Raw genomic sequence first — 128,056 nt, forward strand, 5'->3', positions numbered from 1 at the left:
CATACTTGTTGCAGAATTTGCTTCATTGTGTCAAAACTCTACACACAAACAAAATAAGACACAAGAAACATCCCACTACAAAGAAACTCTGCAATCAAAACCTAACAATCATTTTTCAAAATGGCATTTTTGCAACAAAATGATTCACACACCCACACACCATCTGAATTACAAAACAAAGCAGCAACAACACACTGATGTTCTTTATACAAAACACAGCTGTCTTTAGCACTTTGTGCACATTTTCAGTTTTCCTACACAAGCTTCTGTGAACACAACACGAAACACAAAAATAGAAAGGCTTCAGTAATAATTGTCATGCTTGTGCATATTGTTTCTATTGTTTTTATATTTTTTGTTTTATCGTTTATGCACTAAAAGAAAAACAGCTTTTCACTAAAAACAGTCCAATGCAGCTGATATACATGACGCTACTTTGGGTATCAGCATTTCATGTTTGAAATAATGTTCTGTACACTGCCTGTGACATTTTGCATGTATTTTGATCCACATGTGAATGAAGTCTGATGGCCAGATGAAGAGGTGATGCTAATGATTTTAGTAATTTATTCTTCCTTTTTTGTCTCCACAAATGTTTTCCCTCTGTTTGTGTAGCCCAATAAATTCTTTTAAGAATGTGTTCTGTACTGATTTTCAGTGCAAAATACAACCTTCGGAAATGCCTGGATTTATTGACTGATGTGCAGAGACACAATTATTTTCATCAGTGCGCAGCACTCGTCTTGTGTGTTGTGTTTGGTCAATATATTCATGTAATTTACTCTAACAATACATCTAAAAACATCAAATCCAGACTATATCATTAGAAAAATAGATCTATTGAAAATGTTTTAGATTGAGCACAGCAGTGCGTCAGACAGGATTAGATTGTATGAACCATGTGTGTGCCATATGGTGACAAAGTTTTTCTTTTTTTTTCTTTCTTTCTGTTTTTTTTCACAAATCATTGTATTGTTTTGAATGAAGTGTTTCATTTTGAAAAAGACCTGTTTTAAAAACCTGTATTGTCTATTGTCTAGTCTCTATTTTTCTGTTTATGTTGTCTTAAGCGACAGTACTTGCCTTAATCTTTATTTGTATTTTTAGAACTGTTTGTTGTTATGCACCAACCTGCCACAGCAAAGTCCTTGTAAGTGAAAACCTTCTTGGCAATAAAACCATTTGATTCTGATTCTGAAAAAAATATATACAGTTTATTTTCTTTTTTGCCATTGCAGGTTTTTACAACATCAAAAAAATAAACCCCACAAGGAAAAGTAGAATTTCAGTGCCATAATCAATATAATATGTTACTGTAAACTTGTGGAAAGTTGTTTGCAAACATTATATTGACAATAGCTGGCTCCTGTTCATGGCTGAAGAGACGCTGCCTTGAAACCTCTTGAGGTCATCTGGCAGTTCTGTAGAAAATTGTGCAAAACTGTATAACGTACTTCACAGCGCTGAGGAGTAAAGACCTACTGTTGGAGTGCATTGTATTGTACTGTGATGCAGGTTAATGGTACAGTCTAGAGGAGGAAGTTGAACACATACCTGTTATCCAGTCTAAGTGCAGCTATTATGGATGCTGCTGACTCAGGTTGGTCTGGACTGATTTACTGTAAGACATGGTCCACAACTGGCCCCAGTGTCATCTGAAATTACTCTCCATCCATTGCCTGGTCCCCTTCTTTGTTCTTGTCTTCATCCTCTCCTCAGTCCTCCTCTTCCTCTCTCTCTAACTGCCTCCATGTTTGCAAATTTTTCACAAAAGCGGTGAGCTTACCTGAGGTCTGTTTGGCTATTTTTATTACACTGATTGGTGCATTAGTGAACAAGTGTTTTCATGTGTGTGTGTGTTTCCAATTTTAGGTGTGTTTTGCATTTTGAATAGAAGTGTTTTTCCAATGACTGCAAGACATTTCATTCTTTAATGATGTCAGAAAGAGTGTGTCATGTTCTGCAAGAATTATGTTGTAGAATTGCAAAGAAAGTGCAAAGCAAAAAATGTGTTTGTACCTTTGGTGCCCTTAATTAAGGCATGGTGACAAAAGTTTAAGGTTTTGATGTTTTTGTCTAAGCGTTCACTTTTAGTGTTATTAATCTGGGCTCATCAACATTTGCCAAACACCCTGCTGTGTGCTGTGTGTGTGTGTCCGTGCTAATGTGTGAGTGCGTATGTGCATGGCAGGTTATAGGGAGTTCAGGCAATGCCATCAGAGATTTAACAGAAGACGGTTTTGAATCAGCAAACCTGAGGGGTTCTGACTCAACTTGCGGCTGGTGGGTGGTGTGTGTGTGTGTGTGTGTGCGCGCGTGCGTGCATGTGTGTGATGTTTATGCATGTGTGTAGAAGTCAGTGTGATGTCGGGTGTGAAAGATCCACATGTTTGTGTCCAACATGTGAGCACAGGGAAAGGGCAGAGGCTGATGCTGATGATGTGCAACTGAATGTGATAAGTGACCATCAGAATCTCTCATCTCCCTCATTCCAGACACAACAGACACTGTAGGCTCTAACCTTAGTTATATAAATAAGACTTCAATTCAGATTATTTTATACAAATCTGATATGAACCATATGTACTCTGAAAGGTTCAGCTCATGAATACGATTTGCTGCCAAACTGTAATCATGAGCTAAACTGTTCCATGAATTCAAACTAAATAACTGCCCTAACCTACACTACAGGAAATGTGAATTATGTTGCAAATAAGATTGTCATGGTGATGATGCTTTTTCAGGTCATCGCACAAATAGCTGTGCCTCTCGTTTAGAAGCTAGACTGGAGCATCACACGCATATAGACGAGAGAGATCAAGGACAGATGAGACGGGTAGAGGACAGAGAGAAGAATATGGAACAAAGGAAGAATCAATGTAAGAGAAGGTTACTGCACAAACTTAAGCTGGGTGTAGAAATGTTGGTTTATTACAACTCTACTGTATGAGTGAATCATTTGCGACGTAAAGCCAAAGTTCCCCAATTCACGCGCTGTACGGTTCAGTTGTCAAGTCGTGTATAGAAAATAAAACGGCTGGTTGGCTGATGCAGACTTTTCTGGTTATTGACGATTGTCAATAAAGATTTGTTCGAAAGCTCTGAGAAATGTGCTGCTTGATGATCTGTGCCATCCTATGTGCCAAAACTTCTAAACAAAGAAAGAGGCAGTTTTTATTCTAAAGACATTATTCATGTTGGAACATAGTTGCTGAAAACGAGTGAAAACACTGAGAACTAAGTAGTACTGAATTCTAGAGTTAGAACGTCAATCTGACTTCTGTGTTCAGGAATTTTTGGGCGGACCTGAAACATGGCTCGGTGATACGCTGGAGCCATCATTCCAATGAGTCGACACACGAAAGACGCCGCCTCCCCCTCCTCTCCCCCTCCCTACGGTCAGTTACGAACGTACCTTCAGTGACGTTCTTGGTTCAAATCAGTCCACCAGTTCACCTCAGCTCACTTCAGTTCCAATAACCTGACACAGAAGAAAAAAAGGACCATCCTGTCACCGTCCTCTGGCTCTGGTGGCTCAAACAAGTCTGGACATGTTCGCTAAAGCTGCTGGATGGGGTTGTAGTGGTGTTTGACACTGAGACAGCAGAGCAGACACACTCACAGCATTTCAGAGCAAAGAAAACTGCTTTTCATAATTTTGCGATCTAATTTTTAGAAAATATTTGGTGATTATTTAATCATTCAAATTTGGCTGGGTGATTAACAGCACTCTGTTGTGTGACAAACTCAGAACACACATTTATTGTTGCTGTACAATATCTTTAATTAGTCCCTCCAGGAAGTTGTGCATTCAACACAAATTCAACCAGTCCTTATGAATTCTGCACAACTGTGCAATTTTGTCCAATTACCACAACTTTTTCGGCAAATCTGACCAATCACTTCTCTTCGTGCAGGTTCCATTATTCATAGCAGTGTTCTGTGCAAACATGATGTATGTATGTTTCAGTGACCAGACTCAATGTTTCCTTACTATTCTTGTGTATTTTTATTTTTATTTTTGGCACTAAAAAGAACACTTTTGTCATTGTTATTGATATTTTTCACTGTTCTGTGCAGTTTTATATTATATCATTTTTATTTTATACTTTTTTTAATATAATAATTTTCTTGCTGTTTTGAGTTTGAGCTGCAAAAAGATTTTGCTTCTTTGTGAAAACCCCCAAGTGCACTTCTGCATTTACAAATAAAGCATTTAGTTTTTTGTAATCCTGAGGCGTTTTGGTCAGATTACTTAGAACCCTCTGGACAGAGTGTACTTTTATTCCCCTGGAACAAGTTGTCTGAGTTTTAATGAGTTGTGCTGAGCAAAACTTTTCTTCGCTTGCTTCTGCAATTTCATTGCAAAAAAAGACTTAAAAACATCACAATGTGCATCACACATTTTTAGAAAAGATGCTGTGAAATCAGGCACTTTAGGCTGCCAGAATCCTCAAAACAGCCCGCAAAATCCTGGAGAGACTGGTTCATGAGCTTGCAGGTGGCTAGGAAGAAGCGGACAGTACGGCTGATTTAGTCCACATGACATGTCGTGTCGCTGAGGCACTTTCAGGCAGGCCCAGTGAGAAAACAGGCACTAATGTTGGGGAATCGACTCAAGGCTCTGCTTCATCTGTGTGAGAGCCTGACAACAGCCGACCAAAATTTCTGACATCATCATCTGTCTAAAATGAGCCGTGTGGCTCAAAAATCGGGTCACAAACAAGCCCAAATCCCCAGCTTAACAAATGAATGAACAGAAGAAAGAAAGTAAGAAAGACAAGAAAGTTAAAGAGAGGAAGAGGGATGAGAGAGTGGATAAAAACCGTGAGAGCCAAAAAGACGAAGGAGGAGGAGGAGGAGGAGGAGGAAGAAGAAGAGAGAGGAGAGGAAATATCCCCCGAAGCACTCGGCTCATATTTAGACAGACAGACAAACAGAGGAGTCAGCCTGCCAACTCTACTTACCAAAGTGATTCAGATTCACTGGCTGCTGCCGACTTCAATATGCTGCACAGATCAAGCGTTCCTAAACATTCAAGTTGGGAAAATTCAAAACGTATACTCTTGCCTTAGGATCTACTGTGACACAGCAGTCTTGTCATCTGGCTGATGACCAGAATCCACCCTTTAACCTCTGACCACGACTCCCAACACCAACACTCACTTCATCTGTTTCACAGTAGAAATCTTCGTTGCATGAAACCAGAAGTAGCTGAGCAGCCTGGCTTTATTTGGGACAAGTTATTGTGATGCATCCATTGTAATAATGAAATACTAGAGAAAGAGCATGATGGATTTTTTCTGAGTTATGTCACACTTCTTAGTTGCAACACAAATGAAAAGAGCTCTGTTGTTCAAAATATTCCCCAGGCCATCTCTACAATCTGTTGTTATGACAACAGAACAATGGCAAAAAAAAAATCTTCAGTCTTGTGGGCTGTTGCAAAATCTGTCAGTTCCTTTCAGGTGAAAAATGAAATGTGAAATAAAAAGAAATCAATTTATGCATTTTCCTTAAACATATAATTTTGTGTGAGACAGTAAAGGGAGTGGGACTGTGTGCTCGGGTTATACAGATAAACTTACAACTTTGGATTACTCTATAACTTTATTGAGTCATTCTGGACCTTCACAAGAGGTGAAAAACGACAATAAATGAGGTGGAGGGTCACCTCACACAATCACTGCCAGGTCTCTCCCACAACCAGTCAAATTAAACGTAATATCACGATTATTTCACACCAGAAAAATAATTCAACTAACACATATTCTTAATGGAAATATATCTTATATACGCCCCATCGCTGGACTAAGAAAAGATTTGTTTGACTTGTTTCTCAGATTTCAGGATCTAAGAAGATCACATTTTATGTGCCAAAGCAAGATGAGCTGGAAATATGAAGGGTGCAATATGTCAAATGTGTAGACTTTATTTCTCTTTTGATCAAGTTTGATCGATTTATATGATGCAGAAAACCATTCATTTTTATATTTTTCAAATAAAATAAACTCACCTAAAAAGGTATTTATCCAATGATTTAGATAAACTCTAAGTAACTGTAATAAATAGAGGAGTTTTTGACTTTTAACACAAGAGAGAAACTGGTTTCCAGACATACAGTTATCTCACATCATGTCAATTAGACCACACTCTGAAATACCACAGGGCATAATTTGCATGTTTACACTTTTCAGATTACCATATATTAAAATGATTTAGCATTACATAACTAGTTTCAAGTCCTCTTCAATACAGCGTGATGTTAATTTAATAAATTACAGTCCAATTTAGAGTAAAATAGACCTTGAAGCAGGGAATGCCTTAGGGTGTGGCTACATTGTTAAGTCCTTTACTCAGGTTCTCAGTCAGATCCAATCACGATAGAGGTGCAGCACTGTGTGTCCTCCTCAGCTCGTCCAAATACAGTCACTTCTTGTCATGAAAGTCTACAGTAATATGGCGTAATACCAAACTCAAGGCTTCAACATGGTGGTCCACAAATCAATGGGTAACCTCGTGCTAAGTTCACATTTGACTTGCAGCTGATAATGTTTCATGCTAACTTAAATGAACTCGACATTGCACTGGCTGCTGCAGTGAGAGAGGATATTTTGCAATGATCACATTGGCATTTTTTAATTCCTCGTGTTTTTTTTTTTTTTTACAGAGGTCTTTCAGATGTCCAAGACTAAATGACATTTCAAGTGTTTTATGGCGTGTTTAGGGTTGATTGTTATTTTCTCCTAGCCAGAAACTTTTTCCACAGAATTCCAGTGTGATGCATCAGTTTTCCTGTTGTCACTAACTGCTAAATGAGTGAGCACCATTGCCACACTCCACCCTGATGAAATTTAGCTGGTTTAAATGAGGATGACAGATCGCTGCGACGCCACCCTTTTGTGCCCAACTACAGGGTTCGAGTTTCTCCATGCTGCCGTCATTTTGACAGATTAGGGGTACACTATCACTATGAGTGCAAGACTGTAACTATGACATGGATGAAGTCATTTACGCCCATTGCTCTGATAATGCTATCTTCATTTAACAAAGAGCCTATTTGAGAGGAGAAGTCTGTCATACATTGGCAAGAGGAGGATTCATATGTCCAAGAAGGAGACACACTGAAGTAAAACTGACACCTGGAACACAAGCCCAAGAAAAGTCATGGATATCAGGGAATTGTTTCTTTGCCCAATACATCTCAGCATTGAAAAACATGAGAGTGATTCAGTGAAGAATACAGCTGCTAGTTTGCAGTCAACTCTACACAAGACCATAGTGGATTCTTCTCTCCTTATTCAGCTACACACCCTCTGTATTTCATTCTTTCAAACACACGCATGCTTTCTTCTGCTGTCTTTTATTATGTCTCTCACACCCACATGCACTTACTGACTCTCCCGCTCATACCTGCAGCACACAGACTGTCATTTCTATCAGTTAACTCTGGATTAGAGCCCCTGCCACTGGTCAAAAACACAGTTCAGGGACAAACGCACGGTGTGATGATCAGGTGAAAAGGTAAAAGATAGAGAGGCGTGAGTCAGGGTAAAACAGAAAACAGAAAACTGTACATAACCACAATCTTTCTCTAAGAAAAGTCAAAAAAGCAGCACTGAATTGATCCCATTTATAGTTACTGTCTGTGTTGTCAGAGGCTTATATAGCTTATTCCTCTGTGCCATAGAACTGAACTGTTTAAAAACTCCAAACTGTAAGATATAAAGGTAAAGCTCAACTTTATTATGACATATACACATACACTGAATTGCACTGTCAAATTCAGTCTCTCCATTTAAACTCATCCTAGTAGCAGGAGCTGCAGGCAGCTACAGTGTCCAGTTCTAAGCCTGATCTGGCCTGCACCTTGATCAGGGGTACGGACGAGGTGCTGCCTGGAGAATTGACCTAGCATACATGGTTTTTGATGGTGGGGGAAACCGGAGCACCAGGAGAACTAGAAAACTACACACAGAAAGGCTCTGTCTGAACCCATGACTACACCACTGCACCAGGGGGATTTAGTGGAAGAATATGTCAGAAATGGAAGATGATATTGATAAGTGTGTTTTCATTAGTCTGTAATGACCTGAACATAGCAAGCACTGTATGTTAATTACCCTAGAATGAGCCATTTACATCTACAGAGTGTGCAGGACCTTTTCCACGAAGGCTGCCATGTTGCACCGCCATGTTTCTGCAGTAGCCCAGAACGGACAAACCAAACACTGGCACTAGATAAGGGCTTCTCTACATGGAACAATCTGTTGTATGTCGGATGTATTTCTTTTGAAGCGGTGGGTGAGGGAAGGTGTTTCCTATCTGTGTGCACACCACTACATGCCACTAAAATCTACACACTGCTCCTTTAATGCACATTAATAAGCCACTCCATTCCACCGGGTGACATCTTCCCTCATTATAATGAACATGAACACTGAAGTTTTGTTCTGTCGATCAAAGATGCAGCGTCCTGCTGCTGTGTATTGATCTACATCTGAAAGTAGCTCCCATCAAATGCACCACATACTTCTGTATGACGAGTGGCTCTCAAACTGTGGGGTGGGTCCCCCTGGTGGGACTTGGAGCCACTGCAAGGGGGGCACGTATGACTAGGGGAAAAATATGGAGTGAAATCAAGTTGAATGAATATGATTTAGGTCAGGAAAAAAGTTTGCTGGTGATATCATGCTGACCTTTATTTCACCATCACCATTTCATCCTTTTATTAGTTGCTTCCCCAGTTATTGTTAATGATTGATTAAAAAATTGTCTCCTATTGCTTCAGCGTTGGGCAATTGGACAGCTATATTGGTTGTTTTCTTTGGCCGATTTTTGTCATTTTTTTTTTCGCAACAAGCTTGTGTTAGTTCGGTAAAAGAGAGATAGGTGTGAAAATATTTCCTTCCTTGACATTTTGTGTGTTCATTTTATTTATCTTGTCACGGCTCGCTCACATCACGTCTGTTTGATCAACATTTGTTAAAAACTACAGCGCTCAGCTGTTCTGGAAAACTACTGAGCCTTTTTTTCAAACTGAAAGTATGCATTTATGTCCACTTTTTAAAGATTTACGTCTTCAGTAGGAATCAACAAGCCTGGGGCTAAGGGACCTATTTTGTTGTTTACTTTGGAGGACTTGTTAGACCCCCACAAAACACGCACACACACACACTGACACACACTGGAGGCGCATTCCAACATGCTGTCATTATCAGTCAGAAACAGGTGTGCTTAAATCTGGAGAGAAAAGGAGGGATGACCTACATAGCCTATGTTTAATGATAGTTAAGTATGACCTCAGTCCCACCACTCCCTTATATTCTCTTTCTCTTTTCCCCCTCCATTCCCATTTTTCTTTCTCTTGCTCCATTGTTTCCTCCGCTCCGCCCTTCGTCCCCTTTATCTATTCTCACCCACTCCTGGCTGCCTCACACTCGCTCATTACCACCATTTTCCTCCCAACGGAGTGACTCAGCATTTTCTCCACCGGCGTCTCCCTCACTCATGTGTTTCTCACTCAGCCCATCACTCTCTCTCCGCAGGCAAGAAGTCACCCCTGTGACACATCCTCGCCTCCCTCTCTAATTTTCTCTTTCCTAATTCTAATCTGCCCTTTTTTGCATGACCATAATTAAAGGAGAAATCTGTAATATATTTACTGTAATTCATCATGAAATGGCCATAAGAGATCAAGGAAACATGCTGAAACCCTCGCTTCATGTCCTACTTTGAAGTTTCTATTCTGGGCTGGAATAACTGTTTTAGTTTGCTCATTTCACTTTAGGGTTCAAAGCAACGCCGACTGTTTGCTGAATGATTAAGTGTCTGTTTATGAGTCATAAGAAATCATCAATAAGCTTTTAGAAAGCATAGATGTTTATAACGGTTAAATTGAGCAATATATTAATGGAGTCTGGCAGCAAGGAAGACAGTCACTGAACTCAAACTCCAGAGTGTGTAATGTCAGAGCAGTGGGATTTTGTTTTCAGGATAATAGGCTTATCTTTACATCGACAGATGATCGACAGATATAAATATCTACAGTTAAGAGCGTAGGACTCGTCCTCGCTTGTTTTTGCCAAATTACAATTTGCGCTTGCCTTGCACTCCTGCAGTGTACCTGCAATCTGCCTGAGCTTCCACAAGTCTGGGGAGGACGAGTGCAGGGGAAGTGATTTGCTTCAACCAGACATCATATTTAATAGGGATTCAACTTATTTAATATATCGTCTAAGGCTCCAACTCACTATCTGGACTGCAGTACTCATTTTTTTGCAATTGCCATATATTGCGCCTTTAAGTACAACATTGCTAAAACATGTTGTGCAACATTTACAGTGTAAGAAACAAACAAAAAAATAGATTAAATAATATTTGTAAGAGATCTGGTTTAAGAATTTATTGCGATGGTAACAGCAAAAACTCAGATATATACAGATTAGATAAAAATCACAAATGTTTCCCCTCCGGCTGTGAGCTGCTCTGACTTATTTTGTGAATTCTATTGCAATGAAAGTTTTGACCCCAGTTAGAATTTCATTTCATTTCGTCCAGACTCTGGTATTCAAGGTTTATTTTGGTCAAGAACTCGGTTCCTCCGTCTCCACACAAGCTGCACCGTAGCAGGAAGTGTTTCTCTGTCTGTACGTCTTGTTGTTGGCAGAACCGACACAGTCTGTGCAAACTGTCTGTTTTCTCTAAGACACCAGGTTTGTGTGTCTCGACCAATCTCAGTGGCCAGACTGTAATGTGTTTCTCAGCCTCTCTAGCTCATAGTGTTCCGATAATCTACCACCCGGTGTTTTCTCTTCAGTGCTCTTCCACTCTCTACCACACACTCCCGTAAACATCGTCTGAAAGCTGAAGATTAATTTGAGATGCAGCCCAGCACTGTGTGTCTAGTTTTCTGATCATAAATCCATGATAATTATTGTGTTTTGGTTAGACACCTGTTTACATTTTGAAAGTTTAGACCGTATTAAGGCTTATGAAGGAAGTAAATGATGGCCATTTCCATGCTCAATCATGCTTCGTAAGTTGTTGAAGCAGTTTTTTGGTTGATACCATTTATTACACGGATTTGATGCACAATTGTTTGATAAAAATGGTACCAGATTAAGACCAGAACACCTTGAAAAACACAAAAGCAATCAAAAACAGACGTCTGCAAGAATTGCATCTTTGGTGAATGGATTGTCTGAATGACCAGATGCACGTTGCTTGGTTTCACTTGGCATCATTGCATCTGCTGTCAACATTTTCAAAGCCCCATGGAAACAACAATAACCTGTGAGCTGGCGACCTCCACGCTGAAAATGGCAAATTAGCACCTGGGTTGCTAATGGTACAAATGTAAACAAACTAGCAGCTGTTCACTTTTCTTTTGCAGGGATTTGGACATTTTAATGCCAGAGCTGGCCTCCCCACGTGCAAATGTTCCACCAAAACAAGTACCCCCCTTGCAATATTTTGCAGGGAAATCTGTCACTGCATCCTCAGCTTAGCTCTGGCAAAGACGATTATGATTTGTTTGAAGAAATACAAACAAGGCAGGGCTTCTTCCTCCTATTGCAGAATGATAATGTTGAGTGCTGTGGAGGAAAGTCTGGCTATGCAAGACTAGTGATTGCATGGATAGCACTTGTGTTTAGATGCCCCCTTATTGTCAATATAAGTAGGAAAGCCACTATGTTCTCACTCCCTAGTTTGTGGATGTGAGGGCTGTGATTATCCCCAAGGTCACAATAGGTCATTTTATTCAGTGAGATCAAGCTCCAAAAAGTGGTCACTCTACAATAAAATGGCCACTATGGACACTAACATCATCACACATGAATACAATTTGCCTTTCCAGTCATACTCAATTTATGCAATTCAAATAATCTTTAGGGACTCGAGTGTGCAGTGAAGTGAAAATAACACATTTACACTGCATGCAAACAGCTGCATACTTTTTGGTATGGTGGAAAGGTGAACACATTTTCACTCAGATATCTTGAGATGAGAGGTCCAGGGACCCCTTTGAATATCGCCATACCAGATTTTCTCTCTTTTCCCGACAATGATATCAGTGTCCTCACTTTACCTTTAAAACTGAGCCCGCTTCAGCCTCTGGAACTGAGTAATTTCAGCCGGGGGACGTGGGTGTCCCTGTGGAGTTTAATAATGTTTAAGTTTACCCTCAGTTTTTATTACGGTTGCTGTACTTTTCTTTTTCTTCTGCTATAATTGGGTTGTGTGACAACTTTGCAAACACTGTGTACTGTTAGAAAAGCAGATCCTCATGACCAGCTGGCAGAGCTGACTTCTCTCCAGCCTCCTAAGACCAAGAAGAATAATTTAAGTATTTAAGAATTTGTTTCCCAAAATTGTTATTTATTTGGTTTATATAATATGTCCCTTGTGGTGGACACTGGGCCACTATTTTTCACAAAAAGCACATTACAAGGCATCAATTAGGTTATGATAAATTTTCATTTGCTCCGCATTTCTATTTCATTCTTTCTCATTTGATGAATATTGGAAATAAATACAGAACAAATTGTAACATTTGCCATTTTAACAAACGATAGTAATGCTATAATTCATTCAAAACTCTGCTTAGTGGGTAAATCTTGACTGTGGAGATGAATCAAAGCACACGATATGATCATGCATTAGGTGGCAGTTCCACTGCAGCCTTCATTCCTCCACCATTTTTGAATGAAGCACACAGTGACCTATCCTCTGCAGGTCTCCCTGCCGACTGCTGTTCATGGCAGCCAGATCAAAGAAATGCAGGATGGTGCAGAAAGTTTTGAGAATTTCTTGGTTGAAAATGAGAGCGAGCGAGACCTGCTGTCCCCCCACAAAGGACAATGGTTAAAAAGTGTGTTTTGAAAAGTTTAAAACTAACACACAGACTTCTAAAATCTTAACGCTGTAACGCCACACATATCATATTTGATACCTGAGTGTCTGAGACATCAGCGTGATCAATACTTCCCTGAGAAATCTGTTGTATGTAACTTGAGACATGTCTTCTGCCCTCTGGTGGATTATCACTGCACTGCAGGCAGCACCTGCCCTGTGAATGCAAATTCCAACATGGCTGCCTTCATGGAGTGACTTTGGAAAATCTTTGCTAATTTTGAAAAGTTTACAGTAAGAATAACAGTTATATTGTTACTAATATTTCAGTCTAAATATTTACTGCATTGAAACAACCAGAATTATTTCATATTCTCTACTTTATTTTATAAAAGTGTGTATCAAATATGATACAGCCAGTACGTGAGATAATTTATCTGTGAGTTCCTCCCTTTGATTAAATTTCATGATGTAATATTCATTATTCCTACCACAAACACAAATACACTGTTGAACAAATTAATGCTTCAAATGTCATCTAAATATACATTTAGACTGGAAATTGACATATTTATTATGATATTTTTCACATACTGTATGTAACCTGCTCTCATAATAATCACTTGGATGCTGCAAACATCACTTGCTAATAACTGTCTTTTTAATTGATTTTCAGTAAAACACTTCCTGTGCTATCATAATTGTATGTTATATTGACCAATTCAAATTTATATTGATTATATTGTATTAATTATATTGTTTTTGTGGACCACAAGGTGAAATAAAAAGGTTCCTGTTTGAAAAAACAAAACAAAAAACAATCAAACCAAGTGAAATGTACCAAATTTTCCAGACGCAATAAATTATATTTTTTTGGTTTCTAAAATTAAAACTATTGTGATCAGTGACTCTTTTCATTTGTTTCATAAATGCCTGAAATATCAAATATGATGCAAAAATTATATGTCAAATATATAAATGATATAGATTTTTTTTTAATTTTGTCAACAGGTCCAATAATCGCTTCAATTTCAAAAAATTTCAATTTTCTGGCAATCATTTGATGTGTTCTTTATGGGGTTAATATAGAATATAACACATTATATATTCTATTGTCATAGTACATATTATAGTATGTAGTATAGACTCTCATCAATAAAAAACAACATCCTTATGAAACTGATCATACTGCCAAAAAACATCTTTGCTGAAATTCCTATGATTTTGAAATGATAGAAAATGTGTTCTGCTGGCCGCAACCTCATGTGTGTTACATCACTTGTTCTCCCAGAATGAATAAACTACATGCACAGAGTCTGAAATAAAGGCCTCAGTATCAGACCTTCCACAGAGGACAAGTACAAATTGCTGGGCCTGAGGAGCCGCTAGCTGGAAGAACTGGATCACTGGGGATTGTCTGTAATTTGACCTAAATATGTACAATTATGTGTTTGTCTAAAATTTGTTAGATCCCTTTGGATTCTCCTAAGGCTTTTTCTGAAGGTCTCTCTGTTCTCGGTCTTCTCCCAATTCACAGTCGAGGGCCAGATATTTTGCAGACGATGCTTTCATCTTTCTTTCTAAACTCTGGACAGAGGCGTCTCTAACTTTGCAACCAACTCTCTCCTTCGGTCTTTACTTCTCCCCTCTACCACAGAGATAAATCGCTCCTGCTTCTCCTCCTCTTTCAATCCCTGCAGACTCCCTCATCTGGATGAAAAAAAAAAGTACATGTGCTGCAGACTGGACCCCTCATGTCTACTGCATTTTTCCAGAACATCAAAGCACAGCCTCTGTGCAGTAGAGTCTATATTCTCATTGGATTTCCTCTCTCTCTGTTTTCCCCCCTCAACTACTCTTCTTTTTCCTCCCTTCATTTCTTCCCTCTGTGGCTGTTTTCCCCCCTCTCGGGCTCTCATCATTCCTGTCCCCCCTTCGCTTCGTCATCCCTTTCTCCCTTTTCAGTGCCAGGGGCCGTCTCTCCATCCCGAGCTGTCTGTCCTCATCTCTCTCCTCCCTCCTCACATCAATATCCCTCAATCTCTGCTTCTCCCCGTAAACAGAGTGACCCTTCAGTCTGCTGTCGCCTCTCCGCCTCCCGAGTCTCCGCCATCTTTCTCACTCTGCCTCTCCTGTGGGTAAACATGACCCATGCTTCGATCATCCTCTTGTCATTTTGTCATTATTATGCCCTCTGAACCCCTCTCCATCTCTCTTCACGTCCCCTCGCCTCTCTCCTCCGCTCTGTCTCCCTCTGTCTCATCCCTCGGTTCGTCTTACTCTCCTCTTCTCATCTCTGCGCTGATGACAAATACTTCTATCAGTCTTCTGCCATCTCTCAAGAACGCCGCCTCTCCTTCTTATTCCTTCAATCTCTCGTGTCATCTCTCTTTCTCCTTCAAGATGAGATGTCCCTCTCCAAATATCTATCTATCCCTTCTCTCAGTGTTTTTATTTCCCCCAGACAGAATGACCCACACGTCTACACTACGTGGACACCCAAACATTACACCAGAGAGCAGAGGTGAGGTCGAGCCAGACGAGGTTCTCCACACCAAAATTAAAAAAAACACTTCTTTATAAATCTCCCTGTGGGCACAGGGCCACTGTAATATTGAAACACTCATTGTCTTCCTCAAACTATTGCCACAAAGTTGCTCCAATGGACAACTTTTGTCTGAAATATTTTATTGAATCATTAAGATTTCCCTTTGTTGAAAATAAAAGGCTCAAACCAAACCAGTGGTGGGAGACAAACCCAGATCTTTTAATGTAGCAACACTACAGCAATACTAAAAGCAACTATTCATTATGCAGAAGGCCATTTTAGAATGATGTATTGTATTATGTTGCTGCTGTGGTTCCCAAACTGAGGGGCGGGCCCCCCTGGCGGGGCACAGAGTCACTGTAGGGTAGGCGTGGATAACCAGAGGAGAAAAATAGAGTGAAACAAAGTGACGTGAATATGATTTATGTCAGTGAAATAAACAAACAAGAGTTTTAACCTTTATTTCACTGAAGTTCAACTTGAATCCTTCTTGAGTGGAGCGTGCCAGAAAAACTGTGGGAACCACTGTGTTATTGGATTATAATTTCTAACCCTGCCAGCAGATCATGCAATCACTTCCGTGTGTGCGTGGGTGTGTGAGCGTGTGCGTGCGTGATCAACTGACCTGCATCTTATTTGAAGTTAATCTCAAACACTCCTGGACAGATCGGTCTCATGTTCTTGTGCCTGTTCATGATTGCATGTGGAAGGACCTCTGTGATTCACAATTTTTGAAAAGCCTTTTTTCAACGACTCAACACAGTTGGAAATCTTGTTTTGGTTAGGGACGACGTACGGGAGGTCATGTAAATGTTGGTGGCACTTTGCAAATCTCTGCTGGTTGCATCTGGCAGTTGTGGTGGCATTGCAGTAGGTGCTTCACCATCTTATCACCATTTTTTTTTGTTACTGTCTGCATTTGCCTGCTTATTTATTAGATCTTATACTACTAAGAATCATTTTTTTCATTTATTTATTCTTATTTTTTTTCCTCTTTCTTTGTGATTCTCTATTACATCTTTTTAATGCTGTACTGCTGTTCTTAATTTTTTACTCTGATTTTATGTTATTATGGTGATGTTATGTATTTCTGTCTTGTGTGTTTTTACCTATGCTGTCATTTTTAACACCACATTGTAAAGCACTTTGAGTTGCATGTTATGTATGTAAGGTGCGATATAAATAAAGTTATTATTATAATTATTTGTTGCCCGGCAGGAATCTGCAATCAACTGTACTGTTGCCAAGCAACACGAACACTTTACCACACACTAGCATTAGATTGCTAGCTATTCTGTGTAGGCCGACACGATACCGCAGTAGAGCTCTCCTTTATTTGTCCAGATGGATCCATAAAACTGCATCAAGACTGTATTCGGCTCAGTACTCATAGCAGACTGAATGTCCACGTTTATAATTTTGAGACTCACCCTGGTGTGGACCAAACAACTGCGCAGAGACTGCTTAAAAAGGATGGTTTCTCTTTTCCAAGAAAACCCTGGTTCAGTTTGTTCATCATCTAAAAGCAAACAAACCAACCCGAGGATTTTATGACAGCAGGTGTGTGATATAAGGCTGATTTCACGAGCCAAACTATTAATAAATCCATCTGCTGATCATGAAATCTGCTCAGGAAGCAAACTCAATAATTTGTCTTCATAAGCCATGTTTATATTCATGCAAATCGTTTCTAAGCCATGGTAACAGGTATGTGCATTTTCCCAGATTACAAGGTCAAAAGCTGTTAAAACTGCTGTTCTTGTATCTTACTTTGTGTACTTTGTCAGATTAAAGAGTGCGTGACAGTGATCCCACAGTAATAAGCCCTGAATCATCACTGTGCAAGATGTCTCCTTCTGGTCCTGTCTCTCCCTGTTAGTCATTGTAAAGTTATTACAACACCTGTAAAGCAGTGCTACATGTAGTTAAAAGTCTCTGTGCTGCTGTACTCTTCTATGTTATTAATCTGAATCTGCAAAGTTACTAGTAACTTAAGTTATCGATTAAGGGATAATGTACAAATCTCTCCTGAAACCTTGCTATGAGGTTATCTTGCTTATTACAGGGTTACCAACCAAAAAACAATAATTTGACACAGAATATTAATTTTAAAATGATTTTATGGGTTCAAAAATCATTGTATTGCTCCTCCAGAGTCTATGCATCCACAGAAACAACCTGCTCTTCATAACAGTCTGTAAACTTAGCAACGCTCAGCTATAAAGACAAAACACAGAATCAGAATCAAGCACTTAACAAGTCATGTCCCTCTGAAATAGAATTAGAAAGTAACATAAAATACTGAAGTAAACACATACAGTAGTTGAGTTTGTAAACCAGAGGTGTCCATATACTTTTTTCTGTGTATTTCTGTTGTTTTTTATTTCAGCTGTGAGATCTCCTTCTGCCTTCCCTCCCTTTAGTGGGACAGGATCACAAAAAAAATTCTCCCTGCATTTGGATCCAAAACATCCTCCTCTCCCTGCTGCAATGGTACTTTTTCATTTTGACTTTTTATCCTCTACCCCCAGAGCGAGACCCTTAAGATTCGGATCGGCCTCTTGCAATTATTTCCTTTCTCTCCTCCGTACTTCAGCTCGTCTCCTCCTATTTACCTCCCCAGTCATTACCGTACGAGTGTTTTCCTCGCTTCCTCCACCTGTTCATCTTCCCGTCAATCTCTCACTTATACATGAAAGGCCATGGCAGAAAGCTGCTCTCCTTCTTCACGAATAATTCTGCTCTCTTTCTCTCCTGAAATCCTCCTATAAGAAAAAAAAAGACAGTTTTGGTTCAATTTGTCATCAGCCAGTCTGTATCATGTTGGTCACACCTCACACACTTCTCCTATTGCTATGCCTCCATTCTCTGTCCTCTGTTCCCACTATCATTCGTTCCATCACACATCACCCTTCCCTCCTTCACTGACCATCGTACCATTTCTCCATTATTCATTCCTGCCCTGTCTTATCCCTCTGCTCTTCACCAGCCTAGACCCTGTCATGATGAGTTATTGAGGGAAATCTGCTATTGCTTCCAATTGGTTTGTATGTATTAACATATTGCTGGCACAAAAGGCTTATATTTCAAACATTTTGTAAGGAATTTGGTGCTTTTCCTGTTAGCAATATGTTTTCTGTTTTTTAATTTCCTATTGTGTTGAATTGTAGGGCAATGTTCCCTTTGTTGTACTAATATTAAAGGAGAAATCTGCAACATTTTTACTGTACTAAATCATAATGTGACCACGATATGTCGAAAGAGTTAAAGGAAACACGCAAAGTTGAAAAAGCAGCTTCTCTGACAACACTACAGCCAGCATGTTCTCCTTTGAAATTTCCAAAATAACTGTTCATGTTTGCATGTTTCACATTAATTAGGGTTAAAATTAATGCCAAATGTTTGCAGAATGTAAGAAATCATTAAAAAATCTTGTAGAAGGAGTAGATGTTTCTAACAGTTAAAATGTTAACGGAGTGTGGCAGGCATTTACTGAACTCCAACTGCAGAGTGTGTGTTTTCAGGGCAGTGGGTTTTTGTTTTCAGGATAACAGTTAAGCCAAATGTCTGGCCACCAGGACGCCACCAAAACATACATCTTCTGGTAATACATAGGAGCAAAAAAGTAAACAAAACAAACCACTTAATTACAAAGCACCACTCAGGCAAAGAAGGAGAAAAAGAAAAACTTTTTCAAATTAAACTGTACACTCAAAAGAGTTATTACGAACTCACAATTAATCATGATGAGGAGCTTTTTTCCTCGTCTGCCAGACTTTCTCCAGGCAACCAGCTAATCTAGAAATTTTACATGTGAACGGCCAACTGCGTCTTTGTGCATCATCCATATTCATGAGATCAATACATGATGTTATATTTCTGAACGGAGCATCGTGCAACATCAGCCAAACCACACACTAAACAAATCTGCTTTTCTTCTTCTAGACTGACATATCATCCAGTTTCAACAGTAAGTGTTAAAATACCAGAGCTCTGAGGATCTTTCCTTTTTGGATGAATTATATACAACATAATTCTCAACACCATGTTGATATTTTATCATCCTGAATGTGCACATATATCATTAGCGCACCGCTCTTTATACTGAGTAAGCTCAGATTCTCTGAACATACCAATGTTGATCCTTTCATTGTTAAAATATGCATTTAATTATATATTATACTATTAATATGTATGCATGATATTTAAGTACTGTGAACTGCTGTAAGATTAACACATCAAGAGACATGGACGCACCAACATTGCAACTTAATATTTTTCCCTTCAACTCTTTTATATCTTTACTTTAAAAAAGATTCTTATTTCCAATGCAAAACAGAATCTTTTGATGTATAAAACATATTTTTTCACTTTCTTTTTGCTCAATATCCCCGAGTTAAAGGGGTGGTGGTAGTGGGGTTCAGTTTAAAAAACTTAGTTTTATTAAGAATAAAGAGAGAGAGATGAAAAGTATAGTATTACCAATATTAAATCTTTGTGATAGTTTTACGGTAGTTGCACTGCCAATGAATATTAGGCTAGAAAATATAAAATTTCCTGGATTAACGTGACTTCTGGTATGAACCACAGTCTCTTCGGTCCTCTATCTGAATACAGAGACAGATGATTTTGTCGGCTGAAGAGATACAGACACACATACAGGTAGTGACGTCTCTGTGCACGTCTAGGTGGGAAGCATTTGTGATGGCTGACATGGGGTTGCTTACAGGGCGACGGGTAAAAGAAGCGAAACACCTGAGGTCATCAGACCTGCTCTAGCTGCTCTTTAGCACAGAGTATCCTGCGTCCATCTTTAGAGATGGTTTTGTGTGTCCTCAGAAATTAATCCCATGCATATGTCACTGCAGACATGCTGTTAAACTGCACATGAATCTCAGGTCTTACCCTGACAGTGTTTCCCACGACCACAAACGTCACACGCACAGTCGTTCCCTTCTTCTTCTTCGGATTAGGCAGTCTAATGTTTGCAATAAATTAATTGTATTTTTGTACAGTCTAATCCTGTACAGATATTAGATCAGTTTCTTTTTCTCATTTTAGTCCAGTTATCAGGATGAGCTAAGTGAGCAGAGTAAAAACAGTTTCTCCAGATGCTTCAGGCATTTGAACCGCTTCCTCCTTTGAAGTGAGTAACTGTACTATAATGTGTAATGTAATTTTCTTTTTTGTTGAAATGGATTTTATAAAATTGGTATAGAAAAAAGCATTGCTCAGGAACCAACTAATAGATTCTTAGATTAAATTACTTTGAAATGATAATCGGTTTGCATTTTTGCTCCTGCAGCTACATCCAGTTCCTCCTCTTTGTTTAATTTCTATAATTAGATCTACTGTCTTCCTTAAGTGAGGTTGTGTGCCTTAAGTGTTAACAGAGTTCCCTTAATAATAATAATTAGTGTCACACATTTCCAAGTATTACTTTATGTTTTTCCTGAGGTGAAATTGCCAAGGTGACGCAGTTGGTCAGGAATTTTGTTCTTCTCCCTTCCTTGCTGTGCCACATTTTCCGAGTTTAAACATGGAAAATCACGTGGATTTATCTCAGATCCAACAAACAATAGTGATTATTGCTACTTAGTGTAAAAAAAAAACCAGGGGGTTTGGTTTTCATGTTAAAACTTGTGCCTAAAAACCAGAGGATGATCGCACTCAGTGATCCTGAGAGTTCCACCAGCCATGTGGTATTTTTTGACCTAATTTATGACAGACTAAACTGAAGGGCTTGCCTCCTCAAAGAAAGTCTAGAACAATAAAATGCAAACCCTGAGAACTGCTGCGTCCTACTTAGTGGTTTTGCAACCACTAAGTAAGATAAGTGAACATATGCAGGCCATGCATGTGCTGTTCAGGAAGCCTCTCAGATACTACATGTTGACTGACATCACTGTGACATCTGCACAGTTCAAATAGACTCTTGCAGTGCGTGTGTGTGTGTGTTTGTGTATGTAGGTCGAGGTGTCAGATGCTGGAGTGGGTCTCTCTTTGAAAACCTGTAATTCTGCAAAATTACACTCACCGCTCTGACACGTCCCACTAACCGGGAGTAATTTAGCATTTTGCTGCAGTTGTTCTTTTTTTCGCCCCTGAATCAAAGCGTGCCTCGGCAACAAAAAAAGCCCGAGAGCTGCTGCTCTCGAGTGCTGAACTGAAAAACAGATGAGAGTCTTGGAGCCAAATTCTGTCAGTTACAGTGGCATAAGGACAGGAGGAGAATTAAGCACAGTCCCTCTGTGTGTGTGTGTGTGTGTGTGTGTGCGCGTGTGTGTGTTTGTACGTGTGATAGGCTACAATTGTCCCATTAGCCTGGTTATTTGGCTATCTGTTCTTCATCAAACCCCACCTCGCTAAACACTTCCTGCCACCAAAGAGAGGCTGAATGTTGAAGCTTGCAGGGGGTAGTGTCTCAGTTTGTGATTGTGAATTTACACAAGTGTATCTGTGTGCATGTGTGTACTCGATTCTAGCAATGGCTGAAAGTGTTTATTTGCCAGTATTAGGTACATCTGCATAAGTGTGTGTGTGTGTGTGTGTGTGTGTGTGTGTGGGGGGGGGGGTTGCACTGTAAAAACAACAGGAATTTAGTGGAATCAACTAATATTTTCTCACTGAAGAGGAAGCTAAAGCTCCACACCTGCATTCAGTTACCCACCTTTAATAACTCATTACAAAGGAGAGTCTCTGATCACTGCACCTGCGTCTGAATTTGCTTTTCGGGAACACTATTGTTGTATCTACTGTAATGTTTTAATAACGTATGAGTTTGCTGTCTTGTACGTATCTATGTTTTATTGTGACACAGCAGTCTTTAGCTTTAATCCCTCAAGTGGCTTTCTTACCAGAATCCAGGGGTTTCCGCTGAACTGGAGAAGAAAGCCTTCTCCTATTTTGGTCCCCTGAAGTGGAATAATTTGCAGAGTACACTACATCTTACTAATTTAGTCCCCTTGGAAAATTTTAAAGCCACGTTAAAACTCCATGTAACTGAGCAGTGCAACTGTTTTGGTTTTTTTTATGTGGATTTAGTCTCTTCCTTGTACTGTATGTTTGATGTTTGTATTTTCTGTCTGTATGTTTTATTTCTATTTAAACTGTAACTGGTGTGCTATCTTGGCCACATCTCCCTCGAAAAAGAGATTTCAATCTCAAAGGACTTCCCAGTTAAATAAATAAAACACACTGTCTTGTGGTGATTTTCCTCCTGCTGCCTCTGGTTAAATAAATGTAAAAGAAAATGAATAAAGACAATAAAAAACAACTCAATGTAAATGTATGAGTTTAATTTATTTAAGTTAATTAAACTTAAAATTTCTAGAATCAGTATTTATTTTCAGAACCCTTCAGAACTTCTGAAAATAACTTTTACTCGAATTTTAAGTTTTTTCACTTGAAACAATGAGTTGAATGGATGTACTGAAGAGTTAAATCAACTCATCAAATCAAGTTTCTAAAGAAACAGGATCAGCATATAAGCAGACTTCCCAGCATGCATTGTGTAAGAGTTAAAACTCCTCTAGGAAGCTTCTTTTTTATAGTTTGAAGAAAACATACAAGATGAAAACTTGCTGTGTATCTCTCTAAAACAAGTCATGGTTATTTGTTTTCACAGTAATGAAAATATTGCGATGCATAATGAAGATTTCACAGTCAGTTTCACATTTTGATCTTGTGCTCCAACAGGAGCAGCTGAAGCTTTGTCTTGCTTTGTGTGAAATGAAGAACTGCCTTTTCAAACTGAGAAAATGTAAAAGCAAATCAAATTGTTTGTAATGTTCGTCAGTCTGACTGGAAAGTTGTTGGTTCAACTTAATATTTTAAGCTTATTGAACAAGTTGTCTCAAGTGCAACTGAATCAATATCAAAAAATTTCAAGGCAACTGCCTTCACAAGATTTAGTTACAACTGAAAATATTAAAGTATTAACACATATTCACTTTCACTTAAAGTTTACTCAACAATTTAAAAAATAAAAAACTCAGCTTGTCTTTTCAAATTCAGTCAACCTCAAATGTTTAGCCCACCCACACACTAACTTTTTCAAGTTGAAATAAATAGTTTATTTTTACAGTGTGGTTGTACAAACTGTGCATGTTGTTTAAGTTGTGTGGTTTGATTAAGTGCGCACAGTATACCTATCTATGTGCAGACATGCCGGTCCAAATTCCCTGTTCCCTGCCTCAAGCTCTGTCCCCTGTGTGGGGTAATTTTGACCATATGGTACACTACATGACACATACTTAAACCACAGACACTGTACCACACTATACACACAAATACACAAAAAACACAACATGGTCTGGTGCATTACAACTCCCCTGCAGGTCTCGGGGATCAGGACAAGATCTACATTTAGATACAAGGGCACAGTACAGACATGCAGAGATTGAGGAAGGCTTAGAGTCAGTTAGAGTTACTGCATGTACATGTTTGTGTGTGTGCTTGTGTGTGTGTGCGTAGTGAAAGTTCCCCAGCAGAGACAACATTTCATCCCCTGGAGCCTATCTCACACGGTAACGATTTGGCCCAGTGCTGCTGGAAACACGCACACACATAATCTCACAAACTAATACGTACACACACAAAAATCTGCCTCGGCTGCGCTGATATTCATGATATAAATAAGCATGCAGCTACACATGCAAATACATTATCCTCTCTGCACTGTTTCCTTACACATAAAGACTGCATGCACACATACACACACACAAATCCAATTGGCACTAACAGCAGCATAAACACCTCCGTCCCGCTTTCTAAAAGCCTCATTCATTGACAAGCCTGACACAGACTCGCGCTCTCTCTCCATCACACACATTTTCCGTGCTTCCTAATGTAATAGAGTTGTAATGTGTGTGTAATTGCTGCTCTGCTATGGCAATCTGTTGTGGTAAGTGAGAGCACCTTTGATAAGAAGATAGATTAAAGAGAAAGAGAAACACACAGGTAGGAAACTACAACCCCGATTCCAAAAAAGTTGAGACATTGCGTAAAATGCTAATAAAAACAGAATGCAATGATTTGCATTTGACTTGTTGACCCATATACAGTTAAAGACAAGTCAAGATAGTTCACGTTAGTCAGGGTCAGTCTAGTACCTGTAACACGTGCAGAATGTGTTTTGCTCAAATAAACAGAGACGTCTCTGAAAATTATGTCATCTGGATGGCATGTTTCTAAAAATCCTGTACTTACCTCTCAGCAAATAATGGGGCCTTCACAGGTGTGACAGTTACCCATGATGCCATGGGCATTAACACCCCTATACCATCACAGATGCTTTTGAAGTCAGTGCTGGTAACAATCTGGATGATCCTTTTCTTCTTTAGCCCGGAGGACATGACATCCATGATTTGTGAAATCAATTTGAACTGTGGACTCTTCAGACCACAGCACACTTTTCCACACCCCATCAGTCCATCTCAGACAAGAAGTTGGCGGCGATTCTGGATGTTGCTGATATATGGCTAGAATCCTTGAGTTTTTAATGCAGTGCCAGCTGAGGTGTCAAAGGTCACGGGCAGTCAGTGCTGGTCTTTGGAGTTTCCCCTCACGTGCAGAAATTTCTCTGAATCTTTTTATGATATTATGGATTGTAGATGGCAGGGTTGGGTTGATGGATGACACCGCTGTCCATTGTGATGCCTGTGAAATGTTTCAAACACGTGAAAAAGAAAAGCGAAAAAAAAAAAGTTTGAACATTTAATATTTTGTCTTTGTACTGTATTCAACTGAATACAAGTTGCATTGTTTTTATTTACATTTTACACAGTGTCCCAAATGTTTTGGAATTGGGTTTGTCTACAGCTGATGAAGCAATATTGCTCCTCTTCTAGGACTGGTCGGTCAGGAAAGTGAGAGAAGTAAGTAGTGGACTTCTGCAGAAATCCTGCATCCGTGAAGCCCTTTGCCCTGTTTCCTCCTTAATGCATCAACTTTTCAACATTGTGTTGTGTGTTTTTTTTTATTTATTTCCCTGGTCATGTAGCCCCGAGCATTTCAACCACACTGCAGACAACGTTAGCTTTAATTTTGAGGAAATAATAAAAGGCATAAGAGGGCAAAGAGTGCACGCTACGTTGGACCGTAGATTATAATGTCATGTGATGGGTTTACCACAGAGGTCAGTTGCGGTTTTAACAAAACCTCAGCCGAACAGAGCAGTAATATGGCCACCGAGTGGCCACAGAGACTCTGCCCTCATTTTCATGTTTATAAATAGATTTTCTTTTTCTATTCTTCCCACACTTCCACAGCTGACAAACAGCTACTGTGTTTGTAGGTCTCCAATTATCTTGTGCATCTTCTCACAGTGACAGTCCTGGGGATAAAATAGGCACAGGATGTGCACTCGAGGAGGAGATGTTGCTAGGTAAGTTTAGCTGGATATTTCACATTTTTAGTATTTTCAGTCATTAAAACAAAAACACACAATTATTATTCCTCAAGTTTGTGTGTACATTTGATTTCTATCAAAATCAGGTGTATGGTAACTACAGATAATTAGTGAGCATTAAAGCTACAGGATATATAATTGCTGTAGTTCAGCATTTTGGGAAATACACTTACTCGTCCTTTTTTGGAAAGATAAATGAGATCTGTGTGTTATGTTTGGAGCTGAATCCAACAATTATCCTACTCCTACTGCTGGAAAAGTGAAGGATCTGAAGTAAATTGAGCAGGAAGGGCTAATGTTAAGCTAATGCTAATGTTGCACCTGAATCCCTTTCAGAAGCTTTGTAGTCCAGCCTTGAACTGCAGTGTCCATAATGGTAAATTCGAACATCCTTCTGTGGTTATTTATCAATTTTTTTCTGTGTTGAAAACAGTTGCTGTTGTTGTTGTCAGCCATCTGCAATCCCATGATGTCTTGGGTTGAGTGTTGACCAATCACAGACTGTGTTCATTGATGTGTGACTTGATGCGCGAGCAGCTCTGATCTCAAATGCAACATTCTGAGGGATTATGGGAGTTGTCTTCATTGGTAAAGAACCACTATTGCTGAAAAAAAAAAAACTATCTCAGGCAGAAATCATGCTCCTGGGTGAGTATTAAATTTTTATTCATGTTACTTTTAGTCATGTTGGCTGGCTTCCTTCCTCACTTTTTTCCCCAGAAAGTTATAGTGACCAACTAGCAACTAGATTAAATTACAGTCAACAAATTATTTAAAATATATCTAGTGTTTTTAGTCATTATAATGCATAAATGTGTGACATAGTAATTCAAACAAAGTAATCAGAGTAGGGAAACATTTAATTTCTGTCAGTCAGAAAGAGTACAATTGATAGAACTATTGTAGTGTGTGTGTGTGTGTGTGTGTGTGTCTTTGACATTTAAATGGTATCAGAATGTTTTTAATAATTCAAACTTCAAGTAAAGTGAGCACAACAAACATATTCCAGGCTCGACATTGTCAATGAATTTAAATGGCAGTGAAAAGTAATTACCGTGACAAACTTTCCACAACAAAGATATTCTGCCACAGCTGACTGACAATGCTAATTTTAAAAATGTTCTCGGGTCTATAATGACCTCTATTCTTGGCGTCATTCAAACTATAGGCACAAACCCGCAACTAAATCAAAAAACACAATGCAACAGCAGCCCCTCAATCATTACCGTTGGTATACAAGAGAGCTATTTCCAGCTTGTTTAAGCTGCCACGCAGTTTTCCTATCTTCTCAGGCTGTATGTGTGTTTATGTGTGTCAAACTGAGGGTTGTAAAAATGCTTTATGGCAGCTCCTGAAACACTGACCTTTACAGAAAACCACCGATCTGTTCACAACAACATGATCTACTGCGTGCATGTGTGTGCGCGAGCACCACGTGTGTGCACATGCTTACGTGTGACATGACGTACAGCCAGTAACATTCTATCCCACCAGCCATCATTAACTTTGATGTACAGCCAAATGTCGTTATGTATGGTCGACTGCATGATTTACTGTTAGAGATATAATGGAGTGCCCACTGTAATGAACTTGCTGAGTGTTTGATGTACGGGTCTCTGCTGGAGGGAGAGAAGTAAATACTACGGCCGTGATGGCGACGATTACACTGTTGATGATGATGATGATGATGAAATTCCCCTCCTCACTTGAAGATTGCGAGTGACATTTCTGGAGGGAGAGGAGGAGGAGGAGGAGGAGGAGGAAGGGAGCACAACAAGGAGGAGGAGATGTAGAAAGCAGTTTGAGGAGATGGAGGAAGAGGAAACAGCGAGAGGAGGGAGGAAGGAAGGAGAGCAATTACAGGCAGCTGAAGCAAACTTTGATGTTTTGACAGCCAGCCACTGCTGCGGGGAGACAGCGTGACTGTTGATGATGATGATAATCAATGATGATGACACCGATGATGGAGAAGCTCGCACGGTCTTTAAGGTCTTTTATTGCTGAAGATCTGTGGAGCCAGAGGGCATCCTCGTGGTCAAACCGGGACGGCTTGATGGACAACGTCCAGCCTGCCTCAGTGTCCTTGACCAGTGCTGTGCTGCAGCTGACCTTGTGCTCTGACATTCCTGAAGGGGACTGAGTGAAAAGAAAATCCCCTTTTTGAGATCGAAAAGTCTTAAATTGTTCCTAAACCAATTTGGATGAATTCACACGGTGGCCATTTTCCTCTTACATCATGCTCAGCATGTGTGTTGGACTCAGGTTGTAAATGATAAAAGCAGGGAATCTGACAAATTGTATCCTGATTGATCAGCAAACTGAAAAGACGATGGATGGTGAAAATCTGGAGGGACACTGAGCCATATTTCAAACTAAAACAACATATTTAATAACCCATGACACAACAGCTAACATCCTAAATGACCCAATATGATAGAAAAGGCATAAATTAATTCTGAAATATCAACACACATCTTGGGAACATTTATTTCAGCCTAAAAGTAAAATGCACAGGATATAATCAAGCTAACAATGTAGGCTAATATTAACTGTCTTGAGGTCTCTTAATGCGACTTTATAAATGTTCTGGTTAAATAAGTACAATTATGTGACATTGTGCTCAATAAGTACAAATTTCTGCGTTTATATATTACATCAAACACAAAAGTGTTACAACAATAAGCACAAATGTGAGATCAGAGTATTATTTTGTTCTAAGCTAATATACGATAAAACCTGTTTTAACTGCTGAGCTTACAGACTTGGACAAGAGACAGTAAGACAGTTAAACATTAGATGGCAAGTGGGTTTTACTTTCAGGCTAAAATAAATGTGTCCAAGATGTGCGTTGATATTTCAGAATAAACTTACACCTTACACTTTCAAACAGCACTGTTAGCTAGTAGGTGGTTGAATGCTAACGTTAGCTGTTTTCTCATGATATCTAATGTTGTTTTAGCTTGAAATACAGCGTGATGTCCTTCCAGATTTTTACTATCCATTGTCTTTTCTGTTGCTGGTCAATCGGGAAGCCGTGAAATGCTAACAACTCGTCAGATTCTTGGAAACCTGGAACACAGCAGTAAGATGTTTGAGCTTCCCACCATGAATGTGATGTCAGGGAAAAAAATGGCAGCTATTCATGAATATGAAAGAAAGAACGAAAGAAAGAAAACAAAAACATGTTTACAGACATTTTTCTTTTCTGATCACTAGAGTTAAAAACAAATAAACAAAAATTGAGAAGGGAAAAGAATCTCTAACCTCCAGCTAATCACTACTGATGCAATATTACATTATGTTACAGCAATACCAAAATGTTATGTGCTTTACATAGTTAATTTTGTGGTTCTGATTGTCTGTGAAAATATGTACAGTTCTGATATTTAAGCACACATTAGTGCCACACAGCTCAAGAGCTCCCAGTGACAGAAATGAGCTGAAATCTCCCCTTCCTCCCCCTTTCCCTCTCCCTCCCTCTCTCTCTCCCTCTCTCTCTCTCTCTCATCCAAACACAGTCTGACTCTGCCCTCTAATGGCACACAGTATAAACTAACCTTTGCAGGAATTTATCCTGTTTTCAGTCACACGTCAGAGACATGTTGGACTGGCTAACCTACAGACAGGTGACAAATTAAAGGAGTCATCTTGGAAGAGGCCGCTCTCATGAGGATAGAAAGGTTTCATCATTATAGCTGCAAACAGTTAGCTAATTCATTGATTAGTTACCAACTGTCAGCTCCTCAAAAGTGAATATTTTCTGGTTTCTTTAGTCCCTTATGACGGCGCCTCTCAACCTAGGGGTTGGGGCCCCTAAGCGTTCGCAAGATAATTTCTGGGGGGCTTATCAAGAACAAAGTGAAATAACATACTGTAGCAAGCAACATAAAATGCCAATGATTAATCAAGAAAATGATTAACAGATGATGAAAATAATCGTTAGTCGTGGCCTCATTCATCAAAGGATAAAGGTGATCACTCAGAACAACTTTGTGTTGCTTCTGCAGTGACCTTTCCCCCTAAGGGGACAAGTGGACCTGAACCATGCCAGCAAAAGTCCCCCTGCAGCATAACAGAGCCACCAGATCTGCTCGCTGTCAGGGTCAAGCATTTACGCCTGCACTGTGTTCTCCACACACGCACTCACTCGAGAATATAGTAAAGGGTGATTCATCTGACCACATGACTTTTCTTTTTTCCACATCTCTGTAGAGCAGTGCCTGTGCTTTTTGCACCACTGAACTCTCAAGATTTAATGTGCTTTCATCTTTGTAATCACGCGTTTATGCACTGCAGCCCCACTATAACATCCCTCTCTATGTAACTGTCAGCAGACTGAGCACATCCTGCAGAGGCAATTTCAGTCACCTGAGGAAGGGTTGCTCTTTTGTTTTGTCTCACATATCACACTAATGCATGAGCATCATCATCAAATGTGCACTGCTGGCCACAGTTTCCAACCCCATTCACTCATGTCCCATAGATCTAAATGCAGATGTCACTGTTCTTATTGAAACACTTGACAGTCTTTGTTAGGAAGCTCCTGCCATTCATGCCCCAACTATGAACCCTGTTTCAAAGTCTCTCAGATCTTTTCGTCTTGCATTCTTGACACAAAATCAGAATCAGCTGGGCTTTTCTCAGTATTTTTATACGTGCCACCAGGGGTTAAATGAGATTTATTATGTAGGGGCCTTGTGGTTTCAGGGTTGTGTGCACACACTACAAAAAAAATCCTATATCTTATATATTATTTGAAAAAGTGTAGCTAAATAAAATATAACAAGGTGAGACAACCCTCTGCTCTAAACCTAATGTAACAATTATCCACCAAAGATGAGCGAAGTTAAGCTTCCCCTGATGACACAGAGTGTAGACCTTTGTGCTGGAGCTGAGCCAAGCAGTGCACCTGTGTGAGAGCATCTGCTATCCTTATGTCTCTCTACTCATTTATTTAAAATTTCCTTTAATGTGTCACCAATCTTAATTTAAATAATTGGTAATTAATTACTCATCATGTGGATGAAATATCACCTGTACATCTGTATTTGCACAATTCATTCTATTTGCACTATAATTATCCAGTGCATTTCATATTATCATTACAGGTCTTGTTTATCTGTGCCTTGTTATCTCTACAGCTTCTGTACCGTTTCTTATTTGGCATTGCTTAACACTTTCCTTTTTACTTTTCTAGTATTTTGTTTCTGTCCCAGTGTGTTTTAACTGTTGTTTACACCGGGGGTCTGGGAGAAATGTCATTTTCATCATCTACATCTCCTGTACATATGGCAGAATTCACAATAAAGTTGACTTTGAATTGACATTTGACTTGATAACCTCATTATCACCTTGGATGTCAGCAGTGTGACTACTAGAATTTAGGGGGGAATTACATGGATGAGACAAAAATGCAGTTAATGAATTTTTTAATAACATTTTTATTGCATCATGTACTTAAAATATCAATGTCATGTGCTTACTGTAAAAAATAAGCACACCAACTGAACAGATCCTTCACTTATGTCTGCAGATCAAAAATCTATTTTTGTCATTTAAAGGAGCAATATGTAAGAATTTTAGTTCAAACATACAAAAAATGACTAAAATTATCAACGGATTGTGAAGAAATAAGAGTTTTGAAGTTATCTCAAAGACATCTATTAGGTTGCAGAGATATCAACTTAAGTTAGCATGCTAACCAGCTAGCCCCAGCCCATCCTGTTGCATAATACCACTTAATACCTCAAGAGGTGATAGTGAGTCAAATCTGCCCTCAGTCCAACATAAGTGAGACAGAAGAAAGGAGTAATAGAAATGCTAATGTTGGCTATTTAGTGATAGTATATACAGATAGCTAATTTATCACTGAGAGTGTTTGCTAAGTTAGGTATTTGTTGAACGAAAGAAAGACCTATGGGAGGGACTGTGTGTTTCCTAGTTACTTATGAACAGGCTGGTATGCTGCTTTTTGTTTGAAGAATGAATTCGACAAGAGGCCAACTCTGACATAGAGTTCCTTTAAATTCTCAGGTATTTTCAATCAATCATTCAACATTCAAATGACGTATGTCTTTTATCATCAATATTATACAAATCAGTTTTTCCAGACATTCACACCAAAAATGGAAGAGTAAACAAAACCAAAAAGTCAATTACAGCACCCAAACCATTTTACAATGCACTCACACTAACATCAACATCCATCAGTTTCAGTCATGATAATATTCAGCCTTTGATTTTCTCACATTTTAATGCAGTAAGCACTTCATGCACAGGAAGAAATGATCTTTGACTTGCTTAAATTTTACTTTGGCATTGTGCATTCAGTCATAACACATTCAGTGAGCGTTGTGTTCTTCCAAGTTTGCAAAACAAGCCTTGTTGATATAATGAAACCTGTCAGTATTAATCCAAACTGTGCTTTGGTGACACCCTGTGGTAAAATGTTTCATCACCAAGAAGATAAAACTGAGGGAACTCTGGTGAGAACTGCTCTATTTTTTTCCTTAATGTTTCACCTGCGCTTCTGTGCAAAAGGAGTGTAAGGCTACGTTCACACTGCAAGCCTTAGAGCTCAGTTCTAATCTGTTGCTCAGATCTTATTTTTGGTTTGGCTGTTCACACTATCTTTTAAATGTGGCCCATATCGGATTCCAGTGTGAACTGGTCACAGTGCTGAATTGACCCACATGTGCGGAAAGCACCAATCTGGTTCTGAAATCTGAATTTGGATATATACCATTACCATACCAACACTTGTTTTCCTTGATGATGATGATTCTTATTCTTATTCTTCTTATTATTATTATCATCATCATTATTATTATTATCATTATTATTATTAGTAGTAGTAGTAGTAGTAAGATTACATGAGACTGAAACTAAATTTCAGTCTGGAAAGCTTGTGTAGCTTGTGTAATGGCGTCGTTAAACCTTTGTGGGGCGCTGTAAGATTTCAGTTTGTGACATTCATGTGTGTTGCAGATGGCCTGAGAGGTGACCCTCATTTGCATAACTACCCCAGAATGCATTGCAAATATATATATATTCCAAAACGCAAAGTTTATTTTTTTGTGTTTGTCAGGCATTTGAAATGTGTTCGTTCAGAACATGCGGGTTTATTGGTTGTGGTTTATGGCATCATACATCTCTTCACCCCTGCTGGATCGTAGCATTTAAATTTTAAATTCAGAAGTTACTCTTGTATTGCATGCAAATGCTGAGCAGAAGTGAAAAGGTCTCTTGAGCCTTCAAATCACACTGTTGCAAGTAAACACCTGACGCTGTAGACTTTAATTAGGAATGTGGATTGGTGTCGCGAGTACGATGCGTGATGAATGCCTGACATCAGCCCCCTGACACCAATATTAGATTGGCTTAGTCCCATCTCTAGTTTAAGTATAAGTTGATGTGCAATGGAAGTCATGAGCAGAATGAGGATGAGGAAAAGAGAGGCAATTTTTTGTAATTACAGCTGTTTGTGAAGCAACGGCTGCTACCTCTGTACGGAGGCGTGTGTAGATGCAAAGTGAGAGACAGGTGTGGTGGGACTGATGTGAAGGGCTTCACAGAAAGAGATTTCATCCAAAATATCATGGTGTCGAGGGGCTACTTTTAACTGCATCTGTCAGTGCCTCTCCACAAGAGCCTTTGAAGACACTTCAGATGTGGGAGTGACGTAAAAGTTCCATGAGTTCCGATATGACTGTTCGCACTGGGGTTGCAAAATATCAGACCTGTATCTTATTTGGGCCACATATGAAAGATGCCTGAATCTGATTTGAAAAGATCAGATTTCGTGTGACTTGAGCTGTTCACACTGTTACGAAAAAGGAGAAAGATTTGGGCCACTTTTGCCTGCAGTGTGAACGTAGCTCCATAGCATCTATGTAAACCTTTACATGTCACATCTTTGGAAATGTTGTGAACATTTAAAAATCTCATGAATGCACCCTGAAACACAAAAAGTACAGTATTATGTTATTTATCAAATATGAAAAACCTGTAGATTCCAGATGAGCTTCAGGAAACTTCATAAGACTATCCAGTGGATTTTGTTTCCTTTAAATACGCGTTGTGTCCTCTTTGCAGCCGCAGAATGGAAAAGTCCCACAGCAGGGCTGCAGCCAGGGTCGCCACAGAATCTTGTCCCATGTCATCTGGCTTTGAACGGCGTGTGCGTCTGAGTTGGGCTGTGAACGAGCGTCATCAGGCGCCCGATTGTGCGTGAGGGTATTTCGGTGTCTCTCCACAGCTTTGGCCGTCTGCTCAAGGATTTCAGCGTATCGCGGCTCAGTATCAGAGGTCAGCGGGCGGGACTCTGAGGGATCGTGGAAAATGTCATACACCAGCGGTGGGTCGTGGTGCGTCACATGCTCTCCGTGACAGAGACAGACTTTAGTGTCATAACATCCACCAGCTCCCGGGGGGGAAAAGTTGGGAGTGAAGAAGTGCACCTTGAAGACGGAGTCACCTGGATGGAGACACACATCAGGTAACAAACAGGTGAACAACCAAGAACCAAGAATAAGATTCAGGACTGAATAAGAGTTGGAATTGAAAAGCAAAACTGGAATTGGAACACATAAACAATAGACATCCTTTATCAGATTTCTTGGTTACATTAACATGATTGGCAAGCATGTCAAAGGATCTGTCATTGCATTTCACTTTAAAGGTTTGACAAAAGCAAGAAAAAGAGAGACATGAGCTGGGACGCTCTGTTTTCAGGTGTCTTTCGAGCACGTCTTTAATCCACAAGGCATTCGTCTTAATTGGGAACGACACAGCAGTCTTACTTTCGCAATATATGAACATGAGAGAGGAATGTCACAGACAGGTTGTCTCTTTTCTTTTCATTTCTTTTCTTTCCACCTGACAGCCCGCTGGTGAAGACAAGGCACACACTTTGTTAGATTTATTAGTGCTTTGCGATGCTGATTACTGTGATCTAATTAGGTTGTCCACCCGAGCAGAGCAAACTGTTTTGTCTCATCTTTATTCGTCGGGGCAGAATGAACAGAGATTTTGTCTGAATTTCTCTTGTCAATATTTTTAAATTTTACACTGTTGTAAGTCTTGAAATGAACATCAGTGTTTTTATTGACAAAATTAACACTGGCCTATATCCACCCTGTCTGAAACACTTCGTTTAAACTCTGATCAGGATAAGGGCCCAGTCACACATGCATGAATTAAGGGGCATCACTGTGAATTCCCATCATTTCTTTGCATCAGGTTCAACTTTGGTGAAGTTTGAGGCGGCAGGGTCACACCTTCAATGAAGAGCCTCATAGATGCATATATATGTGGGCACCATACAGGCATTTGGATCATATATAAACATCTGCGCCATTTTTGATAAGTGAAGATAAATGATAAAAGTACTATAATGTTTATTTTTCAACCGATCTCAGTGAGTGGTGTTATATTTAAGGGTTTATGGTCTAAAGGCCTCAGCAGTTGATCAGCAGTAAAAACACTTTGCGCTGGCTGTCTCATTGTTTTTCTATGCCGCTAACCGCTGCGTTCATATTATTTGTTTTCTGTAGGAATGAGTAACTCCCTTTGACATGAACTTTGGTCTTTGTGACTTTGCAGACATGTTGTGTGCACAGAAACGTATCTAACACACTAAAGGTAAAAACCCAAAAGGCACAACATGGCCACTTTAAGCTCTATTCTATGGTATTCTATTTGAGAATGTCTAAAAGTTCAGTGCATTTGGATTTGAAACAGCAGGTTTTATGGCAACCAGAAACACTGTGCTAGATGATTAAATGCATCTCTGTGTCTATAGGTGTGAACTTACTTCCCGGTGGGTGCCAGCGTACTGCATTCAGGTAGATGCCACAGTAGTGGAACATGAATTCATGCTCTGATCGCTCTGCCTTCCCTTCCAGCAGTGGCATGAGGTTATAGCCATCTAATTGTCTGGAAATAAAAGAGAGGGAAGAGGGTGGAGGTGAAACACAAATGTGCTTTAAAGTCAAGGGATCCAGTATTGCCACAGACAGACAGAGATTCTCGACCGTTGACCTTTTGCTCTGTGATAAACTATCTCACATTGTAATTATCATGTTATAAATACTGTATTAAGAAATTTAATTATATTGGGAGTACAAGCTTGTTATGCCAGGATCAATAATAAGTAATAAGTTGTCACCTACAATTCTTGCTAAATTAGCTAAATCAATGCTCACCCTGCAGCCTCCTCCAAAACAAAGGCTGTGGTTGTTTACAGATAATGAGATACTTATGGATCCACACTGTAATCATCTGGCAACAGAACATTAAATTATTATGCTCAGGTTTACAGTAATTGTATGGTCTGTCCTCTCCTCTTTCTCAACTCTAAACAAAGGGTTGGTCCTCTATTGTATTCAACAAATAACAGAAGCTTTTCAACCCTTCCAGGAATAAAACTCCGGGGAGACAAACGAGACTCAGCGAGCGAGAGGACACACAATAAAAAGAAAGCCGCCCACATTCAGCCAGTTTTTACCTGTCTGGTTGCGTGTCCTCGGCCAAATGCTTCAGTGTTGGATAAAGGTCCATGAGGCTAGTGGGTTCATCCACCACTCTTCCAGCTGCCAGTCTGCCAGGCCAGCGAAAAATACCAGGGACCCTGATCCCGCCCTCCCAGCCCCCCATAGCCTTCCCCCCTGTAGGTGAGAAATTACACAACACAAATGTGTGTCATTATACGTTGAATAATGGCAATTTAATCATGCTATAGACTATTTTTCTGAATTTTTACACTGAATGACGGTGGGGACACACTTTAACCAGTCGCTGGCCTCACTCCAGTTAATGGGTCATTGCGTTGGACACTTTGCGAGCGACTAGTTTGCAGGTTTGTATATTGTTTTTTTTTTTAAATCTTACTTGAAATTAGAATGGTTTAACAGTCTAATGTATGTACTTTTGCCATCTCTGACTAACTGTTCGTAGATTTTTTTTGAGACTTCAAATACCAGAGGAACATGTGGACGTCTGTTATAATCACATCAAAGACTGCAGTTAAAGTAACTGTCATAAAAATCAGTGTGAGGTGAGATGTCTGCCTTTATAGATGCTGTTCCAGCCTCCTTTCTGGCCGATTAGCGGATCAGAATCCTCTAGGTGTCCGCCGTGGTCCGAGGTAAAGTACATCAGAGTATTGTTGGCCAGGCCGAGAGAGTCCACCGTCTCCGTCATTTTACCTAGAAAACATTAGGGTAACATAAGGGTAAATCTGTGATATATTTACTGTAATAAATCATAAAATGACCATGACATGTATTCATGTATGTCTGTTTACAGTAATTAGAACTGAATTAATTAATAATCTTGTAGAAGGAGTAGATGTTTATAACTGTTACACTGTACAAAATGTTATCGGAGTTTTGCAGGCAGAGAGACAGGAAACCACTTTACTCGTCGTCCTGAGTGTTTTATTTCAGAGCAGCGGGATTTTGATTCAGGATAACAGGCTCAGCTTGACATTGACAGACAACTGACAGTTAGGCATCTGGCTTCAACCACAGACCGTTTATTAAATAGGATTTCAACCATTAAATATACAGTCTATGACTCTCACTCGATATTTGGACTGCAGTACTCATTTTCTCTCATTTTTTCTTTTGAACGTGCTTTTTCGGCAGTAAACTAAATTCTATTAATGTGCTGTGATGAAACACATCATTGCTGGTGATAATATCGACATTTCTTGATAAATATATTAAAAAAATCGGCATTTAATGGGTTGAAAATGGCTCAAAATGCCAACCACTGTTTTAAGTCAGCAGATAAATCATATCTTTTTACAGCTGAGGGTCAAGTCATTTTTATCTTGTAGCGATATGACCAGACTTGACTACTGTAATGCACTTTATGTTAGTGACAGCCAAACCTCCCTTTTATGGTCCAGAACGCAGCAGCTTGTCTTTTCACAGGAAAACGCAGGCGTGAACTCATTTCCACACACAGACCTCCCTGCACGGGCTCACGGTACGTTTTAGGATTGATCTTATTGTTTACTTACAATTTGATTACGCTGACTAGCCGCAGTATTTCTCTGACCTTTAACAACCTTTTATTGTGTTATTTTATGGTGGTGTTTTAATGTGTACTGACTTATCACTCTGATGTATTTTCATTTCAACTGTGCAATATCAATATTTCCATGTGCAATGCTGTAAATTAGACATTGTTCTTATTTTATCTATTTCATCTTGTATACTATTCCAATCTTTCATGTTTGATCTTGTTTATATTGCTCTTATTTTTACTTTTCCTCTAAATTATATTGTGCCTATTTTTTATCGCCTGTTTATATTGCTCTTTACTTATTTATTTATTTTATTGGTGCTTCTTTCTACTTTTGCTATCCACTTTGTTGCTGCCACACTGCAATTTTGCCATGTGGGACCAATAAAAGCTGATTTTTATTGTATTTTACTGTACCGCACTTTGGTCAACTGTTGTTTTTAAATGTTCTCTAATTTGGATTGGAACCAATGCTGAGATTAAGTCAAGTGTTTAGGACTGTCCTACGTGTTTCAATTCTGGCACTTTCCAGGACTGTAGACTCCATCGGCTGAAGTAACAAAGGTACTCAAAATTTATTTTACTGTAATTAGTACTGTCACAGTCAAGTTACTGTAGTTGGGGTAGGTTTTATTATTTGAATTTGTTTTGTTAATTTAAGTGTTTTGTATTTATTTCTATATATTGATTATACTTTCTAAAGTCAACAGTTAATATATTGTTCAATTTCAAGTCAAAATTTGCATTAGCGGTGAAAAAAAAAGTTGTTGACCATCTCCTTTTTTTTTTTTTTACATTTTGGGCAAACCACTTTTTATCCCATGTCCCACATATTATGATGTTCCACACTTTGATTGGCTCTAATTTACAAAAGTTAGCATACTGTAGTATATATGTTATGGTATATGTATTTTATTGTGTTTTGCATATCTATAGTGAATTGGGGTATGAACGTATGGAACTATGTTGAATTGCATTGTACTTATCAAGGTGGAAAGGGAGAAATTCCCCAAACCTGCCAGGTTTTACCACTGGTATCAGAAAAAAAACAAAATATACCCTAGATACCCTAATTATACACAGGGCCCACAGTGATGACTGGATGTTTGCACCTTCGAAAATTGTTTCACTGGGCCGGTCAAGCTAATCACTCTCAAACTAGGCCAGTAAATAATGTTTAACGCGGCACGCCAATATCAGCACACTGACTTTACAGCCCTCACTCACCGATCATCCAGTCCACTTCTTCTAGGTTATCACCGTAGCGACCGTGTTGACTTTTGCCCGCAAAGGCCGGGTTTTTGAAGAGCGGTGTGTGGATATGGGCCAACGAGAAGAGGAGGAGGAACGGGCGATCAACATTCCTGAAGAGGAGAAAACCGTCAGCCATGAGTGTTAGTTTAAATATTATTCATTAATGTTGGTTTAATGTCAGGTGTGATTAAGGGTCAGGCGGCGCTAAATAAAAAAAAAAAAACAGCGTTGCCTGTAGCCAACACCTGATAAAGCTTATTCCTCTGTGCCATAGACTTCCACTGATGTCAAAAACAAAGAATCACATTTTCCTTTATGAGGATAAACATGAGCAGTTTACGTAAAGTCAATCTAACATACTCTGTTCTGGTGCATTAATACTCACTAGCACACCACATGAGTATTAATGTATAGCTGAAAATAGTACAACGCCCAGCTCTTTCATTAAAAACAGTATTTTTAAATATGTATGTCATCAGTAGAAACAAATGGGCTTTGGGCTGAGTGCCTGACTGTTGACAGTGAGATTAATGTGTAAAACCGGGTTACACCAACAAGGATGCATTTTTAAATCTGATTAAATCATGGTTTAATTTTATAAATATTGTAAATTAATATGTTGAAACAAACTTTAAAACCCAACTTAATAGTAAGACAGATACAATTTAAACTTCGGTTTAGTTTTTACTCCAAACCAAGATTAATTTTGTTAATTGATTAATTATTAATAATTCCGTTTCACCAAAACTTTAAAATCCAATTTAAACTGTAATTCAGTATGAACATTAAACTTACACTTGAGGAGGATTAGCTTTTAAAATGGCTGCCTTTTTGAGATGGATTTATATTATATATTATGATTATCATGATTATATTATTGATTATAATATTATTATATTATGATGTAAGTGAATCTTCTGCTGAGCTGACATTAGTAGGCTAAGTAGGTTAACCAACTTTTTAGCTAGCTAGCAAACAACATAACATTTTTTTTCCAGCTAGCCATAAACCAATTTTACACTTTTTCCTTTTTAGTTAGTTGGCAAACAATATAACACTTTTCTTTTTTTTAAGCTAGCTAGCAATGAACATAACAGCCCCCCCCCCCTTTTTTTAGCTAGCTAGCAAACAATATAACACTTTTTCTTTTTTTGCTAACTAGCAAACAATATTACATTTTATTCTTCTTTGTAGCTAGCCAGCAAACAATATTATTCAAAAAACAAAAAAAAACTTTTAGCTAGCTAACAACAAATATAACTTTTTCCATTTTTTTTAGCAAGCTAGCATACAATGCAATGTTTTGTTAAGAAATACAGAGCAGCTGAATGTCACCAGTTTCCTGCCCTCTTTTATACTTAGTAGGTCCTAACAGCAGTCAAATTTATTTGTATTTATCTGTTTATTTTAATCTCAGTAAGCCAGCATCTTCATATTGATTGACTAAATTGATTCAGTTTACATCAATAAACTGACACCCCATTTACACCTGGTATTAAAATGTGATCTGTACCCACCTATGTTAAGCTGATAAGGATGGATAAGCATTTTAATACCAAGTGTAAATGGGTGTTGGATTTACTAAAGAGAGACTGGTTTTGAATCATGCAACAGAGCTCTACTTTATTTAAATCTGGGCCTAGTTTTGCTAATCTCTGATTAGAACTAATCTTAAATTAAACTGATCTTTGCTGATGAAACTTATTGCAACTTTATCCTTTTTTGAAATTGCTTTTTAACATCTGAAGTCCATTTTCTCACTATAGAATCTGAAAATGATAATCAGCTGTATGCATACAATGACAGAGGAGAACCAGTAAAAGTACAATTTCACACGTGTTGTCTCTGTGGTAAGAACAAGTCTCATCAACCTGTGATCAGACCACAGACGTACATAAAATATGAAGCTATTCTGAACAGATTGCAAAAGCTACCCAGAGGGCTTTAAGGTGAATAAAATAAAAAGACATAAACATGTTATTTTCCGCCTGCATTCCTACCTCTTTAAAAAATTCTGTGCTTCTCCCAGCAACCTCTGGGGCAGCGTCTCCACTGTCATTGGCTGTTCGATCACTTCTTGGTTCCTCATGAGGATGCAGTTCCAGGTGGGCATGAGTTTAAAGGGCACATACCACACAGCGGTTGCTAGGATGGTGAGAAAAAAAAGTGCTACCAGGAGCCACAGGCCGACATCAAGGAGGCCACACACACGGACACACACCTGAAAATTAATGCACACACCAATTAAAAAGCCTGGGATCAGAAACTCAGGTTTCAGTGAAGTTTCTTAGAGGACCAGTGATGAAGATTATGTGGCATCTCTCCTTCCAAGCACCTAGGAAGAACTACAGTGGCCATGAAACTCGTGCAAAACGTGACGGGCTGAATCTAGAGTCAGTGTTTGGTTTGTCCGCTCCGGTCTGCTGTAGAGACATGGCGGAGCAACATGGCAGCCATCATGGAAGAGGACCCAGGCCCTCTGTAGATATAAACGCCACAAAGGTAACAAAACACAACAATTATACTGATTATACACGAATGAATATCATATACCATGTTGGCCATATTCTCCTAATAAATCCACAGAAACCTTACACACTGGACCTTTAACACCCAAAATAAGAAAAAGAAATTGGGGAAAAAACTGGGTCAGCAACTAATAAAAACTCTATTTAATTTGAGTGAAATAAAGGTTAGCATGATAGCAACAGCAGACTTTTTTGTTGTCTCTTGTTTGTTTATTTTCCCTACATAAATCATATTTACTTTGTTTCATTTCATATGTCTCCCCCCTACAGCAGCGCTTCGCCCCCACCAGGGGGGCTGGACCCAAGTTTGGAAACCACTGTGCTGTGCAATACAAAACTTTAATGTCTGACGAGGAAAGAGCCAAAATATAAAACACACAGTCAGCAAAGGGCTAACATATGCACACTTTATATTATAATGCAACCAAACATAACACTATTACAATTGTTGAATCAACATGTCTCTAATAACGTACCAATACTTAACATTATCATTTTAACTGCAGGACTCATTGGGAGGCTGTTGAACTGTATTGCATGTAATATTGTGGTATCGTGACACTTTATGCAAATTGTGTGCATTTTTCTTAGCCGATAGTTCAAAATGTTAACAACAGTTTAATTGATTAAAAATGACAAATTAAAGGAGAAATCTCTAATATATTTTGTTATGTGAAACAATTCATGAAGCACAACCTTTAAGCTAACAGAATAATAAAAACAATAATGCTCTTGCTCGCATCTTTTATCCACCTGTCCTTTAACAAATGGTGCTGCCAAACAAAACAATATCAAATGCAGCACAGTTACTATGAGAAAACCTGCGAGCTCCAGAGGAATGGTGAACAAAACAGACATGGTCAGCTCATACATTTTTAATAGTTAAGTGCTTCATGGCGATGAATCCATTAATGATTAATCATTAACATCCCTACACTTCATATTACTGTCTGGAAGTTGGATTCTCATGCAATTCCATGATTTTGCCACTAGATGATACCCCATCCCATTACCAAAGTTAGTTACTTCCACCAAGAGAACAAACTGTACATTGTGTCCTTTGTTAAATGTACTGTAAATAATTATTCCTGCTGGGCACTTCTCTATTTTGCGCTCATTAATCTGTCTTCTTTAGAACAAACATTTTTTTTCTTTGTTCTACCTCAGTTTCGACATTACTCTGCCTTCCCCTAAAACAGGTTTCTGGCTGGCGTGACTGTAAATTTCACAATTGCAGCTTCTGTTCCCAATCTTTTTTTTTCTACCCTGTAGCTTGTATGTAAGTGGTTACGCATCTGTTATTCTGCTGTAGGGTGAATGGCACAGCAACTCTTTGTTTTTTTTCCATCTTCTATTTTTCTGGCAACTCAAATGAATCTCTCTTGTCTCTTTGTTTTGGTATTGTTTTTATTTTCGTTTCCCAGCTCAGCCATCTTTTCCTTATTATTATTACGTGCCTCTTTTTGGCTTTTTCAGCTGCACCTTTGTGTTTTTGTCATGACATTTCCAAGGAGAGGAAAATAAAGGCTAAAGTGACACAAAAACCACCCTTACCAGCGTGAAAAGTCCAATTCCAAGCAGCATGGTGAGATTTTGGAGTGTGTGCTGGAGGTCTACCAGGACATCGCTCCCCTCTCCGGGTGCACAGTCATTGAACAGAGTGAACGGCAGGCCGTAGAAGTAGCTGAAGCCATGCTGGTTGGGATGGTGGCAGTGGTCCCCTCTGTGTTCACAGTTCACGCCCAAGTGCCACTTACCTGCAGGGACACACAGATGGAGCACCAGACACTCAAAAACAGAGCAGATATCATTCCTCACTCACTACAGGATGTCAGGAGACGACAGATGAGACAGTGGGAGACTGCACTGACTTAGTCCACACCTTTTCTCTACAACTCAAAATTGGACTGGAGAAAAATTTCCATGATGTAGACCCTTCATTCTCTCACTGCAAAGGTCAACCAGCAGATTACATACACATGCCGTGGTCCGATCCCAAATTTGACAAATTTTGGGCCAATATTTTCAACACCTACACTAAGATGTTTCAAAAAGACATCACTCCCACTCCCATATGAGCCTTTTTGTTTTGGATTTACGCCTGGAGCTCCCTCCCTTAAAGGCAAAACCGATATAGTAATAGCATGTACGTCCCAGACATCTCATTCTTCTCTCCTTGAGGAACAAGCACCTGCTAACTTCACCAGATGGATTAGAGATGCCATGCATTTTTTGCTGAAACTTGAGAAAATCTAATGTAGCCCTAAAGCCTGCTTGCAAAAGTTTAGGTAGAACACTGGTGTTAGTTAACTGCTAAAAACAACAAACAAACAAAATAAATAAATAAATAAAACAGAAGAGACAGGAATGTGGCAAAACTGTTTCATTTCAACATCCTACACACACCTGGGCATCTCTCTTTTATTTGCAAAAAACAGTGTGTGCCAAATGCAAAACCATATGGTTTTGTGTGCTGCCAACATGCAAAAGATTCAAGTTTTATTATCCAAGTAGAAAACCAATAAGCACAGAAATACCCAGCAAAATGTTTGGGTAGGAGTGGGAGTTTATTTGAAGGGCTCTTTGGACAGGGACATGTGTACACAAAACCCAAAAAACCCAAGGGATTCTCTTTTAAAACAACTAAAATGCCTTTATTTTAATTAGGGGTGTGGCTGTCACTGACGGAGATGATTTGATATGAATATTGATACATGTTCAATGATGCAATGCATCTTAGAAATTTTTAAACAGCTAATGATTCGAAACGATATGATTCAGCCCTGTCACGGTCCAATGTGATACACTGCAGAGTGTGAATCTTTATATTTTGATTCTGCTAATGCTGAATTTGTACTATTAGCTGCAAGAAGAAATCCTGAGTTTTACTAAATCCAATAGCAGGAGAGACAGAGAGAGAGAGACACTGCAGTGGTGTGAATATCTTATAAGGAATCTCATTCATCATCTCAGTAAGATGACATGCAATTCTGTTCCATATTTCAAGAGTAATGTGGTTTTGATTGAATTGACCGTGTGGAGGAAGTTGGGTGTGGAGGAGCAGTGATGCTACGTGTTACCTCTTCTCCCAGTGACATGATGTCTCTGTGGGTCGGGAGACGGGAGGCTCTGTACGCTGCTCTCCGGCACGTTTTGCATAAATGATTTGCAGCAGTGTTCCTCATGTTTCGTATAAAACCCAAACTTATTCCCCACTCGCGGGTTATGAAAGTTTGTTTGTGTGACATGGTGCAGCGTCAGTTCTTTCACTGTCTGTTTTGAGGAAATGAAGAGGAGAGACAGGAGAGGGAGGGGGAAGCGCTTGTTTTGTGTGAGCGAGGCAGCAGGCGCCCAGTGAAGAGTGGTGCAGGCAGAGGCAGGTGAAGAGAAAAAAACTGAGGAAAGTTCAGCAGCAGTTTCTTGATGCCAAAAAGAAACATAGCGATATGCCAGTGCTGCATCATTTTTTTCTGATTCATGCCTTCTGAATTGTTGCACTTGCATCTTACCTGATGCATCGAATGCCTGAGTGAATCATCACACCCCTAATTGTCATGCCATGGTCATACTGGGCCTTAAAATAAAAACACTCTGACGAGTTTCATCATCAAGCCTTTGTGAAGTAGTCAAACAGATCAAATGTTGAAACACCACTATAAAAGTGTCTTTTGTTCCATTTGATCTGTTTGACTTCCTGACAAAGGCTTGACGCCAAAACATGTCACAGTTTGTTTGCTTTAAGGTCTAACACGACTAGGCTGTGACAATAAAGAGATTCAATTGTTTTTAACTGACTTAAAAGACAGTGCCTCTTTTGTGAGTCTGTGTACAGAAAGATCAACACTTTATATTTAATATACATACACCTGGCAGCTTCTACAACTGTCTTATCTCTGCCGCCTGGTGAAAGGTCACTGGGTCAGGAGAAATTCCACAATGAGGATCAGTGACTAAATGAATACATCATGTTATCTCACCCACTAGGCCGGTGGTGTATCCCTGCTGCTGCAGCCTCTTTGCAAAGGTGGTCTCACTGGGTGGGAGCCCCCCTGAACCTCCGAGGAAAAGCAGCACCTGCACACGGCCTGTGCTGCCCATTCCTGGCCAACATCCAAACACATAAGCAAAAATTAACCGAGTAAACAAATATGGAACATGCTGTCACTCGTTGCTGGCTGAACAAGTTTAAGATTATCTTTTACCTGAGCGGACGGCGTAGCGACCCGTCATGAAGGCGGCGCGGCTAGGGGTGCAGAGAGGAGCAGCTGCAATGTGCTGATTCAGCTTTACACCTTCAGAAGCAAGTCTGTCGATGTTAGGAGTCCTACAGGGACAGAGTGAGAACAGATATTGAAAAATCACAGATTTGATGTAATAAACAGGCTGAGAAGACGTCAATAATGAAAACTTTATGACAGAAAACGGAGAGGATACAAGCAGGCAACAGGTGAGCAAAAGGGGAAGAAACGGAGCGGTAAAATATCTGTCAGGACTGACCTGATGGTATCGTTGCCGTAGCATCCTATATCACCGATGCCCAGGTCGTCCACTATCATCAGGACAAAGTTGGGCTTCCTGCCTGCCTCATCCCCTGTGACATCACTTCCTGCTATCAGGAGCAGGAAGAGAAGATGTGCCAACAGGGGGGACCTTAGGGTGAAAGATTAAAAAGCGATTTTGGCAATTTCATTCAATGTAAAATTAAGAGCAAGTCCACTATATAATGGTCAGCCTGATATTGGCCTAGCACAGCAATGTTGGTCTAAATCAGTATATAATAATATTAGAATTATGTAGAATATCAGAATATTAGTTGAAAAGCTGAATCCACACTGAATACCTGCCTTTTTAATGTAATGATATTCGAATTAGGTAGAATATTTGATTTTTTGTTAAAAAGCTGATGCCACACTGAATAGCTGCTTTGAAAATATAATATTTGAATTTTGCAGAGTATTTCAATATTAGTTAAAAAGCTGATGCCACACTGAATACCTGCCATGAAAATACAATAATATTAGAATTATGTAGAAAATATGAATGTTTGTTAGAAAACTGAAAGACATAAATCTGAAGAAAGAAAGAAGGAAACAATTTTACATGAAACAGCTCAAAGTTCGAATTTCTTAACAGTTAAAAAAAACGACTGCAGTCTAAAATGTCCAAGTTGGAGACAGAAAGAGACAGACAGACAGAGAGACACAGACAGGCGATGACATCACCCACTCTAGCTCTGATAATTCCACGCAATACACACTAATGTAAAAGTCTGAGAAGAGCTGAAAAGTTCATGTTTTTTAAACTGCCGGTGTAGAAAAACTAAAAGAGATACTGAAATTTTGAATTGAAAAAAGATTAATTTTTTTTAAGATTCTGTAATTCATTTTCAATGGGAAAACCGTAAAACCTGGAATATCTCTGAAAGTATGAATGTGCTTGCAGCATTCACACCCAATAAAACCCAATAAAGTCACAGAACTTATTTATTGTGGTTCTTGTTGTAACTGGATGGTGTAGAGGGGTGTGTGTGTGTGTGTGATTGAACATATTTGCACATACCAGTGATACTGTAGTACGGTTATTATATGATATGACCGCACACAAACTGCAACAGAAACTCTTTCAACTGTTCTAGTCTCATAAATATGTAAGTACTGTATAAGTTAAGTAAAGTACCTGAAATTCCTCAGTACAGTACTTAGTTGAATGTACTTACATTCCATCATTAGTAATTAATCTATTCTCAGAGTTTTTGTTGATAACCTTTTGATGACTGATCATTTGATAAATTGCATATTTATTTTTTTTTGAGTAGATACTGGACTCTTGGAACGGATGCAAGTATTGGGGAGTAAAAGAATTCAGATATCAAAATATCAGCCGGCATTCTTTATATATTTTAATATATATTATCATGGCAGCCATTCAGTGTGGCTTCAGCCTGTCTAGAAACATTCAAAAAATTCCACATAATTCAGACATCACTATATTTAGCGTGGTGTCAGCCTTTCAACAAACATTCAAATATTCCACATGATTTAAATATCATATTGTCATCATGGTCATCAGCTATCAGCTGTTATCATCAGCTTTTTAACTAATATTCAAATATTCTACATAATTCAAATATTATTATGTTATCATGGCAGCTATTCAGTGTAGCGTCAGCCTTTGAACAAACATTCAAATCATTCAAACTTTATTGTATTCAAGGCAGCATTGCAGTTTGGCCTCAGCTTGCGCAACTTCTTCAGAAATCGCATCTCTAGTTTGACAAACAGTTCCTCCGCACAGGCAAAAAAAAAGGATAGAAGTGGAACTGGTTCCTTCTCACTTCACACTATGGAACACTGCCAACAACTTTCAGTTTCCCTGCAAGAACTCAGGAAGTGTCTCCTTGTCCAGCAGGAATGACTAAACTTCTCTAAACTCTGTCCTCTGTTTAACTGTCTGATGTGGAAGCAGTGAAGGTGATGCACAGTGTAAAGTGAGCAAAGAAAGTTTTTAGGTTCACAGGAAAAGTGCAAAGTCTGCAATGCACTGAAAGCAAAACCGTCGTCGTCATTCAAAGGCATCATTTAGTTTTCTTTCTGACTTTTTTTTGTGCATTCAGCTGTTTTTACGGTTATTCAGCCGTAAAATATTGCATGTGCTGTTGTGTGAAAAAGGCAAATGGACTCACCTCATACCTGCACAATGACTGATTCATAAAGTAGCAAGAATCTCACACATTTCCACGTCTGTCATGAGGTCCGCCCCCCTGACGCTGCAGTACTGACCGGCTTATCAGCGCACTGCCACATTTACCTTAATGTGTGGAGTAAATGCGCACAGGTAAAGTTCTCTTCTAGAGCAGTGTAAATATCAAGGCGGCTTATTTATCATCATACAACACAAGGTTGCACAAGAAAATAAGAGTTGTAGTCCATTCATGTTGCACACACATATCGCATATGTAGAGATGATTCACTTTGGAACAGAATTGGATAAAGTAGTGGTTTTCAAACTGGGGTCTGGGAACCAACAGAGGTTCTTTAGTGGGTTGTAGGGGGTCTCCAGCAAAAGAAGAACAGAATATTTTAACTTTTATAACATTTTTTGGAAGTAGGAGCAACAAAGAAAGAAACAGGATTGGTCATTTTGGTTGATTTCCTAATTTTTGGTGATCCGAATTTCATCACTGATTGACTACGAAGACTTATCATCAAACCTAAATATTAAAAAACAATACTCATAGAGGATTTCTTCAGTAAAAATCCTCTAAAATTGGGGGCCTTCGTCTAACACGCATCTATTAGAGGGGTTCCTTGAGATGAAAATGCATGGGAGCCCCTGGGATAAGCATAAAATAAATTAAAATAAAACAAGTTATTCCTACACCTGTATAGGCCTAAATAGACCTACATATACACATATACACCCAGGAAATAATTCTGTAATGCATTTGTTTAAGTCAGAGGAAATTTTCCTTTTTTTCTTGTGAAGTACTTCCTCCTCAGGTGCCTAAAAATCTTCACATGAAGCAGCCTGAGAAGAAAAATCTGATCCTAAACTGAAATGTTGTCAACTCATCTCCACAAAAAAGGTTGTAACCTGAGATTTGAGGTCACAAGAAGACGAGTGTTTCATTTTGGGTTCACAAACCAAAAACACTGGGAACCACTGCTGTAGATCTTCAGCAGGATGAACCTTCAGTTTGTTGCCATCCTCAGCTTTAGTTTCCTGGTGATGCTGATAGGTGGAAACACGTTTGTATTCTAAAAATGCGCTCTTCAGTTGTCCTGCTGTTGTGTTATATATCATCCATACTTACAAGCTAATGGTAAAAGCTCTGACGAATATTTTCCAGGTGTTTAACAATGTTGATTTACTCAAGTACTTTGCTTAAACACTGCTTTAATGTATTTGTTCTTTCCATTTTGTGCAACTTTACTTTTCCACCACTTTTTAAAGGAAAATTAATCCACTAAATTTTACTCCTCTGACGGATGTGATCGCCATTAACATTGTAATTAAACTTTATATAAGATATAAAACATGATGAGTGTTAAACTCTGATTCACTTCAAACCACCAATTTGCCTTGTGAGCCTTTATTGCCTGCAGTGGTATACTCAGGCTGACTGAGGGGCAGGGGCAAAAAAACATAAAAAGGGCACCAGCATGCCTAAAGTTGGGACGTGTTTTTGTATTGTGAAGCAATTCCAGTCCTTGGTTGGATTAAAATTGTTTTATTATGTGACTTAAAGTACAACAGCTACTCTACTACGTTTTGTTGAGTGGAAGGCCCCCTAGAGGACACTTCACCACATTTTGTTCACTCAAGAGGTCCATGACTTTTGCAGAGTCCATCTGTGATAGCAAGGCAATCCACATTTGTGGCCTCTCATCCCAGGCTGTCTGTGAATTGTAAGCATATTTTCTTATTGGGTCATTTTAATCTGTCTGGTGAGGAAAAGGTCCAATGTGTAAGTTTTCAGAATCAAAATCAGAAATACTTTTATTTTATTTTTTGCAGGTGGGCCTTGAGAGGTCATGAAAAATAAAACGTTTTTAAGTTTTAGCTTTCTAAGTTTGAAATTACCATTAAATGTTCATGATTTGTTTTAAAAGTAATCAGAATTCATAAAACAAATCCATGGGATTTAAAAGTGTGTTATTCTTCATTTATCTGACCTAGTTTAACTGTCACATTAACACTGGAAAGTATTTTATATTTCACCGCTGGGACAATTAGTCTTGTGTGTTGATCGGAGTTGTGTTTAAAGGTTTGGGTGGGCCGCAGATTTTCTGCTTTCAGATTGGGCCAAGGCATTATTAATTTTGGGAATGGCTGTTCTAAGGGTATGTTGGCTAGGCTGCTTCTCCCCTCTTCTTTTCTGTAAGTAACAGGATTTCTATTTATCAGTACTCTTCCACTTCTGTCTTTGTCTCTCACTCGCTGAGGAGGAAGGGCTTCTACACAGAAACCAGAAAAACGGGATGCAAAAAGCAAACACTGGCTCTAGATACAGCCAGTTTTGTTGACCACCTTGTGACTCCATGGGGGTCCCTCATCCTCAGGTTGGGGACCACTGCTTTAAAAACCCAACAGTACAGGACAGTAGGTTGACAAAGTGCTCCAACATTAAACTGCTGCTGTCAGATTAACAGTAAAACAATAATTTCACACCCTGGAAACCTCCTGTATGACTGCACCACTTTAACTTGTGATGAGTATCAAAATACACAGAGGTATGGATATTTTACTTACGTTATGATCTGAACGCTTCTTTCATGTGTTTACTTTATAAGTAATCTTCTCCCGCAGACACCGACACAGCTGAGTTGTCTGGTTTCAACAATGGAAGATGATTTAGTGTGATTCACTTGGAATCAAATCAACTCCATTATTGAGTCAATCACGAGTCATCAAAGCCTCTCACAGATCTGAGTTTAATTAGATGGTTTGCTGTCGGTGTGGGCGTAATGGCTGCTGGGTATGAAATGAATGTGCGCGCTTGTGCAGAAACCATGTGTGTGTGTTTATGTCTGGCAGGAAAAACCAATGTAGGTTCCCACATTTTTCACCTCAGAGGGCCTCAGGTGTATCTTTATGGACCTGTCACCGTGAATCATTCTCAAAGTTCAAAACTATTTATGAGTTACCTTCTGTAAATACCTGACATATCAAGCATTTCAAGTCATGTCTTATGACGGTTGTTTGTTTTTAAACTGAATGTCCTTAACTTTCCAACAGCTCACATGCACTAAAAGTCAGAGAGAGAGAGAGAGAGAGAGAGAGAGAGAGAGAGAGAGAGAGAGAGAGAGACAGGTTCAAACAGCTGCTCAAACTTTGCATAAAGGTATTTTTCTGTCAACTTTAAATTATGTATCTAAACTGTAAAAATACCTGTATTTGAATATCTTTCTTCACTGATGCATAAACTAGACCTGTGACCTGCTGTGACAATGTTTTGTTAACATTTGAATGAGTTAAATTAGGTGGTTCAATGTGTGATATTAAAGTTAAAAAAAAAATGTGTGTGTATAAGACTGTTATTACACTCTCATAACATGAAAGAGTTTTTGTGAATGTTTGAGTGCTGTGACTCACTCATTTATGTCATAATGATTATGTAATGAAAAAAATGATGGGTGGAGGAAGGAGAACCTTAACAAGCTGTCATAACAAAGACATTTTTTGTCTTTGTTATGACAACTTGACATTAATCCCCAAACATGTCTTCATTATTACAAGTTGACATTAAGCAAGAGTAAAATGTCTTCGTTAGACAAGCTGACTATAACCAAGACAAACATGTCTTCATTATGAAAACTTGACATTATCAAACTGTTTAGCTTTATGTTTTATCATGACATAAAACTGTCATATGTAGTTGGTTTTGACATTGGCCATCATGTGACCATTGTCATGAGTATTCCCCTTGACCTAACTTGTCGTACAGATGTCATTAAATGAAATAAGGCAACTTTGACAACAGAGTACCACACTAAGGTGATTTAGCTTAGTTACCTGTTAGACAAACAGCAGTTAGCTAGTTTATTTGTTGCTGAAGTAGTCTAATTGTTGTCTGCTGTTATCTGTAGCTAGCATTAGCCAGTTAGCTCGGTTAGCTGTGGGGCTAGCTGCCTAATTAGCAGACTCAACCTTTGGGTGCCAGGAACCAAACTCTGGCCTTATAACATTTAAAAACCTCTTCATGACAAGTCCAAATGGCAACACTTTAGTTGAAGTAAAATATTCATGACACACTTATAATATTCTTATGACCGATGTTCTAAACCAATCACACAGGCCTATTGCAGTATATTTTAAAGTTAAAGGACAAAGCCAAACATCTCAAACACTGTCAACTTTGCATTAAAAAGGACATAATTTAGCAAACTGCAATCAATAACAACCATCTTAAATATTCATTAAGACTCCTTCATGGTCATGACAAGCATCATATCATGATTATAACAGTGTAATAGTCTTCAAATTAAAAAAAATCCTCCACAAATATATACAGGCACACACACCAGACAAAGATATTTAACAAGGAAATAAAACACCAACTCCCACGAAAACGGTTTATTTGACTCCTCAAACATTATTTACACAATTCCAGAAGAACAAGTGCCAGATGACAAAAAAGAAGAAGACAGTTCCTACACAAAATAAAAACACAGAATATTTAAATAAAAAGGAAAAGTCACTTGTCTAAATCAAACATGAATTGTCTAAATATGTTTAATGAATCAAGATGTATACAGGATAGGAAAGTGCTTCTCCCATAGAGATCGTTATTAAAATCACCTGCAAAACATCTCTGCTTGTTTCAATTGTTCTCTCTCATGTTGACATTATTTGTTTTCCTCTCTGGAATATTCAAGAGGGGACATAAGGCAGGACTGGTCAGCGCAATGATTGATGCCCTATAGCATTATCTGGGAAGTGCACTTCAGGACCCAATAAGTCTACGATTTCCTTGCTTTACATTCTGGTTTGGATGCTGTGCTCCGATTGTTTGTGTTCACAAGGAATCTGACCGGCTTGGGACTAAATGTGGACCTGAACGCTCAAAACACGAGCGGCAGGCCTTGTTCTTTTTTTTTAGGGATTAATGTTGTTTGAGTCACCTTTACATCAAATCAGTCCCAGGAAGGTTTCTGAATGTGCACTGCAGAACAGCAGAGTGCTTTTGTTGAATCCTGTTGCAAAGTGGGCAGATGCTGCATTACAAGGAGGATTTTCTGTCTTTGAAGGCATCGGTGGCTTTATTTGAAAGCTTGTACTTGTATTTAACGGGTATTTTGTGCATGATCCCTCCATGCCATTGTTGCAGATTCAGAAAGAGATTTCTATCCACTTGTTCAGTGTGTTGTTCAGAAACTATCACAGGTTACAGGATGAGAAGGCATTTCAAACAGAGCTTTGACCCGGCATCCAGCCCACAGTTTATACAGTAGGATTAATCATTATGTGACATCACAGACTATTAGTATTTCTCATCTTGAGGCTAGGCTGTTAGCAACAGTCTCTGTCCTGTATTGCAGCTATATGGTGCTTTACAAGTAACACAGTTTACATGAACTGCAGCACTATGCAACCTCTATAACCCTATTTCAAAGTTTAAAGGGAGCAGAGCAAGTACAAAACTGCAAGGCAACAAAAAGACATTCAGAAGTTAAGATTTTTTTGTGCTACAGCTGCAAAAAAACAACAACTGTTGGGCCTTTTTTTTTCGTTTTTAATGCTGTAGCGCTGCTTCTGAGGCATTTCACAATAATAATAATCACAAAATACCACAGCGAACAAGTTGACCAAAGACTATCTGTGTCGGCTCTGAGGCACCACTGCTAGATGTAAAATTCATATAAAAATCACAGGTGAGTGGAAATATGAATGATACAAAAACACTGTGACAGCAACTGGCTTGCTCAACTAAAGAGACACACACCGAGGAGAGTTTTTTACCACTGAAATTAATCAACAGAGGCTCTGGAATGCAATTAGTTTTAAAAAAAAGTACTGGAATAAAACAGCAAACTGGACCAATGTGGACACATATACAGCAGCTGTTACAATTATGTACAATAATGTAAGTTTCACGTACACAAGCAGGTCAAGATGAGGCTTTTCAACTATCAAAATGATAATTTTTGAATCAATTAAGATCACGCATTCATCAATTTTCTTTCTAATATTCTATATATGGACACATTCATCTACTATTTTGCCTGTTTTCAGTCGTAGCTCTCTTCCCTGTGTGTCTGCAGATTGGTCAAGCCAGGCTGTGTCAGTAAAAGGCACTATAGAGGAGAAATTACTGCATCACAACTAGACTGACACATATTACATCAGAAGAACAATGTCTAATACATTTCTACATGACCTCTTTTCAATTTGTCCATGTCAGGAACAGGGTTTGACTAGACTTCACTTCAACTCACTTCAGTACATTTTCAAAATATTTAAATATACTTTAAATGTTTAAAAGTGGGGAGACAATATTGTCAAATAAATTCTAATCAATTCGCAATGAATAAACTTTTTTTTTTTGGTGTTGTTTAATTGGAAATGTCACTCACTTTAACTGAACCGACTGAGGAGAAGCGGTAGTCACCCAACAGGATTTAAAACTAAGCCCCTTCACCAATCAAAAAACACAAAGACACACAAACACACAGGCGCGTACAGTGACATTAGAGGTCCACTGAACACGCATTGGACCATGTAACAGCATCCCCAGAGTCCTAGGATTATTATCCTGTGCTATTTTTCCTAGCCAGAATCCAGGAATATACAGTGGTAGTTATTGAAGCCCCCTGTTATCCGTCTACCCTGCACTTGTACTGCAGGAAATTATACATCGCAAAAGACAAATATGGTTTACTTAACAGTGCCAGTGGATTTTCCAAATCATATGGGTGGCTCAAACAGATAACAATGACAGAATTAGCAAAAAAAAATAATCCACTTTTATGATATAAGTACAAAGTTAAATGTCTACAACATCGATATCTGTCACTGGTTTATATTCACATCAAATTTCTAGGGCTGGATATTAGCCATACAAATAAAATAATAAAGGTAGTTCTATTATAATTTAGCCATCTCATGGTCATATTTAATTTGAGATTTAATCTCTTTAATGTCCATTCTTAAAAAGAGTCATTGGATTTGGTTTAAAGTAGAAAGTTCGACCAATCATTTTAATAAATTCCTATGTTGTAACAATCATAAAAGCCCTAAGGTTCACATATATCTACTTGCTTTTTTCCTATCTACCTCATTTCCCCCCGCCCCCACATACAAGAATGAACACACATGTGCACTCTCACACTCACACAAACAACCACACACACGGGCTCACGCAGACCAACACACGCACACACACAATCAAACAGACAGACAGACAGAAACACACACAGCCCTACTCTGGGGCCTCACAGTAATTTAGCTCTATTGATGATAGAGCCGAACAGTGAGATTGCCACTTTGCTTGCCTGTAGTTGGTCCAGGCAGTCATGTGATCATTGCTGGTCTAGGAGGAGGTCAACAGGTTGCTAAGGACTGCAAAGAGGAAAAAAAAAACGCTTGTAAAGGTCAGAGTACTGTATGTGTTTGATCTGTGTTTTCATATCTTCTTAAAGTGATTTTCCAGATCATTTAATGTGGGGTTGTATGAACTACTTATTGATATTAGCAACAGTAGATGCTGGTCGGCACGGCCCCAGTTTGGAGAAGCAGAGAGGAGCATCAGCATGGAAACTAAGCAATGCACCGCTGCAGACACGGTCAGCAGCAAAACGGATTTTAGCCATCCAAAAAAAGAGTTGAAGTGTATGCTATATTTAGCATGTTTTCTCTGATTTATTTTGCCTTTTCTGATGACAACCAAACTTCATAGGCTAAATCAATAATGTGAGGTAAAATTAGTGATTTTGGTTATGGAGCTTGGTTTGTTTTGAGAGAGCTAGATTTGGTTTATATGATGGCAATTTCCTGTCTGAGAAGGCTGCCTGAGAGCAAAGACAAACTGTACAAACATTTGAAATACAGTGTACACTTAAACTGACATTGATTGTTTGTAGGTGGACTTTTGTTGTTTTTCTGAGGGGAAATATATCTCTTCAAAAAAGCAAACAAACTCCATTATTGAAATCAGTCATTTTACCTCACAGAATACGGGAGCTGTTGGTCCACCGCTGCCTCGATTTGTTAGTTTGTTTGTATCATTGAGTGACTTCAGTGTTTTAAAAAGCACAGTTTGGATTCACTGAAGTCACAAAATAACAAACAAACTAACAGACTGAGGCAGTGGTAGACCAGCAGCCCTTGTGTTCTCAGAGGTAAAATTAATACTTTCACCTATGGAGTTTGGTTGGTTGGAAAGAATGATTTTTAGCTTTTATAACAGCAGTTTCTCATCAGAAAAGGCTATCTGACGGCAAAGCAAAGTTGTGAACACTTAAACTGATATTGTTATTTTTTCCTAGGTGGACTAAAACACATTTTGTTGCTGAACCTGCCCGACACAGTAGATCGCTTAGCTTCTGTGCAGGTGAATCTCTCTTCTTCTCCAAACGTGCCAACCATCATCTACTGTAGGCAACACACTGACTATCAATAAATACCTCACACAAAACCACTTCAAATAATCAGAACCATCCCTTTAAAGCGCATTTTGTGTATATTTTATGTGTGTGTGTCTGTGTCGTACCCTGGGGATCTGTCTGAGCCTCCGCTGCGTCAGCTTTGCGTGCAGCCTCTGGATCTGCTTCTATTTAGACAGACACAAAAACACAGAAAATTAACAAGACAAGTCAGCACATGCCAGTTTTCTACAAGCGTTTAGTTCACTGACCCTAAATTAAGTATGAATGTAAAACCACCCAGAGGGAATTTCTGAGGATGCTAATGTTTCTCGGCTCTAATTGATTATCATCACCACCAGCATAAAAATGTGTTTTCTGGTTCAAAACTACTCATTTCTGAGCCGTCCAGCTTACCAGTTGTTGTCAGTGGAGCAGCTCCAGGCTATATACATGCTAATAATGTTGCCATTTACAATCCTTAGTCTCTGCCGCTGAGGGAGAATCATTCATATTCATGAAAACTGACTGACCTGTCTTAGACATTGCGGGGGAATAAGATTAATGTATTTCTAGGAGTGATGTTTATTCAAATGTAGAAAATTGATCAATTCTAGCTATTAATATAAATATTCACATATTCATTCTGGCTCTGACTTTTGCCCCACATTGCTTCAGCCAAATGGTCTACTGTTCATGTTGACTGTAAATGAAAACTTTGCTGAATTGGTAGTATTGGCATGCAGGATGTGTGTGTGTGTGTGTGTGTGTGTGTGTGTGTGTGTGTGTGTGTGTGTGTGTGTGTGTGTGTATGTGTGTGTGTGTGTGTGTGTGTGTGAGCGGAGTGTAATTGACAACACTTTCTAAGGGATAAAGCTGAGTCTGCTATGTCTCAACGAAAGACTGCTGACCTCCAAAATACACACACACACCCACCCCACCCATCTTACATTTGATCCTGGCTAAAGCAAAGTGTTACTAAAGATGCCGGTAACTTCATTAAAGGGTGACTCCATCTAGGTTTCTTTCCAGGTTTTACAAATGGAAACTCCCACTCAGCTGTTGGCAAAGAGCGGTGATGCAGCTTACAGCCTTGGTGCCCTCCCCTCCCCTCCCTGCTAGGGGCGCTAGGGTTTTTATGTAGCTGTATCATCATGCAGAAACCTGTCAGGTCACATGGGTAAAGGTTTTAGAAAGGCTTGGGAGGGCAGCGTTTTGATGCTCAAACATGCGTAATTTGATTTAAAAACCTCCGAAAAAACTTAAAAAATAATGGACCTGCCCTTTTCACAGCTGAGATTGAACTTGTTGAAAAAAACATCTTGGCTTGCAGGTCACTGAAACTTGAATCATTGTTTATGAAAACAGGGTCTAAAGGAATTTATTGTATAAGTGCTGTAGTCCAGTCAAATATCAAGCCTTATTTACGGCAGTTAGGTATCATGTTATTTAGTTTTTGGGTTATTCAAGCTATAATATGTAACATTTCTGCATTAAATTGTCTATAAACACTAGACATATGTTCATTTAGTTGTTTTGCTTCATTACAGTTATAATATGTAATATTAACGCATTAAAACGTCTAAAAACACTAGCCATTTAGCTTGTCTTTGGTTCATTTAAGTTTGCATTGAAAAAGCCTTAAAATGCTGGATGTTATATATTTTGTTGAGGTGTTTACATACATTATTCAAAAAGTTTCCAACAATGTTCAAAAGCAGAGAAATCTAATTTATTCAAGGTAACAGTGTGCTTCCTGCTAGCCATTGCTAGCTCGTTGCTAGTTACTACAAGTGTTTTTTTTTTTTTGGCTGGTATTTGTTGCCTCAACTACAAGTCCTTCTGATTGCCAGAAAGCCTTTCAAATGTTGTGAAAGGGTCTGTTCTTCCTCAGTCTGCCCAGGCGGGATTCATTTTCTAAACCTACTCGAGGAATTTTCTTGCCGAAACCTCGCCAAGTACTTTTTGTGTCAAATCTGACCAAACTGCAACTGACAACTGAAAAGAATAAGACGGGACACAAAGCCCAGTCTCCTGGGTGAGAGTTCTGTGTTTGATCCAGTCATCCATCACAATCTCCTTGCTAAATGTCTTCCAGCTGCCAATATCTACAGTCGTGCTCACAGCCAATCAGAACACAGTAGTTGTAGTCAATCACAGCATAGTAGGGTGGGACTAGACGGCACAGTCAGCTATGGTGGCTGTTTAATAGTGACGGAAGCTACTCCCATGATCCCACTCCATCTCACAATACTACATCTTTTGTTACTGTTGGAGAATTTACACATTGTGTGTTTACTTACCCTGTCTGTTACTGAAGCACAGTTTCTTCTTCTGGTAGGTGAAGTATCCGGCGACTGCTCCCACTATAGCCACACCGACCGTACACAGGATAGCTGCTACAGAGCCGGAGCTGGCCTCTGTCGGAAAAACACAAAAAAGACAAATCAACACCGGTGCATCAGAGCTGCAAATGCACAGTCAGCTTTATCAATATCATTTGAAAATACCATTTGAACATATGAGGTTTAACCTGTTTTATGATACAAATGTGATTACTCTGTGTAACACCTACTTATGGAGATTTTTATGTGCCGTATCACCACTGGGTGCCATTTTGCAGTTGAAGTAATGAATGGCAATTCAGCAGCGAGGCTCAGTGACATGACATAATGTGTGTGTGTGCGTGAGGGTGCATATATTAATGTGTGTGTGTGTGTGTGTGTGACAGAGAGAGAAGAAAGACAGAGAGAAAGAGAGATGCATCACTCGCCTATCCTATAATTTAGACCTCTGAAAGCAGTTACAGTGACAGCATAGATCTGTCTGCACCTGTAATCCAGTTACTATGACAACACTGATCTGAATAGTTTTCATGGTGTGTCATAGCAAATGGCAATACCTCTAATAGCTTGTTAAAGGGACAGTTCACTCAACGCCCGACTCAAAAAATAGATATTTTTCTTCAGGCCTGTAGTGCTATTTATCCATCTAGATTTTTTTCGGTGTGGGTTGTTTGGAGATATCAGCGGTAGCGATGCTGCCTTCACTCATGGGACTAAATGGCACTCAGCTTGTGGTGTTCAAAGCACACACACAAACACACACACACACACACACACACACACACACACACACACACACACAGAAAAAACATTGGAGAAATTCAAAACCAGTGTCTCTTTCCAAAAATCATGACCTGGGTACTCAAGATAATCCACAGACTTTGTCGTGAGCAGTTTCATGTAGGAACTACAACAAGGTCTGTGGATGATCTTGAGTTACCGGGTCATGATTTCTTTTTTTGGGCACTTTGGGCACAAGCTGAGAGTCATTAACTCCCAAAGCCTGATATCTCCAAAATGTTGTGACTCACATTAAAAAAAAAAAAAAAAACTCTAGATGGATGAATAGCACTAAAGGCCAGGGAAAAATGTGTGTTTTTGATTTTGGGGTGCACTGTCCCTTAAAGGAATACAAACCTACAACTTACAATGTCACGATGACCTTGAAAATTATTGAGAAATCCTGGTCAAAGTACATTAAAAAATACTCCACTACAATTAAAAGCCCTGAAACTTAATTTTTTTTTAGAATTTTATTACAAGTAAAAGTATAGTGTGCTTATCCAATGTAACAAGATGGTAGTACTTGTACAAATATCACTAAATTACTCAGTTTGTTAGTAAATATAACAATTTGTTTTCAACTACTATAGTGTTTTTAAGGTAGTGCAAACCGGCTAAATTAAATTTGTAGCTAAAAATATAAGAAAAAAACTCTGGCAGAATGGATTGTTTACTGTAATATAATAAAGATCTTTTTCATGGCAGCCTTAATAACATGAGATAGTCGGGCAAACACAGATGTTAAACAATGATACTAATTAAGGACCTGTTCCAGCTAACATGCATAATAGCAGCAGCCTGACTCTGTTTGACCCGAAGGGACAAAACCTTAATTAGTATCACTGGTAACACTGGTGTTTACTCTGCTATTTCATGTCAAAATGGCTGCTGTGGAAAAGGTCTATTGTCTGACGTTGTTTTTTCTAATTGTTCTCATTTATATAAACTGGCTCTTTATTTTCCCTGCAGAGGCATCAGTCACCGCAGACTAATAATGGCAGGATATGCTAAAGTGATAACAGAGAGAGAGATGATGGGAGAAATGATGATGGGGTGTAATTGATGAGTCAGCAACTTAACGGCACAAGAAAGCAAGAAAGAGCGGAGTAAACCCAGCGATACACAAAATTAAAATCTGGGAAAATAACAAGGGAGTGGCATGAGTCAGAGAAGTCGCGTGATTCCAGATTCATTATAGAAACTGAATGACTCAGTGAAATTAAGTGGAATAAAATGGGAGAATGTAGTGAGTCAGTAAAGGGAAGTAAAGGTGGGTACAGACATGCATGAACATGCAAGTGCACGAGGGCAGAAACCACAACATGGTCACACCAGTTTGTCTGGTGTGAAAAAAAAAAGTTCCACGAACACACGCACATACAGTTTACATAGCTTCACACATACAGAGAGAAACTGACGGGCAGGACACACTATGGAAAGAAAAATCTATGGGAACTGCATGCGGTCAGCAGCCACAACCCCTATCACATTTCTGTACAAGGCAGTGAGGTCAGAGTTCAGAGGAAAATCACTATGGCACAGCTTGTCAATATATCAAGATTTATCACTTGTTTATGTTACTGTAAATCAATCATGAGATACACTTACTTATATCTGAAGGGTTTTTGAACAACTAAAGTAAAACTTTCAGTTTGACAGTATTTAAGGAAACATTCTGTAACAGAATCTTAAGCCACATTTCTTCAACACTGCCTAGATTGACAGTTTGATCTGAGTTTTGGGAGTCTCCATTAGAAACCAGAGCCAAAATGGATGCCGCCTGTTTACAATATGTCATATTAATACTTTATTGAGACATTTAAAGCAAAAATTAATTAGCAATGTAGTGACATAATCTTGTTCTGTATTTAATCTGCACTGCCTTGAGTTACAGTTTCATCTGAGTTTCTGGAATCCCCCGTTGAAAACCAGAGCCAAAATGGCAGCTGCTTTGTTACAATATTTCTTGCACCAGAGCTAATTGTTACACTAAAATATGTTTTTCAAAACGTTTTAGGTGTGAAATAGGAGATGTAGTAGTATAATCTTGATCCATATCTGATCCCCACTGCCTTGTTTCACAATTTTAACTGAGTTTCGGCAGTCTCCATTGGACACCAGAGCCAAAATGGCGGCCACCTGGTCACAATATTTCTTTTGTTAACGGCTAAATAGTACCTCAAACTATGTTTTTCCTACACTGTCGGAATGGGAGGGTGTGGTGAGGTGTTTGCAATCTGCAAGATCATTTTTAGATGCCAATAAATCTACACATTGGATCTCCGACCACATGCAGTGGAAAAAAAAGTCCTGTCACACTTCCATATGACATGACACATTAGAAGAGGTGACTTAAATCTTTTAATGTCACTTAAAGGTACACCCATCCCTCATTTGCCTGAACTTGTCATTTATGAAATTATACAAAGACACTTATTCAAGTTCAAAGGAAAGTTCAAGCGCAGAAGAAACAAGTTTGAAAAATGTCATGCAGCAGCTGCAGCAACAGCACACCTGCCTCAGGCTCTTAGCCTCACAGAAGGAAATAGGGGAGTGCTTATGCTGCAGTTATGTTTGCCTGGGAGGGTTAATGTGTCCAAAACAAAAGAGAGGAGGAGGATAACTCACCTTGGGCTTCAGGTTTTTCTGCTGGTTTTAGGACAAAGGACACACAAATACAGTTAGTGACATGACACTGCACCGTCCACCAACAGTCACGAATTATACGAATATCATATTCACAAACATGTTTGGAATGACAGTGGGTAAAGAGAAGTAGTTTTGCATATGAACGCTATAAGAGTCACATATCAAATGCGACATGAGGAACCGTTTATTTAAACAGGCACAAACATGCACCTGTCATTCTACTGTTCTACTGTTGAGAATCAGGAACAGTTACTTCCAGCGCGGAAGAGCTTCAGCAGCAGCACTTCCAGCAGATGTAGCGTGACTACACTTGAGAATTCATAGTACAAAAACTCGGGGGGAAAAAAAAGGACAGTTTGAAACATTGTTTGAACCTAAAACAATAGGGGGGAGGCATTTTCCGCCGGGGCTTGTATCCTGTTTTTTTATTGTCAGTGGCATGCCAGTAATATCCTGTGTGTTCCACCAAGTTTCAGAGCTATATAAGCCCTACTGCTGCGGCAAAGCCACAACTGTATCTGACTGGGATTTGTGCGATTGGGACTGAAGATGGAGTGATGTGATTACTTTTGTTGCCATTATGCATATTTTGATCATGAACACAAACAAACAAACAAACAAAAAAAAGGCCTTACCATCTCCTGTGGCACCAGCAGCATGTGCTGAGGAGAGAAAGAAAGAGAGACAAGTGATGAAAGGAGCAAAGGCATCATCATTTCAGGCAGCAATATGTAGCAATTGCACATGCAAAAAATGAGTACTGTAGTCAGAATAGAAAAAATCACACACTGAATATCAAATCGGTTGAAATTCTATGTAATATTCAACCTATGGCTGAAGCGAGTTGTTTCCCCCAGCTGCAGGGGCCCCAACGTCGCAAACTGACAATAAAAAGCAATGACTGGTACGCCTCTATGAGCTGATCAGTTATTTATAACAGTCAATTATCTGTCAGTGTCAAGGTAAGCCCGTAATCCTGAAAATAAAAGCTCACTGCTCTGAAAATACACTCTGGACTTTCCGTTAAGTGGCTGCCTGTCTTACTGCCTGTCAAACTCTATTAACATATTGCTCATTTTAAGCGTTATGAGCATCTACGACTGCTATAAGATTATTTCTTACGACTCATAAACAGACACTTACTCATTCGGTGATCATTCTGCATTACATTGAACTCCTATTAATGTGAAGTTGGCTGACGAAAACAGTTATTCCAACCGAGAATATAAATTTTAAAGGGGGACACTGGATGTATCATTGTGATCAGAGAAGCGAGTGTTTCAACATTATTCCTTGATCTCTGATAGAGCTGCAACGATTAATCGAATATAAATCCACTATTAAATTAATTGCATGCTATTCTGATAGTCAATTAATTTTGTTGAGACATATTTTCATTAAAAACATGTCCAAATTCTCAAATGTGACTATTTCTGGTTTCCTTCCTCCTCTGTGACTATAAACTGAATATCTTTGTGTTGTGGACAAAACAAGACAAGTGAGGACTTCAATTTGGGCTGTGATCAATGTTTTTCACAATTTTCTGACATTTTATGGACCAAAAAAACAGCTGATTAACCCAGAAAATGATCGATGGATTAATCAATTATGAAAAAAATAATAATAATCAAATATCATTTATCACACTCAATATACCACAAATTTATCCTTTAAATGCGTTAATGATGCATGTAAAGCAAAAAGCAGAGGGCAGGGGAGGAGAAGCAGATTACCCTCTTTGTGGTAGTTTATACCTCACAGGCATTATAAGATCTAGAGTTTCAGTCTAACCAGTCTGGAAACACACACACACACACACACACACACACACACACACACACACACACACACACACACACACACACACACATCCATAATTCAGCATGACAAGTCCCTTCTGCGCATATGGAGAAGCGTTTATAATATCAGAGAGATAAAATATCCAAGAGAGAAACACACCCTCTGTCTGTCTCTCTCTGATCTTTGATTCGATATGCAAACGACTCTGTTATCTCCTCCTGTGCTGCCTGTCTGTATACGCCTGTGACATCATGGCTGCCCTCTACCTGCTTCAACTCGACAAAGCCGCTAATGACAGAGCGCTAAAGAAGGGCGCCTTTCAGTAGATTATAATGATTACAGCTACCTACATGCATCGGCTTTCGTACGGGGAATAAAGGGTGAATGCTGAGGAAAGCTGCGTTGGATAAATCAGCATTGAAGTGCTGCTGTCAAGTTTGTGGCTTTGCCGCTGGTAATTAAACTTTCTGAACCCAGGAGGTAAAATGAGTCAAATGGCTTTCTTGTCATGGGAACGAAGCTCATTAAATTAGAATGGCATTCTCACAGTACAGAGATCCACCAAAAGAATATCTGTAGGCACAATGTATGAGTCACTGTTTTGAAGTGGCCGCATGCTATGAGTCAATTAACTGAGGTGAAACTTGTAGTTTTGATGCCAGAGTGGAATGGGTGCATAAAGATGGCTGCCTCACGATTTGATGTCATTGCTCATAGGGCAGTGTTAATGTAATACCACTCGGTTACAACAAAGAGGGCAACAACAACAACAATGCCTTTTTTGCACGAAGGCAGAAAATGCTGATTAGCCTATCTGAGCCCAATGCACAATACTGCTCTGCTCAAATAGCAAGGGAAGTACAACTTTAAACCAGTCTAAAGGTTTAACTAAGTCATGTTGTAATTTGCATATTTATAAACTCACTAATTAAAAAAAAAAAAAAAAGATTATATCAAATGTCCCATCTACTTCCTGTTGAGGTTTTTGTGTGCATTTGACAAAATATTTGAGGGAAAAAACATCCTTGTTTAGGCTTACTTTAGGCACAAAGTTTTAACCCCTCCCTGTTAGAGAAGATGTGGTGATTTTCCTTAGAAAAGGATCTCATAGAAATCCAGCGACTGTGGTAAACAAGGCTATTCTCGCTGTTCCAAAGAGTTTCAACCTGCGTGCGAAGTGATAAAAAAGGCATCCAGGAGATTGTGGTCATGTTGACAAACAGTAACATTCCATCAAAACAGAACTATCCCTTCATCAGTCTATGTTTTGTGAAGCCAAACTTTCCTATGGGCAATAATAACAGTTGAGCAGGCTTGGTACCCAGCAAAACCTCAGTCAAATTTCTCCTTTTCTGTTTCCTGTACTGAGCAATGCGCTAGGCTCATCTATGTCGAAAACAAAACCAACATTCGAAGTTTAAAGGTGGGTCTGGTTTTTCTAATCCAATGCACTTTTTAAAAAAAATCAAATTCCTCGCAGTCATCTACCTCCCCGCTCCATTACTATTCCAGCGGATCAGCGATAGGTCGCGTTTGTGCCTGTACACAGGACAAGAAGGAGCACTAAGGGAGGATTTGTTTGGTTGTTGAGTTCAAATATAAAGTTTCTCCAGAATCGCCTTCCTCACCTTTAAAAGATGTAACTGTGTGATGTAGATTAGCTAGCTATTTACCCAGATTTGTGCTACAGAGCAAAACGCTAGCTAACTAGCTGACTAACGTTTTTTTTTTTTTTTTTAAATATTAGCTAGCTAGATATTTATTAGCACAGAGCAAAAAGGGGCCAGACTTAAGAAGGGTCAGTTGTTATAAGTAGTTACTGACCCCCACTGCGGCTCTTTCCTGGCTGTGACGGGTTGTCCACTGGAACACTGAGAGCGTCTTCCAAGTTTAAGTCTGAATCTGAAAAACATAATTGGATATCATTAGTGTCAGAAATGCAATATCTGACTCTGTAGGGAAATCCTCTTTTCACCGTCCCACTCAGTAGGGATATGTTCCAGATGTTCACCAAAAACATTGTCATGCAAATGATAAGAACCATCAAGGAGGAAGCATGTATTAGATTTTGAATTACTGCAGAAAATGAAATCTGTGGGGATAAGATAACCTTCATATCATAAATACAATCTCAGTTTCAGGCAAATTACCAAAAATCCGTTGACTTCAAGGGGAGAAAACCGCAAGTGCTAATATGCTAACTAATGTCCAGGTTTTAGGACTCGTTTCTGCAGCGCTCTACGCCCCGCAGAGGTTCCCTAAATAAAGACTCCAACACACTGGTCATGAGTATGTAATAAAATTAAACCCTGCAGGTTAGAGAAGGCGTAATATTATTCCCTCAAAAGTAGATGGTGCTTATCCCATAAAACTCCAGTAACTGTGTTCATCATGGCTAATCTCACTGTTTCACATAGTTTCAAACTGCAGGCAAAATGATAAAAAAGGCATCCATGAGATTGTGGTCACAAGGGCAGATATCACGATTCCACTTAAATGAAACTGTCTGCACTGATAACTGTGTACCCAAAGGTTCTCATGCATTTACTTCCTCTACTTGAGAAACTTTATGTTATTGTTTACAATGATAAAATCTCTAGTAACTATTATAAGTTAACCCCTGATCTTACCTGACTTTGATGGGTCGTCCACTGTAGTATCTGCTCCCAGAGCATCTTCCAAGTTAAATCCTGTGTCTGAAACAAATAATTGGATCTCATTGGTGACAGAAATGCAATATCACTCCCTGGAGGGAAATTCTCTTTTCACTGTCCCACCCAAAAGGGATATCTTCCAGATGTCGTTTTGCTAACACACTATAATAACTACACCAGTCCCTGTTAAAACCATTTAATCATGATATGAACCATCATGGAAGAAGCACTCCTCACTCCCTCATGTCCCTCATGGCCCCTGGGTGAATGCCCTGCAGAGGTGTCCTCGATGAGACCAACACTACCTGCCTGCAGGGTGTGACAGCGATCTTGTGAGCTAGTGTTGTCAGGGACAAAATGCTAACGTGACTCTCTATTCACTGGGGGAAAACCCAAGTGAGTTATACAACATGTGTGAGTCAGAGCACAGAACAGTTCTCGATAGGGCGAGGTGAGATGGGAGAATTATTTTAAGGCTGATGGAGCCTTACAGGCACAATTATCCAGTGACCTATTCTTTCACCTCCTGACACTAAATCATAGTGAGTAAGTATTGTAAAGCACCATTTGTCACAGACGAGTACATGAATGAAACCATATTTTGTGCCAAGTTTTACTCCGATGCTCCCTTTCTTCTGTGTTCATTTCTATCTTCCTTCTTCTTTTATACCTCTCTGGCCTTCCCATTAACCTCACCACCTTCTGTTTCTCCCTTTATCTCTTTCCTTTTGTTTTTTTAACACCTCGCCGTGCCGGTACTTTGCCCTCCTCCCCTTTCTCCATCCCTCTTTCCATTTCTCGACTCTCTGCCTTTTCAAACCATGAGAGAAAATGTTCCCCTGCCAGTTATCACACGGAACAGACCTTCCATAGCAACCTTGTCTTCAACGCCCAACAGTAACCCTCCTATCTGAGCTGCTGGCACTACTGGAGCAGCAAATGTCAAGCCAAACGTAAAATCTTGAGTGACAGAAAAGAGGATGTCCTGCTATAAACAAGGTAAAACAAACTCACAACACTCTTAGAAATAAGGGTTCCAAAAAGGTTCTTTGTGATAGGTGGAAGTTCTACCAAGAGCGATATGCTGATGAGAAACCCCTTTTTTTTGGTTTGTCAAAGGTTTTTGTTCCATTAAGAACACTTTTCATCTAAAGAATAATTTTTGGAAGAAAGAGTTCTTCAAGGATTGTTGAAATCTTCTTTGTACCACAACATAATAAGGGTTCTCAGTAGAACGCCATGGCTGGGTTCTAGATAAATCCCATGGTGTATAAAAAGGTTCTCAGTAGAGCCCCCCTCCAACCTGAGTGGATTCTTGTTAGCGCCCTTAGAAGGCGAAAAGGTTCTGAGTAGAACCCTCAGGTAGCCCTTTTCCACTCAATGGAACCAGCAGTTCCAGCTCAAGCATCTAATTTTGACTCTCGTTCTGAGCTTTTCCACCAAAAATAAATGGGTTCAGAACTCAAAAAGCTGGTTCCCATCTGGGTGCGGTGTACTCTAGGTTCACTAGATAGTACTAGGATTCCAGGAATCTTGAACGAAACCAGCTCAAAAACCATAGCTTTCTTGGTGGAAAAGGGCCTCCTAGTTTTGAACTGTTCTGAGCATTTCCACCAAAAAGTAAACTGGTTTGTGAAGCTGGTTCTCAGCTGGAACAAAAAACTTGCAGGTTTTCCTTAGGAACCAAAGTGGACCCGCCATATTTTACAGATTATCGTGCATGGTGCAGCGCTCTGTTGATGACATCCTTGGTTCCACTAAAACCCTGTGGATACACGGCTTGGTTCACTAGAACGAAAACCAGCTCAAGAACCAATTCTAATTTGGTGGGAAAGGGACCATTGGAGGTTGAAACCTTTCACGGATGGCTCTACGTGTGACCCTTTATGTTGGGTTCTAGGTTGAACTCTCTGAAATGGTTCCATGTGGAACCCTTAGGAGCGCTTCTACCAAGCACTAAAAAGTGTTCTCCTATGGGGACAAGCCTTTATGGTTCCAGTTAGCATCTCTGTTTCTGAGCATGTACTTTGGACAGGAAAAGCTGAAATTTGATCAGAATAAAGGGAAAGAGAAAAAAAGTTTGAGAAAGCAGAGATTTGGGAAAAGAGAACACCATTACATGAAAAGTTAAATAATATAGAGTGACACTCTGATTGTGATAAAATCACACTGAGGTAATTTGGGAGGTTTCTTTATTCAAACCATACCACACTTAATTTAGGAGGTAAAACTGTGTGGGCCAGAATCCCACCTCGTAACCTTCCTACGTGATTTGTATGTTCTGATAGAAAGGCACATCTGTTTTCCATTAATTTGTCCAGAAAACAGGGAGGTGCAGCAAAATGATACATGATATCTCGTGAAAGCAGGACGTGTACATTTTTTTAAATGACTGATAGCACAAAATGACCATGTAAAAGGTGTTCCTGTGGTCGGATGATGAGACAGCGGAGATGTAATATGTTCTGAAGTATTGTAGGAGGTTCAGAGTTTAAGGGAAATACACGACGTAAGTATTCAGTCCGTTTAGCTCAAAGAATACACACAGAGCGGTGCTACAAAAGTCCTCTCTTCAAACATTACTATTGATACTGAACAGTGATTTTCAAACCAGGCACCAATTAAAGAGGTCAGCTCATTTGTGTTTTCACTGTTACTGTAGTAACTGAAATGAACTGGTTTTTATTTCTGTTGTCCCAATGTGCCCTCGAATGATGAAAAGAGCTTATGAGTCATACTTATAAGCAATTATTTGCGGTGCACCTTGGTAAATTGTTTAGCTGCGGCTGAGGTTTATATATCGTGGCTGAGCAATTAGGTTCAAATGACAGAGGAGAGAAGAATTAAAATGGAGGAATTCTTTTTACCTGGTTCAATGAGGTCCTCTTTAACTGTTGGCAAAGACAAAAAACAGAATTGAGATTTGATGAAAAACATCTGAAATCCACTTTGTAAAACGGACAGGGCCGGTGGCACAGTTATCAACAGCAGTGCAGCTGAGGAAAACTAATCTGTTACTTTGATCTTTAATACAATAATAAAAGCTTAAAACGTTTTTTCTTATCTCAAAAGGAATTTGTGTTTTCATAATTTAAAGGAGCAATATTTAACATCTGCCCATCCAGAAATGAGTACAGCAGTCCAAATAGTGAGTTGGAGCCATGGACCACATATTAAATGGTTGTTTCTCCTGACCCCCTACTCCCCAGAGTGGAGGAGGGTTGGGCAGGCTGCAGGAACGCTGCAGGAGCACAAGGCGAGCACAACATTGTAATGTGACAATAATAAGCAAGGACGAATTCTTGAGTGTAAGTTGAACAGCTGTTTAAATGTGTTTAGAACATCTACACCTTCTAAAAGATTATTAAAAATTTCTTACATAAACAGACACTCATTTAATTTGAACTCTAATCAACTTGAAATGGGCACAAATCTCTGATGTCTGATGACATATTGTGGTCATTTTATGATTTATTACAGTAAATATATCACAGATTTCCCCTTTAATTGTTAATATAAAGCCTAATTTCCACTGCATGGTATGGCTTAACTCAACTCAACTAACTTGAAACTGTTCTTTTTTTTGGTTTTCCACTGGCAAAAGGTACGGATAGTATCTTGTGCTTTTTTATCACCTCAGGCCAGACTCCAAGCAAGCTACTAAAAAGATACTAAAAAGTAGAGTTAAAACACTGCAGACCACTAATTGAGTCCTAAATAAGTAATATGCGCTTTTCACCAAATGTAATACAAAATTTGCTTCTTTTTTAATAGATTTTTTAAATCTGCCTGTGCATAAATTATGTTATGATTTAATCATCTAATTATCAAAAACTGTGCTGAAACAACAAGAGATTAAAAGCAGATGTAGGCCTCTGTAGCACGACTAAAGAAAATTAGAAAAACTGAAAATGTCACGCTGTGCTATTGTGTTCATTCCTGAGTTAACAAAGTGCACTTGGATGCACAGTGAACTCCCTTTTGATGCCCACCTGCTTTGCCATGCAAAGTGATGTAGATTTCAGAGTTTACAAGGTGCACCTGAATGCACCATGACCTAAACAGAATTACAAGTGTCTTTGGATTTTGTCATACATGCTACATACAAGAGATTAAAGCCCGTTGTTACCATGACACAACGTGACATGTTAATTTCAACAGAATGTAACAGAACAAAGATTTTACAAACAAGTTTGGTCAGTTTCCCCACGTAAAGGACACACAAACAGATGAGGTCATAGAAATGTTCAGCTCTCTGCAACTCTTCTATGCACACCTACAAGTTACACACTGTCCAAAATGCCTTAGCATTGTAGCACTTTATAAGCTCTTATTCACTGTCTCAAGGCTATTTTTAAGACAAAAACATGAAAACCAAGATGGAAATGAATGACAGATGTATCAGTGACGTGTGTACATGCAGAAGAGTCTGCAAACATGCAAACAAACATTTCTACTCTCACCTTCAGGGACATCCTCTGGTGCTTTTTCTGTTGGCTCTGCAGCGTCCTCCTTACTGTCTTCTACAGCTGGATCTGTTGCTGGTGTGGTCTTGTCATCAGCTCCACTCTATTAAAAGCATAGTACATGGCAAATAAACGTTTGTTGGATTACATTTGTCAGAGTAGCTTTGAACAGGATGCAGTTTGCTTGAGGCTGGCTCAAGTTGTTACTGACCTCCTCCGGTGCAGGTGCGGCATCGTTGTTTGAGGTATTTTCCTCTTCTGCCTTATCTGTTGGCTCCTCAGCCTCTGGCTCCTTAGCCTCTGGAACATCTGCGGGCGCTGGGCAGTGAAAGGGCAAGTATTATATCACTGACGTGTTTTTATCATCCATTTATCCAACATGTTATGGCATGGCCTGTGATGACTTGTTTTACTGCACTGTTTAATGCAGGTTGCAAGTGAAACCAGAGAAGATGAAAAAGTGTTTTTCCACTCCAGCATGTAATACCTGCAGATGCTAAACTTAGAAGGCCTTATTTGTAAAACTTGTGTTTTAGTATGAGTAGGGTTGCACATTGAGAACTAATTGCAAAATTACGATTCCAAAGAAATCATTAAGAAATTTGTCAATTCCCACACAAATTTTGTATTCAAAGTCGGAATTATTTGATTTCATTTTCTTAAAAGTGAATATTATTATTTTTTTCCTTCTTTATGACAGTAAACTGAATATCTTTGGGTTGTGGGCAAAAAAAGACATTTGAGGACGTCATCTTGGGCTTTGAGAGACACTGACATTTTCTGACATTATATAGACCAAACAAAAACAAAATAATTGTAATTTGCAGCCCTAAAAATCAGAAGAATTTGGAAATTTACAGTATTTTATATGCATCGGAATCATTTGAAATAAGCACATTTATTTCAATCACCTTCTGTCGCTGCAGGAGCTTCATCCTCTGTGTCTTCTGCTGGTGGAGTCGCTGCCTCTGCGTCTCCGTCAGCAGCAGCAGGTGTTGGCTCTGTGTCCTCGGCTGGTTCTGCATCACTGGCTGGTTCTACATCTTCGGCTGGGTCTGAATCTCCGGCTGGTTCTGTGTCCGTGGCTGGCTCTGTGTCCCCGGCTGCTTCTGTGTCCGTGGCTGGCTCTGTGTCCCCGGCTGCTTCTGCGTCCCCGGCTGGTTCTGTGTCCGTGGCTGGCTCTGTGTCCCCGGCTGCTTCTGCGTCGGGATCTGCAGGTTTGTCAGCATCAGGGTCAGCAGCAGGCTCAGGCGTTGGCGGTATTTCCTGTATTCAGCATGGGACATAGTGCAACTCTTGAAAATAAGTTCACATGATGTTGTCCAGAAAAATGAACCTCTAAACAGTTGTAGTAAAGAGTCCTCAGCTGGCTGGGGCTTTTAAGTCACTTTAATTTAGTGGTTAACTAACTCTGCCTCGTACCTGATTTGATCTCTCGAGCTTTGCTGACATGGAAGCACAAAAGTCAGTCAGAGAAGTTCAGGGACACACAGCTGACTTTACATTTAGGGCCAATAAAATGGTGCTACAAAAAACATTCTATACCAAACCTAGAACTAACATGAGACGCACATTTTTCAGCTATTTGATACACCTTAGCTTATCAAATGACTGCCTGAGGATTTAGATCTAGGTTTTACCCAGACCTCAGTGAGCTTGACTACATGAGGGTCACACGGAGGCACTGTTACCCTGAAACACTGAATAATTCGGATGGCGTGGAGCTGGACAGGGTCTTTTAGATATGTATTTATTGTGTCAGTACAGCCGTTTTCAGAGGGCATAACCTCTGTATTTTTGCTCTTGGCTATGCAAGATAAGAGGTTGTCAGTTTGGAGGATAGACAAACATGGAAAATAAGTTTTTTGATTACATTATTCACCCATACATTATCCAGGCCTGCAGATATGTCACTTTTTAGCTATTTTTCAGTATAAGTTCCTACAAAATTTGCATTTTCACACAGCTAGACAGCCTCTAGCAGGCTGATTTTGGAAAACGAATCAAGCAAAACAAACAACATGTTTCCTTTCTCCACCTCAGCTGATTTGGCAGTTTCCTCCTCAGCGGCAGGATCTCCTCCAACCTCTGGCACTGCATCTTCTTCAGGGGCCGGAGGGGCATCGGTAGCTGCTGCCGCCTCATCCACGGCCACCTCATCTACACAGAGAAGAGTGAAGAAACAAAGTTATATTGTAGAACAATGGGGAAAAACTACTGGGACATTTCATTTTCAAAAAGTTGCCACTTCAGTAATCATCACACAACCGATGGAAGCCAGTGCAACCATCAATCAATCAATCAAATTTCTAATCAATTCATTGAATGTAAATTGATGAATTGTTTTGAGCCATTTTTTAATAGAAAAATGTCCAAATTTGCTGATTCCAGCTACTTATATGTGAATACTTTCTGGTTTCTTTTCTTTTCTCTGACATTAAACTGAATATCTTTGTGTTGTGAATGAAGCAAGACATTTGAGGAAGTCATTTTGGGCGTCAGGAGACACTGGTTGAAATTTTTCACCATTTATTAGGCTTTTAAAAAAGAACCAACTAATCGATTAAACAACTCATCATTGCAACTCTAAACACAACATCCTTAAAACTGACTATACTGACCAATAAAGCAGAAATATTCCAGCCTTAAAATAGAAGTAATAGAGCACGATACTGTGAGTGATTAGTGTAACCATTGGTAATTAAAAACTTCATGCCTAAATCCAGCTGTTCTCATTTAAAAACCATTAAAATCATCTGTTTGAATGGTCGTTAAGATGTTGTGGATTCAACACATTCTCTAACATGACATCTAACATCACCACTGAGAAACGGCGAGCCACACCCTGATCTGATTGGTGCCTGATGTTAACGCTCCAGCCACAAGTGGATGACAGACGCATCGATCACTTCTGACCTGCCTCGACATCATATGAAGCCCCGACCTCAGCGCTGGCATTGCAACTCCGTACTAATGAGAAAATACAAAGAGCATGTCTTTGTCATTCCGCGTGCGAGATGAGCGTCTGGTGTTTGTGTGTGTTTGAGCCGGTGCTGCGAGATTCCCCCGCCGCGTGCGAGAAGCTGAAGCAGCAAACTGTGCTCCGACTTGATCTCTCTCTCTCTGCTCTGCTGATTTCAGCAGCGCCCCGATGCTGGTTCATCTGGGCAAACACGCGTCCCAACCACCGACTGAGAGATGGAAATTACTGCATGAGCGACGCTGTGCTTCTTTCTGGCAAAACTGTGATTAGAACGGACTGAAAAAAAAGTGGAACAGAAACACACAGGAAGGCAGGACAGGTGCCAAAACACTACAAGAAATTGATACCAGAAAGTAAGAAGACTTCTCAGGCTATTCTCTTGCAAAGAAAATATGTCCACATCTTTTTTAGCAGTTGCTCATTGCAGAGCGAGTTTCCAGGGAAGGACTGCTGTGTTTGCCAAGCGAGATTGTATCAGAGTCAGTGAAGCCTTGAGGGAGAGCAGCATGAACACATCTGAAGTATTTCCATCACACTGTAAATTCTCCAGAGGCAGGCAGCGCTGCGACACCCTGACTCCCTTTCCCCACACACAAATACAAAATCATACAGCGAAAACAAAATCCATATGCACACAAGCAGTAGTCAAGAAGCAGAAGTACTGATTCAACTTCTTTACTCAGGTACAAGTGAAAAAGTACAAACTGTCTTGTCACGTCTAACATGTGTGGGAAGAAATCGGCTTTTCTATGTGTTATTGTACCATCTATTAAGGTTAAATTTGGTCTTGATGTTGAGAAGGCAGCGGGTAATGATGCAAAATAAAAATATTTAAAAAATTCCCCTGAAATGCATTAAAACTAAAACAACGTAGAAAGTACAGATATTTGTATTTAAATGCTGGATGTGCGTTGCTAAGCGCGCACCACGTGCACAGAAACGTGAATGAGACATGCAGCCACTCGAGCACAAATGCACGGTTAGTGATGGCGATAAAAAAACAAAAAAAAAAACAAGCTTTCTTTCTTTTTGTCACTCCACCAGCCCGTGTCCAAGACAAACATTAATCATCAATGCCCTCGATGCGATTTGATTTTTTTTTACAAACGACAGTCAGAGCCTCATAAAGAGGAGCGCACATGTGTGAGCAGGTGTGGTGTGGTGTGTGTGTGTGCGTGGGTGTTTCTGTTACAATCTCTTCTTCCTTATGACGAACCATAAAAAAAAATCAGACAAAACAACACAGTCCAATGGCACACATTAACTGCTTGTTGACATTTCTTTTAGCGCCCAACTGATAAACCAGGCGTCTGATATTATCGTCCTGATATAGGCCTATCATAGCTACATCTGCATTGTCGTATATGCTGTCCGATATTGGTTCGTTGATTGATTGGTTGGTCAGTATGTTCTTGTCCACTCAAATTCTCGTCGCTGGTCAGACAGTCGCTGGAGTTCCTTTAATAAAGAGAGAAGCTTCTTAATCCGTTCTTGTCTGTGGAGGGACAAACACAGACCTGAAGTATTGGGTGACATTTACTCTGCTCCAAACTAAGTGACAGCATGTCAAAGTACCAACACAAATCATTACATCGGCCCTCAGCCGAGGATGTGTCAGTGGCGTTTACTCCATCAGACTGGTTCATCAATGAGGGTCAGCCCGGGAACCTCAAATTGCAGGAATTTAGTTGCTTGGCAACCCTAAATAACTTTGACTAGCACCTATTTAGGCTACCAGGTAGAGTCACTCAGTCAGTCAGTTTTTTTTTCCCCATTGACTGATCATCTTTGATCATCATTTTTTCATTGGTTGACTACAGCCCTAATTTACAGGCAGAATTTTATGTATATCCTTTTTCTTAATCCAGGTTTAATATATACATATATTTGTGTTCTTTTTTTATTCATAGTTATTTATAATTATTAAAAATACCAGTGAACGTGTACTGTTTCATAGCCCTCATGTCATTTTGGACGATACAGTTAGTTAAACTGTAAAATATCCTGCCTTCATTGCATATCTTTGTCACAAGTTTAAAGCACTTTTGAGGTATTATGGCAAAAAATGTGTGTTTATGTATATTTATGGCTATATACTGGCAAGAATATAGCAACATGATGCGTATCATGATACAGGGGTTACGATTCAGTATCTTGGGACATACTGTGATACTGTAAGTAAGGTGATATATTACTTTTTTTAAAGTCAGATTTTAAGAAAACTGTCAGAATATAAGAAAAACACACCATATGCATAAAATCTGAGTTAAAAAAATTACTTTTTATGCAATCAGAATAGTGAGGATACTGGTATCGCTCAGCCGGGAGTTCAAACAACACAAAATGAACCACTGGTATGAATCTTTGCATGTATCAAAATATCACAATTCTGTGTTTTGAGAATCAATATAGTATCACGAAACATAAGGTTGTGTGTATCGATATTTTCAGACACCCATGATGGACCTGCCTATATTCTATATTCTGTGTATTATATCCTGTAAAATGAATATCATCCAATATATTGATATATCAGAATATTTTTTACTCCCATGTATTGATATCGGCATCAGCCCCAAATGTCCAGTGTCCGTTGGGTCGTACATTTAACTGTTAATTTGTCAGGATCTCTGATAACTCTCTCTCTGTGTGTGTGTGTGTGTGTGTGTGTGTGTGTGTGTGTGTGTGTGTGTGTGTGTGTGTTTCTGTGTCTGTGAAAATGAGTGGGCACATTTTTCCATGGCATTGTGCTTACATGCACGTGTGTGTGAGGTATGTGGCTCTCATGTAACTCGTATGTGTGTGTGTGTGTGTGTGTGTGTGTGTGTGTGTGTGTGTGTGTGTGTGTGTGTGTGTGTGAGTGTGTGTGTGTGAGAGAGAGAGAGGGAAAGAGTCCACCATGCAAACTCTGTGTCTCTCTTTCTCTTGCCACTCTATAGAACATTCTGTTCCCATCTATCAGTTTGCCACTTCCGCCTGTAACTACCTCGGCTACAAACACACCCCCATACATCCCCCCACCCTCCAACACGCACATGCACGCACACGTGCATGCGTATACAAGCTCGTTAAAACACCTTCTCCTCCCCTTCCAGTCCGAACATCCAAACAACCACATGTTCACACGCACGTAAAGTTCAAGCTCACACTCACTCTCACACTTTGAGCAAGAGCTGTCCTGTTTTGTGTTAGTGCAGCAGTGAGACAAATTGTTGCCTCCTTCCCTTCTTTAAGTCCGTCTCTCCCCCACCCCCCCTTCCCTCTATCTTTCTCTCTCCCAAACTCTTAACTCGCCTTTGTTTCTCTGCCACTGCTCTCCCTTGAGGCTGATGAGTCATCTGCGCCTCTCTGACATGGCTGCACGCTATTGTATGAGGCTGTACAGCATGTGCAGTGTTAAAACGGCAAAAAGCTCCCCAGAGAAAAACTCTTAAGTCAAACCAGTTTACACATGTGGGAAAGCATCATACTGACGGTTACACTGTGTTCTTTTAAAAAACTAGTCCAGTGGCTTGATGGATCAATAAATACACTCCCAGGCTACTTTATTAACGACATCTGTACAATCTAATGCTATCCAGTACAACGGCTCTGAAACTGAAAGATATAGTTAAACTTACTGTATTTCTCACGGCGTTAATCGACATGAACAATATTATCTTTGTAAAGGTCGAATGTACGACTGAGCTGTTGTATTGGTTTACATTGTACTGTATAGTTGTACCTAATAAAGTGGCTACTCAGTGTAGATATCATTTGACAGAGATAGCAACCCAGAAAAGTTTTTATTTCAATAAATCAATAGTTAAAACATTCTGTAAAATTGCTTCCTTGATGGGAGTTTAAGAAGATTACCACTTAGGGCTGCAACGAATGATCATTTTCACTGTCGATTAATCTTTCAATTATTTTCTCAATTAAAGGGTTAATTAATCCTGCCACAATCAAATTGTTTCCTGCTGTTTTCAGTCTCTACGCTAAGCTGAGCTGACCAAACGTGTGGAGCAAATGTTTGGACCCATTTTTCCAAGTCTTTCATGCGATGATTATTTTCATTGGCAATCAATCTGCTGATCATTTTCTCCGCTAATCAGTTAGTTGTTTGGTCCATAAAATGTCAACCAGTGTTTCTCAAAGCTCAAGATGGCGTCCTCAAATGTCTTGTTTTGTTGTCAACTCAAAGATATTCAGTTTACTGTCAGAGAGAAGTAAAGAAACTAGAAAATATTCACACTTAAGAAGCTGAAATCAGAGACTTTAAGCATTTTTTTCTTAAATAACTGACTCAAAATATTTGGTGGTTGATTAAATAATCGATTAACAACCAATTAATCAATAAATCGTTGCAGGTCATAATGTTGCAGCTAGTATCACTCTCATGTCTGTTTGGTGAATATGAAGGTAAAGCCAGGAGCCGGTTAGCTTAGCTTAGCATAAAGACTGAAATCAGGGGAAGAAGTTAGCCTCTGTTCAAAAGTAACAAAATCTGCCTCTAAAACTTATTGGTATCTGTTTTTTCTCCTTCTTTTTTGTCTTTTCTCCTTTTCTTGCATCATTTCTGCTATTATTAGCGTTACTTTTCTTTCATTGTATTATTTGTTTTTATTTCCATCTCCTCAGTCTTTTTAATCCGGTCATTTCAACCAATACTACCATTTAACACACAACAAAACAACAGACAAAAGGCAGCAAAGATGAACAAAATTTAATCACAAGACCTTTTCTACTCTGTTTTGCTTCATTTTTTTCCATATGAAACCAATATTATAATGTGTTGACCTTGTATCTTTAGACATTCAAGGCAGGGCAGCAGGGGACGGACGGCGTCTTTGTCGGAAGGAATAATATCTTATTGTAGACTGTATGAATTGATTCTGTCCTTCAGTTACAACCAAATAAAAAAACATGTTATGTCTCATTTGAGGGGTCACTAGGGATGTTGGTTTTATTGTTGCTGGGTACTTTACGAGTGAAGGAGTAAATTAAGCCTCCAGATCCTCAGGTATGACAGCTAACGGTTAACATACAAACAGGTTCAGTCAGAAAGAGCCTATGCCTGTGACTCAGAGGCTACCAACAGCCTCGACAACGTCCCATTGATTGATTGACCAATATTTATTTACTTGATTTATTTAACCAGGAAGTCCCTTTTCAGAGGGCGACCATGCACCTGCAGACAAATCAGTGTTGAACTCTGACGCTTGGTGCGGTGTTGATGTTTTATATTGGGTTAGGCACTAATAAGTGGAACAGAACAGGATAAACATTTAAGTGCTGAAAACAAGAATACTGTCATCACTATCATTTTAATTGTGGTGAAAACCAGGACAATGTGGTAGTGAATGTTGATTAGAGGATTTTTGTTTGTGTTTTACAGATATTTGTTGGCAATCAGGACAACCAGCTTGAAACTGGGGTAATCCCAGACAAACAGGGACATCTGGTCACCATAGAGAGGCACAGCGACTTCCTGTAGTCTGCTGTCAGCATGAATTCCTGAAAGTTACTGGTCCTGGCCAAGAAATAGTCCTGGACATAACCTCCTGTAAAACCACAAGTTGTCGTCACTTTGGTTTTTTTTGTGAATTTCAAAAAATTAGATGCAACTTTTGAGCTTTAGGGGCGCTGGGAGGTGGATTTTCTAACCTTTGCACAGAGCCAGCTATTTCCCGCTTTTTTCAGTCTTTGTGCTAAGCTAAGTTAACCAGCTGAGGGTGGTGTCAATCCTATCATCTAACTCTCAGAAAGGGAGCAAATGAGCACATTTCCCAAAATGCAAAACTATTTCTTTAAATCTTGACTTAAGCATTTCCGTTGCTCTGCAGAAACCAGCAGACAAACACATTTTTAACCATTCTGACAATCGACTTGCATCAAATGTCAAAACATTTCCTGGTTGCAGCTTCTTAAATGTAAGAATTTGCTGCTTTTCTTTGTTATTTATGATAGTCTTTGGGTTTTGGACAGTTAGTTGGACGAAAGAAGTCATCTGAAGACATCACTTTTGGCCTTGGGAAATTCTGATGAGCATTTTTCATGATCTTTTGGACATTTTATACACAAAACGATTGAAGTGACGAGTAATGAAAAGAAAATCTTCTAAGTGTAACAAGATACATATCTGCGCCAAAAAGTAAGATGTGAGAGTTTTTGCTAAGTGTGACATTAGGACTGCAACTAACGAGTGTTTTCAATATTGACTAATCTTCTGCTCGATTAATCATGAAACCATGATGTCAAAAAACTATGAAATGCTCATCACCATTTCCCAGAGCTTCTTTTGTTCCACCAACAGTCCAAAACCTCTTCATTTACTGTCATAAATGACAAGGAAAAGCAGCAAATCCTCACATTTAAGGACCTCTTACTATCATATGTTTGACATTTATCTTAAAAAAAGTGACAGAAGTACATTGCAACTTATTTTCTTTCAACTGACTGATAATATCGCTGCAGCTCTACATGATGTTCACGCCCTATTGAATGCACTGTAGATATCCAGGGAGTAGCTTTAATCTGTAACAGGAAAATGTCTGTCGCTTTTCTGCTGAAATTAAAAACAGCCCTTATAAGATACCATTGTAATGAACATTACTTTCCAACTCCCTGATCGTTATGTTTGAGCAAACAGAGCTTTGAAATCACTTAAACGTACATAGCAAATCATGGGAACACATGGGATAGACACCCTTAAGACAATTTGTGCTTTTTTTAATGAGCAATTTTGTGTTAAATAAGGTAGCACTTTCAGCAAGTTACATCATGTTGCTGAGCTACTATGACAACAGCCAATACAGCATGAAAGCTGCACTTGAAGTATTACATATATCATGTTTCATACACTTCATGGAAGTTTCAGGGCTGCTTGATGCCTGCTGATGATCCAAAGGATGACATATGATAGAACTGTTTACCTCGCCACCTGATACCACTGCCTCGTAGGATAAAAAAAAAATAAATTCTTTTGTTTTAGTAAATTAGACAAGACAAAGAAGTAAATTCACTGCACTCTTAAGTTATGTAACAGCTCAGACCTGCTCAGTCCACATTTCATTACAGCGCGAGGCGTGCGACCAGTGCCAAAAGGAGATGCACTTCATTTTCAGTTCCTGCCGTGAGATCGCCTGTTGTGTTCAGCCGAATGAGTAATAATGCGAGTGCATGCATGTGCGTGTCACCGGTAACCAGGCCTTTCCCCGTAACAGTACACCAGAAACTGTGCGTGTCAGGTGATACAGCAGCACCTCTACGACACATTGTTCTGTCAGGTATGGTTCTATTGTGTGTTTGTAGGACAGAAAGTGCTTTGTTTACTCCAATCATGCACACCTTAAAACTGCCCCCATGGGAGCAGAGAGGAAAGAGGGGAAGAGAGAGAGTGTCTGTGTGTGTGCATTTGTGTGTGTGTGTGTGTGTGTGTGTGTGTGTGTGTGTGTTTCACTTATCCAACAAAAGAGTGATTTATGTGTTGGTAGTTGAAGGTGTAAACACAGACAGGCCTGCACACACATCACACAGCTCTTTCTTGCTTTCATCTGCCTCTAAGACACACATGATTTACACACACACACACACACACACACACACACACACACACACACACACACACACAGATTAATGAATCATACTCTCATACTCCCACATGTTCTGTACCTTAAACTTATAACCCACCCTCACACTTTCACACACACACACACGCAGATGCTGAGGGCCCTCGGGGAGAGGAAGGCGCTGATACTAGTTGTGTGTGTGTGTGTGTGTGTTGGGTGTTGTCTACAGCTGGAGCTGGATCTAGTTACCGGGACACTCCCTATATCCTTCACTCCTATAGCTCACGCACAACGTATATGATGAGCACACATGCGATTGACCCAACACCTCATCTTTTTTCTGTGGAACCATGAAATGAACTCATCGATAGAAAATGTTCTTAGATGTGTACTTGAACTTAGTCTTAAGATCATTTCCGGCAGTGTGATTAAGTTCAGAAGATAAAAGATACGCAGATTCTGAGGATACAATTTGTAACTTAAGCAACTGTGATCTACGGATCTCAAATTATGGCTACTACATGGAGGTTTTAGACTGTTTTAGAAACTGTCTCCATTTAACACAGATGCCTCTGTATGACCTACGTAAGCAAAGAAAATCATCCACGAGAAGATTCCCACCAAAAACCTGCCAAAGGGTTGGACCGGTCTTGAAATCAGATGAAACGAGCCTGTGTTTACATTTTCCCAAGGAAAGTTGCCGTAAGTAGTATGTTAGCCACAAGAGCCTCCAAAAATCAACAAAAAATGAAAGTTCCTTGTAGAATCTTTAGCTTAAAACTGACGGCACCTGCCTTGAAAAAAAAAACAAAAAACTTTGACTTTCCCTTGTATAATGAAGCACAGATGGAGGTTTAGTCAGAGAAAAACTTTGGACCAAAAGAGAAAAGCAAACTTTTTGGAAGACCAGATCACTGCAATGGTAAAAGAGATTGAAGCCAGACAATAGGCATCATTCAGTGGACTAAACAATAGACTGACAAACAAAAACGTTGCTCGGGAGTGTGTCGCTATTAATTCCTCACACCTTTAGTTGATCATTATTATCACATTGTACATAAATGTAATGCATTTTTCACCATAAGGCTGCAATGTCCCAACATAACCAGCAGGAAAATCACTCAAGTCAAGTCTAGACTTTGCCTCGAGACAAGATCATTTGCATGTCTTTCTGCTTAAGTCATACATAAGAACAAAATTGAATTACTTAACTTCATTTTATAAAGATAATTTCCGACTGTGTTCTTAAGTTTGATTTATTAAAATGCTTGAGCACGTTTTCGCAGGTTCTGAGAGGAACGTTTGTAAGTTACACACCTGTGATCTATAAATCTCAAATTAACTTAAAATTGATGGCACCTGCCTCATGAATCAGACATTTCCACTTATATAATGAAGCACAGATGAAGGTTTCATCAGGAATTGCCATGGATCAAAAGAGAAAAGCAAACCTCTGGACAAGATCACGGCGATGCGAGAGGAAACTGAAGTGGAACAAGTTTTACTTGGTGGACTGAACAGTTGGTTGTCAGACAAAGACAAACACGAAGCTTAGGGCTTTTAGGGCTGAGTAGCAAACTTCAATACTTTTGTGGTAACGAATACTGATCAAATTACTTCAATACCACTGAGTATCATTCAATACCAAATTTCAATACATAAAGGTTTAACAGTTATTTATATTTTTTCAAAAACTGTGCAGATATTCCATCAGTTTCTTCATTTTAGGCCAGTTATCCAGGGTGACTAAAGTGGTCAGAGCAAATACTGTTTCTCCAGTGGCCCAGTAAAATAGATTTAATAAAATTTAATTTTACAAATTGTGGTGATGTCTTTACATGTCTTGTTTTTCCGTCTAAAACCCAAAGATATTCCGTTTAAAATGATAATAAATGTAGAAAAGTTTGAAATGTCCATATCTGAAAGGCTAAAAACAGCACTTTCTGCCATTTTGCATGAAAAATGTCTTTATCAATTAATTGATTATCAAAGTAGTTTCATTGTTTTTTACCATTTGCACAGTCAGGCAGGTGAGTTGCCACATTTACGTGGCTGACATGCCATTTCATCTGCCCCAGCCACGCGGGCAAGCCTTATTGTTCAGCCCTGATCAGTACCCAGCCCTACCTTTAACTAATAATTCCAATCGCATTGTTCAAAAACCAAATGCAAAGTCCACTGCAGGGTTGGGCAAATATGCATCCCAAACTGCAATACCCCAACATAACCAGCAGGAAAACCACCTAAGTCAAGATCGGCCTTTGCTTTGGGATAAGATATTTTCCATGTCAAAATAAAATTTTATAAATAATATGTGGTTTTCTGCTTAAGCCATGCTTAAACTCAAACTTGATCATAACTGCTGTTTATAAATGAGGCCCCAGGTGTATATGCGCAACACAAACACTCGCTGAGGTTTTCTGCACCCAAGTGCACCAGCATCCATTTGGGTTTACAGCGAGGTTAAAGTTCAGCAATTAAGAGCAAAAGTGTGTGTGGGAAAAAGAAGAGAATGTGTGTGGGTGAGAGTGTGTTTTTGTGTGGGTGTTTCCGCTCTTGTATGGTAATAAAAAGTGAACCGGTAGAGTGAGATTACCCCAGATCACATCCACACAACGTACCAACGTTCAACTGAAATGTTGTTTGCATAATGATGATGAGGCTTTCCTTCCTTGTATATCTCTCCTTTTTCCCTCTCATTTGGCTTCAAACATTTCTTTTATGTTCGCCCAACTTCTCCTCTACTTTCCCTCCATCTTTTCCCTCAATGCCTCCTTTCTCTCCCTCTGAGTTTTATTGCGCGTTTGAACAATCTGAAATCATTGCATGCGCCGCGGGGAAGGGCAGGGGCCCATGGGCCAGCTGTAGAAGAAGAAGAAGGAGGAAGAGGAAGATGAGAGAGCACATAATGAAGACTGAAGCTATGAAGAGAGAAAAAAAAACGAAGATGAGAGATCTAGGAAGCCACAGGGGTGAAATAGGCAGATAAAAATGAAGAAAGAGGGATGAAAGAGAGAAAGAAGGACTTATGTAAGGACAATAGGTCCACCACACCCCTGTGGGCCAAAAAACACATGTCCAAAAAGACATGGCCACATTACATGACACACCTATTTCACTGATATTGTCTGAGGCTGCAGAGGCATGAGCAATCACAGCACAGATGAGCTGCTTTTATTCATTCGATCAGAACAGATTAAAACAAGCAGCTAAAGGTGAATTGAATTGACATGCCGACAGGGAGGCAGACAGGCTGGCAAAAGAGACTCACTCACACACAGACAACCACAGACACAGACACATATGGGTGAGTAATTAGGCACCCTGGCAGAGGGAGAGGAGTGAGGAGACAGAAGGAGAGGAGGATAGGTGAGAGCCAGAGAGACGTGAATGAGAGAAAAATGCAGACAGGGAGATGAAGATGACCAACAGACAGACACAGAGAGACAGACAGACTGATAGATAGACAGATTGGTAGATATCTGATGAGCATGCAAAGAAAGAAAAACGATCCTGCGTGCAGCTGAAGCCTGGGCTGAATTAATTGGAAAATAAATCATTACCTTCTGCCTTGGCGCTTGCAGCCAGCAGGCTTCCTAATAGCAGAATCCACAGGTATGACATCATGGGAACACGGTGTTCTGGCTGCGATTGAACCGGGGCTCAGTCTCCCTCTCCTCGGCCTTCAGACGGGACAATTAGCCGGCTCGGGTGGGTTTCAGGTGGATCTGGAGGGGCGTGTGCGTCGGTGTGCCGCCGGTGCGTTCTTGCGCGTCGGATCAAACCGTCTCCAAGGTGCTCAGATGCTCGAGTCAGTGCGCGCCACCGCCGCGTCTCTGTCGTCCTCTCCTTTTGTCTGGATTGGAAGAGAGTAGGTCCAGTCTTTATTAAGGTGGGCGGGTCTCTCCTCCCAAATACAGCAGCAGGGCTGTGAAGGCATTACTCCCCCCACTAATCAGCAGTTCCTATCAGTACAATTCCGATTGTATGACTCTCACCAACAATTTGGATTGATCTTTATCAAAAAAGCTCATTTATGCAGAAACTCCTTATGAGTCATATTCTTTCATTCACGTTCTTTCATATACTTAGAGGAACGGTATCTATTTCAGTGGGAAAAAAAAAACAAAACAATAGAGAACGAATGCGTCCACCTTTTGCAGGATTTTAAAGCTACTACAAGGATCTTTAATGTTTTGTAAATTTTGGAGAACCCTGTGGACAAAAGCGCTGGTGTTTCTATAGTAATAACCACAAAAGAAGGCTGAAAAATAAATAAATAAAAATATTCCCCTGCTTCATTTAGGAAAACTGAAACACTGGATTGAGTACAATACCAATACTATATTCAGTATTACTTTTTCAACATCATATGCAATATTATTTTTCATTATCATGTGCATTACTTTTGTATTACGTTTATTGTCATGTTGTAATATCATGTGCAATATTACTTTTAAATATTATGAGCTACATTATGTTATTATTTACTTCTCATTATCACTGCCAATATTGCTTATCAGTGTAACTGCCAATACTACTTTTTCCACTTTAACTTACCTTTGTACTTATCTTACTTGTGTTGTTATTCTATCAGGCACTGTTTCCTTGCATTTACTGCGTATACACTTTATATTTTGTATTTCATTTCTATTTGATGCTCTAATTGTTGTCATTCTTAGCAATCTGACACAAGAATTTCCTTCGGGATTTCTTCTCTTTACTTACTTCTCAGTGTAACTCTGCCTGGGAAAATGTAAACATTACTTAACCTGATTTCACGGAGAACCCGACCAGGTGTCAGGCATGTAAGGATTATAATAAATAAATAGTCAATCTTCTCCATGATGGTGTCATTTGTTTATGTAGTTCGCGTAGAGGAGTCAGTATTAGATTTAAACGGTTTCACAGCCAGTTAAAAACTTCTTGTAGTAGCTTTAATTTCAAATTGCACTAAACTGAAGGTTACTGTCTGTTTCACTTTAATGACTGGTCGAGTATTGATTCCTCCATTCAATATCTTCAGATTAAAAAGTAATCTTTCATCAGCGTTTTCTGCCTATAAAACATTTCCATTCAAAGTTCTAATTTTGCTATGATTTAAGTGCTCTGTACTTCTTTCTTACAGTCTAATAAGCCAGTGGTTTGCTTGGATTTATTAAAATATCAGGTTTATGACGGGTACACTGAATTACTGGATTTGGAAAATTTAAGGCTTTGGCCTGTTTTTAATGTTAAATTAATGTTAGGTTTCCATTTGAGTACAACCACACATGACCTCATGCAAACCAACCAGTAGGTGGATCTGAAAAGAGAGAGCATTTTTCTTTTCCTCAGTGCTCAGGCTCGTCTCCTTTCCCTCCTCGCCACTTTGTTAAAGCCGCCTCTGCGCAGGCAAATTGAAATGCATTTTACTGGTGCTGATCAGCAGGGGGCGCCATTCAGTCATAATTTTATAGTTTACACCTTTATAGCCAGTCTGTTATTTATGAGGCGTTCAAATCCCACCTGCACATCAAAGGTTCGAGGCTTTGTTCGAGGCAGTTTTTTGACAGTGCAGGATTACAGACCTTTTTCACGGCAGCCATGTTGATCTGTAGTAGCGGGGTAAACACAGGTGTTAGCAATGGTACTAATTAAAGTCCAGCAGAGAGCCTCTCCAGTGAGCCAACGTGCGCAATAACAGCCAACCGACTGTCCTTAATTAGTATCATTGGTAACACCTGCGTTCACCTCACCCCACTATTTCATGTCAAAATGGCTGCTAAGAAAAAAAACCTCTTGCAAACAAACCACTATAAGAGGAATTTCCTTAGGTTTTCCCTATATTTCTATATAATTAAATGAATATCTGAATTTTTTACTTCATATTGTGCATCATAAGTTGATACAGACATGTTTAGCTAAGTTGTTTATAATAGCCTATGATTTATTTCCCCTGCGGTTGGCAAACATCATGCATCAAAGAACCCTTTTTTTCTCAATAGAACATTAAATTTAAGTCTTTATTTGAAAAGACGCTAATTCTTTCCACTATGCCACTTAAAACATTATTCGTAATTATAAAATTATGCCTGTAGTTTGAGAAAAATCACTTTAAACAGTTGATACATGCAGCCACCACAGAATAACTAACTTACTCTTACTGTTTTAGGAAACTACGTTCAAACCCCAATTCCAGAAAAATGGCTGGGTCGCTGTGTAAAACATGAATTAAGACAGAATGCAATGATTTGCAAAAACTTTTGACTTGTTTGCAATTGAGCACAGTACAAAGAGAAGACGTTTAATGTTGAAACGGATACATTTTATTGTTTTCTGTAAGTGAATTTGATGTCTGCAGCACATTTCAAAAAAGTTAGGAGCAACAAAAGGTTGGAAAAGTTGTGGAATACCAAAAAAAAAAAAACTAAAAACCTAAGAATCTAGGGATTTCACCATCTGCAATCCATAATATCATTGAAAGCTTGACAGAATGATGAGAAATCTCTGCACATAGGAGGAAAGGCTGAAAGCCAACACTGAATGCCTGTGACCTTTGACGCCTCAAAGGCAGTCCTCCATGAAAAACCCACATAATTGTATAAAAGATACTACATGGGCTCAGGAACACTTTTGGAAAACTGCCGTTAACAAGTCGAGACTCTGCCATGCAAAATGAAAGCCATAAATCAACAACATCTAGAAACGCTGCCGGCTTCTCTGGGCCCCGAGCTCATCTGAGTCCAGATTTCAGATCGTTTTTGGAAATCATGGATGTTGTGCCGCATAAAGTTCAAAAGCCACATACAGGTTTTGGAGCAACATATGCTGCCATCCAGACCAGCTTATTTCAACAAGACGATGCCAAGACACTGTCTGCCTGTGTTGCACCATTGTGGTTTCATAGATAAAGACTTAAGGCACCAGACTGACCTGCCTGCATTCCAGTCCACTATGAAGAGCAAAATACAACAACAGAGACCCCAGACTGTTGAGCACTTGGAAGTCATTTATCAAGCAAGAACTGTAAAGAATTTCACTGTGAAAACTTCAGCAATTAGTGTCGTCAGTTCCAAAACATGTTCTAAGTGTTGTTTAAAGGACAAGTGATGTATAACAGTGGGAAACATGCCCCCGTCTCTACTTTTTTGGAACATGCTGCATAATGCCCCCTCGCCCAGTGTCAGCTGAGATCAGCTCCAGCCCCCCTGCAACCATTCAAGAATAAGCAGTTATGGATAATGAATTAATGTTACTAATATATATATTACAAAAACACAATAAAGTTAATCAGTTTGAACAATAAATATTTAGTCTTTGTACTGTATTCAATTGAATTAAGTTTGGGAACTATTTGCAAATCACTGCATCATGTTTTTGTGTTTCACCCAGCGTCACATCTGTGTTGGAATTGGGGTTTGTGATAATAATTATTCCTGTGTAATTTGATAATTCATGCATCAATGATCTGCCATTACATGGGTGTAAACACACAGACACACCCCTCTGATTTTCATACGCCATCGTCACAGGTGTCATGGAAATAAAGAACATTTTTGCATGAGGGTACGGCTGTGTGCTAACTTCACACAGATGACTCATGCCAGTGTGACCTTTTCAGTGTGCTCATTAAAAGCCCGTTTCTTTTATGTTTTAACCACAAAGACAAACAAAATGCCATGTAACACAAAATGTCATCTAATACGCTGGTTTAGTAATCTGTAAACATGGTGTGAAATGAGCACAGTGTCACACCTCTTCCTGGTTTTCAGTATCAACTCTGACTCCTCTGTACATGTTATGAAAATGCAATGAAAATAGAAAAAAAAAAAGAAGAAATGTTTATTAGTGTCTTGGCACAATGATTACATAAACATAAAAACAATTTCTCATTTAACACATTAATTATAAAAACATACATAAAGCCTCAATTTGGGATTATTCCAGTAAACTGATTATGTTTATTCTGAAAAGGGAGCGATCGCTGGAGGGAAACTTTATACACATGCATCAATTTTTCCTCCTTAAATAGATTTTATAAAAGAAGCAATCAGCACATGTATCGTGCGCGTACAGAATATGTACCGAGCCAGACTTTGAGGATCTAACGTGTCTGTCGTTTAAAGTTTCTTGAGTATTTTTCCGTAAACATTGCCCTGAGGCATTCTTTGAACTCAGATTGATTATTTAGTGCATTGATTCACCATCAGAAAAACGGGTGAGGCACATCGACAGAGAGCAGAGAGGGTCAAACAGCTTTTTAAAAAAATCCCTCTCCTGTTGTTTAAAAAACAAAGTTCATATTAAGGTCATAAAGCTTGAGAGCAAAGAAAAGCCTCAATTGTGGATCTGCATGTGTTGCTTTTTAACAACACATATGGTTGCACTTGGTACATCAGGTAGTTTGTGGGAGCACCATGTTGCAATCCTCCAAAAAGCCTCCATTAAAGACGAGAAGAAAAGAAAAAAGGCTCTACCATGACCACAGCTGTGTAAGGCCATCATGACTGTATCTTCCTCATGGCTCTTTGATTTTGGCACAAACCCAAAAAATATATCTTTATGAGTTAACAAAACTACCCCAGCTTGTAAATCCCTCTCCTGTGCTCCCAACACGTGACCTGTACAACACAGGTGCTTGGTCATAAGCACTTTGGTCGGCTGATCAGTAACAACATAGACTAACTTCAGCATGAAGTGTATGAAATATGAAACAGAATAAAAGGAAATGTGTACGTGTGGTGGCTTCCTAAGTGTGGTCCATGTTCCCTTTGCCTTACAATCTGATTTTCTGTGTCTGATCGATCACCTGGTGTTTCCGTTAACTAGACTTTACAGCTAATTCAGTTAATTATAGCTAATTCCTTGCAACAATTCTCAGGCTGATTCCATAACTTCTGCCCTTTTATTTGAATTAATGCGCAGTTTTGCAACATGTGGGAAGCCAGGAGTCATCGTCTATAGATGCTTTTACAAAGAAACAAATAAAATATTATCATCGGACAGTTAAGTGTGTAATCCCTATATGTAAGTAGTAGGGCTGCCGCTAATAGTCGACTTAATGGTTAGTCCAGTGGTTCCCAAACTGGGGTTGCACAGAGGCACTGCAGGGTGGGGCGTGAATGACCAGGGGTAAAATACAGACTGAAAAAAAGTTAAATGAATATGATTTATGTAGGGGAAATAAACAAACAAGAATTTGCTGATACGCTCATGCTGACCTTCATTTCACTAAAATGATTGGTAATAATTGTGGGGTGGGAAGGCATGAACTTTTTTCGGCATGCCAGACAAAAGTTTGGGAACCACTGCTTTAGTCGGTGAGAAGAATCTTGGTCAACCACATTTTCATTAAGTTGTTTCATTAGTCAGTAGTTGCAGGGGAAAAAAAACTGTGCTGTAGCCGCCATTAGCCAGTTAGCTCAGTTAGCAGTCCTATTAGTAAACTGGGTTACAGCCCAACGGAGGCCAGTTTGGGGAATACAGTTACGTTACCAAGGCGATGTACGGCAACTCTGAACAGGACTCTGCAGGCAATGAAGAAATGGCGGGTTCAGGCGGGGACAGGTAGGCGTGAAAAGGTTGATGATGCCCCAAAAAATATATTCAAATTATTAAATTAATATCATAAACATTTGACGACTTACTGACCAACGGTGGGAACTAAGAACTACAAGCTGACTTGGAAACTCTGAAGTCAGGGGCAACCCTAACAAGTAGAAACCATGACAGCAAAACACTGAAAATCTCAAAACATTCTTTGTTTGAGATTCTCTAAGGCAAGTAACTCTTAAACAGAGTCAAATGAACTGACTGAATTGTTCAGCTTCTTAATTTTCCTTATTGTCAGGTTGAGAGATAATTCAGGAGGCAACTGTAAAAACCAAAATACACCGGACAGCTATTCGCACTGTGCAACTAGCATCCATTATCAGTGCAGGATTTTCCTCTTGGACATGCTGTCAGCTGTGCAACAAATGTGGAAAAAGCATTGAAAATCTGGATCATCTGCAGTATGAAAGTCACATCAGCAGAATGCCAAGAGAATATTACAGTTAAGACACTTGGATTTAAAAGATGTGGATCCACTAAATGACTCTGACTTGGAAATTTCTCGTACATAAATGTGTGTGTGTTTGTGTGTGTGTGTGAGAGAGGAAAGAAGAGAGACTCATGCTAAGTAGCTTTGATTCAGCAAAGCAAACAAGTGAAGGCAGTATCTGGGCTCCCATGGCCGACTCCATAAACCCGCAGTTTAAAGACGGGCCGATCGTCCCACTCTGAACGATCTGACCGACTACTGTTTTGGTGCAGGAGAGCGATTGGCTGGAAAGTGGCTCACATTTTGTTGAAACACTCTTTGGCGTTGGACCACACCTGGATTCCCTGAGAAAGCGAAGGAGTGACAGAGACCGGGAGCAAATTTGAGAGAAAGACGACAAAAACAGGAGAATCTGTTTTAGAAAAATGAAACTGCTGACATTTTTAAATCAGGCAAGTACAAACAAACACACACACACTGTGGAAAAGGAAAAAAGACACAACCCCATACCTTCTTACACATGCTGATCTGCATAATGGCGTAGCTGATTAGTGCTTCACGCAAATCTTTATCCTTCTGCTCCTTAAAACGCTCAATATCTTCCCAGGCTGTTCGCACAAAGTCCCTGAGGACACAAAGACAAACAAAGACAAATGTCATTTTATGAGGAAGACTAGGCATGAATACAAAATATGGTAGCTGGCTTGTTCCTCAGTTATGTACAGTATACGGCAGTTCCTGCTTTTCTTTATAGTTACAGGTGTTTTTTTTTAATTCAAATTGACTGAATAATATTTTTACTCTGGGCTGACTGGACACTGACTTGGATTTTAAGGGAGTAAACTCATCCACCACTTAGTATCTGGAAAAAGTAGTCAGGTAGGGTTGGGTTGTTCTTTCGGGGAGGGAAACTTGTGTCATTTTATTTTGTTAATTTGATGGTCTGCCTCCAAAGAGCGAGGCAGAGCTGCTGTTCAGACGGGGACAGACTCTAGTGGCACATCGCACACCAACTGAGCCGAAGAACAAGTGGGAGGAAAACAGCCTGTTCACATAGAATATTTTCACATCCTTCACTGTGAATTAAGGATTTATGTCGACCAAACCAGAACTGGTGATTGCTGGAACAGTGGAAAGACTAACCGAGATGGTTTGGGTGAGTTTGATTTTGATTTTCTGTCCAAAAGCTTGTCTTAATTCAGTGAAGGAGAGAGACTTGGATTAAGAAGGTGATTGGTTGTAGTTTTCCATTTAATAAGCAAAATAGGTGTAAGAATTGTTCCATTTCAGGGCTCAACGTTAACGCAAGCCAGAGGCAAGCAAACTCTGCAGTCAAGAGAGTAGAATATCTTCTGCAGCTGTCTGATTGGGCAAGTGAAAAATCAATGTGACTGGGTCATCGCTTTTTTTTTTTTTTTTTTTGCCAATCAATCAATCATCTGATGCCTGTGTCTTCCAGCTCTGCAAGTCTAAAATGTCTAGTTTAAGTCTATTTTAATAACCTTCAGCCTGACTCAGAGCTGCTAACTAGCTCACAACAATAAACAACTAGTTCACAGTCTGGACCAGCTCTGCTGTAAAGGGTATAAACAGACGCCGTGGTAACGTCACATAAACAGGGACTTTTTATTTCTTCTCTGTGGCAGCAAACACAACACACAGCCTTTCGGGACTGAGGCCTGAGCTTATCTACATTCTTCATGGCTGACTAAAGTGACGTAACTACCCCTCACACACAAGGAAAAAGTGACAACAAAACCACTAGACTAGACAAAGGCTGATCACAAGCCTACCTTTCTTAAAGGGGAAGACTCAGCCAGTGACACACCGGTGCAGTTAAGTTTCGGGTTTGCTCGCCAGAGGTGGAGGAATTGAGGTCCATTACTTCTGCAAAAGCGCTAAAACCAACCTTACTGTGAAAATACTCCACTACAAATAAAAGGTCTGCATTCTAAACCTTACTAAGTATAACCGTCCAAATCCCTGTTGATTTTTAATAGGCCAACATTTTCCATTTCAGACGAGTACATTTGACTGTCGGGTGAGCTAAATGTCAAGCCCTGCATTTAATAAGGAAAATAGGTGGAAGAATTTTTCCTTCTTGACATTTTGAGAGTTTATTTTGTTTATTTATTTATCGAATGTGGCAAACATACGTAGCGTACTTGAAGTAGCAAACTGGCTGCTTGCACACATTTCCAAGTTGTAAATCTGGGGAGGGTTATTCATAATCCTATTTCAACAGTTGCAACATCTAGGTTCCCAAGTCATTATCCAATTATGATCAGTCATTATCCAAATTAAGAATTGATTCATTGGTGTTCAGCTTACTGGCACTCTCTGTTCTTCTCCTTGACTGTTTCTTCTCCCTCCTGGATACTTTGGTCCAAGGCTGCCAACCTGCTCTCCCTCTGCTCCTGACTCTCCTGGCCGAACAGTTTACTGGTCATCCCCTTCAGAGAAAAGACGCGCACTGTCTGCATGCGCGCACACACACACACACACACACACACACACACAGACAGATTGACAGACAGACAGACAGAGAGACATGCTCAGATTAAGTGATGTTTTCAACAAATTCGACCACAAAAATGCTTTGACTACACGCCAAATTCTGTTGATTAATTAAAAGTGCTCGACAATTTTGACAACTGACTTGACGCAGGGAGCGTGTGTTTAGCACTTTTGTGTTTGCCCAGGAGAAATGTGAGACGTGTTGGAGACAGGGAGAAATGATGAGCCAGTGTGTGAGTGCTCGTGAATTACCCCAGAAACCAGCTCTTCTTTCTGTTGTTTCTTATAGGTGAGGTCCTGAGCGGCCATCTCCAACTCATACTGGATCAACTCGTGTTTCTTACATACTGACCTAAATTCACACACACACACACACACACACACACACACACACACACACACACACACACACACACACACACACACACACACACACACACACACAAACACACACACAAAAAAAAAAGATTATTGCATCCTGAAATATCAGTGATTGTTGACAACTACAGGTCTGCATTATGTGCTCTGCTGGAGGGTGATAGTTTAAATATGCAAAGAAGCATTTGCATTGCCCAGCTGTTTTGTTTTGCTTAAAGATACAGGATGATAGCAACAGGAGGAAGAAGCACAACAAGTGAGTTGTATAGTTTTTTAATGGGCAACTGAAAAACCCACCTGAGGGAAGCTCCAACCAAAACAAACAAACAAACAAAAAAAGATATGACGCAGTGTGGTAAAGTGAGGGTTTTATGTCTGCAAGAACTCACATTACCTTTGCCAGACATCAATATTAGGGGTATCACACTTCTCAGAGGCCATGACTGGATTTTCTTTTTCTTTTTTTTCCTGCACTAATGGTTTTGCCATTAACACTATTGAGTCTTGATTCGTAAAGATCAACAGAGTTTATTAGTTAGTTTCATTAGTTTTATGCCCTGACAACTGTCTTTAAACAGAGTCTAAATGGTATCAAGTGTGATATAACGGCCAGTAAACTAAGCTGTGTCATCTTTGAAGTGTTGCTTTTTTCTTCAAACACTTGCCAGATGCCACAAGTAGACGGGGCGGAGAGAAAAACAAATACTGGGAGAATCACTGATTCTGCCTTTTGATTTAATTCTTGAAACTGAAAGCTCATTTCGATCTGTTTTCCAAATACAACTGCAACAAAACTAATCAACAATGACGAGGCGGCAAATATGATGCATACACATTTATAGTAATTGGCGGCACAAGCAATTATTTTCATGATCAGTTAATCTGCAGATTATCTTCACGACTTATCAATTTATTGTTTGATCTATAAAACATGACAGAACTGGAAAATTTCCACCGCAATGTCTTATAGAACACGGAGATATCATCAGATGTCTTGTTTTGTGTGAAAAGAAACAAATTCTCACATCTGAGAAGCTGTAAGTGTCAAATGTTTGATATTTCTGTTTGAATATGAGTCAGCTAATCAGAAACACTCCGGCAGGATTAATATACTTATGTCTGATGTTTTAATGTCAATCCCACGTCAACACAGATGGTGAGAGTTCTTCAAACCGAATGGTAACGGAGTGTGCCGGCCTCAAAAGCCGTGAAGAAACTGAGCACCAACCTGCAATCTATTCTGATGGTCTGTCAGTCCTGATAAGAACATCAGCCAAATTCACTGACACTGCGTGACAGTTTCTTGTTTGGCCTGATGAAGATGCGTGTCTCTCTTCGCACGAAAACACTTACCTGACAGCGTCAGTGTAGAAAAGGTATTCTTTCAGCTGGTCTGCATAGTGCTCCTCTTCCTCCAGAATGTCGTCTATCGATGCAGCATACCTGAGCACATGCACACACAAGTCAAACCATGCAAAAAAAAAAAAAAACCTTATATACGCCAATGTGTTTAAATTAATAGTTTAAGTTTTACATTTAAGTGTAATCTAAAAGGTACACGAGTTTTAATCTACTACTTACGTGTCCATATGGTGTCCAGCACTCTGTAATCCGTCTCCCATCTCTTTTTCTATAGCGCTCCATTCACTGGAGACACAACAATTCAGGTGGTCTTAACTTGAGTTCTACAACTCTGTCTTCAGTCAGTACAAAAAGCATTTTTCATGTCAATCAAAAGACAAAATGGTGCTCCGTGTGCCATTATTTGTGCATAAATGTTTTTTTAAAGGCAAAACTCCTCTCAAAGTTTAAAAAAATCATGATCTTTCATCACCACACTCATCATGTGATTAGCCAAGTATCTTAAACATACAATTTCCCACTACAGGTCAGAAATAATGCAGAAACAAGAGAATTGTGAAGACAGAAGGACCTTCAATACTGACTGCATCTATATGTATTCTACATGCAGAGGAAGTATACCTCTGTTTCAAAAATGTGAGTCTGAGTGAATCTGAGTAGATCAAAGTAGCTTCATACTTTATTTTGTTCAAATCTAGTGCCGTCTTTTAGGCCATAAGAATGTTTTTATTAATGCAGAAATTCAGTAACAACAGAACAGCGGTGTTTCTCACCTAAAGACTCTGCCATAGTTACCGTGGACCTTGTAAACTCCGTACAGCCTGTCTGCTACTCTCTAGAACAAAGACAATCAAACCAGACATCATGAGCACAGGTTTCTTTTTCTTTTAAGATGCTTTAGTTCATATTTTTTGTGCAAACACTGACTCAAATTTCTTTCATTGAACACAAAAGGCTTGCAAGTGTTGACATTCACAGTGAGAATCAATACATCAGCGTACAGCCTGATGCAGCTGTTCAATCTTTTGTGATGGATAATCAGAAAAATAAATCCAGAACACCACTGGTTCATACATAAGTGTAGGTAGCACTCGCAGCATAGCAGCTCACACAAGTTGTCTACTACTTGTCCAAGACATAATGGCAGAGTCGACAAAATAAATGCCAGTGAAATACGGATGTGCGTGTTACACAAAACAATATGCAAAAAATGTAAACCACTGGCCAAAGCTAAGCAGACTGTTAAATACAGGTGTGTGTTTGTGTGTGTGTGCACATGCCACTTACCGCCCGCACCCTTAGTAACTGAGAGATGACAGTGTTCAGTTCATCACTGTACTGTTTCAGTGCTGTGAATCTCCTGCAGAACACAACAAATGGATCATAACTCAAACAGTGTTTCATTGAATCTATGCATGAGGGTTTCATTTTGTGTTGCTCTAATGTGTTGCCCAATAGAAACTACTTATCATACCAGTTTCAGAGATCATTCATTTTTAATCCAGTCTGCTCTTTAAAAACTATTCCAGTAATCTGCTCCTGCTTTGTATTAACCCTAGAAAAATGATTCATTGGCAAACCAATAAAAAGTAAACTTATTTTTTTTGGGGGGGGAAGCCAGCTGTCTGTTTTACACCTACTTGTCAGGGTTCTTGACTCTGAACATGGCACTCAGAGACTTTAGTCTGGAGTCAACCTGGTAGGGAAGAGAATTACACACACGTTAAAAGGGTTTTATGTACACACAGGGGAGCTGATGAAGAAATAGATGTTAGTTAAAACCAAAAATTCTCAGTCATACAATTAAGCAAGAGAAACTTGATGTTTGTAAAGCAGTTAAGACAAAGTACCATCAACAGGTTCATGCACATTTTTAATTTCAAATTTCTATACTTTTTCAGATTTCTCTGTAGATTTTTCCATATTTGACAACTAAGAACAAAATGCTAGATGTTTGATATGCCTTTTTTAAAATTCCAACTGTTAACTTGAGTTACACTGATAACATGTTGCCAAATAATTCCAAGAGAATTATGGAGACGTCCAACAATTTTATACAAAGTTTGCACTTCCTTTCTTTTCAGGTTTGGAATCCTGAGCCAACCTGCTTTATATCAAGCCCTCGAAAAACTTGCATCTACCCATTGTGGTCATGTAGTCTCGCAGACAGACTCCTTTGCAGAAAGAAACAGTCCAATGTCAAACATCTATGCCTAAACAGGAAGTAAACTAACTGGTGCTGCTTAGACTCGCATCATTTTCCCTTAAGATATTGAACAAATAATATTATTATTCCCTCCATATTTTGTAATATGTACATGTGATTCAAAGATATTGCCACAGTTGCCATGAAAAAACACTTTGCTTATAAAATCAGTTTATTTTCAGAAATTCTGGATTTTAAATCTGAGAAAATGAAATGAGGGCAACAGTCTGGAAACCAATATTTTTCCAAACTGTCTTTCCTTTTTTCCATACTTATCCAGACCTGAAAGTGACTAAAATCTAATTCCACACTGTGTTGGAACCCCGTATCAAACTTAAGTGTGAACTAACTGTATACCTTGTCTTGGAAGCCCGTCTCCAAAACCGCCTCCCTCCATCCCTTCTCCTGAGGACAGATGACAGACACATGACAGACAGGATTATCAAACTCACCATGTAAAAAAAATGGGGCTTTCCAGACAACAATTGAAGTAGAACAAAACACTACTAGAGGCAGTGCTGGATCGAGCTTGTTGCTATAGGCTATGGGGAGATGAAATAGAAATCTGGAAGTTCAGTTTAAAGGTGTCTCAAATGACAAGACTCTGCACAAAAGTATTTTTCAACTCAAGAAATTTAACCAGGGTTGCAGTTTTCATCATCTTCATACTAATCGATAAATAGAAAATAAGAATTATGTGGTAGGATGTATCCTACCTGATATGAGTACATGTAATGGAACAGTGGCAAAAAATTAAAGGCTCAGTCATTCATATCAGCCAGATCACTATGTTGGTATGGCAGGGCTCCTACTAAAAACCAGTTCAGCCACTATTTTTTCCATTGTGGTGTGATATACCATCTAACAAGATGTGCCCTTTCATATTTCGCTGAGTATATCCTCCCACCAGCGCAGCCTCCTGTATTGTTTTGCCATAGCGCTGTCAGTCTGAAATCCCTGCTGGACTGTGAGAGCGTCCATATCAACATTTGCATGGCAGAAAACTTAAATAGGACATTATGTTGAACAAGCTCGAGTGCTGACCTCTGTCAGAAAGAGGAAGAAGATTTTGTCGTTGGAAAACACAGGATGTGATGCAACACGCAGCAAGAAGTTTTCCAGGCCGACTCTCCGTCGCTCAACAAAGTCTGGGTCGAGGTTGTCTGCTGACAGCTTGTGCCACACAAACTCTGCCTAAAAGAGGCAAAATGCAGGGAGTAAGGAGAAAGAAGTGGGGGAAAAAAGACAAGGGTGTTTCACATCTACTAACAGGAGGAAACTGAGACCAAACTAAGCATGACTGAACATATGCTGTTAACCGACTACAGATGAAGTTGTTTAATCACAAACGTTCACACATATAATTAATCTTCTTTTATTGAAGGACCAGCGTGTAGCATTGAGTAGCATCTAGTGGTGAGCTTGCGGATTCTAAACACCCTGTCTCCCCTCCCTTTCCAAGTATGTAGTAGAATCACAAAAGGCCATTTCTAATGCTTTTGTTTGATTTGTCCGTTCAAGGCTACTCCAGGAACAAGCAGCTCAACATGGTGGTCTCTGTGAAATGAAGACCAGCACCCTCTGTAGACAACTATGGCTCATTCTAAGCCAACAAAAACACAATAATTCTTATTTTTAGGTGATGACACACTAATGACAACATACTTATAAATGTTACATTAGATTTCTGCCATATTCTGCCAATAAGTCCCCGTAAATCTTACAAACTGGGCCTCTGATTTTATTTCTCCTTCCACCTGTGTGTCACTCACCCTTTTCTCTGGCAGCGGAGGGATTATGATGTAGGGGTAGGTGACCAGGAGGTACGTTCTGAGCAGCTCAAACTCACTGTAGCGTCTCCACAAAGTGTCGGGAGCAGCAGGCGTACCCCCCTCTGGGACAGTTTCAGCTGGCCTGCACACAGACAAATGGGAATAAACAGTATTTGTAGGTGTTATCATAGAAGAGATAAGACATTTGAGCAACTTTTGTTGTTCAAAGCAACTCTAGACACGTGTTGAGCAACATATCTCATCTTTTAGGAGACAGGGAATGAGAAAATAATCTTGTCAGGAATTATAATGATCTTTTAAAAGATTCAGCAAACATGTCTTGTCTACATTTAATATTGATGAGGTGTTTGTACTGTATCAAGGTGGGGCCACTTACCGCCCACACCCATTCTTAATGCATTGCAATTCTCTCTTGAAAGACCCACTTCTCAAGATTATCACCTCTAACAGTTTTGTAAGACCAGGCTGTACATTCATGACAGCTGAACCAATTGAATGGTGAAAGAAAATAAAGTAAATGTGTATTTTGTAGTTTATAGTTTAGTAGTTCATGCCTAGCCATGAATAATAATTTTCATGATAAACCATACTAAAATTCCTGACAATTAGTATTACCATCTCTAATCTGAATTTAAGTTAATTTATGTTAACAACAGTCTCCCAGATGTAGGCGTACCATGCAACCTGGATTTCTTTTGCATCAGTGAAAACACTGACATTGCAAAGGACATGATAAGATGTTTTCAACACAAAAGTTGGTGATGATTTCAGTGCATGTATCGGGACTTGTTGAACATTTTCAGCACATTTTAATGATACTACGATAACAATGGTAACTATAATAATTTTTGTCACTATAATCTAAAACTAATGACACAATCAGCGTGAAGAAACTGATAAGTGTTTATGCGTTACACAAAGTAGCACAACATTTTTCAAAAACAACATAAGACCATTAAATGGCAGCAGAAAACCAGATGCTCCTGCTTCTGACCTACCGTATTTCTATGAGGTAGACTGTGTAAGTTTCCTGCATGTTGACCGTGTTCTTCCCAGTTCTCTTCTCTGCCTCCGCCACACTTATCTCCATTTTTCTCAACAGAGCTGTCCCTCTCTCCACCATCTGCACAGACAAGAAAAATGAAGAGGACAAGGAAAGAAAAAACAATTAATGAAAGGGAGAGTAAAACACGTGACAGATATAAGAGGGAACATCAGAAAAAAATCACATCAGGTGAGCAGACAGGTGAGTGCAGGGTTAGAGTGTGTTTGTCTGGTAGAGAGAAAACAAAACAAAATGTTCCACTTTGGTTGATAACAAAGTTGCATTATATTCTAATGTATCTAAACAGACAGACAATCACGACACCAGATGAACACTGAGGAACAGGCAGCTGTTTTGCTACTGCAGATCCTGCAACACTGTGCTTCTTTGCACAGGGTTATGACAGGGGTATGCAGGTCACAAGACAAGACAGTAGCACTACCAAGTTACTACTACGAAAATAGTTGCTTATGTGGCTACACAGAAACAGCCTTTTCTCAGTAGAAACCACAGTAATTACGACTGGACTTGCAGGATACAAAGCAGACTTTGGTTTAAAGGAGCTAAACACAACTTTGAGATTAGCGTTTAGACTTGCTAGCTAGCAAGCTAACATCAGGAGTAAAGTTTACAAAAGTAGCTTCGAACCACTGTTAGCAAAAACAACTTCAGCTAACTTTGTAACTTCATCGTTATCTTGCAGAGCAAAACACTAAATTTAGCTTTAAAGGCGGTTAACGTTCTTAAAAAGAGCAACAGTTTGTTAAACGGTGAGTGGAAAAGTCTCCGTTGTGTGATACAAACTCCACCTTGCTAACATTACATCAACGTTGGGCCTGTTTGGGAAAGTTTTCACCGTTAAAAGCGGCGTTTTAAACTCCGAACATGTTTCTCATAGTGAACAACGAAGAGTACTACCGTGTTTATGATGTTGTTTTCGGATTCCGCTGAGGTGATATCGGTGTTACCGATCACAGCTACTTCTTCGCTACTTCCAGAGTCTGCCATCATCATCTGGCTGCTGCCGAGGTGCTGCTGTTGTCAGCTGAGCTGGCAGAGTGGAGACGGGTTCCTCTCATCTGCGCATGCGCGATTCAGGCTGACAGGAATCAATGATCATATCATAACATATTTGATACATAAATCACAACAAGAAAAAAAATATTAGAAAGTGAATAGTGTGGATAGTATTTATTTATTTTATAATATACAATTTAAAAAAAAGAAATAAGAGAAAATGTGAAACAGGCTTAATAAAAACATGAACAACAACAGGCCTATAGGACTTGAAAATGATAAGAAAATAGTATCTGTAAATAAGTTAAGATTGCTTTAAGTAATTATAAAATAAATGTAGGGCATAATGAAGTCTTTTGTGATAAACAAATATATTAACTAACAAATAAATAAACTAGTAATAAATAAATATTTTATGTCATGATGATTTAAATGAGCGAATCTGAAAACTTTTCACAGGGCTCAAGGCAAAGTGTCATGGACCCCTATTTGAGAACCTCTTCATTAGATCATAAATGACTGGATAAATCAATAAATGAATAAAATAAAACAAAATACATAAATATTACTGTCCACAAGAGTAAAAACAATAGATTGTCAACATCATTAATGGCAATAGTTATAGTAATATAAAATAAAATAAAATAAAAGTATAGTCGCAAGCACTGAGAAGACACACAACACAGAGAGGCTGTCACATTGTTGACAAATGGGACTCAGACCCTTGACCTTTGGATCCACAGAGAAGGTTCCTGACTGCACCACTGGGGAGACATGTTTTCAACACACCTTCTTATAAGTTGAGGCAGTAACATCAGATATGCAAAAAACTGGACCTCCTGGAACATCTGTTTAAAGTTAAAACCAAAAGTCAAAATGTTGCTGGATTTTCGTACTAATTCATGCAGCTGATTACAAGATATAAACTTTTCACGTTTGTGGCGCCCCCTAATGGTGAATCAATGCGCTTTAATTCTTAATCTTGAAGAGCACTCCATTGATATCTTGAATTTTTTCATTGATATCTCATGGTGTTTAGAAAATTAGCTATTTCAATAAAAAATGATTGACTCAAAAATCCTTCCCAACTTTCTTCTGTTTTTTTAAATGTCATCATTGCTTTTTGCAGTAAATCCCTCCAGAATAAAGTGATGTTTGATCAGCATTTTAAATGGATTAATATTCATGGAAATCACACCATCACGTTTAAAAATAAAGAATTTCCCTATCAAAACAAGAAAAATCATTATTCATTTCATTAAACATCATTTTTATGTCCCTTCTAATTACCTCGTGTTCATGTACAGGTATTAGAAAATGCATGAGATTTATCAACATGATGAAGGTTCAAACTGGTGCACATTTGAGGCAGTTCAACTGTGGGTTTGTGAAAGTTTCCATTCGGGCATCTGTGCTGAATTGGTGCACCCATTACCCTTCCCTGGCATCGTTTGCATCGTCCTTTGATGCCTTTCTTTGGCAAGGCTGACATCTACTGGTGGGATTTGGGTTTGGGATTTGTTTATTCCCATTCTGTACTCAGATCCCATCCTGTTTGTTCATACTGTTTGATTGATTTTGGCATTTTGGGAAAAAAATAATGACCCTCAAATATTATGAAATGCCTATTACCAACTGATTCAGTCTGCAGAATGTCAGTTGTACTTGTTTTTCCCCACTGAATGATTACCATGTGGTTACAACAGGAGCAGTGTTGCCAGATTGGACGATTGTCTGCCCAATTGGGCTGTTTTTAGTTGCACTGTGCGGAATAAAATAGGCAAGTAGACATGATTTAGGATTGTTTACCATGACTTCGGCTGTATTTTTAAAAAAAAAAAATACATTACTACATTACATCTGTTGTGAGGAGATGTGAGTGTTATTTTTGGATTGTTGCCTATTATTTGCATTCTAGCACTTGTGAACACTGTTTTATTATTTAACATCTTGAAACATTGTTATGTATATACAATACTGTTGCTTTTTAGATGATATTTGGGCCTTTTTTTTATTGATTTGGGCAGATTTTGAGCAATTATAGGGCTGGAAAGCATCAAAACAATCTGGCAAGACTGAATAGGTGACAATATGATACTTAAGTTGACAGTTATCCACCTAAACAGTTATTATAGAGTGATGCCTGATTGAATGTGCTGTGAGATACACTTCAAAATGTCAATTATGAGGGTTTTTGACTATTTAAAAAGTATTGTACAATGCGCCAAAAATTAGAAATAATAATCATAAAAACAGCACAAATTCTAATGCTTATGACTGTTTGTCACTGGTGCTTAAGAATGTGTCATAAGTGATGAATTGCCTCACTGCGGTGATATCATTTGGTCCCCCTCTCATTGGTTGTAGATGGTTGTGGGCCCAGATGTGAATGAGAGGGATGCGGTTTGCCTCAGGCTAGTAAACAGCACAGAAACACGGCCTTTTAGTTCCTGTGGTCACGCTGTTGTGCAGCGTTTAATGTTTAAAGAGAAGGGTGGAGCAGCATTTAGTAAGGAAGCATTTTATATAGATGCCACTGGGCATGGAGAGGGGTGTTGGGGTGTTGTGGGACGCAGGGTGGATGAAAAAGAGACAGAGAGGCAAAGAAGGGGAGAAAAGGTATGAAGGTGAAACGGATTAACAACAACTAAATGACACAGGCTCAGGTATGGACAGATGGATGGATGAGTGGACGAGTGGTTGGATGAATGGATGGATGGATGGATGGATGAATAGATGGAGTGGTGGTGGGATGCGGTTTCGGGCTGCAGTGTGTCAGGAAACCCAAAGCCTGCGCTGTGACCAGCCGTAGTCACAGCAACAGCATAGTTACCATTCTTTCCTGCCACTGACCTCAAACCAGCCACCACCACTTCCTGTCCGCACACACGGGCACGCACACACACACATACATGCACACACACGCACACACACACACCTCTAGCCTTATTTGGCTGACTGTAATCGGCCATTTGACAGCTTTTTAGAGTCCTCTGACAAACGTTCCTGAGCACGAAGCTTCTATAATATACAGTCTGTGTATGTTTGAGTGTGTGCGTGTTTTTTCCTGTCTTGTCTATATTTGGAAGTTCTGACCTAAAACTGCTGAGTGACTATAATTCAGACGGGTATGTGTGTATTATACACTGAGTCATGATAGTCTTTTAAAAATTCCTTTATACAAACACGAATAATAGCATTAAGTCAAGTAATTTTTTGGTAGATTACCAAGAAAATCCCCTAAAATTCTGAATACTTCCTTACAGGTCGAATCAGTAGGATTTGTCTGAGCTGTTCGTAAACGCTGCAGAAAGATAGTTAATTGCTGGGTCTCATTCCCAGGACATCAAATACAGATGTTTTATGTTGGTAAAGAGTCCTGAGCACAGCAGCATAATGAGAAATACAGTCAGAAGGCAGCGTCTCTGCAGATACAACCACCAAGACACACTTTTAGTGTGGATTATTTTCATATAGGTCTATACATTGTTTTTTTGGATGTTGCATATTCTCCCTTTGAGTTCTACTTTTATAACTTGTTATGGATCTCTGCTGTATTTCTATGAAGATAAAAGTAAAATGGGACAGACACTGGTGGTTAAAAAGGAGGCCAAACTATTCAGCTTGAGCTAAGACCAACTGTATTGCATGTGTGTTTATTTTACAAATGATTAAACCCATTTATCAGTTCAGTCGTAAATCAATTAAATGAGCAAAAAGTAGCAATTGTACATTCAAAAGTTAGTGCAGCAGTCCAAATAGTGAGTTGGAGCCATAGGTGTTATACTAAATAGGTTGAAATCCTATTTGATATGCAGTGTGTGGTTGAAGCAAGTTGTTTCCCTCTGAAGCCTCCTCACCAGACTCGAGAAAGCTCACAAGCACAACACTCCAATTTCACAAGTGTCAGTTGTTTGTTAATGTAAAGTTAAACCTATTATCCTAAAAAGTTTGAGTTCAGTGACTGTCTGCCAGACTCCATTAATATATTGCTGAATTTAACCGTTATAAACATCCGCTCCTTCTAAAAGGTTATTAATGATTGCTTGCTTCTCATAAACAGACACTTACTCATTCTGTGAACCTTCTGCATTAATTTTAACTCTAATTAACATGAAACCACAACAGCGTACATTCCTCCAACTTTTCTGCCAGTTTCTTTTGCTGTCTGTTTCCTGGTGTCATTTTGTCCACAATGGATCTTAAAATATTAATTTTCCCTTTCCATTTATGAATTTATATATTCCCCACCAGGATATGTTTGCATGTCTGTGTGTATGTGTGAGAAAGAGAGAGTGAGGGATAGGGAGAGAGACATGCAAATGTGCACACACAAACCGTCGCTTTGTGTGATATGCACAGACACATTTGTGTGTGTGCTTTGTGCACGTAACAGTGATGGCTCTATTGGACTACTGTGGCTGACATGGATTCTCTGTATAATCTTTAACATTTTTAAAAATATTTATATACCAAAAATGTCTGTAAAATGACAGGGTTGCCCACAAAAACATAGTAACTCATGATTTATGGCAACTGGTTGCCTAGAAACAAAAACAACAACGACAAAAAGATTTCCAAAATGGCAATTACAAAAATAGCAAGTAACAATAAATACAACAAATTATTTTCACACATATGGCTGTGTTTTTAACATGTTTTTTTTTTCAGCCTTTTTTGTAGAAAAATCTTTCAGTTCACTTCAGTGATCTCACAGTTAAACATCATGCGGGAAATTAATGGAATCTACTTATCTTTTATTGTTATTTTAATTTAAATATAGATGTTTTAATACATCAAGTTAAATCAATTTAAAATTTCTAGTTATTTTCAAACCACTTCAGAACTTATAAACAAGAGTTGTTCTGACTTGAAGCATTTAAAATCAATGTGAACTCATCAAACTCATTAAAGGAGAAATCTGTAAAAATATATGTAGTGGAATAATTAATTTTAATTAATTATGACTGCAACATCAGCGCTGCAGCTGTGGTGTCATCCTTTGAAATTTCTATTCCAGGCAAGAATAACTGTTTTAGTTTGGCCCTTTCAAGTTAATTAGAGTTCAAATTAATGCAGCATGTTTACTGGATGAGTGAGTTTCTGTTCAAAGTTCGTAAGAACTCATCAATAATCTTTTAGAAGGTGTAGACGTTTATAACAGTTCAACTGAGCAATATGTTGATGGAGTCTGAGAGGCAGTGAGGCGGTCACTTAACTCGAAGTCCAGGGTGTGTATTTTCAGAGCACAGGCCTTTTGTTTTCAGAACAATGAATCGAGCTTTTGTCAGATAACTAACAGTTATAAACAGCTGACTGACTAGCTGGACTTCTGCACTCATTCTGCGACTGCCACATATTTCTCCTTTAATTTAAGATTTTAAAGAAACTTCGTCTCCATTCCGAATCGCACTTACAGAGTACGTGCTGTTACCCGCAGTATGCATACAATTGGGATACTACTTCCTCATAACTGTGCATCTTGAACTTTGACCCTTTGCTCATACAACCATCGCAAAGGATTGTGGGTCAGAATAACCGGAAAAGCAACTGCATCCTGCAAAATGTGACCAGAGGCAGTATTCTGGTATTTTTCACATACTGCATTTGACATATGGGACATACTGAATAGACTGATACTCAATACTGAGATTTTATATTTTTAAGTTGGGTCAGCTTAAAATGATTCACAGTGCGCTTATTTCCTTCATAGATTGATTAGTTGAAGAAAATGTTTTATTTCTCTGGTGAAGTTTGACTGTTGAACAGCAGAGGGTAGCAAACATCTAATAGTGTTGAACAACCTGTGGCGCATCAGTGTGACAGTCAGAATCAGTATGCTCAGCGCTACATGATGAGGTCAGGCTTACTGCAATATGAGGCCGAATGAATGTAACAGGTCTCTTTCACAGAAGACATTTTGACTTGTCGATGCAGGAAAAAACTCAGGTGTTACTATAACAGAATGGAGCCATCAATAGATAATATAACTGACGATGGCTCAGTTCTATTCAAGTGTCCCAGTAACGTGACGGTGACACTAAGCCAATAAACCTTTCCTGCTGTGACAGGTCAAAATGTGCTCCTGCTCTATTATAATTTGTTGTTGATGGCTTGATACAGTTTAGCAACATGATCATTGAACATTGATCCATATTGGATAGGTTGTTAGACTATTGCACTATCAACTTTAATGTTTATTAATGTGTACCAGTGTGTAAAATTGACATAGCTGTATATAAGCGTATGTAGTGTATGTCCTGTGGCTGGCATTACTGTTCATATGTTATTCCAGAGGTGTAATATGTGCAAGTATTGTGGTATTAGAGAATATAACTAAGAAGTAAGTGCACCTCATTACGTAAGGCATGATGTGCAGTGAGCAGGTCATTCCTGCAAAATGCTGTGTGTGTCAGGGTCTTGCATCACCTCGTCAAGGTTAATTTTGCAATAATGACCTGCTCACACATTATCCCTCTTACTACATGGTTCCCCATGGTACCCCCAATAATTTGACACAAAATGTTGATTTTAAAATGATTTTATGGATTTAAAAATTATTTTATTGTTCCTCCAGAGTTTATGATCAGAACTGTGTCCATAGTCTGTTACTCATAGCAACGGCCTATTACACATACAGAAACAACAGACCTTAAAATGCTGTAATTGACTAATCAGAACTGATTATTTAACAAAGCCATGTCATGTTGATTAGCACCCTTTTGTCTCTGCATGTCTCAGGGACCAGTTTTCAGGGTCAAATGTCAAAACTTGACAAATCTGTTCATGTTGTCACCAATCAACTTGCCATGTAGTTATGTTTTTTTTTTTCTTTTTTTTTTTTTTAAGATTCAAATGTTTTAAAAAAATATATTTTAAATAATGTAATCACTGCTTTAGATACATTCAAAAATCAGAATTTTTAAATTCAGACATCAGGTTCAGGAGCTGGACTTTGTGTGCATGTTTATGTGTGTATCTGTGTGCGTGCTGTATACAAGGCTGGTCACGAAGGTCATAAAGAGGAAGTCCCTTGCGGTCAGTAGAAAGGAGCACATGTTTTGCTTCATGTCATAGTCTCCATCCTTCATTTTCCTCTCATTCATCCATCTATTCTTGCCTTTGACAGTGGTGGAAAACTCATGCAGTGTGTCCAGTGGGCCTGTATTTGTGTGGGTGAGCCCGTAGTAGATGCATGTGTATAAGTGAAGGCTCACTGGTTCTGCATTATCGTTCATTTTTTACCTCGTTATGAGAATGTCCGTCGCCCATTTTCCAACTGCTATGCTCGCCGTAGGTCTTCTGCACTTGGGATGACCTACAATTAAAAAACACATCTTTTTGAGATTACGTTGTTCAAGTTACCTCTATTTTAACATTTCTTAGGCTGGGTTGCACCAGCAAATAAGAATTTAATCTGAGATTACTTCTAATCAGAGTTTATCAAAACCTTTAAAATGAGTAAATCCAGATTTAAAATTAAGCAGAGCTCTGTTGCACAACTAAAAACTAACCGCAGTTTAGTAAATCCAAGTTTAGTTATTTATCCTGAAATAAAAGATGTTTTACTCAACATGGAGATGCTATAATAAAATAAAATAATAAAATAATAATAAAAAAAGAAAGAAATAAAGAATAAATTTTAATCCTGTCAGGACCTACAAGTATAAAAGATGGAGTGGGGGTGTCACTAACTTTCAGCTGTGCTGTTTTCCTTAACAAAATGTTAGGCTACATTGTTAGCAACCTCGTAAAAAAAAGTCATATAGTTTGCTAGCTAGCTAAAATGTTAGTCCTGTAGTCCTGCCTACTCATGATGAAAAACTGTCGCTGAAGAAAGAGAGACACATCAAAAAACTCAGCTGTACTGAGTTTATCCCTTCGGTTTCTTCAAGGAACTTGATTATTTTGCTCAATCCATCTCAAAATGGCAACTATGTTAAATGTTAAACCTCCTTAAGTATAAATTTAACATTAATCCTGGTTGACATAGTAAAAAAAAAGAGAGGTTTAAATGCAATATATCTAAATTTAAAACTAGTTTAAAAGTTTGATGCAACAAGATTTAGTTATTAGTTTAGTTAGTTACTGTGGATTTTAGTTTAGCCTTGCACAATCTGATCTCATTCTAGCTAGTTGGATTTCAAATTAATATTTGAAGTTTTTTCATATTTCTACCCCGTATACAGCATTACAAGTTTCTGTTATGTAAATTAGAAATTGACTATGTCAACACAGTGCTGGTAGTTACCCATCTTGAACTGAGACAGAGAGCAGATCATATATCTTTTTAATGTTTACAAGCTTTTAACACTGAAAATGATTTTCTCCACTTGTGTCTTTTCTTTCTTTCCCGTAAAATTTTGGTTCCCTCTCTCCCATCCATCACCGGGGTGTTGACAAATTAAGACATGCGAGTCTCATTGAACGCTTCTCTGCATGACTGATGCTGCTGTCCAACAAGCTCACACACTTGCATGTGTACGCATTTACTGTATACGGGCACCCAGTCTCACACACACACATGCAAACACACATGCAGAGTGTGAGCAATGCAGTATAATAAGCAGCGTGGCAGCGATGTGGTCAGCTTTGCCCCATGTGCAATCGTTGAGAAGCCACATGAAGGCTTCTGGGTATTAAAGGACAAGCCTTGGTTGGCTGGGAGGGAATCTGTCATGCAACAAGAAAACTGTGTTTTTCACCCTTTTTTCCCTCTTTCATTTCTTCTCAGTCCCCCCCTTTTTTTTTTCTCTTTTACCCCTCTTCCCAAGTTCTGTCTTTCACCAAATTCTCCCTCTCGCTCTGCCCACTTTTTTTCCTCCTCCTCCTCCTTCATTTCTTTCATTCTGTGGCATATTAGACTCAGTTGTAATACTCTCCAGCTTAAAATGCTTAGACCACTGGAATGTTCCGTCAAAGAGGTGGGCGGAGCCGGGGGGCGGGACAGACCAGCATAACCAATTAAGGAGGAGATTGAGGTAAGACGGACAGCTTCTAAATGGTGTAATAACAACCTACTAAAATGTAATTACAATGCAATAGCAATAGACACTTCTAATGACAGGATGTATATGCCAATGTGATTTCCTAATTATGGCCTTTGCATAATGGGTGACTGTTAACATGGCGTGGAGATTATAGAGAGGTGTCTGAATGCAGAAAGGCAACCACAGGGACTTGTAACAGTGTTGAAGGGCAGAGTGGACACTCAGAAGTCCTGCCAGGTATTGATCACGACAGGTAGGTTAGCGTCTTCGAGGAGGAGCCTGAAGGTGATTTAATTAGGTAGTTTGTTTATCGATCAAGCCACCTATCCATCTGTCCAATCATCTGTCCATCCAGTCAATCTTTTCATTTCTGTCTGAAGACTCTATCCGGCTATTGATTCAGGTTTTTGCTTTTTTAGTTTGACCTATTCCTCCGCGTCCGTCCACTGTCCATCCGTCTTTCAGTCCGTCCTCATGAGATGCTGCCATCCATCTGTCCATCCATCCATCTCCATCCCTCCATCCATCCTTCCATCTCTAACAAGAGGAGTGGATGGTGGCGTCCATTATTACAGAGCATCCCAGAATAGAGTCTCGTTTTATTACAAGTCCCTCTGGTCGTCGTGGCTACCCAAATTACAGGCCAGCCTTCTCACACATAAAAAAGGTTGCGCTGCCGAAAACCAGCCACCTCAATAAAGGATGGATTAGAAAATCCTCTGCTTTTTTCCCTTCCTTTCCTTTTTGAAAGGTTTTCTGTACATTTTTTTTCCCTCTGGTGTTTTGTTTTATGTTGGGGTGCAGCGGTCTTCTTCAGTGGTTTTGCTCCCCGACCCTGCGGCGGGAAAATACGCTCACTTGTGGGTTTCTGGGAAGGCAGCGGTGGACGAAACATCTGCTGGGAGCAAGATGTATGTAAGTGTGTGTGTGTGTATGTGTGTGTGTGTGTGTGTGTGTGTGTGTGTGTGTGTGTGTGTGTGTGTGTGTGTGTGTGTGTGTGCGTGTGTGAGTATGTACTTGTAGGGACACTACCCTGGCATCCTGTTCAAGTTTACAGATCTGTAGATAGTGAGAAAAAATTCAACATTGTTGTCTTGAAAGACAGTTTCAAAGGTGCAACGGTTTGGTTCATTGATAAAAGGATATCTAGTGAAAAGTGCAGAAAGGTACAACATTTAGCCCCATTATACTGTGTTATAGAGAATATTAATATTTCCAAAACTCTGCCACTCACAATCGACGCAATTAGCAAACTCATGTGACCCAGAACTGGAAAATATAATTACAAGCTATACAGTTCTTGATGAACTTGATGATGTAGGGGGATTAAAGTGTGATAATACCAGTTTGTATAGAACTGTTGTGCAGATGTCAATGCTGCATCCATGTTATGTGAAGAATCACAGATACAACAAACTGGGGAAGAGTTATCTGTTTAAAACGCTTTTAAACCTCAAGGTGATGCAGGAGGAAGAATGACTGTTTGGGCTGTTTCTAGCAGGAGCGCTTAATAAAATACAGTGTGGCAAAGCATTAGGATATTAGTATACATTAAAGCAAAGAATGTTTTTTCATTATAAGTCATCACAAGCACTGTGTATTCCATTTTATTTTTCCTTCAAGACTCATTTGAATCCTTAACTTGAGCAATGAAATTGCTGAGCTTCTCTGAAACAGGAACAAAGACCTTCATGTCATAAAGCCATTGTTTTAGAAGCAGGAGGGTGAGAATAGATAGATAGAGATAAATATTTTCAGGGATAATGAAACATACAAAATCATTGCAATTATAAAAGCTCTGCTTAAAGACACACTGCAATATTTGTATTGAAAATAAAGCAAGTTAAATTAATAACTAATGCAATGCGATGTGTTTTATTTCGTAAAACCGTCTTGTCCTATTCATGCAAACTGCTGTTCATTACAAAATGACACTTTCCATGTAATATCACCCACATTAGGGTACAGGGCCCGGTCCTGCCTGATGTTTTCTAGCGAATTTACAAGGCTGTATTTATTTCTGATTGACTGATTGATTTCTGAGGTTACAGAAGTATATTTTTCTTGTATGGACAGATACATCAATTTTGAAATTTTGTTGTGCAAGTTTTTGTGACAGCTTTGTTATGTTTCTTTACAACCTATACTGTAAAATGAATTAAGATTATTTCTATAGTTCAGACTTGTTTAAATATGTATTCCTCTGTACAGCACAAAGCTTGAACATTCTCACATTTGTATGTGGGACTGTGCTCCATTTAGTTTTTGTTCTGTTCGGCTGTATTGTTAGTATACTGCTGTCTCGTGATCTGTTTGATCTACTTATCACTTATTCATGGCAGGAACAAGTGGGATTGTCATGGACTGAGTCACCAGTGATTCAGAAAGAGAGCGTCTTTGAAACGGTAAATGTTCCCAGATGAAATATTATTTGGTTGGTTTACCGAAAAATGTTGAATGACGAACTAAAAAACTGTCTGACTAAACCTTGGTCCTAGTCTGAAAAATATGCTGACAAGTTTAAATACGTCTCGAAAAACTGACTGAAAATTGTGGCGTGTGTAGTCCTACAACACGCTACCAGGTGAAGTGAACAATGATGCAGTCGTCTCCATGGTAACGGGTTGTGGTCGTTTCTAATGAGAGAAAGATTACAGAGATTGGAAGGAACAAATTAAAGGTGGAGACTAGAACTTTTTGATGAACAGAGGAGAGACGGGAGGTTGGAAAGATCTATCACCAATAAAAGGGATGTTTATGGCAACTTCTGTCACATCCTCTGCCTTTAAAGCCAAAAGAAGAAATACAGCCCGGGATGCAGCAGCCTCATTAAACAATATGAGGGCTCTTTATCATGTGGCAACCCACCGGAAGTAGGGCTGCGACCCATCTTGGGTTCCGAGCCATCGTTTTAAGAAGCCAGGCTTTTACGGGAAGTGTGAATGTGGTGTGCGATGAAAGGATGAGATGAGGTGTGTGTGTGTGTGTGTGTGTGTGTAGATGTCTGTTTGTGTGTGCGTCTGCAGTGCACGCTATTATTATGTTGCTGCGGTCGTAATGATGTAAGATGCTCGCAAAGGGAGTAAACAAGAGCAGCACGCTATCGACAAACAACATATGAAAACATCGTGTTTCTGTGGGTCTCAAATGATTAAGAAATCTTCAGACACCATTTCTACTAGAAAAATAAGGCTAAATTACATTCATTATCTGGATTTTACACATTTAGTTGAATTGTTTTATCAAACCAAATACAATCAGAAGTCTGTTGTTTGTCAGATATTTCTGAGAGACAGTTGACATGCTGTAGACGTGTCACTGATAACTATATGATGAGCGTCCATTGCACAATAAAAAAAAGAAAATTGTTTCCTAAATTGCTGCTCTGTTTCCTCATCCAAACAAATGTGTCAGCTGGCTGGTTACCTTGGAAACACAACTGCAACTTGGGAAATGGGTTAAAATCCTTTTTATCGTGCAGTGGATGGAAAAGTTTTTCAGTCCGAAGAGTCTTTACAGATTATGGAAATAACTTCAGGTGCCGTTAAACAACCATCTTCTTTTTCAGAGATCACCTGGTAAATAAATCTCAGAGAAACTGATTGTTTCCACTGTGAATCCAGTGTAAATTGCAGTAAACAAAGTGGCATAATACAGCTGTTTTTCCTCATCATTTGACAGTTTTTTTGAGCAGGCAATACTAGTCTGTCAGTATAGATCTGTCCACCCATTTGGTCCAGATGAAATATTACAATAACTATTAGATTAGATTAGGACTGTCATGAGATTTTACAGACATTCATGGTCCCCAGAGGGTGAAATCTACTGAATTTCTTCTGACTTTTCCTGCAAAATCACCATGAGGTTCACATTAGTTAGTGAAATGAATCAACATCTATTGAATGGATTGTCATGAAATTTCATACAGATATTGAGGTTTCACAGAGAATTAATCCTCATTATTTTAATTTAAAAAATAATTCATGGTTCATAGATGATGTATTTCAGTGTCTTTGCTGATACTCTGAGTTTCCCACAGCAGCTCCATGATGTTGACATGACTGTTTTGAGTTAAGGGACTCAACAACTATTTGACAACCTTTTTTGTGTTTAAGTTTACATGTGTAACTTGTCCAGCTGTCAGATTTTCTACATGGTACAGCTGATGTTGATGTAAACACTGTCAAAGCTGAAAGTCAGTATGTCTGACAAAATAATGCCAACTCAAAGATTCATTAACTTTTGACCACATCACATGGTCTTCATCAGTGGTCTGTCAGTACCTACTTTGGTCCTGACTGAAATATCTCTACAACTTAAACCCCAATTCCAAAATAGTTGGAACATTGTGTAAAACATAAAAAAAAAAAACATAAAAAAAACCTGAATGCAATGATTTGCAAATACTTTTCAACCTGTATTCAACTGAATACCATACAAAGACAAGATATTTAATGTTCAAACTGATAAATGTTATTGTAGTTTGTAAATGTATATATACTCATTCTGAATTTGATGCTTGTAACACATTCCTAAAAAGTTAGAACAATAAGTGTTTGGAAACTTTGAAAGTGAAATTCTCTCCCAGTTTTGCTCGATATTTTGATGTAAACATCATCAAAGCTGAAAGGTAGCATGTCTGACAGAATAATGTCAACTCAGAGGCTGATTTCGTAGCGTTTTCTTTAAAGTTTTGACCACATCACATGGTCTTCTTCTGTGAATGGAGCCGGCAGGTATCATCAGGTGACCTTCATCTGGAGCTTCAGTCATGTCTGAACAAATCGTACTACTTAGGATTTACTTAGGATTTCTGTATGTAAGTGGCAGGATGACACTCGATCCGGCTCGATTCCCTGACGGAGTTTGCTCAGGTGATGAAGACAGGTGATGCAAGATGTGGCTGAAAGCTCTGTTGACCTTTGAGTTGAAGATTAAATATGCAATTGGCAAGGTCATGACTAAACTTCCAACAGCAGAAAAAAAACATTAAGGCCTGACTATTTTTATTAGTGGCAGTGAAATTTGAAAGAATAATTCACAACATCCATTCATAACAATATCTTTTTAATCCTCTCTGGCAGACTGATCGATCGAATATTCCAGTGAAGTAATAAACCCTGTTTAACTAAACTCCAGAAATGTTATTTTCTTCTCAAAGGAAACAGTGAGACTCTCTTGCTCTTTCTCTCTTATTGCCATCTCTATCCACCCCCCTACCCACCCCCCACCCCCCCACCTTCTGCCTTGTCAATCAGTGGAAGGAGGAAAAAGTCATTAAATCTCTCTGTTGGCCATATATGTAATTACAGTCTGCCTGTATGTTGCTAAATACGCCCCGGCGCTAGTCTGGTCTCCCTGGTCATGTTTTTTCCTCCCACCGGCCGTGTTTAAAGCCCTTATAATTGGCACAGGCAGCGTGTCAGGATTAGAAGCTGCTGGTTTGAACCCCCCCCCCACCCCAACCCCCCCTTTTCCTCTTGCCCGCCTGTCCCCCCAATGCAAAAAAATACAACTCCCTTTTACCCTCTTCATTCTTCTGGTATTAACATGTGATGGGATTAAAAACTTAATATCATTAAAGTCTAATTAATTTTAGTCCTCTCTGTCTTACACTCTGTTGAGTGTAGTAGGGATCAACCTCCATTAGTCAAAATGCTTCTTGTTGTTTCTCATCAACGTCAAAAAAGTCAGCTGTGTTGACTTTTTGTGGCTCATCATCTCCAAATTCTTACCATTTATTATTCAAAAGGACTTACCTGTTTTATCATTAAAATACTGCTCTATTATAGTAGGGGAGACTGGGGGCAACTGTAACATTTTTCCTTCATAACTCACAGACTACTTGAAATAAACTTGTCATCTTTTCATATCAAGAAACATATATATGTGCACTAATTTAAAATACAATTGATATGTTTTCACTAAGACTATAAACAATGTCAACCAATAATATTTTGTTAAGAGAATTCACTTTTCTTCTTTGGATAAACTTGAATGTAAAAATATATATATATTTAAAAATTGTTCAGTGAGCTGTTAACTCGATTTTTCAGTATTTTGGCATTTGAAATTTAAATGGCTGTGATTGAAAATATTAAATTAATAAACATTATTTCCTTTCACTTCAATGAGTTTACTAAAATCCTTTTACATTAAATTTTTGGGGGTTTCCAGAACCCAAAGATTCAAATTTATCTGCATCATCTCACATGATTAGTTAGTAAAACTTTTTCAAAACTTAAGATGAATCAAAATTCAAAAATCAATTGAGATAAGATGCCTTGAAATTGTGAGTATTCTCAACTTTTTATGTTTTCACAATGTAGTCATATTAGCATAATTTGTCCATGGTCATTTTTAAGCAATAATCTTGAGATAAAATTGATGCAAGTTTAAATTCACAATCATCTAATCTTTACTGCACATCCAAAAAGTAACTTTCATACCTCAACATCTTTTTTTTTTTGTCAAAATCTTCTGCCGAGGTGAAGTGACCCTGCCCCTTTTCCACATGCAGACAGAGAATCCTACTGAGCATGTGCAGAGTAAGTGTCATCAATGGAGCTTGTTTCTGATTGGAGGAGTCGTGGTAAAACTGCCCCCAGTTACTATGGCCCCCGGGCTCCTGTATTACCAAACATGCCTCCATGTTCTATGTTTTTCCAACCAACTGCTATCAGAAAAAACACGTATCTGTGCATCTGTAGGCCCATACATAATTACTTCTCCCCATATAGTGTTAGATTATATACAAAACCTATCATGGATCACATTGTTAGCCTTGTTAAGAGGTTTTATGAGTGTTAATTAAGTCGGTGTATATTTGACTGGTGCCTGCAGGACGCCTGTGGTCAGTTGTCTACCTCTCTCATCTCACACTACAGTCCTCTTATTGAGAACACCACTCTACAAGTAGGCAGCCGCTGCAAAAAATGACACATTTGGCAAATGTTGTTTTCCTCTTTTAGAGATACCAAACTCATCATTTATTTTGGTAAATATTTACATCTGGGAGCAAGAATTTTGCAGTGCAGAAAAATCATTTGACTTATAATCCTTAATGTGTGTGGTTATAGCATAAACCTGCTATGGCATTTCTTTTACAGTGCTACAGGGCTACCCCTGTCTCACTGGCAGTAGTAAAACCCTTGTGGGTTCAGACAAATGAAGGTTGTTTGGGCCATCAAAGCATTTAAAGTTGAAATGATGGAGCTGATGGTCAGTGATGTCAGCAAAGATGTTGACTTTGTCTGAGTCAGAGCAGTTTCTGGTCAGTAGAGCCCCTAATTTTTCGGTCTGTCCGTCGCTGTCTCCCTGTTTCTGTCTCTCTTTTAACCTCTCTTACTCTCACATCATCTCACTCTGCGTTCGCTCTCACACATCTAAAAACTGCTGCCCTCTCATCCAGGTCAGTGTGCTGACCTGAGCCAAATCTTCACAAATCGTACATGTGCGCTGCATGAAAGTTATGCACTAAATTACATGCCTTACATGTACAACCCCAATTCCAGAAAAGTTGGGACGTTATGTAAAATGCAAATAAATACAGGATGCAATGATTTGCAAATCCTTTTTCCACCTATATTCAATTGAATACAGTAAAAAGACAAGCTATTTAAAGTTCAAACTGATAAAGTTTATTGTTTTTCTTGGTAAACACACACTCATTCTGAATTTGATGCATGCAACATGGTTCAAAAAAGTTGGGACAAGAGCAACAAAAGACTAAGAAAGTCTTGGAACACTAAAAAAAACTTGTGACAGGTGATTGTATTGTGATTGGATAAAAAAGGGCCATCCTCCAAAGGCTCAGTCATTCACAAGCATGGATGGGATGAGGGTCACCACTTTGTGAACATTTCTCAAGACAAAACTGCAAGGAATTAAGGGCTTTCAGCATCTACAATTTAAAAAATCATTAAAAGATTCAGAGAATCCACAGAAATCTCTGCACGTAAGCCAACATTGCATGCCTGTGACCTTTGACCCCTCAGACAGTACTGCATTAAAAACAAACATGAATTTATTAAAGATATTTCTACATGGGCTCAGGAAGACTTTGGAAAAGCATTGTCAGTCAACACAGTTTGTCGCTGCATATACAAATGCAAGTTTAGGCTACCATACCGTTAGCAACATTCAGAAGTGTGGCCAACTTTTGTGGCTTCTTTCTGCTTGTTTTCAGAAATCACGGACATTGTGTCCTCCAAGCTAAAGCGGAAAAGGACCATCTAGATTGTTACAAGTGCTAACTTCAAAAGCCAGCATCAGCAGGGGCGTCTTAGTTCCCATGATTTGGCTAACTGTCACATCAGTGAAGCCCCATTCATGCTAAAAGGTATGTACAGGTTTTGGAGCGACATATGCTGCCATCCTGACAACATCTTTTTAAGAGACCTTCCAACTTATTTCAGCAAAACAATGCAAAGACACATTCTGCATGTGTTAGAACAATGTGACTTTGAAGTGAAAGGGTTCAGGTACTAGACTGACCTGCCTGCAGTCCAGAGCTGTCTCCCACTGAAACTGTTTGGTGCGTTATGAAGCACAAAATGCAAAAATGGGAACCCTGAACTGCTGAGCACCTGAAGTCGTACATCAAGCAGGAATGGCAAAGAGTTTCACTGTCAAAACTTTAACAATGAGTGTCCTCAGTGCTCACTGGGTGCTGCTAAAAGAAAAGGTAATATATCCCAGTGATAAACATGCCCCTGTCCCAGCTTTTTTTTTTTGGAACATCTTGTGAGCATCAATTTCAGAAGAACTGTATATTTACAAAAAACAATAATTTGTAAATCATTGCATTCTGCTTTTATTTTACACACCATCCCAACTTTTCTGGACTTGGGGTTCTATTTTATGGTGTGATTTGTGTCTTTGTGTATTCATGATTGATTTAAACTATGGTTACACTCCTGTTTCCTGACATTTTTTAAAGGAGTTGTATTGACAAAACTTTCATTCAAAAGTTGGCAAAATGAATCTAAATCATTATTTCTGCAGGCTACATTTGGAGGGCGTTTCTGTTTGAAGTTAAAGTGGGAAACATTAAAAGTTCATGCTACTGGACATGAACTAGGAGGCTTTGCGGTTCACTGCAGCAGCTATGCTAATTTCTTTCTCCCTTTTTGGGTCACTGCCGTGTTTGGCTGAGCACATTGTAGTGCTGTGACTGAACTTTGTCTGATCAGACAAAAATTGGACCAAAAGTAGGGTTCCCAAGGTTTCTTAGAACTATGCTATATTTATGCTGCTATAAACGCAGTCTTGTTCGCTATTTAAAGTAACATTAAAACACAAGGAAATCTATAACTTCCAGGTGTCCACGCGGTGAAAATCAAATATGATGCTGATGTGTTAATTAATTCCATGATGGATGTTTTGCTCATTGACACTGTAATGTTAATGCTGAGTTGTTTGATGGAGTGCAGCTGTTGTTGCTGGGGAATGGAAGCTGGTTGAGGTATAATTATGGTAAGGTAAAATGAGGCTGTTGATGGTGAATGAAGTCAAATGAAGACGTTGACTGGGGTGTTATTTTCGGTGAGGCCTCTGTATGTGTGTAACACACTAACAAACATGTTTTTGAACAGAAGCGGGGGGGAGTAGTACATGTATGGACTCTAAACCGACACGACACCGACTAACAGAGGTGGCAGAACTGCACACATTCTTCACTCAAGTAGAAACAGACACACTTGTATAAAATAGACCCTGGTAAAAGAAGAAGTACTGATTCAACTTAACTTGTTCTTTATGGCAAACTAAGGATAAAAATGATGCAACCCATCAACTTTTCCAACAGGTCATCAAAAGTACATCCTCTGCCCTCCTCCTCGAAAACGAGATGATACATCTGAAGCCGTTTATCGTAATAAATACATTTGGATGATACGGGTCCATGTTTGTTGGGAGGTTTGTTTATTGCCAACAAACCTGAAGACGTATCCTTCAAGATGCTTCACAGGTTTTATCCGACTAATCATTGCTTACGGAAACTCAAGACAGACAGTGATGTAAGTTTCACCTTTGAACCTTGCACCTTGAGTAATGCTGGTGCATTTATTTTGTCTTGCCCACTTACAAAACAACTACGGTGTAAACTGTCACAGTTTATAACTGATCATATCCTTCCTTACTCTGTTTGCAGCTCTACCTAAATTTTCTTATCAGTTTGACCAGATTTTATATGCACAAATCAAAGTTCATTAACAAAAAGCCAAATTTTTCAGAGATGTCTGTCATGTATCAAACAATACATGTTTCTGAATGTATGAACAAGAGCTGTTAAAATATCTAAACTTTTTTGCAAGTTTTACAAGATTCAAATCTTTATTTTTTACCCTGTATTTTATAACTTTTGCTCCCCCTGGTGTCTCTGTGATTTTAGACTCAATCATTATATATTTGTTTGAATTAAGTTATTCAAAATAAAGTACTTATCTAACTTTTATTCTGTAGTCAAAATATAAAAGTCCATGGTCAAATCTCCCTCTCTTGTCTGTTTCGGCTTGTTAACGCCTTTCGTGCATGATGCACATTGGGTATGTCGTAATATTTTTATTGTCTAGTTTTGTCTAGTGTTGTCTAGTACTGTCTAATAGAGTCTAGTAGAGTCTAGTTTACACCGGAGGCATTGAACTACAGTCTGTTTTGTTGCACCTTTTGTGCATGATATGCACTGATGGACACACCAAGGAATCATCTTTTCTATGCAATATTGTCCATCCATTTAGGTTGAAACTGATATTGATGTTGGGAAAACAGCATATAATAATGCAAAATAAAAAAAAAATAAAAAATTAAAGTATCAAGCCTGTTTGGAAAATGTAAAGAGTAGAAAATACAGATATTTGTGTACTTAAGTGCTGTACTTTGTTACTTCCCACCTCTGTCAACTAACACACATTTCACATATTCATTTATAAATGCACGCACACACAGACAGAAGATGATGAGCGAACAGGGAGAAATATCTCAAGTTTAGCAGTGGACATCACTTTTAAGTACAAGCTCAGCCCGGGTTTGTGTAGAGTTTATCATCAGTGGTTTCGCCTGAACTCACAGGACGCTGGAAATCAGAGGACAACAACACTGTCTTCTGTATCCGACACATACACATGCATATATGAGGGAAATCCATCAGATGTTTTCAGCACCTCTGCACACACAAGTCGTGTATGTTCCAGTCCTTTACTGCTGGCTGACTGAGTAAACATGCAGCATGCACGCAGTTAACAAGTCAACACATGCAGCTGACCCCAACAATCTCCCATCAGTAAATTCATTCATACGTCTGCATCTACGGCTTCTTCTCTGACACACGTGAAAAGTTTGGTTAAAGTGGCAACCTCAGTAGAGAAAGTGCCCCCCAGCTGAAGTCATGATGAAAACTGGCGTGTTACAGCTTCCATATGTCTCCATAATGAGCTCTGCTTGGATCAGACAACTTTCACACTTGGTTCATTTACCTCACTGCGGTGAAATACCTGTCCTACATTTGTGCCTCCAGTAGATTTACTTCACTTTCAGTCTGACCATAATGATAAAACTGATCTGTATCATATGTAGAAAATGTGTCTGTCTTTTGTTGCGTAGTTGGAGTTGAAGGTGAAATGAGGTAATAAAGTATGAAGGGAGTTTTTGATATGTAAATTAAACAAAAGCATGGGGGACTTTTCAAGGTTAGCCGGAACAAGAACTCTTTGATTGTTTGATGTAACACCTTGAAAGAAAGAGTCTTACGTCTTTGATCTAATCACCGTCCCATCCCTACGTGGATTCAGCCTGTTGGATCTGTATATTAAATGTGATCATTTCCGATTTGCTTAAAAGTTTTGAGACATGGCAGACCTGACCAGAATTCAGTTCAGACTTTTGGTTGGTCGTTGGTCCGTGCGACTGACACAGATTAGTCATTTCTTATAAAGTACCGAGATTTGATAACCAGACCTCCATCAAGTCCCAGGGACGGGCTCATCCCAATGCCCCCTACGGTCCTATGTTCCCAGGCGTGTGTGTCTCTTGATATAAACTAACATTGTAAGAAACTGGTGAGGCGCTATACCTTCACAAAGGGAGGGTATAGTCTAGCAATTATTAACAATAACTGACGAAGCAACTGATAAAAAAGGATTCAAGCTAAATTTTAATGAAATGAAGGTCAGGACAACAGCATCAGCAAACCTTTGTCTGTTTATTTCTCCTACATAAGTCAGATATGGTTGTGGACCAGCACAGACATGATCTGCACGTCTGGAAGACGTCTCATGATTGCTGGAATACAATTAAAGTTTTTATTTTCTTATGGAAACAGAGACAGATTAACTGTCAGGGCACTCTGGCCACAGAGGAATGTGTTAGTGTTGACGGCGGATGAGCGAACAAAATATAGAATAGGACACAAAGGAGGACACAAGGACACAAGGAGACACAAAACGGGTTTGTGTATGCAATTGCACACAACTTTTATTGTTTGAAAAACTCACCTGTATTAACATACACTCAAAGGAATACAGTTCTGTGAACAGTAGAAAACCCACCCACTGCCAACACTAGTGCAGTGTGTCATCATTGAATTATTTTTCAGTTAAATCTTCAAAATAAAAGTCCTCTTTATTCTGACACTGAACCAACATTATACTTTGACAATAACAAGAGACACCAAGTCCTACACTATAAGATGATCAGCTGTTTGTAAATTATAAACCAGCTAATGTGGATTTTTTTTTACAGCTAACTCACTCAATTTTCTGCTGTCAAGTCTGTTGTCCTGAAAAAAAAGTCCACTGCTCCGAAAATACACACAGAGTCTGAGTTCAGTGACTGTCTGTCTCACTGTCTGCCAGACTCCATTAACATATTGCTCCAATTTAACAACTATAAACATCCACTCCTCCGAAAAGAATATTAATCATTTCTTGTGACTCATAAACAGACACTTCAGCAAACATTTAACATAATTCAACATTAATTTTAGCTCTGTGAAGTGGATAATGGAGCTTAATCACACAGGCCCAAACAAAAACAGATGTTCTGCACAGGAATGGAAATTTCAAAGTTGAAGAAGTGGGTAATTTAACTTAGCATGTTTTCTTAATCTCTGATGTCATATCACGGTCATTTTATGATCTAGTACAGTTAATATATTACATATTTCCCTTTTAAGGGGACTTAATAATGTTTCTGTGGCCTTTTCACCCTCATTGCCATGTTCCACATGGCACGTAGCCTCTTGCTCCTGTTTTGAATGGACTTTATAAAAACCATTGTAACCATGTGAACAATAGTGAAGTATCTAAAAGGGCCTCTGAATGGGAATGTCTTCATTCAATAAACAGTTGAACAATAAAACACCATGTAATTTCCCTAGTTTCTGTTTTCCCCAGAATAAATATTTCTCTCTCTCTCTTTGCACAAGTGAGTCTCTGGGTGGGACTGTTGGTGCCAATAAAAGAATATTTAATTTTTAAGTTTATTTCCCCTTTTGTGTTTCTTCATTTTGAGCTCTCTGTTTTGTAGCAGCAGCAATATGGATTGTTGTTTTTAATTTTTTTTTTGTTTCGTTTTCCATTGAAAATTGTGTGCCACCCCTCTCTGCTCTCGACCGTTTCTGTTTCTCATCTTTCTCTCGGTGCATCGACTGGATTTCCTCTTTCCTCATCTCCCATACGTCTCTGTTAAATGCCTGTCCTTCAGTCTTTCCACTTGTTCTCTGTTACTAAACCCCCCCCTCCACCCTGCCCAAAGGCCAACGCCCCCCCACCCCCACCCCAGACAGCTGTCTCACCGCAGCACAGAGCTACGATGTGACACCGTGCTATAAATATGAGTACACAGACACACACAAACACATACGCACACATACACACACACTATAAATACCATCCCTGTGCAAAACACACTGCTGCAGTATAAATATTTAAGTATAAATGCGTAATGAATTTATTGATATGTTGCCCATGCCAGCAGGCACTGTTTTGAGCCGCAGAGTGGTGAACCAGTGTGGTGGGATTGAAGTGGTGCTGAGGGATTGTGGGAACGCATGTTCCGAGTTAGGCAGCTGACCAATCGGTGGGCTGGAAGCTGGAAGCCGCATCACAGAAAGAGCTACTGATCAGTACCAGTCTTCATAGCCATCCATCTCCCTCTTTTGCTCTTTCTCGCCCTCTTTTTTTTTTTCACTTTCTTGCTTTCTTTATCTCCATTCTTTCTTTCCTGCTCTCTGTTCCGCTGGTATCAACTCTGACTCGTCTAGTGTCTTTTTTCCACCTTTTCTCTTCCCTTTCTCTTTTTGTTTTTATTCATTTTATTCTACTCCACACTCTGTCTCTTTCTGTGCTTTTGTGTTTGTTACATACTCTGTCTCTCACTGACAGCTCCTCTCTGTCTTTACCCCTCAATCAGTCCTTTTTTTTCTTCACACTTCTTCAAGCTGAAATTTTGTAATTGATAGTTGCACACAAGCTCTGCAAGCACGAGTCTGATTTATGAATGAGGACGTTTTTTTGTGTGAAAGTTGTGCGAAATGAGAAAAAAATCGTTCCCACAGTTCCATCCATAAAGAGTTTCTCTGCAAAGCAAGCAACAAGTGAACCAAGAACTTTGTCTGTATGAACATCAAGTGTCAGTTTATGTTATTGAACACTTTTTTTTTCACAACTGCAGGAGAATTGTCATCTTATTTGACTCTGATGCCTTTAAATTCAAGTGAATTTATCAACCGAACTCAGGAAGGGTCTCATGATTGAACGGCTGCAGAAAAGGGCTCTTGCTGATTACTCTCCAAACACTGCTAATAGGTTAGCCAAGCCGTTGTTGATGACTTATGGCCTGTTAAGAGGAGTGAGGAGTCAGCGGTCAGTATGGGTTATATATAAGTTTTATATAGGTTTTTCAAGGTCCTTGAGCATGCAGTCATTGATGTGCACTCAGAGATTATTTTTACAGAGGAGTATGAGGACTGCTAAAGAGCTAGAAGTGTTTTTCAGAACATTATGATGTCACAGTGAAGTTGACCTTTGACCTTTTGCCTACAAGATGTCATCACCTCATCATTTTATTCTATTAAACATTTGTTGGGAATATTGAAAAAAAAAGCATCTGAAATTATGAGTTATGGCCAGAAATGTGAGTTGTGAGGTCAAAGTTACTCTTTAATCATCAAAATCTAACCAGTTCATCTTTGTGTCCTCGTGGGTATTTGTGCCAGACTTGAAGAAATTCCCTCCAAGCCTTCCTGAGATACAGACACGTTGATGAGAATGTGACGGACATGAGGTCACAGTGACCTCGACCTTTGACCACCAAAATCAAATCAGTTCATCTGAGCCAAGTTTGAAGAAATCTCCTCAAGGCGTTCTCGAGATATCACGTTCACAAGTCTGGGGTGGATGAATGGACGGATGACCCAAAAACTTTATGACTGACAGTTTTTCAAGGTTTTACATAAATTATGAATCACAGAGCTCCTTTAGCATGCTGTCGTAAATGTACACAAAAGAAAATTAGGCTGATGGGTCCAATGGTGTTCGAGATGAGCTGCGGACAGTAGCTCAAACCTGATTGGTCTCACACACGCACACATAATCACACAAACAACCTAGCACGTGATTTTTGCCAGGCAATAAAAATATTAATGGAAACTTTTCAGTTATTACGTAATATTAATCTCTAAATAACAACTTGATTGAGTGTGTAGCAATGTGCTGTTGTACAAAAAAAACTACACTCACACTAAACACTGCGGCTATTGTAGTCTTAGTTTTATTGGGAGTAGTCAGTATCACTTCCTTTTGATAAGAATCTCGATTAACCCTGCAATAAAATTGTTCCAGTGCTCCAATTTCCTTCCTCGGTAGTAGCTGTTCCACTATCAGTCCCATGGGAAAGTGAATCTGATGCGGATTTCTATAAACACCTTTCTGTGCAACAGGCAGTGCTGGAAACTTTTGTTTCAGGTCTATCGCTCAAAAAAACAAGACCAGAAGTTTTTGCAAATGAATCCCTCAAATGTAAATGATTAAATAGGCTAGATTTGAATGGGCTGGATTTAATTAAAACTAGTCCTGTCCCAGTACTCATGCATGACCCTGTGCTAAGTAGATCCCATCGAGCTTTGCGATGTCTATTCAAGTTGCAGACAGGGCATTAAGAGTTGCAAACAAAACTTAAATGTTCCTTCAAAGGAAACCACTGCAGATGTGTTTTCTCCCCAGAATAACATGTTGACGGCAACAGATGTTCAAATTCTGTCCGGAGACTTTGCGGGATTATTATCCGCTGAATGGTCATGACATTTGAGTCAGCAGAGATACATTTACAGAGATTGTCTACAGATTGGACGTAATTATGACCATCACCGCTCTGATTCTGAGTCCTTGATGCGTGTGGCACTGGCATCAGCAGCTGGAGGCCGTGTGCCACTGGGGCAGCTAATGTTGTTGCTGATTAGTTTGTGGTTCCTTTGTGGGTAGACAAGAGGAATGGTAGATAATCTAACTAAACTGTTTGCCTTATTCGGATTGGATTACCAACAGAGTAATCGAGGAAAGTGGGAAACCAACTAGACCGGGCCACCTTCCTGAGATAACCTGCTTTGTGGTGAAAGCGGTGCTGCACACTGGTAGAGAAAACTCATTCTCCTCTGTCCTCATCCTCCTGGATCTGTCTGCTGCGCCTGACATTGATAACCGAGTCAGGTCAAAATCAAGTCAATTTTTAGCCCAATATCACAAATCTTGATGTGCCTCAAGGGGCTTTATAATCTGTGCAGCATAC

General features: G+C 39.2%; 3 protein-coding genes across 3 annotated transcripts; all 3 read right to left on the reverse strand.

The window, feature by feature from the left end:
• Positions 1–33,847: 33,847 nt before the first annotated feature.
• Positions 33,848–48,380, reverse strand: arsh (arylsulfatase H). Its single transcript, XM_084724107.1, has 11 exons — positions 48,319–48,380; positions 46,127–46,279; positions 45,832–45,953; positions 45,607–45,729; positions 43,184–43,386; positions 41,102–41,322; positions 39,075–39,211; positions 36,884–37,021; positions 36,322–36,481; positions 35,629–35,750; positions 33,848–34,290 (listed from the first exon to the last, which is right to left on the reverse strand). Exons 1-11 carry the CDS (start codon positions 48,336–48,338, stop codon positions 33,881–33,883), a joined length of 1,809 nt encoding a protein of 602 aa, XP_084580233.1. The 5' UTR covers positions 48,339–48,380; the 3' UTR covers positions 33,848–33,880.
• A 4,310-nt stretch (positions 48,381–52,690) lies between these two features.
• Positions 52,691–85,900, reverse strand: LOC146323088 (uncharacterized). Its single transcript, XM_084723897.1, has 14 exons — positions 85,506–85,900; positions 73,448–73,569; positions 72,321–72,675; positions 71,621–71,727; positions 71,407–71,512; positions 66,920–66,985; positions 66,110–66,191; positions 65,778–65,828; positions 64,556–64,577; positions 63,125–63,151; positions 62,469–62,634; positions 59,016–59,132; positions 56,841–56,900; positions 52,691–55,690 (listed from the first exon to the last, which is right to left on the reverse strand). Exons 1-14 carry the CDS (start codon positions 85,567–85,569, stop codon positions 55,662–55,664), a joined length of 1,374 nt encoding a protein of 457 aa, XP_084580023.1. The 5' UTR covers positions 85,570–85,900; the 3' UTR covers positions 52,691–55,661.
• A 5,481-nt stretch (positions 85,901–91,381) lies between these two features.
• Positions 91,382–102,320, reverse strand: LOC146323089 (sorting nexin-4-like). The gene is made up of 14 exons (XM_084725311.1): positions 102,186–102,320; positions 101,221–101,345; positions 100,202–100,343; positions 99,474–99,623; positions 98,787–98,834; positions 97,864–97,919; positions 97,511–97,583; positions 96,997–97,058; positions 96,443–96,508; positions 96,215–96,304; positions 94,736–94,835; positions 94,298–94,443; positions 92,477–92,591; positions 91,382–92,310 (listed from the first exon to the last, which is right to left on the reverse strand). The coding sequence occupies exons 1-14, from the start codon at positions 102,279–102,281 to the stop codon at positions 92,263–92,265; spliced, it is 1,317 nt and encodes a 438-aa protein (XP_084581437.1). The 5' UTR covers positions 102,282–102,320; the 3' UTR covers positions 91,382–92,262.
• Between the last annotated feature and the right edge of the window lie 25,736 nt (positions 102,321–128,056).

The sequence above is a fragment of the Lutjanus erythropterus genome, chromosome 8, assembly GCF_056507025.1.
Source record: "Lutjanus erythropterus isolate fLutEry1 chromosome 8, fLutEry1.hap2, whole genome shotgun sequence".
NCBI lineage: Eukaryota > Metazoa > Chordata > Actinopteri > Lutjaniformes > Lutjanidae > Lutjanus > Lutjanus erythropterus.

Coding starts and splice junctions, on each gene's coding strand:
- arsh (XM_084724107.1), bottom strand. CDS start 48,338: ATGAATCAGTCATTGTGCAG. Junction 45,954..46,126: donor TACGGCAACGATACCATCAG/GTCAGTCCTGAC, acceptor CTGTCCCTGTAG/GACTCCTAACATCGACAGAC. Junction 41,323..43,183: donor GAATTGGACTTTTCACGCTG/GTAAGGGTGGTT, acceptor ATTAATTTTCAG/GTGTGTGTCCGTGTGTGTGG.
- LOC146323088 (XM_084723897.1), bottom strand. CDS start 85,569: ATGATGTCATACCTGTGGATTCTGCTATTAGGAAGCCTGCTGGCTGCA. Junction 71,513..71,620: donor CCGCACCTGCACCGGAGGAG/GTCAGTAACAAC, acceptor TGCTTTTAATAG/AGTGGAGCTGATGACAAGAC. Junction 65,829..66,109: donor AAGAGCCGCAGTGGGGGTCA/GTAACTACTTAT, acceptor TCCTGTGTACAG/GCACAAACGCGACCTATCGC.
- LOC146323089 (XM_084725311.1), bottom strand. CDS start 102,281: ATGATGATGGCAGACTCTGGAAGTAGCGAAGAAGTAGCTGTGATCGGT. Junction 97,059..97,510: donor AGTTACTAAGGGTGCGGGCG/GTAAGTGGCATG, acceptor TCTTTGTTCTAG/AGAGTAGCAGACAGGCTGTA. Junction 94,444..94,735: donor AAGAAGAGCTGGTTTCTGGG/GTAATTCACGAG, acceptor GCGCGCATGCAG/ACAGTGCGCGTCTTTTCTCT.